Here is a 102347-nt window from a genome sequence, read left to right on the forward strand (position 1 = left end):
ATCATTAAAATTACTTTATTCCAAAAATAAGTGGCAAATAGTTCTGGCACATTGGTGGGTGTTTTAGGTGAATCTAAATGAATCGGCTCCTCTTGTAAAGGTCGTATGTGCTGTACAAAAACATGCTTCCTACTCTCCCTTCCCACCCACCCTGCTATTAGGTCCTAACCAACTCTCCTTCATCGCTGAGGAAAGCAGAAGCCATCTGGGGAGATATCCCGTGTCTTCTCAGCATCAAACCTACCAGAGCACCAGCCCCGAGCCTTCTTCTCGGCCTTCCCTCCTATTACAACGCAAGCAGAACCCTGCTTCTCCCAAAGGCTAATCTCTCCTCTTCTGCTCTGGATCCCTTCTTCTCCCACCTCCCCACGGACCCCACTCCATCCTGATCTCCACACGAGCTGCACTGTCACCCCTTTTCTAGTGATCAGCCTAAACTTATGCCGCAGGACTTCTAACTTCAAAATATCAAACAAAAGCACTAGCTTCACCCTTCAGCTCCCTCTAGCTCTCCTCCCAGTCCCCTGCCGCCTTCATCACAGGACTTCCACCCCTACCTTCTCACCGCCCACCACTCCACAGCTCGTGGAACTTCTGTCCCCTTCACTGCCCTAAGGGCCAGTTTGAAGTCTATCAACAACCTCCCGGCAATCACCGCAGGGGTATCTCCTCCAATCCTCTGGCTTTAAATGAGATCAGCAATTGGATGTTGAGTGCACAAATTGGCAACTAAGGCTCAAAATGAAAAAGTAAGGAAATGAAGCCATCTGTGTACACTAAGGAATCTCCAGTATTTGAGGACAGACTCCTCACTCCGGGCTCACTAAGAAGTTAACAGCTGCATACTCTTCTCTCCCGTCCCCTCTCCTAGCCCCAACACTAGAGGAAAAGTTTGGAGACTTGAAAAATTAAGGGAACAAGGCCAACTAATCCTTGCTTCTCAAAGATATCAGAGAAGATATCAGTGGTGAAAGAGTACATGTCCCTTCCGATTTCCAAGTCCCTTGAAAGGACAGGTTTTTTTTGTTGTTGTTGTTTTTTTATATTTTTTATTGATTTTTTACAGAGAGGAAGGGAGAGGGATAGAGAGTTAGAAACATCGATGAGAAACTTCAATCAGCCACCTCCTGCACACCCCCTACTGGGGATGTGCAGGCAACCAAGGTACATGCCCTTGACCGGAATCGAACCTGGGACCCTTCAGTCCACAGGCTGACGCTCTATCCACTGAGCCAAACCGGTTAGGGCTGAAAGGACAGTTTTAAAACAAGGGCTGATTATTTCTTCTTCGTAGGGTCAGTGCCGGAGAAAGGGAAAGATGAAATTTTATTAAACTGGAATAAAGTGGAAGTTTTAAAATGGACGAAGCAGCCTTCAAAACACTGCAAGTGGCAAGAAATTATGGAGCCTGCTCAATGTGTCATGAAGGAATGAGAAGAGGAGAGACAACAGAACAGCTGAAATGCAGGTATTGGGGAAAGCAAACCAGTTCACCCAGCAAACTGGTCACACATCCATACGCTAATGATTCCCAGATTAGCATCCCAGCCTAGCTCTCTCTCACCAGCACCAAAGGCATACACCCAACTGCCCTCTCCACTTGGATGGCGAATACACATTTCAAATGTAGGGTGTCCCAAAAAACAGAGCTCTCAAACCTACTTCTTTCTGTCTCTCATATTCTAGTTATGGTACTGTCACCTAGTGGCTTAACCCAAAACCAAGGAGTCATTCTTCATTCATTCTTTCCCCTTTCAATCATCAAAAATTCCTATTACTCTTACTTCCCAAAGTTATTTTTAATACATGCACGTGTCTCTATCTCCCCTGTCCCAGCTATCCTGAGGCATTTGCAATGCATTCTCTACATGGCATCGAAGTGATCTTTCAGAACACAGCTTTGCTCGTCTTATTCTACTGCTTAACACCACCCAATGGCCTCCTATTCCTTAGAGCAGAAAATCCCAATGCTTTACCAAACTTACAAGGCGCTGCATGATGATCGGGCTCCTGTCAACCTCCCAACCTTGACTCACAGCACTCTTCCCCCTACTTCACTGGCTTCAGCTACACTTCCTGTTCATAGAACACGCAAGCTTTTCCCCTTAGGGCTGTTGCACTTGCTGTCCCCCTGCCTGAAACCATTTTCTCCCTGCTGTTTAAATGTCTGGCTCACTCTCTACCTTGACATAACACTTCCCCTTCTCAGAGAGCTGATCACCTTATCTCACTGCCCCCAGTCACTTATCACAACCTTACAGATTTATTTATGTTTACTGATTCTGTCTTCACTGGAGACACCATTGGAATGAAAGCTAGAGGCAGTGGCAGTGTCCATAACAGCATGGCATATGCCAATGAACTAGAACGGAAGGTAAAGCTCAATAACTATGGGAGAGAGCCCTAACCTGTTTGGCTCAGTGGATAGAGCCTTGGCCTGCAGACTGAAGGGTCCCAGGTTCGATTCCAGTCAAGGGCATGTACCTTGGTTGCGGGCACATCCCCAGGTGGGGGTGTGCAGGAGGCAGCTGATTGATGTTTCTGTCTCATCGGTGTTTCTCTCTATCCCTCTGTAAAAGAATCAATAAAAAATATATATTAAAAAAGAGAGAGAGGGAGAGAGAGCTCTAGAAGGAAGGGGTAATCCAGGACATTTTCCTGGAGGGAGTTATATTTGCCTTGATGCAAAAAGGAAAGATGTCAATATCATAGGAGAATAGTGTTCCACTAATTTTATTTCTCAAATATCCTTCAGATCCATTGCCTCTCCATCTGTACAGCTACTGCCCTGGTACAAACTGAAGTTATGTCTTGTTTGTTGCCTTGATATGTTATATTTACCCCTCCTCCTCTGTTTCACGTGGTGTAAACCCAAATACAGCATTTGAATTCTAGTCAGGGTGTATTTAGTGCTAAAATTAAAAATCTCAATATAACTATTTTAGAACTACTGAAAGTGACACATTAACTTTATTGCCTGGGTGATAACAGTAGGGCTAAAATGAATGGTTTTCTCATTAATTTTCTCATGTAATTTTCTCATAGTGCCATGCCTCAACTTTGACGGCCCATCTTGCCATTAGTCAATAACCTTAACAAGCACAGTAATTACAGTCAATCATGTCTGCTTTAGCTCATTGATTACTTTGCTACTTCTTTTCCAACTTGTTAATGAAAATTCTCAGCACAGACCTTCGGGGTGACATTTCTTTTATTAATTAACCATCCTATCAGTCCCTTGAATATATTAAACCAGAGCATCTTATATTGAAATTGACATTTACTGTCATTGAACCTGCCTTTTCATTTCCATTTTTTAAATAAGAGATTATTACATTACTTCCAAATGATTAACATCCTTAATTCTTACTTGATACAGCTTTTAAAATGTTGAAGAAATTGTCTTCTCTTTGTGATCCTAACCTCAAAAGCTAGTACTAAGTGATGTAAACAATGGAACATCTTAGACTAAAGGCACTCAACAAAGCTAAGTGGTCGTATTTATATCCTTTAAAAGATGGAATCGTTTTTGGCCTCCTATGAATACCAAGTTAAGTTTACCTTTGGAACAAATTGTCTCTTTGTTCTGATAAAAAACAAATACAGTAGATTTTCTAATTGCACAAATGTAAAGCAAGTCTCACCTAAAATGTGCTGAAGGAAATGACTGTTTCACAGAGAAATTCAGTGAGGTATATCTCTGCAGATTTTTATTGCTTCTTAAAAAGAACCAGTTCTTTCTCCCTGCATAAATTTACATAGTTCTCAAACCCCCTTTATAAAGTAAATATTTCCAATGTCCTTTCTTACCATCCTGAAATTAAATTCATAGTTATTAACCACACACTATCTATACTGTCTTTCAAAGTATACTTTATATGTGGATATTATTAATTAACCACCCTATCGGTGCATGAATTTACACAAATTATATATTTGCACTTCATTACACAAATGCTCAGGCACTCGTACAGTGGAACACATAATAAAAGAGTCCCTTTTCCCCCTGTGACAGAATCGCTGTGAGTGTGACAGCCACAAATGTAGGTTGATAAGGACATACTGTATTAGCAATTCAAACACAACAAGCAGTGTGCAATAGTGATGTGATTTTTCTGAAATGCTGAACAACTCTTGATATAATACAGAACAAAACAAACTTCCTTTGATAAACCCAAGTTGTTGCATTCCTGGAAAATCTAGTGCAAAAAAATACAATTAGTGTTCATAAGTAAAACCAGAGTTAGGTTCTAGGCTTAGAAAGTATAAGTAGGATCCACCTGAGTGTACAGTGGGATATTTGAAAGCTGCAAAGGATGTGGGACAATTCATTTTAGAGGAGAGTGCCACACACTACAACACCTCTAAGCTTCTTTTATTACATGCCAATGTGCCTCACAACTAGAAACAAAGGAAGGGAGGGAAGGAGGGAGGGAGGGAGGTAAACCTGTAAAGAGCCCTACCAGGAATGGCACAGCACAACCTGGAATCAGGACTACCGAAGTCCCAAACATGTTTTCCAGAGAATAAGTCAGATTTCCCTTGAGGGGTCCCAGATTGGAGAGGGTGCAGGCTGGGTTGAGGGACAATCACCCCACCCCCCCATGCACGAATTTCATACACCAGGCCTCTAGTTTTTTATAAAATTGGATCATTTATATTCTCACTACAATTTATTTTCAACTTTTTACTCTCTCAGGGCACATAGTACTTGATAAAACAATGGATTTACAGTCTCTGCATAGCCATTTAACTATACCAGGGGTTGGCAAACTGTGGCTCGCGAGCCACATGCGGCTCTTTGGCCCCTTGAGTGTGGCTCTTCCACAAAATACCACGGCCTAGGCGAGTCTATTTTGAAGAAGTGGCGTTAGCAGAAGTTTAAGTTTACAGAATTTGGCTCTCAAAAGAAATTTCAATTGTTGTACTGTTGATATTTGGCTCTGTTGACTAATGAGTTTGCCGACCACTGAACTATACAGTATACTCACCTAACAGAAACATTGACTTGTTATATTGCTTTTATATAGTAAGATCTGACTGTCTAATGTGCTCTAAGGACAAGGGACTTTATTTCTCCCAGTATTATATAAACTCTTTAGTTTGACATTCAAAGTCCTTTACCATCCGGGCTTTCTCTTTTTTTCCAAATACCAATACGGACTATAGCAGACAAATATACCAAGAACAAGAGACCTTTATTTCTCTGAGTAGTTTTATTTCAATGGTAAAAGCATACAGACACGTAGAGTACTTGCCCGTTTCTACACAAACTATACTCTTCTTTTTTCAATGAGCTTCCCCCAAATACCCTCCAACCAATCCATAAGAGTGTCCACTTCCACACACCCTAACCAACCCTCTGCATTACCAAACTTTTTATTTCTGCCAATCTGATGGGTGAAAAGTGGTCTCTTTTAAGAAGTAAAATTCGTATTCTTTTCATCATGAGTAATAGTAGGTCCATTTCATTTGTATGAAAGTCATCTGTATACCATTTCCTACAGATGGCCTGTCCTTCCCTGTTATTTTTCCACTGGCTGCTTTCATATTTAACTGTAAGAGCCCTTTATATATTAAGGAAATTAGTTATCTCGTACAGATGTCCATCTTTTCCTGCCAATCTATCACCCATTCTTTGATTTTACTTAGGGTATTTCTTACTTAGCAGATGTTTATAATTCCTATGTGATCCCAAATACAAAGACTACTGGATCTGGGTTTTGTAACTGACTAGCATTCCCTACCCCAAGAAGATGAAGAGGATGCCCATGGGAACTATGTAATCATCTAGTAACACTAATTTCATAATGTACTCATATTTCCTAGTACTTCTAGTTTTGGGTATTTAAATGTGCCTCATTTGCAATTGATTCTGATGAAAGAAATGAGGTAGAACCCATTTTTATTTCCTCCAAATGGATAGCTAGGTGTCCCAACATCATATTTTCAGATTTTCTTCTCCTCACTAATTTTAAACGAATTTGATGGCACACTCATTTCCCATATACTATAAAGAGAGACCTCTTTGGAGGGCTTCTATTCTATTGATTCATAAGTCAATACCTACATTTTTTCAAATGCTGTATCTCTATAAAATCTCCTTTTTCTCTCCCCATTTGAATGTGTTAGAACTGGCCACTCATCATCACTACTCCTCTTTTTCACAATTTTATCAGCTAATCACACATATCTATTTTTAACATTAACTTTAGAATCAGCTTATCCAGCTCCCCAAAAAAATCCTATTAATTCTTCAAGATTGTGCTAAATATATGGAACAACTTAGGAAAAATTAAACTCCACAAGGACAAGGACAAGCACTGCCTTTCCATTTATTCAGTCATCTTTTATTCACCTCCGTAGAGCTTCAGAGTGTTCTCCCTATTGGTGCTCTGCACTAATCATTACATTCATTCCAATTTATTTTCTCTTTTGTTACAACTACCCATTTGGCCTTGATCTTTCTTCCTTTTACTCTCAGGTACAAGAAGATTAAGGAAATCATTTTCCCTTCAGTTTATGGCAGTTATCACTATTAGTCTGTGTAATGTCCCTCTCTTGTTACTTTATTCTCTTATAGCTTGAGTCCCTCTCTTTCTCCACACCGTATCTCTGTGTTAGTATTTGTTCTGGAGAAAGAAAAATGTGTGTTGTTTTATGTGCACATATTTTTGTTTCACATAAACGGTATTAGTGTTTTATTTCTCACTGTTTCACTTTTTCACTGAGTCCCATGACTTTACAATTTATTCACGTTCATGTGTTTTCACTTCTAACTACTGTATAACTCCCATGCTGTGCATCCACCATACTTAACCTATCTGTTTTCACCGTGATAGACACCCAGTGTGCCTTCGACTTCCCTGCCATAGAAAGCATGGCAGCGAACGCTCTGGCAGTAATACTTAGGACTTAGGATAATGTCATTGACTGGGACAAACAAACCCAAAATTTCAGTGCTTAAAAAAGTAAGTTTCTTCCTTGCTCATATAACAGTCCAATGCAGGTATTCCTGGGAGGTGAATATCTTTCCTTCATGTGGCGGTACAGAGAGATTACATAATTTGCCCAAGGTCACACAAAGAGTAGCCAAAAATTCAAATCTAGGTTGTCTTATTCCACAGTCTGCTATGCAAGTCTCTTTACGAACATGTGTGAATATTTGTAGTACTGTCTTTATTATAGATTAAGATCTCATATTGTGTTAGATATTAAACTATTGTCTCTTCTGCTCCTATGCTTTGCTTTTGTGACATTGGAGTTGAAGCAACAAACTACACCCCTTTGTCAGCTGGCTTACTGTTGTTGGTTTCTTCCCAGGGCACTAGAAGGCAAGAGAGTAGATGAAATTTGCTTCTTTCTATCTCCTTGCTATTCATGCAGCTCAGCCCATCAGCCCATCAGCAACAGCCGTCCAGTGTCTGCTCCTCTACACTCCCAGAAATGACCCCTCAACCCAGCAGCGCTCTCTTGTCAGACGACAGAGTCCCAGCTCCAACCAGGACCCTGCTCCATGCTTGAAGGTTCTAACTCCAGCCTCTTCCCTGTGTGTTCTCCCAAGGATGATAGCTGTTTCCTATTTTCTCTCTGGTTTCATCAATTTTCAACCTTCTAACACCAATTTAGCCATTTCCCAATAGTCATTTATTTTTATTGAACCTCCTAGTATGGTTTCTGGTTTCTTGACCAGACTCTGGCTGATACACATATACAGTCAATTCTCATTAGTTTTGCTATAAAGTTGCCACAAACACTGAATTAGTGATGCTGAACCATTGCTCCTAGGAGAAATACAGTTCCTGTGAATCTGTAGTAACAGTATTTCCACTGCAATCAATACTTCGCCTTGTTTTATGTGTGTCTCTGTTTAAAAACACCTAACTTAACATTACGGCTATTACAAACATTGAGCTCCCAGCCAACAGCACTGTAACTCATGTCTGAACAAAACTTACCCAACACAAATATTTTCTCCATAAAGTACATCCCAGCCTCCTTGTGCTTGAGAACACTAGAGAGCACTTCGGCACTGTGTGTAGGTGCCATTTTAAACAGTGAAATCACCATCATAAAGCACAAAAATGCAGAAAACGTGGCTCTGAACAGACCATGAAAATGACACATGTATAGTGTGAGAGCTGAAGCAAGAACACAGAGCACAGCCTTGGGTAGCTGGGAACATGCTCCCGCTCATCAGGCGACTCAAATTTTTCTCCATTTTGTGCATGTTGGTAAACGACTACACAAGCGCTGAGTGTCAGTTTGGGGTTTACAAACAAATTTCAGCAAGTAGGCAAATTTGTAAATATAGAACCTGTAAAGAATGCAGATAACTATATATCTTCATGGCCTGTCTCCAAAATCTCTAAGCTGCTTAACTGGTCCATGTGTAATATGAAGACTTTTTAATATGTCTTGATATCTAGTATGATAAATCCCCACCCTTTTCTTTTTTAATGCTGACTTAGCTATTCTCGTACCTTTGTTATTTCATATAAATTTTAGAATAAATTTATCAAACTCCCCCAAAAAAACAACAACTGTAACTTTAATTGAAATGGCAATTTTTACATTAATTAAGAAATAATTGACATATATTGATTAAGTTGCCCTATCTGCTATGGGATATCCCTCCATTTATTCAGCTAATCTTGTCTTAGGATTTCAACATTTTTACCATAGAGATTTTGTATATTCCTAGATACCTTAGAAATATTGTCATATTGTGAATTAATTTTTAATTATATTTTCTAGTTGGTTATGATGAATGCAAAGAAATACTATTAATTTTTTAAAACTAGCCGAAACTGGTTTGGCTCAGTGGATAGAGCGTCAGCCTGCGGACTGAAAGGTCCCAGGTTCGATTCCGGTCAAGGGCACGTACCTTGGTTGCGGGCACATCCCCAGTAGGAGGTGTGCAGGAGGCAGCTGATCGATGTTTCTCTCTCATCGATGTTTCTAACTCTCTATCCCTCTCTCTTCCTCTCTGTAAAAAATCAATAAAATATATTTATTAAAAAAAATGATCTCGTATCTGGCAATCGTGCAGAATTCTCCTTAGTCTCACATTTCTTAGTTGATTCCTATATCATCTACAAAAGATGAAACAGTGCTCCTTTCACATCCCCCTCCCTGCCCCTCGGATGCACCAGCCTGGACCACCCTGCTGGACTTGTTTCCTTTCTTCAAGGCCCAGCTCACACATTACCTTCTTTGACAATTCTTACCTACCTGCCTGGCCTCCTACACAACTATCAACCAGTCCTCCTTGCTTGCCACCTCAGTTAAATGTGCCACTCATATGCTTCTATAACACTTTCTACATACCTCCATTCTACTACTCAGCATGGTGCATTAAAATTACTTGTTTACATATATCTCCACAAAAGAATAAACTGTACCATATCTTATTTATGCTGATAGACAGAACACCAAGCATGGTACCCAACACATAATACTCATGGCATAAATGGTTGTTAAGTAAGTGAATAAACTGAGCAGCTAAAATGTTACACACTGCTCATTCAGCACATGGAGAGAGCAAATTGATACTAATATAATCACTTATGTCAGTAACTGATGTTAAATTGGTTTCTCACTTCAATAAATATATACACAAAATCCCCAAAATTATACAAAATAAAAGTAAAACCCCCATGCTTCCTTTATTTTTCAATTAGTATTTTAAGTTATGTTGCTTAAGAACTAAGCAAATTCAAAGATTACAATAAAACCTTAAATGAACTTATAATTAATAATACGCTAATATATACATTTCCCTGCAATTTCTGGGAAATCCGTAATGTTATAATTACAGTGAAAACACAAGTACTGCTCTACAAAAGATAACTTCCTGTGAAAGACAGAATTTGAGTTTTAAAAAAGAAAAATTAAATAGGAATTTGAGAGAATGCTTTTTTAAAACATTTCTTCCATAAAAATTTGAAATTTTTCATTTTAAAGGTTAAATTTAACTGTCAGAGAAAGAGCCAGGGTTTTTATGAACATGAAATATAAACAATTTAAACACTATTAGTCACAAAAATTAAGGTCTATGATCAATCTCAGCAACAACGGTGGTTCTAGAGTGAAACAAACACTAATATTACCTCTAAGAGTAACAGCTAATAGGGAATTTATTATGTCAGACACTGTGCTAGCACTATAGATATAATATAATGCTCACACCTATAAATTATAATTTATACATAACATGATGTTCACATCTATAAATTATAGTGTATATATAATATAATGTTCACATCTATAAACAAGATATCTTAGATTACTAGATTATTAGGTGAGAAAACCTATGCTAAAAGGGATTTATTTGCCAAAAACACAAAACTAGTAAGTGGAGAGGTGGTTTTCTGACTCCGCAGAACCTCTATTAACGCTAAGCTCAAGTAAACAAGCGCCTGTATGATGAAATTAAAGGTAAGGAAAAGCTAACCAGCTCCAAAATATCTTCTTCAATTACTTATAGTCTTCAAATTCCTGCTTTTAAAGGCTTCAAGATAGCATGGACTGTAAAAATATTTGATGGAAGAAGTGAATCAAAAAGGACTAGCCCAGAGAATGAGACGCTGAGCAGCCGAGGGCCAATAAGTTGAGGAGAGTGGAAGTACATAGCCCTAAAAGAAGTGTCTAAAGGAGGAGGCATGAAATGAAAAGCACAAAATCCAAATAAGTTAACGTTGTAAGCACCCACTAATGCCTGCTTTACAGTTTTACCCAATTTGTCTATGCCTCTTTGGCGACATGAGAAGATCTAGTTAAGTATTTACAAAAAATAACATGGTAGGCAAGTAACTGTTCCCCCATCCTTTCTTCTAAAAAGATAACCTTCTACAGTACAATCATGGAAAATAAGGAGAATTAACTTAAAAACTATTAATCAGCCTTTAAATATTAAGTTTACAAAATATTTTTAATGACATGGGCAATGCTTATTCCATAATTTAAGTCAAAAAAAGACCAAAGCTTAAAATTGTACAGATAATATTTTCTAAAATTTGTAAAATTATTCATAGAAAAAAAAGGCTTGAAAGAAATTTTGAGGGAAGATACCTTTGGAAAAAATATATATATTCTTTTATTTCCATCAGGATTTCTAGGCCAAGCCCAGTAATTTGTCAAAAGCAACTTTGACAACACTAGAGGGCGCTTAATCGGTGCTATCATTGTGGTTTCCAAATTTAAACCGTGGGTCCTACAGCATCCCAACCACCTGAAGAGTTGTTAAAACAGCTTGCTGGACCCCATTCCCCGAGTTTCTACCGTAATTCAGTAGATACTGCAGTTCTTTTTTAAAAACTGGGCCATCTTAATGTTTTTTACAATAAAATAAATAGTTCTCTTGATGACTGCAGACATGTTACCTGTGTGATGGTACTCAGAAACATCACAGTAAAGGAGTTTTCCTGATCGGTGCACTGTCTTCAATCATTACAAGGAGTCACTTGCTGTCAAACCAGTAAGACTGCATTTACGCATCCATCATTTTCAGGATTGTTGGTAACTGGGCATGCTTTCCCCAAAGAGCCCTGCCTCCTGGTGTCACAAGGCCCAACTTGCTCCCTGCCACCTCGATGACAGTACCTTTGGGAATAACACCCAAAGTTGTAGAAAGAGGGGATGAGAGATTCTTCTTTACACCGAGTAATGTCAGGCAAAAGGTGGCTTTCGGTTCAGGGTGTGTTACGTGGGCCATCTTGAAGCGCAAGCCCACTGGCCTTCCATATTTCGGTGGTTTTCAAGTACAGCCATCTCCAGCAAAGCAGACTTGAGTAACCATCCTCTTGCAGGCATTCTTTTTTCTCTTTTCTGTTCCAATAACTTTTGATATCTCTGCTTCTCCCTCGGCATGAACTTTGAGCAATGGGACTTTTCTTTTTCCCCGCTTTCTTTTTTCATTTTTTTGTTTAATTGTATTGCAAAGTACTTTAGCTCCGACTGTCCTTCTCTGCCCAGTAGATATGCAGATACTGCTCTTTTATTTGGTGTTTTCTCTTTTCATGCATCTTTTATTTTTAATAGATATATAGATATAGAGATAGAGATAGAGATAGAGATAGAGATAGAGATAGAGATAGAGATTTTTTTTTTCCAGAGAGGGAGAGATAGAAACATCAATGATGAGAGAGAATCAGCTACCTCCTGCACTCCCCACACTGAAGATGGAGCCTGGGCATGTGCCCTGACCAGGAATCGAACCATGACTTCCTGGTTCATAGGTCGACACTCAACCACTGAGCCACACCAGCTGGGCTCTCTTTTCATTTGTATTTTCTCAGCATGGTGTTGTTTATGATAGAGCTTAGCCTTCAGACCAATCATCCTTTTTGCCCTATTTGAACATTCATGAGCCTCTCCCCTTCCTCCTTTCCCTTTTTATCATAGTAATCTAAACAATACCCATAGCAGTTACAGTGTAACTCAGTGTATGAGTTTTGTGGCATAGTTACCGGAGCCACCGGGTGCATTCCCCCAGTGTGAAGAGGCTCTTGACTTTCAGGCTCAGAGACCCACAAGCCAACTCCACACCACTCGCAACAGGAAAGGTAGAAGCTGCATTTCTAACACACTCACAGGTGATGTCAATGCTGCTGGCCGGGGAACCACACTTTGAGAACCCACTGGTCTAAACAATTAATGATTATACTAGTATGAATGTACATACTTATACAGAAACATTTAATTAACATGCAATTTAATGTCTTTATTATTTTATTATATTATTCTAGTTATTTTCTATTTAATTTACTATCTGTAATTATTAATAATTATAGCTGGGTGCTAATTTATAAAGCCCCATAGTTACATAGATCTGTTAGGTCTACCTGTTGTTATGCGGTATTTTATTCCCCACTGGGGGAAAAACAGGCCATCTGTACATCTGATTGATAGGATGGGACAACAAATCTGGCCCAACTACTACCCACGGCTAACCAAAGCTGGCAAGAATCTGCTCTACAGAGTGAATGGTGTTTCCTTACTAATTCCTAAATCTTACTTACAAAAGGAACAAAGAGCTGTTCATAAGAAACGCAGGAATTTGAAGGCAATCTAATCCTTACAAATAGGGGAAATGAAAAGATAGAAGCACGCTCTGCACTTTTCCTATCCTTTTTCTCCCCGTCCCTATCAGAAATTACTCTCCATGAAATCTCTCCCACAGTAAGGCCTGTTCAAAGGAGACGCTCCATCACAGAATGAGTGATGATCATTCTATACAGCATATGACCAATAGCAGCATAATGTGCTGCTGAAAAAAGGCAGAAACATTTACAGATCTATTAACTTATTTGTTAAATGAACCATTTCTTGATGAGATTTTCCCACTCGCTAGCCCACATTTTTGAAGTTCTGTAGCAGTACTTTTCTAAATATCCTAAAACAAAAACCATGAAGACAATATTAATCTAATTTTTTTACTACATCTGTTCTAATTTAATTTCTGCATTGCTAGATTCAAAGAACACAATGGCAGGAAGGACATTAATATCCTTTTGTAATTCTCTGGTAAGAAAACTATAAACTCTGTACAACGTAGTTTTGAATGAACTGAATGATCAGAATATTATAATTTGGCTCATTTCCTGAGTGACTGATAGATTAAGACCAAATTTACGTTCTAATGAAGGAATCAATATCAAGATTTGGCAATCCTTTTGAGGTGAAAAAACATTGAAACTACATAGAGGTGGTGGTGGTTGAACAACATTATAAATGTACTAAATGCCACTAAATTTCTCACTATAAAATGATCAATTTTATGTTACACCAATTTTACCTCCATTTTTTAGAATATGTCAAACAAAAATTGGCAATACAACTTTCACAATTACCAAGTCCTCTCAAAACTCTTGCTCTTGACACTCTACAAGAGGAAAAAAACTTTTAAAAGAAAAATGTTGGATTTCTTACATATAAACCATATGGACAAATAATCTTAAATGCTAATCTCCCGATTTGATTAGTGTTCCCCACCCACCTGATTCTTCCTTTATTCTCCCAGGAACAGAAGGGACAATCCGAATCTGACTGCACATATGTTGTTCATAATTCCAGGGAAAACCTCAGATATTTCTGAGAAAAACTTTACACATGTACGGCTAAAAGGCAGAGGTACGCAGGTTACTTTTAAATAGATCAGATTCAGGTGGCCTGCCTCTCCCTGCCTCTTTCAAAATAAATACAAAGTTAAGCCCTTTTCTTAGCATTTATTTTAAAAGAATGTTAAGACTTCTTGTTAAACTTTGATAAAACTTACAATTTTTTACCCAGCCACACTATCAAACATATGCATAGTTGAAAAATATATTTCCCCTCTCATTCACCCTTTCTGAGGAAGCTACTGGACTACATGCTCCCTAAACTGAGAAAATAAACTGTGAAAGAGGAAGGTGTGATCCAGCAAACAACAGAATACATTAAAGGAGAGGATGGCAGGTGAGCAGCAGGCTTACGAGCAACTGGTCCAGATTGGAGCAGAGAAAAGAAGAGCTCTAAAAAGGATACCTAGATGAAAGAAAAAAACGGAGGGAGGGAGGGAGGTAGGGAGGTAGGAAAAGGGGAAAAGAATTGTGAAGGAAGAGTGGGAGAGAAATATAATAGATAGCCTGATGTGTTTAAATAGAATGAGGGGGCCCGGTGGGTGTGGCTCAGTGGTTGAGCATCAACCATGAATCAGGAGGTCACTGTTCAATTCTGGGTCAGGGTACTTTGCCCAAGTTGCTGACTCGATCCCCAGTAGGGGGCGTGCAGGAGGCAGCCAATCAATGATTCTCTCTCAGCATTGATATTTCTATCTCTCCCCTTTCCTCTCTGAAATCAATAAAAATATTTTAAAAAATAAATATAATGAGAAATTTATAGTTCTGTCATAGAATTTGGGATGAATTGGTGATAATCATATAGAAAATTAAGCAGACAAAAAAGAACAATATAGTAATTAATTTATGGGAAAACAAAGGTTCTAGAGAAAGGAATTTGATCATAGCATAATATGTGGCTTAGCTATGAATAATAATTACATAATCATAGTAATAAAAACACTGAATATTGTTTTAACCAAATATCATCACATAATTTAAAAGGTAAGAGACAGGGAAAGGAGGAGTATATTTAAAATGCTGATGGCTTATATTTCATAGCAAATAGCAAAGAGATAGAAACTGAAAATTTAAGAAGCAGTAGTGTAAGAATATTGTTTAGAAAGATGGAAGTAAATACCAGAATAAACAACTGTAAGGGTTTAGGATGGTTATTGGATCTGGAGAGTGAAATGTGAGAACAGGGAGCATAGGGCAGGGAACACTGTATTTCTCATACTTCTCATCATACAGTAGTTTTCTTTTAACAAGTGAAAAATGTATTTCCCCGATCATTCACCCTTTCTGAGGAAGCTTAATTGAAAGTAAAAAGTAAAGCTTAATTGAAAACAGTTTTTATAGCCCTAGCCAGGTGGCTTAGTTGTCTGAAGTGTTGTCCTGTACATCAAAAGGTTGCAAGTTCCATCTTTGATCAACGTGCCTAAGGGAGTTAACTGATCAATGTTTCTCTCTCACATCACTGTTTCTCTCTCTCTCTCTCTCTCTCTCTCTCTCTCTCTCTCTCTCTCTCTCTCCATTCCTCTCTTTAAGTATATGCTTGGTTGAGGATTTAAAAAAAGAAAGAAAAATAATATTTATAGATTTTCATAATATGAACTTTGAGCTTGTATTTTAAAAACCAAAGTACTGTGCTTAAATTAAAACATGTTCATGAGTAAATTGATGTTTATTCACTTAAATTAAAATCTTATTTGAGCATCTGATAGGACATAGTCTTAGAAAAAGTGTCATAAAAATCTCAAAAACCAGAATTTTAACAACCTGTTACTAATTTCACCCAAGCTGAGATGCCCCTTTTCTATGCTCTAAGCCCTTAATGTTATTATATAGATACACAAATATAATTTTCTCATTAAAAAAATTCACTGTTGCCCTGACTGGTTTGGCTCATTGGATAGAGCGTCGACCTGCGGACTGAAGGGTCCCAGGTTCGATTCCCGTCAAGGGCATGTACCTTGGTTGCAGGCAGGAGGGGGTGTGCAGGAGGCAGCTGATCAATGTTTCTCAACAACGTTTCTAGCTCTCTATCCCTCTCCATTCCTCTCTGTAAAAAACCAATAAAATATATATTTTTTAAAAATACACTGTTTTAGGGTAAAAAATGTAACTCTTTATTCAGAGCTTATTGGTAATACAGTGACCCTACATCTTACTACATATTTACTTGAATAATGAGCCAACAAGACAAAAATGGGCAGAAGTTTTATAATCAAAATATTGTTCTAGTAGAGTATGAAATTAGATAAAATAGCTTCTAATTTAATATCTCTCACAACATATTCATTTCTCATTATTTTTCATTTGTCCCTGTAACTCTACAAAACCTGAGTATTAAAACTGTGCAATACAGCTTACCAAGAAAATATTAAGATTTAGGTTAATGATGACAAATTGAACACACCTTTATCTGCCTTCCCTCTCAATATGCCATGAAAATTGTAGAGTTGAGCAAACGAGTCAAGTCCCTAAATGATCAGAGAGCAAACACACCAAACCTGGAACAGTGTTTGGGAGAAAAATGCACAGAGAAGGGAACATGAACAGATTCCCAGTCCCCACTGCCCATTACATAGCAAAAAAAAAAAATGTAGTTGGTAGCTATGTAATGTAAGTACTTGCTCAGAAAGAAAAAAATCAAATAATGCTAAAGGAGTTGGAATGAGTTGCTTATGTTTACTTAAATTTTTAATTTTTAGATAAAAGCAATATAGTGTATACCTTAAGCCTACATAGTGTTATATATCCATTAAATCTCAATTTTTAAAAAGTAGGCAAATGACTTCAATAGACATTTCTCCAATGAAGATATACTAATGGCCAATAATCACATAAAATAGCTCAACATCATTAGTCATTACAGAAATTCAAATCAAAACCACTTCTCATTTACTAAGATGGCTATAATTTTTAAAAATGAAAAATAAGTAATGGCTAGAATGTAGAGAAATTGGAAACCTCCGACATTGCTGAGGAAGTATAAATGGTACAGCCACTGTGGAAAAGTGTTTGGCAGAACCTCAAAACGCTAAACATAGAACTACCATATCTTCCCACAATTCCACTTCTCAGTATATACCCAAGAGAACTGAAAACAGGTGTTTGAACGCTTGTACATGAATGTTCATAGCAGCATTATTCATAAAAATAGCCAAAAGGTGAAAACAATTTAGTGATGAGTAGATAAACAAAATGTGGTATACCTATACAATGGAATATTATTCATCCAAAAAAGAAATGAAATTCTGGCCCAGCCGGCGTGCTCAGTGGTTGAGCGTCGACTATGAACCAGGAGGCCACGGTTCAATTCCCGGTCAGGGCACATGCCTGTGTTGCAGGCTTGATCCCCATGTCGGGTGTGCAGCAGGCAGCCAATCAATGATTCTCTTTCATCATTGATGTTTCTATCTCTCTCTTCCTCCCTCTTCCTCTCTGAAATAAAAGTAAAAATAAATTTGAAAAGAAATGAAATTCTGAAACATGCTAACCATGGATAAACATTGAAACCACTGTGCTAAGTGAAATAAGCCAGACCCAAAAGGAACAATATTGTACTATTCCACTGATATGAGGTACAGATAGAGGCAGAAAGTAGAATAGAGGTTACCAAGTGTGGGGGTAAGAAGGAATGTAGAGTAATTGTTTATGGGTACAGAGTTTCTGTTTGGGATGAAGAAAAAATTCTAGAAATGGATAGCTGTGAAGGTTGTACAACATTGTAAATGCACTCAATGCTCTGGAACTGTACATTTAAAAATAAACTGGTAGATTTCATGTTATGTATGTTTTATCACAATTTTTAAGGGCAAGTAACTAAAATATTGTCAAAACATACACACACAAAATTTTGAATAAAGTATCAATACATACTATAACATGGATGAACCTTGAAAACATACTAAGTGAAAGAAGCTGGACCAAAATAATCCACATATCATATGATTCCACTTATATGAAATTTACAGAATATGCAAATCTATAGCAAAAGATTAGTGATTGCCAGGCTGGGGTTGTGGGGGAATGGTGAGTGATTAACTAATGGGTTCAGGGTTTCCTTTTGGAGTGATAAAAATATTCTGTAAGAGATAGTGGTGATGGCTGCACAACATGAATGTACTGGAAGCCTCTGAAATGTACACTTTAATGGTTAAATGACTATGACATCATTAGGTGATAGGAGTTTTTCAGCTCCATGTCAATCTTATGGGACCACCATTATATACTCAGCCCATTGTTGATCAGAATGTCATTATGATTGTATATTATATAAAACTGCATTGTTGTAGACTAGAGAGTAATTCTCCTGACAGCCTTGAAGAAGCCAACTACCATGTTGTAGAGAGGTTCTACATGACAAGATACAGTGAGCAGCTTCTAGGAGCTGAAAATGTTCCTCCACTGACAGACTAGTCCTGCAACTATAGGAACTGGATTCTGCCAGCAACTAGTGATCTTGAAAGAGGGCCCTGAGCCTTAGATGACACCACAGTCCCAGTCACCATCTTGAGATCTGGTGAGACCCTAAGTAGAGGACCCAGTCAACCTAGGCCAGTGGTCGGCAAACTCATTAGTCAACAGAGCCAAATATCAACAGTACAACGATTAAAATTTCTTTTGAGAGCCAAAATTTTTAAACTTAAACTTCTTCTAACACCACTTCTTCAAAATAGACTCGCCCAGGCCGTGGTATTTTGTGGAAGAGCCACACTCAAGGGACCAAAGAACCACATGTGGCTCGCGAGCCGCAGTTTGCCGACCACGGACCTAGGACCACACTCATGACCACACTCTCCTGACCCACAGAAACTATGAGATAACAAATGTTGTTTTAAGTCACTAAGTTTATCATAATTTGTTATATAGCAAAATAAAACCAATATAAGTCATATGCTTACCCCTTGGCCTGAGAAGCATGGGATACCTTAGCAGTTGAAGTGAGATTGCATCCAAATAGGGAGGGGTGGTCCCCCTTAAGCAAAATTTAAATGTCATCATCGGTTAGGAGGATGGATACTGGAATAAAGAAGAACAAAAATTATCCAAGACAATATATTCGGTATCTGACATTGCATAGGCCTTCAACATTCAACTCAACTGTCCCCTACCGTTGGCTCTGTCTACCGCTACACACTTCTTCATCTACATGACACTGAGCCAGAGACTAACAAAGAATACATGAGGTCAACAAAATCTAGCAAGACCACTGGACTTTTATCTTCTTAAATTTGCCCCTAATTAGGCTATCTCACACTGGGCAAGCCACTCATGGACCTCAGGTTCCTGTCTGTAAAAAAGGGGATTACACTAGCTTTATTGTTTCTTTCAGCATAAAAATTCTATGGGTTTTTTTAATTTAAAGAGAGAGCCCACCAAAATAATTCTAAGTACACTTCGATTTGCCATAAAAAAAAAAAACACAAAGAAATGCCATATTGCTCCCAAACACATACCCTCTCAGTATGCCACCTCTGCAAGCAGCATTAAGAAAGGTTTTAGAGAAAGCCACGAAACATTTGCCTTCCACACCCAAATTAGCTTAATAAAAACTACCACGTAAAACAAACGAAGAAAACTACCACATAAAAGAACAGAATCTGGGAGTGGCATGGAGGAGAAGGCAATCAGAACTACCGGGGGACCTTTACAAGGTAAAATGTCCATGGTTGCAAGTCAATGTTTTGTGATATTGTTGTCATGAATCATAATGTATTTATATTATAACTGTGTGGGAACATATGGATTTTACTTCTTTTCCCTTATTTGCCACTCACTACATTCAATGGCAATGCTAAAGACCCAATGTTAGATGTAAGAGAACTCATCTGGGAAATTCACACTTTTTGAAAATCTAATCTATAATAATTGTGATCTCTTGGATCATTTTAGCAACATTATAAATCAGCATTTTGGGTTTTTGACATGCCTACGTTCACTCAAATAAGCTGAAAATTAAATGTGAAATGTAGTATTTCACTTTTGAAAAAATGCAAAGAAATTTTAATCACAATTGTTCTCATCAAATACATATTGACTCTTGTAATATATATTTTTTTCTTTTGCAGTGTTCTTTTCTCTTCAACAACAACAAAAAACAACCTCTAAGTTCTCGGGCCCCAACCAGCTTTAAAAAAAAAAAAAATCCCACAGAGTAGAATTTTTGGTTGAACTATTTTAACCATAATCAATTCTCATTACTGTCAAGCTTTTAAGCAGGTCAAGAGAACTCTTAAAAAGGGAAGAGGAGGTTAAGGAGGAGAAAGAGGACTTGATTTATGCTTTTGCCATCCTTCCAGCTCTGTCAGACAGGCTGGAGACATTTCTGGAAGTAATCTCACCATGGCTGTCCAAGGAGAACCGCAAGTTCAGTTCAAACTTGTACTGGCTGGTGATGATGGTACTGGAAAAACTGCATTCATGAACGTCACCTGACTGGTGAATTTGACCTTGCGTGTTGAAGTCCACCCCCTTGTGTCCCATACCCACAGAGGACCTATTAACTTCAATGCATGGGATACAGCTGGTCAGGAGAAATTTTGTGGACTGAGAGACAGCTATTACATCCAAGACCTATGTGCCATTATAGTGTTCGATGTAACTTCAAGAGTTACTTATGAGAATATTCCTACCTGGCATAGAGATCTGGTGTGAGTGTGTGAAAATATCCCCAGCATGTTGTGTGGCAACAAAGTGGACATTAAGGACAGGAAAGTTAAGACAAAAATCAATCGTCTTCCACCAAAAGAAGCATCTTCTGTACTGTGACATTTCTGCCAAAAGTAACTACAACTCTGAAAAGCCCTTCCTCCGGTTTGGGCCCCCTAACTTGAAGTCTGTCGCCAGCCTGCCCTTGTGCCACCAGAGGCTGTCATGGACCCAGCGAAGGCAGCGCCAGCGGAGCACGATCTGGAGGTTGCTCGGACAACCGGTCCCAGACGAGGATGATGACCGGTGAGAAAAAGAAGCTGGAGCCCAGCTCAGAAGTCCTTTTACAGGCCACTGTCCTGTGGTGTCAGTGCTGCGGCGCGTTTGCCACTTGATTAAACAGCCAAGTAAAATGTGCGCTTCATCTTTGGGATACCGAGGAGATGAATGGGCTTCAGCGTAAATGTGGCAGTTAAAAAATACCTTCACGGTTTGGACCTGCAGATTTAGCTGTTTTGGAACACAGGCGTTTCCTTACTGAGTTCCACATACAAGACTGCTATTGAACATCACAAGTCAGTGGTGCAATCGTGTTTGTCACTGTCGTTCCCATTCTTTCTCATTTAGAATCAGAATAAAATTGTACTTCAAATTCTTTTTTTTAAAAAAAAAAAAAGGAAGTGAAAGAGTTTTTCAGTAAATATTATCATTCAACTGCACAGAAAAGAATAAAGAGGACTTCAAGATGCAACTAAGAACACAGTAAGATTGGATTACGGGTACTCTCAGGGCACACATCAAATCTAAGAACAAGATAAAAAGACAAAAATGTATTTCTTTTTGGATAGTATCTATTGGAAACGTGCAAGTAAAGTTCATATATGATAAAACTTATGCCTAGGAATGTCGATAGTAACTGTGTTCCCATATAGTATGCATAGAGAAATTGGGATGGCTTACGTTGCTGCCAAATTTAAAAGAGGTAAAATTTCTAAAAGCAGCAGTCTCAAATTAGATAAAACTTATTCTTAGAATATTCGAGTATCTTGCTCCCCTTCCACAATTAAATCGATGTAGACACTTAGCATAATTTAATTAAGAGAAATAATATTGAAAAGCCTCAAGAAAATTCACATGGCTATCGCGGTCATTTAACATCCAAAGCCCATCATGTTGTGTGGCAACAAAGTGGACATTAAGGACAGGAAAGTGAAGACAAAATCAATCGTCTTCCACCAAAAGAACCTTCCGTACTGTGACGTTTCTGCCAAAAGTAACTACTGTACTTTTTTCTGAAAAGCCCTTCCTCCGGTAAAAGGCAGGAAGGCAAATCAAAGCTCAATATGAAATGTAACATTATGAGAAAGATGGCAAGGTTTCCACGTAGTTTTAGAAATTTAAACTAGTAAAGGTTGCAGCCAAATCACTCATCAACAGGGCGAACTTGCTACCGGTGGGGCCCACGTGTTGCGGTATGCGCTGCGCATGCGCTCTGGCGCCAGCCGGGCCAGCCGGCGGGCCGCCTCCCCGGGCCTCGGGTCTCCGAGGGGGCGGAGGAGGTTCAGACCGCCGCGTTTCCAGAGCTTTAAAGAAATAACGCAAATAAGTCACCTAAGGCAGGAGCTGCACTTTACAAGGGAGAGAATTAATGGCATTTAAGGATAGAATGCAGACCTAATGCAGAAACCACCTCCAAGTCCCCCATCACGTGAGAAGGCTGAGACCACACTGGACCCCGATTTCTTCCCGGGGGGCTCGGCTGTGAAGGGGTCATCGGGAGAGAAGGAGAAATGGCTGCACCGACGGGAGCCCGGCAGGGGGAGCAAGCCGTCCGCAAAAAGGGGAGGGCTCAAGGCGACGCAAGCACCGCAACCACCGCGGGAAACGCTGCGGGAGCGACGCGTCCCCTTGCCGAAATGGTCCAAAGCGCGGGCTCGCAACACCACGCGGGACAGGTCTTGGCTTCACAGCCCTTTCACCTAATCGAGAAGCGGGAGGGCAAAAGCCAGGGCAGCGACTGAAGCCAAACAAGGTTGTGACTTTCGGGGCGGAGCGAAGGGCAGGGTTTCTAAGACCTCCTACTGAAAAGAGTTCACTTAAACTAAACTATCGACGGCAGTTTCGAGTATTCCCTGGCGTCCACGAAGCAGTTCCCGCAACTTGAGCGCTCAGCCCGCGCCACCACTGGGAGCGGAACTCCGGGAGGCTGTAGGCCCCGCCCATTTTCGGGTCTGGCGCGCGTGCGCAGAGTGATTAATATACTAAGGTGTCTCTGCCTTCCCCAGTCCTTCGTAGCAGCGATGGCCGAGTGGTTAAGGCGTTGGACTTGAAATCCAATGGGGTCTCCCCGCGCAGGTTCGAACCCTGCTCGCTGCGGAAGCGGGTGGCTTCTTTCTTTTTGTTATGTATGCTTTTTTAGATACCTTCAAATGATAGTCCTTACTCTTCCTGTTTCATTTCCCACACCAGCTGGCTAAATGGAGCACCTACAGAAAAGTTGAATATGCCAGATAAAAGCCAATAAATGTCAGTGCGACAAACACGCTGTTTACACTAAAAGATAAAAATCGTCCTTTTGTTCTAAACAGAAAGCCAACAGTTTTAAAATCTTGTTCTTCAATGTGAACAGCAAGCCAACAGTTTTAAAATCTTGTTCTTCAATGTGAACAGCAAAGTCACAAAATAAAATTAATATAAATAGTTTATATTAGATTGTCATAGCTTGGAAGTTTTCAGGCTATGACAATCTAAACAAGCTATCATCTCATTAAAACTGATAACAAGGCTAATGCTTCCTCTCCTTCCATCCCTGGATTACCTTCAATGGTTCCCCCACCACATCCAAAAGTGGTGTGAAATAGGAGATAATAAAAACTTTTGAAAGTTCGACTTCTAAACCATGAGATTATATCCACATAATGGAACACAATGCACATAGCCACTAAAATGATATTAATGGCATGGGAAGGCCTTCCCGATGCATTTCCAAGTGCGAAAAGTTGGACAGTTTGGAAAACAATTTATATCATGATCACAGTTTTGTTCAACAATTCAGTTATGTGACAAGAATGGGAGAAAAAGAGAATGGATGGGGGCTGGGAAGAAATAACTAAAATGATAGCAGTAATTTTTATCTCTGGATGGTGGGATTTAAATTTTCTTACAGTTTTTAAACTAGTTTTCTATCATATATTGACCCAGTGTTTTCTTAATAATAAAAGAAAATTGTGAGGTTAGTCTTTGAGACCCTGTACAACCCTTCCTGCTCCCTTTCCGTCCACCTTTCCCTTTCCCCCTCTCACCCCATACTTTCCAGCTGTCCTGACACCTCACGGCTGAAGATAGCCTTCTGTGATACCTGAAGTACATTCCCCACACAGCCCGGATCCCACTATATGCAATCACCACATTCACATCTTCAATCCATCCTCCCTACCCAATCCCATCCTTTTCTGCTCCCATTCAAGTCACTTATAAATAACTGCATTAGTTTTCTAGCTGATCTCCTTCCCTCTTTCAGTCAGGATCACATTCAGCTGCAAATGATGCTAAACCCAACTCCAGTGACTTAAACACATAGGGGTTTCTCTCAAATCTGGGAGTAGGCACTGCTCATTTGAACAGGGGACAGGGTTCTTTCCATCTTTCTGCTCTGCCATTCTTAATGCATTATCTCTAGTTTGACCAAATCTCTGTCCCTGTGGTCAACAGAGCCCAGGCTTTGTTCCTAAGATTTTTTGATGCTGATCATAACCTCGTTGTCTTAATGCTTAAATGAATGGTCTTGTAAGGCAGAAGGAGGTGGGTGAGTCAGGGTGCTGGGTCGGGCCAGTCTGAATTGGCTATCTGTCTCCGTTTCCCAATTCCACTTGCCAAGGAATTTCCCTGGCTTCTTACTCTCCTGCCTCACTTACATGTATATCACGGCACAGTCCCAGCTCCTTTGCAAGGCTAACTTGAGGGTTAGATTCATTTTAGAAACTAACTTATTTCTAAAACGCAGGCAGAGGCGTTCAGAGATGCTGTTATCTGCAGCTTTTCCTATTGCTGCTTTTGCCATGAAAATTAGCCACTTTATCGTTCAGATCTACTTGTGACAATTTGATTTTGGTTTACATTCATCCAGGCTTGAAAATGACCACTGCTCAGGCAGATTGATGCTTCCTGAGCCACTCATTTCTAACACAATGTATTAGCACCACCTTCGAGTGGTATGTCTTTCTAAATTATTCTTTGTTTTCCCCCCACCACTTTTTAAGATTTGTTAAAAAAAAAAAAAGTAATAATAACCATCTAACCATTTTTCTCAAGACTGTCTCTATAAAACACCCAGCCTGTCACTCAATGACTAAGCTGTATAATCATATTTTAATATTTTATTTACTATTTTTTATTACCTATTATTATTACTACAGCATTTGAGAATTTCTCATTAGAGGGAATGTTTGACTATTGGGGAAATAAAAAGATATTTTCATCTTTCCAGCAAAACCCACCACACAAGCTGTAACATTTCCCAGTTATGACTCGTCTGCAATCCCACCGATTCTGGTGGGTGCTATCCACTTTTTAAAAATGATTAAATTATCAAACTGCTTGTATGGTATGTCGTTATTCAGGTACGGTGATACCAACAGATCAGGAGAAGATTGCCACTGAAAAGATCATGTGTTACAATTCCCAAGGGGAGCTGGGGCATGCCACACCAGGGGGTCAAAGCAGGGAGCACAGGTCAGGCCCAGGTCTGCCTGCAGGCTGAGGAAGCGAGGGGGGAATGTGGGCTAGAGTATTTTGGTTCCTGCGGAAAGGAGGAGGAGAGGCAGACTAAGCAGGGTTAGGGGTGGCTAGTGAATAATTTCAGCAGGCTGTGGGGCATAGGAGTTGTCCCTAGCTGTCCGGTACCTGGCCTTGGGGTGATTAGGGCAAGGGGTTAGTGGCCCTGAGTGTAAGAGCTCCAGAAAGGAGGGGGTGAAGGTGTGGGTTCAGGGTTGCTTCATTGCAGATGTAAGGCACGCTTGCAGGTGAGTTACCTTGAAGGTGGGTTGTTTTCTGTCTTTAGATGTTGGCTAGCCCATGGAAGGGGCAGTCTCCCCAGATGTCAAAGCATCAGAAATACAGAATATATGAAGGCACGATTTTTTAAATATAATAAAAAAATAACATTTTTAAAAGGCAATTTTAAAACCATTTCCGTCAGTAGCTTGGCAGGAAACAGAAGGCACACTCAATTTAGGACCATTCTAAGTAGGCTTATTACCAAGGTATGGAGAGGCTGTAGAGAAACCACAGGGAGCAACAAGGGGGTGTCACCACCCTCAAGAGGGGCTGGGCGCCTCCCCCCACTCCCCCAGAACGCAGACAAAGAGAGTTCTGAGGAGGAGCAGTGACCTTCCTTTAGGGACACACATGCTAGAGGACCCCTGCAGGGAGGGCCTGCACCTCCTCACTCTTCTCCCTCCCTCTGCCTTCTCACTGCCCCTCCCCGCCACACACACACACCTTGGCCAAACTCAACCAGTCAGCCAACACAGCTGGGGACAGGGCAGAGAATGGGTTGAAGAGGAGATGATGCCCTCTTCACTGTGGCATATTCCTCCCTGTTCTATATGTAACTGTATATTAAACTATATATATAGTTTATAGACAAGACAAAGGACTTTACAACCCGAGGAATTAACTCCATGCAAATAAAGCCTTCTACCACCTCTCGTTCTCCCGTGGGCACTCGAAAAGTGCTCATTTCAGCAGTACCCCAAGAAGCCCACTCCCACTGGTGTCTGGGAAATCTGGCCCACTAATTTCTCCAGCAACATATCGACACTTAATTCATTATAACATCACTTCGTGATATTTAAGTACATTTTCAGTGTTGTCATACCTTCCTAATCCCTATTTCCTGACCTTCTACAATATACCTTTAAGCTTCCACATCAATCCTACCTCTGACCACAAAGTTTCTGATTTTTTTTTTTTAAAACAGTCCTTTGTGTACAAAAGTATTTTTTTTCCACACAGCATTGCCCTCAGTGAACTGGCCTGAGCAGCTTGCAGAATTGCTGGGGTAAAATGTCTTTTTTTTTTTTTTTTTTTTTTTTTTACAGTTTACACTCAATATTATTTGGTATCAGTCTCAGGTGTACAAGCATAGTGGTTAGACAGTCATCTACAAAGTGTTCCCCCTGATATTTCCACTGGGTTGAGATTTCTTCGGGCCCCTCTGGGTCTTATTCATGAAATGTCTGTGATGGACAGACAAAGACACTAGCTGAGCACACTGCGGAGATGCAGAGGCAAAGAAACCACCACCAAATCTGGAGTCTTTTTGCAACATCACAACTAGCAAATGCTCTGGGGGCAAACCCTTCTTCTACTATTAGGCCAAGGCTGCCATCTGGTGGCAATCTGAGGAATGGTGACTCAAGATTATAGATTTTGAAGAGCCTTTTTTAAGAGACAATGTGAATATACTGCGGGGGGCGGGGGAAATCTTTGCATTTCCTTGTCATATCTTCTATCAATTTTTACTATAAGTAAGACCTACTTTGGATAGTTTTTAAAAATAATAGAAAAACTCTACTCACGTGAGCATAGACGTTTAGAATAGAAAAGATCTTAGAAATCACCTTAAAAAGAAAGGCTTTTTGTAAGGCTAGTTGAACAAAATGCCAAAGTTTTGATGTGTCACTCTGCTAAAATTATTAAACATCAGATTTACACTTTTTCCACATGGTAACTTTGCATTGTGAAATTCTCCTTTATCCAGAAGTGGAATTGCTCCTACGGAAAGATCTCATGCCACCTCACTGCATGTGTTTAAAGTGCTTTTCCTGGCCCATTTTACTTCAGGGCTTCACCTGTACATGCACGTCTGCAGCTCTGACGCCTTCCTTGAATATACAGTCCTTCTCTCAAGTCCTTCTTAAACACCCATAGTGCTGTGTCACTTTCTTGCTTTCTCTCTGAAACCAGTCGCACAAAACTTTTCACACACACTCACACAAAAATAAAAAAAAATCTACTCTGGCCCTAACTGGTTTGGCTCAGTGGATAGAGAGTTGGCCTGCGAACTGAAGGGTCCGAGGTTTGATTCTGGTCAAGGGCATGTACCTTGGTTGCTGGCACATCCCCAGTAGGGGGTGTGCAGGAGGCAGGTGATCGATGTTTCTCTCTCATGGATGTTTCTAGCTCTCTCTTCCTCTCTGTAAAAAAATCAATAAAATATATTTTCTAGCCCTAACCGGTTTGGCTCGGTGGATAGAGCGTCGGCCTGCGGACTGAAGGGTCCCGGGTTCGATTCCAGTCAAGGGCATGTGCCCTGGTTGCGGGCACATCCCCAGTAGGGGAGTGTGCAGGAGGCAGCTGATCGATGTTTCTCTCTCATCGATGTTTCTAGCTCTCTATCCTTCTCCCTTCCTCTCTGTAAAATATCAATAAAATATATTTTAAAAATATATATATATATATTTTCTAAAAAAAAATCTACTCTGGGCATGCAATTTAGTTAGCAGGTTTGGGCATTGTACCAAATGCATAACCATTGTCAGCACCATGAGAAGGCAGCCCTAGGTGGGGAGAGGGATGCTCTCAGAGACTGATCCCCAAATAGGAAATAGAAGAGCAGCACCTGGTGGAGCCCGGGGTTAAGAGTTAAAACAGATGCAGACAGATGGCTTCTCTCGTTCTCTGAATTTTTACCATATGTGATCCCCAGGGTGGGGCGTGCCGATCAATTATCTCTCTCATCATTGATGTTTCTATCTCTCTCTCCCTCACCCTTCCTCTCTGAAATCAATAAAAAAAATATTTTTTAAAAAAAACAGAATACAGAGGTCTGGTAAATAACTTTATATACTTTATACGCCAGTCACTGAGAACTTTTTCTTTCCAAATGCATCACTCGCTGTCAAATCTCCAAGCTGTTCCTTCCACTAAAAATACCCTCTCCTACTCCTATCCCTGCCCTTCAGCCTGAAGAACCCTACACATCTTTCAAAAGCCCGCTCAGATATCTACACATGTGTGAAGACCTCCCTGACCCTCCCCCTCAAAGGTGACTTACTCCTTTTGGACATACTTCTACCACAGCACAACAGAAATGCCAATGTCGTTATTTGTATTCATGTCTGAGTCTCCCCGTGAACTGTGGGCTCTTTGAGGGGAGGGGCACTGGTAGTTCATCTTTGTATCCTGAGTCCCTAAGCAGTTTGTGGCACAGAGAGAACATTCAATAAAAGTTTACTGCATAAATAAATAAGTATTAGAGAAGAAAGAAACCGGGGGGGGGGGGGAAGAAAAGGGAAAGCAAAGATGAGATTGAAAGGAAAAGATGAAATGGAAGAAAGGAAGCCCTGGCCAGTGTTCTCAGTGGTGAGAGCATCAGCCTGCACACCACAGAGCCGCAGCTTTGATTCCCGTCAAGGGCGAGAGAAAGATATACACGAGGCAAACAACTGACCTTGGCGAGCTTGATTTTTTAGGTCACAACACCAAGGGCAAATCAGGCTTCCAGAAATGTTTCTTTGGCCAGCACAGCATTTTTAAAATTTTCAATGTAGTAATCAAATTTTAAGAATCATTAAAATCCAGATTTCTAGCTTCTTAAACAAAAATAGGTCTAGCCTAGCCTGGGTTAGCATTCTCCATGATAACCATTGGCTGGGTCTGAAGCTGCTTTTCCCAGGTTACCACAGTCCCCAGTACTCCCTATTGCAGGCCCAACATGGAAGGTGAATGTCACCGGCCACTTACCATTGTGCTTGTGCTCTTGGTTCACTTATAACTGACCTACTTCATTCATTTACTTCACCTGCCTGACTCTTTTAAACTTTAGAGTTCATCACCCTTGTCCCAGCCAATGCTCCATCTAGATGCTCTGTGGCTACAAAAATAACAAGAGGAATAGTAACAATTATCCTAGCTCTGCACCCGCCAATACACCTTTCTAAGATAGTGGGAATATTCTGCAATCTACACCGTCCATGTGAGGCTTTTGAGCACTTGAAATAGGACAAGTGTGACTGAGGAGGTGTATTTCTACTGTTATTTCACTTACAGTCATTTAATTTTAATTTAGGGCAGTGTTTCTCAAGATGTGGTGTGCATGGAAATGCCTGGGGATCTTGTCAAAATGCATTGTATTTTACAGATCCAGAGTGGGGTACGAGATTCTACATGTCTAATAAGTCCCCAGGTGATGCTGATGATTCTGGGCTTTGGACCACACTTTAGGGAGCAAGATTCCACAGCAGTGCTGCTCAAACCTTAGCATAAATCAGGGAGATGCCAAACATATTCCTGGGCCCTACCCTCACAGACGCTGACTCAATAGGTCCAAGGTGGGGCCCAGTAGTTTGCATTTGTAACAAGGTCCTGGGTGCTGGAGCACCGTTCTAGAGAATGGGAAGATGTTGGAGGAAAAAATAGTTTTAGTCATTCTCTGATTTTCTTTCCCAACTGCTACTATTAATCTATATATATAAAAAGCCACTGACCGGAATGCGGTAACAACCAGAACAACCAGTCGCTATGACACCCACTACAGCCAGCGAACCTGCCCAATCAGGGGGTGGGGTCGGCCAACCAACCTCCTGTGGCCCCTCCCCCCAGCCAGCCCCACCCCTGATCAGCCTCTCCCACCCCGATCAGCCCACAGCCCCTCCCCCTGGCCAGCCCCACCCCTAATTGCCCCCCCTACCCCAAAAGGGGTCAGGGCTGGCCAGCCAACCACCTGCAAACCCTCCCCCTGGCCGGCCCCATCCCCAGTGGACCGCCACCACCCCAATTGACCTGCAGCCCCCCCAGCCAGCTCCGCCCACAATCGCCACCCCCCCACCCCATTTGGGGGTAGGGCTGGCCAGCCCACCTCTCACAGCCCCTCGCCGCAGCCAGACCCATCCCCAATCGCCCCCCAACCCCAGTTGGGGATGGGGCCCACTGGCCAATCGCCCATGGCCCTTCTCCCCAGCTGACCTGGCCCTGATCAGGGCCCCGATCAGGGTGGGCCAGCCAGCCAACCTCCCGCTGTCTCCTCCTTCTGACAGGCCCGGCCCCAATCTGCCCCGATTGGGGCCGGACCCCACCCATACACGAATTCATGCACTGGGCCTCTGGTAGTTAATATTTGTGTCCTACATCAAGTAATTACTATCCCATTTTACTGACGAGGAAACAGGCAATGGGAGGTTAATGAACTTGCCTAAGGTGACACTGGTGGCAGGTGCTATCTCCAGAGCCACCCTCTTCCCTGCACACATTACACCGTAGGTGACATGACCATGGGTGTTTGCCAGTGGAGTGTCCTTGCCTTAACGTATACACTCTCTGATCCCTAGAATTTAGAACAGAAGAGAATGAAAACCAGGCCAGTCTGGGTTTGTTTCATTTCCTGGTAAAATGTACAAGAGAGGTCATGGGCTCCGAGAAGCCTAAGGTAACACAGTTCACCATTTCTCTTTTATTCTTATCTGGGGACAACAATGATAAGCTTCTGTTTCTAAACTTTTCAGGGCCACACTTTTTTATTGTCTGAGCACTGATGAGCATTTTCAGCTAGCTGCTACTGGTAGAGACACATCGCCCTCCCTCTCCACAAACACCCGCGGAACCTTTGTCACTCGTCTGCTCACGTGCTCCTTTCTCCTCAGCTGGGAAGGCCACGGTAAGAGAGGAGAAGGAAGGTGGGAGAAAGCCAAGTCTGTACTCCGGGCAGTCAGGATCTGTAACCACTTGTGAAACCTAGGGTCCTTATGACTTTGATTAAATTTGGTTTTAAAGCCTAGCTCTAGAAATCATATTCCTCTCTCTATGCATGTATATATACCTCTCAGAGACCTAGCCTTACCCCCAGATCATCAGCAACCCCCCAGACCGCGGAAGACAGCAGCCAGCACCTGACTCATGGTCACACAGTTTGACCTCTGGCAGGCTAAAGAGAACATGTTATGTCTCAGTTCCCGAACCCCAAGGTGGACAGACCCCCTGGCTACTTTCCCATGAGACCAGATAGAGGGGCCAGAAAAGACCTCACCTGTCCTCAGAGTTGTCCCCAAGACCAGAAGAAATGATTTATTACTCTTACCTCAACTCGGACCAATCAGCTCCCAGCACAACCCTGCCCGCCTAACCCACCCAGAACCCCTAACCCACTTGTCTTCTGATGTTTGCCCTTCAGTGGTCAGCAAACCGCGGCTCGTGAGCCACATGCGGCTCTTTGGCCCCTTGAGTGTGGCTCTTCCACAAAATACCACGACCTGGGCGACTCTATTTAGAAGAAGTGGCGTTAGAAGAAGTTTAAGTTTTAAAAATTTGGTTCTCAAAAGGAATTTCGATCGTTGTACTGTTGATATTTGGCTCTGTTGACTAATGAGTTTGCCGACCACTGTCCTATATAATCTGAAACCTGCTCAAGCTCCCCAGCTCCACATTGACCAAGTCAATATTAACTATTTTTTCTTTCTATACTGCAAACTCCTGCTGGTGCCTTTCTTCCGGCCAGTGTGTGAAGACAGGTGGACTCAAGGAAAAACACAGGGCGAGTCCCAGCCTCTGAGAAACTATTCAAGCCTGGTGACTAGGAAAGCTACAGGCCCAGAGGCGGCCTTCCTCCGGTCACAGGTGCTCGACGTCCTGCAGGGGGCGCTCCAAGTGGCCTCGGGCTAGAGGTGAAGACCAGGGAGAGCCCAGCGAGGCAGAGTGTGGCTACAGCTCATAGACCTGTTGGAAGCCCAAATGGAGTGCCCCTGGGGTCATGGGGACCCCCAGAAATAGCTTCTCACAGAAGGGAGAGCTCGGGTCTCCTATACCGTATGTGGGTAGAACCATCAAGACATTAACCATTTCACCTACAACCTATACCTGTTGAAGCCACCGTGGTCCTCACCCTGAGAAGCAAGTTAGAATTACCCTGGAGTTGTCAAATCCCAACAGGAAGGGACACCCAGACCCATTACATCAGAACCTCCCGGGTGGGACTCAGGCATCTTCCCCAAGTGGTTTCAAAGTTGAGAACCAATAGTTTAATATATATATAATGCTTTTCATTTTATCGTTTTTAGAATATATCAAAACTACAAATTCTCAACCAAATTAGATTAGTTGGAAGGTTCAAATAAGATTTGTGTTGCCGAAACCGGTTTGGCTCAGTGGATAGAGCGTTGGCCTACGGACTGAAGGGTCCCGGGGTTCAATTCCGGTCAAGGGCATGTACCTTGATTGCGGGCACATCCCCAGTGGGGGGTGTGCAGGAGGCAGCTGATCGATGTTTCTCTCTCATTGATGTTTCTAGCTCTCTATCCCTCTCCCTTCCTCTCTGTAAAATATCAATAAAATACATTTTTTTAAAAAAAGATTTGTGTGAAGCTGGCTGAGCCCTGGCCACGGTTGCTTTAGGTCGCAACCAGCCTTTGAAAAAGGAGAAACCAAAATGGAAAAGCGATTATCCCATGACAGATGGACAGCTGCACAGCAAAAGGGATGAATTTTGGGATACTGCACCGTAAAGAGATTGGGGATGCCTTGAAGGCTGCAGCACATGCTTTTGAGAGCAATGATCATGAACTGGCACAAGCAATCATTGATGGTGCAAACATAACGTTACCACATGGTTCACTTACAGAGTGCTACGATGAACTGGGAAACAGATATCAGCTTCCCAGTCTATTGCCTGGCACCACCTATCAACATGATAGAGGAAAAGAGTGACATAGAGACTCTAGATATTCCTGAGCCACCTCCTAATTCTGGATATGAATGTCAGCTCCGTTTGCGCCTTTCCACTGGCAAAGACCTCCAACTTGTAGTCCGCAGCACAGACACAGCGTACCACATGAAGAGGCGGCTCCACGCAGCAGAGGGAGTGGAACCGAGCAGTCAGCGGTGGTTCTTTTCTGGCAGACCTCTCACCGACAAAATGAAGTTAGAAGAGCTGAAGACCCCAAAGGACTATGTTGTACAGGTTATAATGAGCCAGCCTTTGCAAAACCCAACACCAGCTGAGAACTGATCTGGCCCTATTGGCTGGTCCCCAGATCCCTCCCGCTCCTTTGTATTGTTGTTTCCTACTCTATGGCATGAAATTTATTTTCACTGCTCTGAATTCTGTATAATGGATTTAGTTCTGAGGAATTACCAGTGAAAAATCCCATCTGTGATGGAGACCAACAAAAATAATTAATAAAACACAAAGAGCTAGCATTTGAGACTCATGTAATTACAATTTCTAATTTGAGGGGCAGTTAGAAATAGATAACCATTTATTTTAAAACACTCAACAACTATGTAATGGCTGTATTTAAATGATTTGGACTGTACATAGAACATTGCATCAATGAACAGCACCAAGCACCTTGTGAATACAGAGTTTTTATAAAAATAAATAAACTATAACTTCCAAAAATCATCAATAAAAAAATTTAAAAAAAGATTTGTGTGAAAATGCCCTGGCCAGTTTGCTCAGTGGTTAGAGTGTCGGCCCGTGGACGGAAAGGTCGCAGATTCAATTCCTGATCAAGGGCAAGTACCAGTACCACGGTTGCAGGTTCCTCAGCCCCGGAAGGGGTCCCTGTAGGAGCTAACCAATCCATAAGTCTCTCTCACATCAATGTTTCTCTCTTTTCCCCTCATCCCTCCCTTCCACTCTCTCTAGAAATCAATGGAAAAAAATACCCTTGGGTAAGGATTAAAAAAAAAATTTGTGAGCAAATGCTTTGAAAACTGTTAAAGGTATGAGTTATTTTTTTATCATTAGACCCTGTTTTGGAGCCGTCCCTAATGGTCTGACAAGCTAGAAAGTATTTAATATGGTTTATTTATATTTAATATACTTTATTCTGAGGACAAATCCCCATTGTCTTCAGAGGTGGGATGCTATCAAGAATGGCATCAAACTCAGATGAATGTAAATAGATCATTGAGGTGTTTGGAGCTGGTGTATATAAATATACCTACTTAATTGTAATCTCTCCCTTTTTATCTCTGCCCTTTTCTTTAAAAAGAACATTAAGAGAGGAAGAGTTATGAGAAAGAATGAGAAAAAAGACACATCCTCTCTCTCTGCTTTCCCTGTCTCACTAACCCTTCACTGCTACCTCAGACTACACATTCCCCATTAGTTCCCACACTGGCCCGGCTCACGCTGGGGGCCCTAACCAGGCCACTCCAGACCTGGTCTTGGGTCAAGCTGTGTTCTACAAAAGGGAGATTCTTACTTCTGGCCACACCTGGAAGAAACTGGATTTTCCCTAAGTCCCACAGTAGGTTAGAACCAGAGGAAGATCTAGTTCTCCACACACCTAACCTAGATTCCACTCTGGAAACATTCCCTCTTGGCAGCTAATTAATATAAGAAATCAGCAAAGCAAAAACACTGGAAGAAATGAAACAGCCTGGGAGGGAAGGGAAAGGATGAGAATGTGCAGCCTGATGCAAAATATTCTCCCACAGTGAGGGTGAGATGACACAGAAAGCCGAGAAGTAATAATAGTGGAAAACACAGCCACACTGATGCATATCACGAAACCTGAAATTGAAGGGAATTGAAGCCTTTCATCATGACACATCTCATCATTTTCTCAGTAATTGCATCAGTTTTATAATTTCTTCCAACACTGACTCCCCAGGAGTCCTGGCATCTCTCCGTCTATGATATGGAGATGGCGGGTAATGGTGTTTGCCTCCAGGAAATTAAAGACCCTTTCAATAACTGCATTAGTCATCCACACTTGCTGCTGTGATTGATCTGGTAACCACCATCAGATCTGGGCACAGAAAGGATATGAAAATTCATAAGCAGGAAAACAATCTTATCTTCCCTTTATCCAGCTCTCTCTTTATAAGAAAATATCTGCAAAGTCATTTCTGCATTTCTAATCTGTTCATTAAAGGGCATATTTTTGACAGGCTGGGATATATCCACTGGGGACTGGAAACTATTTAGGATCCTAGGAAATGGTGAATTCTGCCTAGGTTTTTCAAAGTTGCCGTTGAGTTGCCCTTTAATGTAAAAGAACAAAACTGTTTCAGAATTGTTTTTCAACATTTCAGGACACCCAAAAGGCAAGAAGCCATAACACTGAGGGGGGGCGGGGGGGAAATGCGGGAAGGAAAAAAAAAAAAACACAACACAACAACACCCTGTTCTCTTCCTGTGTCTGTGAAAGGTACCAGGGGAAAAAAGCATATTCTGGTTTTATTATTGCTTTATATCATGGGCACTCCCTGGTATCAGGAGTTAGGGGAGGTGCTGGGGAAATTGTTCCATAGTACAATGCCAAACAAGCCACTCAACAAAGTCTAGCCTAGAGTGAAAAAACGTAAAGGCAAGAATCCCAATGAACGAGCACTATTTTCTAGGTTTTCCAATCCAGATCTCTGAAACCTGCATCTATTTGTTTAAGAACATGATAATCAAATGCACATATACAGGGTGTCCCCCCAAAATGTATATACTTTAACAGCTGATAGCTCCATTTTGAAAATGAAAGATATTTTAATAAGCACTGCCTTTATAACTGTTCAAAGTATATGTATACCTTTCAGGGGGGACACCTTATGTATATACTGTTTGATCCACTCCAGTACTAGGTTATTTATCCTACAAGTATACTTCCCATACAAGAAATATATGTATAAAGCTATTCATTACAGTGTTTCTTGTGGTCAGGAATAAAAGCTGTAAATAACCTTGAAAAGCATCAATAGAGGACAAGTTAAATTTTGGTTCATCCACACAATGGAATCCCATGAAGCAGATAAAAAGAATAAAGTAGCACTCATATACTAAAAATGGGAAAATATGCATGCCAACCAGTTTGGCTCAGTGGATAGAGCATCGGACTGCAGACTGAAGGGTCCCAGGTTCGATTCCAGTCAAGGGCATGTACCTTGGTTGCGGGTGCATCCCCAGGGGGGGGGTGTGCAGGAGGCAGCTGATCAATGTTTCTCTCTCATCGATGTTTCTAACTCTCTATCCCTCTCCCTTCCTCTCTGTAAAAAAATCAATAAAATATATTTAAAAATGGAAAAAATCTCCAGGATTAACTGAATAAATTGAAGGTGTGCAGCCATGTGAATAGTACGCTACCATTTATATAAAGAAAAGAACAGAGCCCTGGCTGGTGTGGCTCAGTTGGTTGGGTGTCATTCATGTACCAAGAGGTTGATGGTTCGATTCCCAGTCAGGGCACATGCCCAGATTTCAGGATCAATACAGGTCAGTGGAAGTGCAGGAAGCAGCCGATTGAAGTTCCACTCTCACATGAATGTTTCTCCCTCTCTCTCAGAACAGAAACACATCTATATGTGTAATGCATAGCATAGCTATGGAAATATATGCAAAAATCAGTGCCTCTGAGACAGAATTGGGGGAAAGGGATTGAGGAGGGAAGGAGGCCATAATTCTGTTGATTATCACAAGACTTACTATTATTATGAACAAGGGGGTGCAATTATATAGTAAGAACTAGAGCCGTGGTTGGCAAACTGTGGCTCGCGAGCAACATGCGGCTCTTTGGCCCCTTGAGTGTGGCTCTTCCACAAAATACCACGGCCTGAGCGAGTCTATTTTGAAGAAGTGGCGTTAAAAGAAGTTTAAGTTTAAAAAATTTGGCTCTCAAAAGAAGTTTCAATCGTTGTACTGTTGATATTTGGCTCTGTTGACTAATGAGTTTGCCGACCACTGAACTAGAGGCCCGATGCACGAAATTCGTGCATGAGTAGGCCTTCCTTCCCTCAGCTGCTGGCATCAGCTTCCCTCTGGCACCCGGCACCCAGGCTTCCCTCCGGCCGCTGGCAGGCACCTGGGACCCAGGCTTCCCTCGCAGCCCTGGCTTTGTCCGGAAGGTCGTCCAGAAGGACATCCGGTCTAACTAGCATATTACTTCAACCAGCTGAGCTACCCAGCCAGGGCCTAAATTCAAATATTGATGTCCCAACTCCCAGTACCTCAGAATGTAACCTTTTTTGAAGATAAGGTCTTTAAAGAGATGATTAAGTTAAAAGAAGGCTGTTAGGTTGGGGCCCTTATCCAATATGACCGATGTCCTTACAAGAAGTAGAAACACCAGGGATATACATGCACAGAGAAAGGCCATGTGGGGACACAGTGAAAAAGCAGCCACCTGCAAACCAAGGAGAGAGGCCTCAGAAGAAATCAAACCGGCAGACACCTTGATCTTGGACTTCTAGCCTTCAAACTGTAAGAAAATAAATTTCTGATCACTCGCTATATAACAAAAGAAATCTGGTAGGAATGTGTTTCCTCAAATTAATAACCTTTTAAATTTACAATTATTGAAATTAAAGTACAAATACCTATTCAGATTATTTTCCAAAAAACAGCTGAATTATACATTCATTATGAATTTTGGGAAAATTATTTATTTCATTCTATATGGTTTAGACAAGTACTTTCACATTTCAATTTAAGTCCAGAGTCAGAAAACATTTCTTATACATCCAGTACTAATAGAGATCATCATATATCAATGAAATATTTAAATACAGAGACTGATTTTAAAATGGATTTCTCTAAATAACATTTATAGGAAAACACATATAATACAATCCACTCTGGATCTAAGAGGCTTAATTTGTTCTAATATTAAAAGAAACTTGTCTTCTGAAATTTCTCTCATTTAAAAAACATTGTGAAAATGGGTTAAAGGGTGGAGGAATCAATCGGTACTCAGAGATTCACAAACATGACATATAAACATGACATTTTAAAGATTTGAACAAAGACTGCATGTTGGCAGCACAGGGGGTGGTCTTGCTCACTCGCTCTCCCTCCTACTGAGCAGGGACATTTCATATTTCATAGTTTCTGAATTTCCTCAGGAGCTCTGAAGGAGCATCCCCAGCCCAGCGGAAACGAAGGTGCCAGCTGTTCACATCTGAAAAACCTTTGAAGGAGAGAAGAGAAGATTTTTAAATCAGAGGTAGGAACAAAGAAGTCAAGCTTGTAATAGTAAAACAGCTTGCTGGTGAGATTTCACTGCAATAAGTGAAATGTAAGGGTTAGTCTTTGGGATGAATTATTAATATCTTACAGAAACTGATTAACTTAGGCAGGATGTTAAATTCTTGTGAACAGGACTTATTTTATATGGATGAGAGGATCTCACATTCTTAAATTTAATAATAAAAGGACATTTATAATGCCTCCAGTGGTGATAATTTTGACAATTCACCTGCAAAGAAATTGGAAACAACTTTCAAACAGCTGCCAAAAATAAAAGGTCAATGGTAAAGGATTCCAGAAATACAAATAATGTATTCCATGATAGTATGATTTATTTTTTTAGACTAATAAACAACTTTGTTGAAAATTAGATAAAAGGTCATTTTCCCTCTACTAGAGAAAGTGTAAACTGACAAAACTATTCTGGGTAGGAAACTTGCAATATTTATCAAACTGATGAAAATGCATAAACATTTAACCTAACAATTCTACTTCTGAAAATTTATCTTAAGGAAATAATCATGGATGTGCTCAAGGGTTTTTTTTTTGTTTTTTTTTTAAATATATTTTTATTGATTTTTTTACAGAGCGGAAGGGATAGGAGGGATAGAGAGTTAGAAACATCGATGAGAGAGAAACATCGATCAGCTGCCTCTTGCACGCCCCCCACTGGGGACGTGCCCGCAACCAAGGTACATGCCCTTGACCGGAATCGAACCTGGGACCCTTGAGTCCGCAAGCCGACGCTCTATCCACTGAGCCAAACCGGTTTTGGCTCAAGGGTTTTATCTATAAGATGTTCAACATGATACCTTTTATAAATGTTTTCAAAAATAAAGAAACAGCCCTGGCCTGTGTGGCTCTGCTGGTTGAGTATCATCTCCATGCATCCCTAGGTCACCAGTTTGATTCCAGTCAGGGCACATGCCTGAGTTGCAGGCTCAATCTCCAGGAGGGGGCATGCAGGAGATAGCCAATCTCTCTCCCTGTCCTTTCCTCTCTAAAAATCAATAAAACATTTTTTAAAAATTCCAAGTATTCAGCAATAGAAAGCTGGTTAAAAGGCTGTGATGTAGTCATTAACAGTTTTTTAATATTTACAGTCACATAAAAATGCTCATAACATATTGCTGTGACAGGTAGTTAGAAAACAGATAGTGTGATCTCATTTTTTAAAAATATGTTTTTATTGATTTCAGAGAGAAGAAGGGAGAGGGAGAGAGATAGAAACATCAATGATGAGAGAGACTAATCAACTGACTGCCTCCTGCACACCCCCTACTGGGGATCAAGCCAGCAACCTGGGCATGTGCCCTGACTGGATATCAAACCACAATCTCCTGGTTCATAGGTTGACACTCAACCACTGAACCACAACAGCCAGACTCATTTTTAAATTTCTTATTTACATGGGTATTTCTATAAAAAATGTTTAAAGTCTATAAGGAATTACCCCTAAATGTTAACAGTAGTTATCCCTAGATAGTTGGAATAGATGTAATAGATGTAATTTTCATTTTTTAATTCCCTTTTCTGCTTATCTATATTTTCTTATTTTTCTGTAGTAAGTATGCCTTTTGTCATTTTTTGTTGTTTATAATATTGCTAATGAAAACACAGGTTACAGAAAAATAAAATATGTTTCAATTGATATTTAAATGATTATCTAAAAATCTAGGCAGAAAAAAATATACACAGAATTGTGGACAGTGATTATCTCAGAAAAACAGGATCTGCTTGCACTTTCTTTAGCATTATCATAGAAAACAAATTTAAAGAATTTCCATTTGGAGCAAAAGCAAACAGGAAACTCTTTCTGACAACCTGTAATTGAAAGGCACACACAAAATATGGACAGTGTGGTCCCTTTAGTTTTAAGAATACTAACATATAAAAATATACCAAAAGATCAGCGATGTGTTCTTGAGGTGGTAAGATTACAAGTTGTTTTTTCTTCCTTTTGCTCGACCACATCCTCTCACATCTCACCTGCTGCCAGGCAGGCCTCTGCCAGAGGAAGCCCTCTGCGAGGCGCCACAGGCGGGAACGGCCTGGGGAGGCAGACGCCCCGAGGACATGACTGCACAGCACAGCATCTGCTACCTTTGACATTTTTTTTGTTTTTATTGCAGGATGTCACAGAAAACTATTTGATTCTAAAACAGTATTTATCATAAACTGATGAACAAAAAGATAGATACAGAGGCAGTAAAGCATCAAACAGACTGTCAAATTACAGCAGTAAGGTTAGGGAGAGGTGGGGGAAATAAGAGATCAACTGAAGGACTTATATGCATGTATATAAGAGTAACCAACGGATTCAAAACATTGGGGGGTGAGGCATGTATGGGAGTGGGGTGGGGGTGGGGGGCAATGGTAAGATATGTACACATATAATACCTTAATAAAAAAAATAAAAAAATAAAAATAAATAAATAAATAAATAAATAAATAAATAAAAATAAAACAGTATTTATCAGAAGCCATATTCATTGAATATTTAAATGGAAAGAGAAAAAAAGTGAGGTTGTCTCACACACTGGTTTGCAGATGCTCTGGTCCATATTTTACGGGTTGCAATGAAGTCAAGCAGATGATGGGGACTATTTGAGGGCTCATCACAGAAGAGGCATCAAAAGGCAAACTCCAAAGTAAATATTAAGCATTGCTTGAGGAAATTAACAAATAAGCTTAAAAGTTATGTGAGCAGCCTCTCAGGCTTAGTAAAGCTGACATGAATAATATTTCTTAAATGCTGACATTATAAAAATTTACACTACAGTCGAATGAAATTATAAATAATCATGCAACTGCACTTTGGTACATCAAACTCCAACTTTAAGGCACTACTCAGAACAGCTAATAACATCTTAAACAACACTAAGAAATACTGGTAGGCCCTGGCCAGTGTTGCTCAGTGGTTAAGAGTGTCAGCCCTCCAACCCAAGGGTCTCAGGTTCAATCCCCAGCCCCTATTTCTCTCTCTTTCTCTCCCCCTTCCTCCCTCCCTTCCACTCTCTCTAAAAATCAATGGGAAAAATATCCTTGGGTGAGAATTAACAAAACAAAACAAAAACAAACAAAGAAAATACTGGTAAATGCAGCCTTTGGCAAAATTTCATAATTCTTATTCTCCAACAAACAGCTCTCAGAATGAGGATCCTTCCTCCTCTCACCCCCTCCATTTCATTCACAATTTATCCTGAGTAAATTTTGATATATCTGCACTGTGGAATATTTATTAACTGTTAGAAACAATGAGTTAATTCTAAATGTAAAGTTCTAAGGAGAGGTCCCATAATAATGAAATCTGACAGTAAAAAAAAAAAAAAAATTTATGTGCCTGATGGAAACATATTATGTATATTAAGTTATTTACTCCTCAAAAAGTCTGCTTAACTTAATCAATTACAGTAAGATAGTAATAATTCATACCAAAAACATAACCTTTCAAAGTAGAAACTACTATTTTAACCATTATCTATATATATATATAAAAGGCTAATATGCTAAGTGTCCGTCTGGGTAATGACATCACGTAGCAACACCCAGCTTCTTCTCCCTAGCAACTAGCTTCCTTGGAGTTTCTTCAGCCCAGAAATATGACTTGCTTTATAGCCAGGTGCAAACATTTTACACTGTAACCAAATGTCTGTGAAGTGTTTTCCCATGCCTCATCTCATTTGATCCTCAAAGAAGTCCTGGAGTAAGTAGATAGGAGACTCCTATTTTCTTTTCATTAGCTGGAAAATGGAGATTTAGAAAGCTTAGAAACTTGACCCGACTGAAAAGAAGAAATGGTGGACCTTGAAAATTACTTCAGGTTTTCTCACTGCGCAGAATATAGTCAAACACTGCTGCAGTTAAATATTTTACCCTTTATTCTCCCTGCGTGATCTACAATAATAATCTGCTTCATTTACTGCTGTGTTGCTGACAATTACCTGAAAGAGAAGTTGGGGTGCTTCACTGGGCTGGAAAAAGTTTAGCTAAATCAGAAAGCAGGTCTAATTAAGCAAGTTTATTCTATATCTATAAAAGGCTAAGTTGACTCGTGCATGCGCAATTCATATAAAGCTCTCGTGGGCGCCAATCGCACGGATGTGTTTCCATCTATCGTTGATTATGAATTTGGTTGACACGTCTATTACTAGTATAGAGAAAGGGCAAATAGCAATTTTAAAATATTTCTTCTAATTAATTTCCTTTCAATGTGCATGAATTCATGCACCGGGCCACTAGTATACAGATTTTTTTAAAAAACTCAAAGAGGTTAACTCTTATTAACATAAGAATGTCCAAACCTGTAGAGAACTTTTATAAAAGTTTATTGTTTGAGCCCTGACCGATTTGGCTCAATGGATAGAGCATCAGCCTGCAGATTGAAGGGTCCCGGGTTCGATTCCGGCCAAGGGCATGTATCTTGGTTGCGGGCACATCCCCAGTCGGGGATATGAGGGAGGCAGCTAATCCACGTTTCTCTCTCATCAGTGTTTCTAACTCTCTATCCCTCTCCCTTCCTCTCTGTAAAAAATCAATAAAATATATATATTTTTAAAAATTATTGTTTGAGTTAAACAGAGGATATGCCCAGAAGTGAGATCTCAACAGACAGAAAAATGTCTCCCAGAGTAACAGTTTGTAGTTTCTTTATGTATTTGAGATTAAGGAGGGAGTGTAAGGAGGATTACACAAAGGTGGCGATCGGATTACAGGTTAAGAACATGTGCTCTCTTGAGGGTGGTCACAGTTTAGGAGAGCTCTGAAAAGAGGCATTTCAAAGATGTGTTAACCTAGAAGCACGGAAGCCATGGACAGAGCTTGATTAAGGCCAAGATAAGCCTTTTACTAAAGCAGTTACATGCCTGGGGCAGGATTACCTACCATGACCTGCCCAGTTAGACATTTATGATCAGATCACCCTGTGAGGTGATTCTCCATAGAAAGCCCTTTTTCTTCCACACTCACTTGCCCAAGGCCACACAATTCATGGTTGGAAAAGCTGGGATCTGGTTAAGGCCACTGTGCTCTTAGCTCCTGTGTAACATAGAGAAATGTGCTCAGTGTATGGCTGTTCTATATTTTTAAAGCCCTAACAGGTGAATGCATACTGTTCTTAATATATGCTTGTATCAGCATATGGAACAGTACAGAAGGAGACACACCTGGGCATCTGCATTGGTTACTTTAGGAAACAGAAGCAGAGAAAGATGGGAGACTGGGGTAGGCACTAAGTTATTGTTTATATATAATTCTTTGATTTTTTTTTTTTAATGACCAGCTCATTATTTGGGGGGAGGCGTTATCACAAGTTTATAGCTTTTTAAAAATATGTTGTTACTTATTTTAGAGAGAGAGAAAGGGAGTGGTATAGAGAGATAGAAATATCAATGAGAGAGAAACATAGATCAGCGGCATCCTGCACACCCGCTACTGAGGATCAAGCCCACAATTTGAGCATGTGCCCTGACCAGGAATCCAACCAGTGACCTTTTGTCAACCACTGAGCCACACTGGCTGGGCTGTTTAACTTTTCTAAAGAAAGAAATTTTCAGATTCTTATGACAGGCAGTCAAGTGGGGCCTCAGCATCATGCCCGAGTCTCTGAAGTGTCCAACGCCCCAAGTTCTGGTGAAGTCTGAATTCAAAATAGAAAGTCACAGGCGCCCTCCAGGATTTAGAGAGGGACAGATCTAAACATTCCAAGGTTGAATGGAGAAACATTTGCATGCTTTCCTTTGTGTGTGTGTGTGAGTGGGTGTTTGCATGTGTGTGTTGCTTAAAACCGGTTTTCTGACATTCGGGCTACAGCTTTGATCAGCTGCTATAACACATTTCCATTTACAAGGCTGATGCAGTCAATGTACAAACTACAAAAGGATCTTTTGGTTAACACCTGAATCCAACTCCAAGAATCTTTATTCCCAGCAAGTAGTGAACACTTTTAAGTTCTCCCCAAAGAGAGATTTGAAGTGACCATTTCTAGAAAGATTATAATTCACCACAAACTATCTACTTGTCTTCTTTTATTAAATACGTGTTCAAGGATGTTCATGAACCTTCTGTTTAAAGGCTAAAATCTAATGGAGTGTTGAATCACAACCCTGGAAATCAAGTAAGATTTTGAAGGACAGTTACAGTGTGTGTACATAACATACCTATCAACACAAGACACACAGTGGGATAGCTACACAGAAAAACAAAGAAATTATAATAATAGCTCACATTTACCCAGGGCCTGCTATAGACAAATCATTATGCTAAGCATTTTGCATGGATCTCCTTATGATAAATCTATGAGAAGGTACCATTATGATCTCTGTTTTGTAGATGAGGAAACTGAGGTCTAGAGAAGTTAAGTAACTTTTACCAAGTAATACAGACAATAAGTAGTAGAGTCAGGATGTGTAGTTTGGGAGCCAGGATTTCAACCTCCTAACACCCTGCTTCAGTGGATCTATAAATGATTCAGAATGTCTACAGAGCTACTTTCAGATAAGGTATCTTCTCAAGATAGTGCAGTGCCTTAGAAACAGACTGAAGCCAAACTGCCTTGGTTTAGACCCCTGTCCTGCCACACAATCTCCATAACCTTGAGAAAATTACTCAATCTCTCTGGGCTTCAGTTTTCTCAACTGTAAAATAAGAATAATGTTGATACCAACCTCACAAACTTGTAGGGAGGATTAAATAAATTAATATGTGTAACGTTAATATTAAATGAGATAACAGATGTAAAACAATTTCTGTGAAAACATTCCTGCACATAGTAAACTCCCCAAAGTTAGCTAGCATTACTTCAGTGGAGAGGAAGACACTCCCAGAAATACCTCAAAGTTTCCTTTGCCAGGATTGTATTACGGAATGTATCATCTAGTTTCCATGTCAATGCTAAGTATTTAAGGACAAGCCAACCCTTAGATTTGGAGAGATTCAGACCTTCTTTGTCTGCAAAGCTACATGACATGACTTACTTGAAGAATCTGGACTCTGTGGGGAGGATGACTTCTCCAAGGACTCAGATTCTTTTTGGTCCATTTTCTCTGTGGTTGAACCCAGCTCTTTTTTCTTTATTTCTCTTTGTTCATTCTGTTCCTCATTTTCAATCTTGTTGGTATGAGTCTGGTCAGGTTCTTCCAGCATTAGATCTTTTTTACCTCTGACAGCCCAGTGCATTGACTACATTAATTAAGAGCAGACATATAATATAAAATCAATATTATATAGCTTTCTGTATTTAAAGTTTAATATGTGATAACACCTGACCTACTATTATAATGCTAATTTCAGAATGTTAAACTTGACTAATAACCAGATATTAATCAATTAATCCAGATATTAATTATTTAATCTTCCCTGATTTGGAAGACTAATGATATAAGGATAAATCTATATTATGATACAGAACAAAGGGACAAATATCGGAGAGATTCAAAGAATTAGATGTTTCCTCAAAAAGTTAAACCTAGAATTACCACATGAACCCAGCAATTCCATTGATAGGTATATACCCAAAAGAACTGAAAACAGCCCTAGCCAGTTTGGCTCAGTGGACAGAGCGTTGGCCTGTGAACTGAAGGATCCTGGGTTCGGTTCTGCCAAGGGCACATGCCTGAGTTGCAGGCTCGGTCCCCAGTAGGGGGCCTGAAGGAGGAAGCTGATCAATGATTCTCTGTCATCATTGACATTTCTATCTCTCGCTCCCTCTCCCTTCCTCTCTGAAATCAATAAAAATATATATTTTTAAAAAAGAACTGAAAACAGATGTTAAAAGAAAAACTTACACATGAATATTCATTCACAAAAGCCAAAGGTGGAAACAACCCAAATGTCCATCAACCAATGAATAGATAAATAAAAGGTGGAATATCCATATAATGGCATATTATTTGACCATAAAAAAGGAATGAAGTCCTACAATGTGGATAAACCCTGGAAACATTGTGCTAAATAAAGAAGCCAGATACAAAAAAGCCACATATGTATGATTCCACTTACATGAAATATCCTAGAATAGACAAATCCATATAGAAAGAAAGAAGTGGTTATCAGGAACTGGGGGAGAGGGGAATAGGAAGTGATTGCTATGGAGTTTCCTTTTGGGGTGATGAAAAAGTTCTGGGCCCACTGCATGGGAGAACATATTTGCCAATGTTATCACCGATAAGGGCTTAATCTCCAACATCTACAGGGAACCCATACAACTTAATAAAAGGAAGATAAACAACCCAATCAAAAAATGGGCAACGGACCTAAATAGGTACTTTTCGAAAGAAGACAGAAGGAAGGCTAAGAGGCATATGAAAACATGCTCAAAGTCACTAATTATCCGAGAGATGCAAATCAAAACGACAATGAGGTATCATCTCACACCTGTCAGAACAAATCAACAAACAACAAGTGTTGGTGAGGATGCGGAGAAAAAGGAACCCTTGTAAACTGCTGGTGGGAATGCAGACTGGTGCAGCCACTGTGGAGAACAGTATGCAGTTTCCTCAAAAAACTAAAAATGGAACTCCCATTTGACCCAGTGATCCCACTTCGAGGAATATAGCCCAAGAAACTAGAAACACCAATTAGAAAGGACATATGCACCCCTATGTTCATAGCAGCACAATTCACCATAGCTAAGATTTGGAAACAGCCTAAGTGCCCATAAGCAGATGAGTGGATTAAAAAACTGTGGTACATCTACACAATGGAATACTACCCTGCGGTAAAAAAGAAGGAATTCTTACCATTTGCAACAGCATGATGGAACTGGAGAGCATTAGGCTAAGTGAAATAAGCCAGGCAGAGAAAGATAAATATCACATGATCTCACTCATTTATGGAATATAATAAACAACATAAACTTATGAACAAAAATAGATCCAGAGACAGAGAAACATCCATCAGACCATTAAACCTCAGAGGAAAGGTAGGGGAGGATGGAGGTAAGGGGGAGAGATCAACCAAAGGACTTGTATGCATGCATATAAGCCTAACCAATGGACCCAGACAACAGGGGAGTGAGGGCATGAGGTGGGGTTGGGGAGGTAATGGTGGAATAAGGACACATATGTAACACCGTAATCAATAAAGAAATTAAAAAATATATAATAAAATAAAATAAAATTTAAAAAGTTCTGGAACTAGATAGTGATGATGGATGAACAATATTGTGAACGTACTTAATGCCACTGAATTTTATACTTTAAAATGGTTAAAATGGGCCCTGGCAGGGTAGTTCAGTTGGTTAGAGCATTGACCCTATATGTCAAGGTTGTGGATTTGATCTCCATGAGGGCACATACAGGAATCAACCAATGAATGCATAAATGAGTGGAACTACAAATCAATAAAAAAAAAAATTTAAGGGGGAGAAAAATGGCGGCGGAATAGACAGACGTGTTCCGAGCCTTGTCCCGGAGCAGAAAGAAAGAACAGCTGAGGGTCGCACTAGGAGAGTTTGTTGGCAAGTTGGGGGACAGCTGAACTCCAGAAGAAGGTGGGAGACTGCTAGACGGGGTTCCCCTGACCTGGCAGCTCCCACTGCGGCTGGGTCCCCTCCCGGAGCTGCGGGCTTGGACGCGGAGTCGCCGCCATCTGGAACCGGAAAGTGGAGCTTATCGGAAGCCTGAGAATCCACAACTGCGGCACCCACGGAACAGCTGCGAGCCCCAGAACAACGCTCCCCAATTGGCGCAAACACACGGGTTCAGAGGAGCTCTACACTCCACCACGGAAAGGTCAGATTTCGCCTAGGATAAGGTGAGGTCTCTGGTCCCAGCTCGAGAGAGGAACGCGCGTTTTGCGGGAGCTGGAGGACCAGGGAAGTCTGTGCCTAAAAAATCGGTGGCTGCTGGGGCTGGCGTGATCTGTGAATGTGGAAGGGGGCCCTCAGAGCTGCTAACAGAAGGGCTCTCTAAAAAGCAACCCATTTTGATCTGAAGTGCAGGGACACCCTAAGAATTTCAGGGGTGTGCTAGACTTAACGCGCAGCCACGGAGTGCGCACACTTGGGCTTTTTCCTCTTGAAATTCTTGCTTCTGATTACTAAGCCCAATTCATAGGTTCACCCAGTTGGGGAAACCCTGGGAGACTGCAGGGGAAAGTTGTTTTTCTGGAACCTGGGGATCGGAGCGGGGAGTGACCATAGGAGAGCCAGCTCTGAGGCAGCCCACTCCCACAAACCCGTAGTGAGTGCCACAGGGAAAGAAGGCTCTAACACTCCCTAGAGAGGCCATAGATAAACCCGGAAGTCAATCCAGAAACACTGCCACCCAGGGGCTGAATCACAAATTGACTCTTGTGTAATCAAAAATAAAGGAATACGAATTAAGACACACCGCCTGCTTAAAATCAGGACTGGCTTACATCACTGAAGAGCAGTGGAACGCAGGGAACTGCAATACTGTCCGGACTGAGAAACAGGCGTGCCAAACAGAACAGAGGAAGTGAATGACCTTCACTACTCCACATTTTATTTTTATTTTTTATTTTTTTATTTTCATTTTTTGCATCTTTTACTCAAGAAACTAATTTTTTTCCTCACTTGATTTTACCTTTTTAATTATTACATTTTTATTTTCAATCCGTATTATTACTACTGCTATTTTATCTTTTTTTTTTTTTAAGTGTCATTTTATTTTCTCTTCATTTTGTTTTGGGATTAATGTTCTACATTCTATTTTTATCTTTCCTTTAGCATCATTTTACTCTATCTCAAATCTACCTTTATGCCATCACTCTCTTCCTCACTTTTCCCTTTTCAGTGTCCTGTTTATCTTACCCCTTTCCTGCTTTAGATTTTCCCTATTCTTTCTGTTTACCCCCTTTTAAAATTTCACCCTACTTATATATCTAATCTCCAATCCCCTGCTCCAAGTCCATACACACTTCTCTCTTCGCTGTCTTAACTATCCAAAAAAATTGTTTTTCTCTGTCCTTTTGTTGTTGTTCGTTTGAATGTAGATTATATCGAATTTTTATGCTTTTTTGTGAGATTGTTTTGCTTATTCTTCTTTTGTTTATTTTTTTGTTTGTTTAGTGCTTCTGTTTTCCCTTGCCTCACTCAATATTAGTTGGTGTTGTAGTTTGTATTAATCCCCAGGTACTTGTTGCTGGCATTTGCTGGGATAAGTGATTGTTCTATTGGAGTTTTATCCCCAATATATATAGTCTGTTTCCCTTTCTCTCTTAGTCTCTTTCTTGTCTCTCTTACTTTTTTTTCTTCTTTTTTTCCCTTTTCCCAATTTCATTTTGACACCCCCTTTTTTTTTCTTCTTCTTTCTTTCTTTTTCCTCTTCTTCTTTCTCTACTATCCCCTAATTTGCCTTTCTCTGGTAGTCACCTTTATTGGAGGTTATTAATATCGTGAATACATTTCTGTTCAGTGCCTTGTGTGTTGTACCTGGTAGTGCTGTATTTTGTGCCTTTAAATCGACGCAGGAGAGAGAGAACTACATAACCAGACACCCAGAGAAGAGAGACCATGGGGAGACAAAGACACAGCCCGCATATGAAAGAAAAGCAGGCATCACCAGAAAAGGAAGTAAACGAAATTGAAGCAAGCAACCTTCCAGAAAAAGAATTCAGAGAAATGGTCATAAGGTGGCTGAAAAGAATGGAAGACAAATTCGACAATATGAGCAAGAACCAAGAGGAAATGAAGAAGAACCAAGAAGAAATGAAAAATGACATCGCTGCTGTAAAGAACTCAATAGAAAGCATCAAGAGTAGACTAGAAGAAGCAGAGGACCGCATCAGTGAGCTAGAAGACAAGATGGGAAAAAATACCCAAGTAGAGCAACTTCTAGAAAAAAAAATTAAAAGGCAGGAGGAGAGCCTAAGGGAACTTTGGGACAACACGAAACAAAACAACATCCGCATAATAGGGGTTCCAGAAGGAAAGGAAGCTGAGCAAGGAATAGAAAACCTATTTGAAGAAATAATGACAGAAAATTTCCCTGATATAGAGAAGAAAAAACCCACACAAATCCAAAAAGCTCACAGAGTCCCAAGCAAAATGAACCCCAAAAGACCGACGCCAAGGCACATTATAATTAAATTGGCAAACACCAACGACAAAGTAAGAATCTTAAAAGCGGCCAGAGAGAGGCAGAAAGTTACATACAAAGGAACCCCCATCAGACTAGCAACTGATTTCTCAACAGAAACTCATCAGGCCAGAAGGGAATGGAATGAAATATACAAAGTCATGCAAAGGAAGGGTCTGAATCCAAGAATACTGTACCCAGCAAGGCTGTCAATCAAAATTGAAGGTGAAATCAGGAGCTTCACAGACAAAAAAGGACTAAGGGAATTTATTACCACCAAACCAGCAATGCAAGAAATGCTAAAGGGTCTGCTGTAAAAAAAAAAAAAAAAAAGAAATAGGAAGGGAAGAAGGAACACAGGTGTAAAGAATAGGAATGGCGACAAATAAGTACCTATCAATAATAACTTTAAATGTAAACGGATTAAATGCCCCAATCAAAAGACATAGGGTAATGGATTGGATAAGAAAACATGACCCATATATCTGCTGTCTACAAGAAACCCACCTCAGAAAAAAAGACGCACACAGACTGAGGGTGAAGGGATGGAAAAAGGTTTTCCAGGCAAATGGAACTGAAATAAAAGCTGGGGTAGCAATACTTATATCTGACAAATTAGATCTCAAACTGAAGGACATAACAAGAGATAAGGAAGGCCACTTCATAATACTAAAAGGAGCAATCCAACAAGAAGAAATAACTCTGGTAAACATATATGCACCCAATACAGGAGCACCCAAATACATAAAAAAACTCCTGGAGGATATCAAGGGAGAGATTGACAGCAATACAATCATAGTAGGAGACTTTAATACCCCACTATCACCATTGGACAAATCCTCTAAACAAAAAATCAGCAAAGAAACATCAATCCTAAATGACTCACTAGACCAGATGGAATTAATTGACATCTTCAGAACATTTCACCCCAAAGCCACAGAATATACATTCTTCTCAAGTGCACATGGGTCATTTTCAAAGATAGACCATATGTTGGGACATAGGCAAAGTCTCTTCAAATTCAAGAAGATAGAAATCATATCAAGCATCTTCTCAGACCACAGTGGCATAAAACTGGAAATCAACTACAATAAAAACAACCCAAAGAAATCAAACACATGGAGACTAAACAGCATGCTATTAAACCATGACTGGGTTACCAGAGAGATCAAAGAAGAAATAAAAAACATCATGACAACAAATGACAATGAAAACACTACAATCCAAAATCTATGGGACACAGCGAAAGCAGTCCTCAGAGGGAAGTTCATAGCTCTACAAGCCTACTGCAAAAAACAAGAAACAGGGGTAATAAATTACCTAACCCAACAACTCAAAGAGTTAGAAAAAGAGCAACAAGAAAAGCCCAGTGTAAGCAGAAGGAAGGAAATAATAAAGATCAGAGCACAGATAAACGACATAGAGACCAAAGAAACAATACAAAAGATCAACAAAACCAAGAGCTGGTTCTTTGAAAGGATAAACAAGATTGATGAACCTCTAGCCAGGCTCACCAAGAAGCAAAGAGAGAGGACCCAAATAAACAAAATCAGAAATGAAAGAGGTGAAATAACAACAGATCCCGCCGAAATACAAAGGATTGTTAAAAAATACTACGAACAACTCTATTCCAACAAACTGGACAACCTGGAGGAAATGGACATATTCCTAGAAAAATATAACCTTCCAAAACTCAATCAGGAAGAATCTAAACAGCTCAATATGCCAGTAACTATGGAAGAAATTGAAGCAGTCATCAAAGAGCTTCCGGCAAACAAAAGCCCGGGGCCAGACGGCTTCACAGGAGAGTTTTACCAAACATTCAAGGAAGAACTAAAACCTATCCTCCTCAGACTATTCCAAAAAATTCAAGAGGAAGGAACACTTCCAAGCTCCTTCTATGAAGCCAACATCACCCTAATACCAAAACCAGATAAAGACAACACAATGAAAGAGAATTACAGGCCAATATCCCTCATGAATGTAGATGCCAAAATCCTCAACAAAATTCTAGCAAATCGGATCCAGCAGTACATCAGAACGATCATACACCATGACCAAGTAGGGTTTATCCCAGGAATGCAAGGATGGTTCAATATCCGAAAATCAATAAATGTGATACATCACATAAACAAATTGAAAGATAAAAATCACATAGTCATATCAATTGATGCAGAAAAAGCATTTGACAAAATCCAACACCCTTTCTTGATAAAAACTCTCAACAAGGTGGGAATAGAAGGATCATACCTCAACATAATAAAAGCTATATATGATAAACCCACAGCTAACATCATACTCAATGGGCAAAAACTAAAACCATTTCCCCTAAGAACAGGAACAAGACAAGGATGCCCACTCTCACCACTCCTGTTTGACATAGTACTGGAAGTATTAGCCATTGCAATTAGACAAGAAGAAGAAATAAAAGGCATCCAAATTGGAAAAGAAGAAGTAAAGCTGTCCTTATTTGCAGATGACATGATATTGTACATAAAAAACCCGAAAGACTCTATCAAAAAACTAACAGACTTAATAAATGAATTCGGCAAGGTAGCAGGATACAAAATTAACGCCAAGAAATCTATGGCATTTCTATACACCAACAGTGAACTTACAGAAAGAGAGACTAAAAAAGCAATCCCATTTTCCATCGCACCAAAAAAATTAAGATACTTAGGAATAAACCTAACCAAGGAGGTAAAAGACCTATATGCGGAAAACTACAGGACACTGAAAAAAAGAGATAGAGGAAGATGTAAACAGATGGAAGAACATACCATGTTCATGGATTGGTAGAATCAACATCATCAAAATGTCCATACTACCCAAAGCAATCTATAGATTCAATGCACTCCCCATTAAAATACCAACAGCATATTTCACAGACCTAGAAAGAACTCTCCAAAAATTCATCTGGAATAAAAAAAGACCCCGAATAGCCACAGCAATCCTGAGAAAGAAGAATAAAGTAGGAGGGATCTCAATACCAGATTTCAAGCTGTATTACAAAGCCACTGTCCTCAAAACAGCCTGGTACTGGCACAAGAACAGACATATAGATCAATGGAATAGAATAGAGAATCCAGATATCGACCCAAACCAATATGCGCAATTAATATTTGACAAAGGAGGCATGAGCATACAATGGAGTCACGACAGTCTCTTCAATTAATGGTGTTGGGAAAATTGGACAGATACATGCAAAAAAATGAAACTAGATCACCAACTTACACCATACACAAAAATAAACTCAAAATGGATACAGGACTTAAATATAAGACGGGAAACCATAAAAATACTAGAGGAATCCACAGGCAGCAAAATCTCAGACATATGCCAAAAGAACTTTTTCAGTGATACTGCCCCTAGGGCAATGGAAGCCAAAGAGAAAATAAACAAATGGGACTACATCAAAATAAAAAGCTTTTGCACAGCAAAAGAAACCATCAACAAAACAACAAGAAACCCCACTGTATGGGAGAACATATTTGCAAATGGTATCACTGATAAAGGTTTAATTTCCAACATCTACAGGCAGCTTATACAACTTAATAAAAGGAAGATAAATGATCCAATAAAAAAATGGGCAACGGACCTAAATAGAATCTTTTCGAAAGAAGACAGAAGGAAGGCCAAGAGACACATGAAAACATGCTCAAAGTCACTTATTATCCGAGAGATGCAAATCAAAACGACAATGCGATACCATCTCACACCTGTCAGAATGGCTATCATCAACAAATCAACAAACGACAAGTGTTGGCGAGGATGTGGAGAAAAAGGAACCCTCATGCACTGCTGGTGGGAATGCAGACTGGTGCAGCCACTTTGGAGAACAGTATGGAGTTTCCTCAAAAAACTGAAAATGGAACTCCCATTTGACCCAGTAATCCCACTCCTAGGAATATATCCTAAGAAACCAGAAACACCAATCAGAAAGGATATATGCACCCCTATGTTCATAGCAGCACAATTTACAATAGCTAAGATTTGGAAACAGCCTAGGTGCCCGTCAGCAGATGACTGGATCAGAAAACTATGGTACATCTACACAATGGAATACTATGCTGCCATAAAAAAGAAGGAATTACTACCATTTGTAGACACCTGGATGGAATTAGAGAACATTATGCTAAGTGAAATAAGCCAGTCAATGAAAGAAAAATACCACATGATCTCACTCATTTAGGGATAATGAAAAACATTATAAACTGATGAACCAAAAGATAGTTACAGAGGCAGTAAAGCATCAAACAGAGTGTCTAATTACAGCGGTAAGGTTAGGGAGAGGTGGGGGAAATAAGAGATCAACTGAAGGACTTGTATGCATGCATATAAGAGTAACCAACAGATGCAAAACATTGGGGGGTGAGGGCAGGTATGGGAGTGGGGTGGGGGGGGGACAATGGTAAGATATGTACACATATAATACCTTAATAAAAATTTGAAAAAAAAAATTAAGAAAATAATAAAATAAAATGGTTAAAATAATGAGTTTTATGTTATGTGTATTTTACCACCAAATAACAATGAGGCTGTGTGTCTCAAGACATGCCAGAGATTAAACCTACTACTATTGTAAATATTGTAACTACTATTGTGACCTTCCATTAAGCTTGACCAATGCAGAGTTGGCATTAGAAGTCTGGCAATAAAAATATTAGAATTCTGGATTATACATCTTCTCTTTAAGAAAACACACAGCACAAAGCAGGAATTCAATCAATATTTACTAAGATACATGTGTGCTAACTTTAAGTGAATTCACTTTATGTGAACTTTTCCAAGTCCCGTTATCCTCACATAACAAGAACTTTCTAAATATCTTTCCTTTTTTTCTTTAAGGATAATGTGAATGTGTACACGTACACTATATAGAAGGTTTCTGGAAGGAAACAACAAACTGCAATGGTGGCTTTCTGGGTGAGTAGAACTGGAGTCTGAAATAAGGATGAACTGACTTTTATTACATATTCTATTGTACTATATTGATTTTTTAAAAATACAAAGGTGTGTTAGTTATATTTTTAATTTACAATTTTAAAAAAATCAGTGGTCATAAATCAACAGGGTTCGGTATTGCCCAATGATTTCTGGTATAACTTTTATATTTTTATTTATTTATTTTTAAATATATTTTTAATGATTTCAGAGAGAAGGGGAGAGGAGAGAGAGATGGAAACATCAATGATGAGAGAGAACCATAGATCAGCTGCCTCCTGCACGCCCCCTACTGGGTATTGAGCCCGCAACCCGGGCATGTGCCCTTGACTGGAATCGAACCCGGGACCCTTCAGTCTGCAGGCCAACGCTCTATCCACTGAGCCAAACCGGCCAGGGCACTTTCATATTTTTAGAAATACACAAGTTCCAAAGACCCCTGAAAACTCTCTGGAAACCTGATATAGAATTGTGTTGAATATGCTGGTGGGGGTCTTTTGCCCAGTGATTTTGTACCCATAATTTAACATTTAAGTTAAGCATAAAAGGTTACATATTCTGCATTCTCTCAAGGCTACAGCCAACTGTTTTCTTAGAGTATGTAAATAAAGTCCTATGTTTTCATTTCTTATCTAGCCCTCCCTCCACCCCCTTAGAGTAGCCTGTTGGGGGGCGGGGGAGAAGGGCTGCTTGGCGCCAGCTGTGAAGACCTAAAGGTGTGTCATAAATCTACAAACTCTTGTAGGAAGAGAAATAGCACTAAAACGAGGGGAAGAATCTTGAGAAACTGCACATTCATACTCCCCTTCACTCCCCCTCCCATTACTCCTGGGAGAGAGGACAAGTCCATAACCCCTCCCCTGATCTCTTTGTTCTGCTTTCCCTCTCCATCCTTAAAAAAATCTCTGCCTGCACTGAGATACTGAGGTGGGTTTTTGAGGATAGGAGTCCCCCATCTTCTTGAGATGCTGACACTCGAATACACCTCTTTCCTTTACACCAGTACCTGTCTCACAATTTTGGCTTTCACTGCAACAGGCAGCCAAACCTGGGTTTGGTTACAGTTTAACTGTGTGATTTTGCCAGCAAAACCCTGGCTTTGTATGGTGAAATCTAGAGTATGGGAGAAATCAAAAATGGGTTTTAAAAATGGAATCATTTGTTAGGTAACATTTTCTGAAGAACAAAGGTAAGAGAGAGTTACATTTCCCCATAGATCCTTTTGTACCTTTCCTATTTTGTGTCCTGTATATGTATTTCCTATTAAAATGTTTAAAATTGGTGAGAAACCAAGATGGCGGCATAGGTAAGCACTTAAACTGCTGCCTCGCACAACAATTTCAAAACTACAACTAAAAGACAGAACGAACACCATCCAGAACCACAGGAAAGCTGACTGAGTGAAAATTCTACAACTAGAAGGAAAGAGAAAAGCTCACAGAGAATTGGAGGTACGGCAAAGGGTCTTTGTGCGTGCAGAGAGGAAGGGCGGCTGAGAGCCTGGCTGACTTCCTCTGGCGGAAGGGGGAAGGAAGCCCCCGACCGCACTGAACCCCAGTTCTGACTGCACTGAACCCCAGTCCCGGACGAAACCCCGTGGACCCAGGTCATACAGGGGGAGTCTGGACTGTCAGGTAGAGAGAAAGGCACCCGGAGACTCGGAGACCCGGGGGAGACCCGGGGGTCTGGAGGTGCGCATGCCAGTGTGCACAAAGGCTGTGGAGGTTGCCACTGGCTTTCCCTAGCAGAAGGGAGTCGGAAGGTCCTGACTGCACTGAACCCCAGTTCTGACTGCACTGAACCCCAGTTCCAGGCGAGCCCCTGGGGACCCACGCTCTTACGGGGTGGGGGGAATCTGGACTCTCGGACAGAGACTCGGGAGCCGGGGAAGGCAGAGGACTGGTGGCACGCACGCGCGCAAGGGCAAGGCTGACTGGAAGCCAAGACTGTCTGCTTCGCCCTGAGACTCCACCCCATCCAAGCTGAGCACAGAGGCTATTGCAATTTGGCAAGTCTAATCCTATAAGGCTGTCTCCAGCACCGAACTTCTCCCAGCATAGACACACCTGATCCTTACAGCCAACTGGCCTGGAGGTCAATTCCTCCCAGTGATACCAACAACAATCAAGATTTAACTACAACAAGGCTGTACACACAGTCCACAAAGGGGTGCACCAAGAGTGTCCACCTCAGGTTAACTGGGGAGGCCGACCCACTGGGCCATATAGGAAACCTAGCACACAAATCTACCCTACCAAGTCAGGGAAGCAGTGAAAATGCGGCGTCAAAGAAACAGATCACAAATGAAAGAAATGGAGGAAAACAAACGACTGGATATAGAATTCAAAACCACGGTTATAAGGCTTTTCAAGAATATCCTAGAAAAGGCCGATAATATAACGAGACCCTCGATGATATGAAAAAGGACCAACTAGAAATTAAACATACACTGACTGAAATAAAAAATATTATACAGAGACCCAACAACAGACTAGAGGAACACAAGAATCAAGTCAAAGAATTGAAATACAAAGAAGCAAAAAACACTCAACCAAAAAAGCAAAAAGAAAAAAAAATCCAAAAAGTTGAAGATAGTGTAAGAAGACTCTGGGACAACTTCAAGCGTACCAACATCAGAATTATGGGGGTGCCAGAAGAAGAGAGAGAGCAAGATACTGAAAACCTATTTGAAGAAATAATGACCGAAAACTTCCCCCACCTGGTGAAAAAAATAGACTTACAAGTCCAGAAAGCGCACAGAACCCCAAACAAAAGGAATCCAAAGAGGACCACACCAAGACACATCATAATTAAAATGCCAAGAGCAAAAGACAAAGAGAGAATATTAAAAGCAGCAAGAGAAAAACAATTAATTACCTACAAGGGAGCACCCATACGATTGTCAGCTGATTTCTCAACAGAAACTATGCAGGCCAGATGGGATCGGCAAGAAATATTCAAAGTGATGAACAGCAAGAACCTACAACCAAGATTACTCTACCCAGCAAAGCTATCATTCAGAATTGAAGGGCAGATAAAGAGCTTCACAGATAAGAAAAAGCTAAAGGAGTTCATCACCACCAAACCAGTATTATATGAAATGCTGAAAGGTATTCTTAAAGAAGAGGAAGAAGAAAAAAGTAAAGAGAAAAATTATGAACAACAAATACATATCTATCAACAAGTGAACCTAAAAATCAAGTGAATTAAAAACCTAAGGAACAGAATAATCTGGTGAATATAATAGAATCAGGGGCATAGAAATGGAGTGGACTGATAATTCTCAGGGGGAAAGGGGTATGGGGGGGTTCAGGAAGAGACTGGACAAAAATCATACACCTATGGATGAGGACAGTGTGGGGGAGGTAAGGGCAGAAGGTGGGGTGGGAACTGGGTGGAGGGGAGCTATGGGGGGGAAAAGGAGAAACAATTGTAATAATCTGAACAATAAAGATTTATTTTAAAAAAAGAAATTTCAAAAAAATAAAAAATAAAAAATAAAATAAAATGTTTAAAATTGGCCCTAGCTGGTTTGCTCAGTGGACAGAGCATCTGCCTGGGGAATGAAAGATCCCAGGTTCACTTCCAGTCAAGGGCACATGCCTGGGTTGCTGGCTCGATCCCCAGTAGGGGGCGTGCAGGAGGCAGCCAATCAATGATTGTCTCTCATCATTAATGTTTCTATCTCTCCCTCTTCCCTTCCTCTCTGAAATCAATAAAAAAATATTTAAAAAAAATAATACCTTGTCCGCTCTTAAAAAAAAGAAAAAATATTTAAAATTGGATAGATGGGTAGATGGAAGAATAAATGAATACAGAGTGAGAAAGAGAGATTGAGAGTTTGCTGGGTCAAGAATATTTCAATTAGAATAGTTAATCCTGGTATCAACCAGCTAGTAAATATAACTTTATTTTCTTGATATCCAGAATATTGCTTTCCTGCGCTGAGAGACAGAGACAGAGAGAGAGAGAGAGAGAGAGAGAGAGAGAGGGAGAGAGAGAGAGACCAAAGCAAAGAAACTGAAACATTGATTTTCTGAAGTTCAAGGTTATTGAATTAGGTCAGTAGTTGTGACATTTAAAAACTGTGCCAGAACCACAGAAGGGGCCACCGCCTCTGCTGCACATGCCCCATGATGCAAGGGGCATATCACTTTTCACCTATAGTGCATTTCTTTTCCGGGAAGTCTAAACTTACCTAAAATACTGGGGTTGCCAGGTGTGACTTGACAGGCCAGTATCTTCCCTATGTGATTCCCTCCCCCAGTGTTTTACAGGGAACATGTCCATAATGCCTGGCCTTCCCTTTACTCCTTTCCTGTTATTAATAATTAGCTAATTACAATAGTATAATATTAATTCTGTGCCTTAGCCCTTCTCTCTTGGAATAAAAGTACTATGATATGCCTTAGATGGGTGGTGAGGACTGATGACTCGCCTCTAATAAATGCTTTCAAAGCCCTCATTGAAAAGATATTGATAGTCATCTTACTCATCCATCCCCTTTATGAGCAAATCAGAATAAAGTATTTTATTATCAACCCTCATATCTGCTGATCCCAATTAATGAAATACCCAAGGGGAAAATCCAAACTATATCTAACCTATACAGGCACCTCTTACGCTTTATAGTTCAATCACATGACTACCATAAGAGCAATGCTAAGCAGCCTGGTTTGCTGGGACACAATTAGATTATACATTTCTGTGTTCACAAAATGTATTTCTCACCTCCACTAGCGTAGCAGTTGGGCACAACAATATTTAACATCAAGCAAACTACTGTGGAGTGACTCACATCAATAGGTTGAGCATCAATAAAAAATATCAAATGATAGAGACAAAGAGGAATTCTAAAAAGGAGAGAGTCTGGACAGTAAAATGAATTGCCCCAGATGAAAATCACTGCGTGCATGGAGCAGGCTAACACTAAACAGACACCCAGCCTGGGGGCAAAAGCCACTGTCCAATTCTGTGAAACTGGCATGTTGTTCTGCCTTCTCAATTAACTTGTTTACCAGATTTCCTTAATAGGTTGTCTGTTTCTTTCTTTCTTTTTCTTTTTTTCTTTTTTTTTTTTTTTTGTAATCTAGAAAGCCATTTTCTTAAATTATGTACCTTGGTCAACACTGGAATATAAATACATTGTGTCTACATGCTAGTAAACTTTGAGACAATTAGAAAAAAAATCAATGGACTCAGATGAGCCATGGTTCAGCTAAGTAACTATTCAAAATTGATGGGTTATTTTTATCCTGGCTCTCCATGAGTACATTTTTTTTTACTTGCCTGCCTGACCTCTGACAGTTTTTGGATAACATCCAATTAGGACAAACTGTCTTTGAATAAACCCAGAAGACCTTGAACTGCACACTGTTTCCCATATGGCTAGGGAAACTGTGGCCATAGAGGCAAAATAGGAAACTTCCCTGGTAGACTGTAGCCAACTGGACTCATCCCAAAGACACCTTGTCCAGCCGCAAACAACAGACAGGAGGTCCACGTGAGGGTGAGTGGCAGCCCCAACAAGCCCGCCCAGTAACAATCAATGTTTCAAACAATCAATTCATCAAAAATGTATTTTTATTAACTCTTTATAAAATGACAGCAGTTTATAGGGCATAGGACAGTTTTAACAGCTTATGAGAATTTTACTCAATGCTTTATTTAGACTGTGGCTTTGCTGCAACCACTTTCCCACAGCTATCCTAAAGGCATTCTGCCACATATTTTGGAGCTAGAGGGAGAGCCATTCATACCCTGAATCCCTTGAAGAAAACCTTTTATAGCATGACCATAATGAAATTCCCTAAAATTCATTAAGCTAGAAGGGCATCTTGTTTTCAAGCTATCCCAAGCTCCCAAAGACCCTGGTTATGGAAGCCCTCACCCCATCCCTTTTTTTTTTTTTAACCAACATCACATATCTAAATTTAAATTTCCAACATATTCATTGACCTCAATGAATTCTTAAAATATTTTTACAAATTAAACTATCAGGTGGAACTTCTAAAAAGGAAAAGAAAGATAAATAGCTAGTGAAGTGGCAGGTGCTTGGCATGGGGGAAAAATACCAGTTACAGTTCCATCGTTCTTGGATGATAGAAAAGTGTCACTTAAGGAATTCTCCCAGAGAGTCCTGCAATATGAACCTGTGTGTGATGCTGCAAAAAATGCATTGTGATTTGTCCTGCCTTGAAGGTATTAGGATTAACATTCCCTACCAATGCTTTTCCTTCAAGGGGGGGGTTATACTGCTTAAATAAAAAGCAGAAACACAGGGTTGATGATGGAAAGGTAAGGATTTTATGAGATTTAATATTCTAAATGTGTAGAACAAGTGGTCATGCACATGTATTTTAGATAAATGTCACCTATTACCCAAACCCTAAGTTATAAACATTTTATTGTCAGAATGGCATATGTAAAATGACCTAATGGTGATGTTTATCTACAAAAAGATAGGCCCCAATCTATGAGGTGATGAACAATATTAGGTATGACAATTAATAATTATAGTGAATGTGAAAAGTTGAACAAATGAAATGCACAAATACAGAAAGCAACAATTAAAAAGTTACAGAGAGAGGGGAGGCTTTCACATGCAGAAGTCACTGAGAGGATGAAAACAGAAAAGAATGAAAGGAAATTTACAGAAAGTCTAACGAATGAGGTACAAAACAAAACATGTGAAACTTGGCATGCAGGATTCAAAGTCCATTGAGAAAGAGAAACAAAAGCAAGTCGGAAGCAAAAGTTTGGCCCAAAGAAGACTGTGCAAGAAAACATAGCACTGCTAATTTAAAGCAGAAAGATATGCATCTCATCATTTTTGTATCATAGTAAGGATACATCCAAAACCCAATGCTAGCCTGGCATACTGTTTTAATTTTGCTGACAAGATAAATGATGTAGCCAGTAAGATCTAAAATGTAATTATTGTAAGACCTCAAACAGTTCATAGTTAAGATAAATTCAAAGCAGAAATGACGTGTTTGGAGACAAATAAGTATTTAATGGAAAGACACTGGCAATATAAATTAGAGCAGGGATTTAGAGAAGAATTTTTTAAGATCCACAGCTAACTTGATATTAGCAGCTAAAATTAAGTAACAAGAGTTCAGTGGATCATCAAGAAAAATGAACTATAAGTCAAAAGGCATTCAAATAGCAAGGGTCACTAATTCAGTTGCAGTTACAGTGTGTCACACATAGCAGAATGAAAATATGGTTAAGCAGAGGTGGTAAAACAATGTATATTTAGTCCATTCCAACAAGGAATTGCAGGTATACACAATGTAATAGGAAAAAAAAACTCTTACTTGTGAGTATGTGAAGTTAAGTCACTATTTTAAAAATATTCTCTCTAGCCCTAGCCAGTTTGGCTCAGTGGATAGAGCACCAGCCTGTTGACTGAAGATTCCCAGGTTCGATTCCAGTCAAGGGCACATGCCCGGGTTTCACGCTTGATCCCCAGAAGAGGGTGTGCAGGAGGCAGCCGATTAATAATTCGCTCTCATCACTGACATTTCTATCTCTCTCTCCCTCTCCTTTCTCTCTTTAATCAATAAAAATAAAAAATTCTCTCTAGTTCCTTTGTGCATACAGGGTATGGCAAAAGTAGATTTACAGTTGTGACTACACAAAACACAGAATTTATTCTTGTATTATTTTTTATTAATTATTGTATTATTTTCCATATCAACAACAGTAAACCTTTTACCCCATTCTATATATTCAATAATCCTTCATGAATAATTAACCCACTTAAAGAAATCATGTGAATATACTCATTCCAAAATGAGATGAAAATTATTTATATTTTATGTAGAGTGGCTTTAACTATGTACTTTGATAATTTTGCATTGTTCTTCTCAATTATTTCAAAGACCCTCACTATTACAGATCTTTTATCAATGGAAAAACAATTTGCTTAAGTCTTCTTAAAATAAAACTATTAAGAAAAAATATAAATGTAATGCTGACAGGTTGTAATGTAAAAGATGTGAATCAGCCCTGGCCAGTGTGGCTCAGTTGGTTGGAGAATCGTCCTATACATCAAAAGGTGGAGGGTTTGCCCTAACCGGTTTGGCTCAGTGGATAGAGCGTCGGCCTGCGGACTCAAGGGTCCCAGGTTCGATTCCGGCCAAGGGCATGTACCTTGGTTGCGGGCACATACCCAGTGGGGAGTGTGCAGAAGGCAGCTGATTGATGTTTCTCTCTCATCGATGTTTCTGACTCTCTATCCTTCTCCCTTCCTCTCTGTAAAAAATCAATAAAATATATTTAAAAAAAAAAAAAAAGTGGAGGGTTCAATTCCCAGTTAGGGGACATACACCCAGGTTGTGGGTTTGATCCTCCATTGGGGCAAGTGTGGGAGGCAGCCAATCGATATTCCTCTCTCACATCAATGTTTCTCTTTCCCTCTCTCTCTCTCTTTCTCTCTCTAAATTCAATTAAAAGAAAAATAAGTAAATAAAAGATGTGAATCATTTTGTGACTAAATCTTTTTTTGAGAGAGAGAGAGAGTGGAAGGGACAGGGAGAGACACACAGAGAGAAACATCAGTGTGAGAGAACACTATCAATTGTTGCCTCCCTGAAACCAAGGCACATGCCCTGGACAGAATCAAACTAGAAAGCAGGTACCCTTGACTGGAATCAAACCTGAGATGCTTCAGTCACAGGCTAACACTCTCACCACTGAGTAAACGGGCTAAGGCCTTGTAGACTAATTCCAATAAGTGTCTCTGAAGACTTGCCTGTAAAGTAACTTCAAAATTATCAAAGTACATAGTTAAAGCCACTCTACATAAAATATAAATAATTTTCATCTCATTTTGGAATGAGTATATATTTATATATTCACAGAAAAGTGTCCCTGTAGAAAAAAAGCTGGGTAAGTCATGCCTAAGAATGTAGAAACCTTTAAAATTATATTTTCTCTACCTATATATATAAAAGCCTAAGCAACTGGTCCACCGCTTGACCGCTCAACTGCTAGACCACTCAACCGGTCGACCAGTCACTATGATGCACACTGACCACCAGGGTGCAGATGCTCAACACAGGAGCTGCCCCCTGGTGATCAGTGCACTCCCACAATGGTAGTGCCGCTCAGCCAGAAGCTGAGCTCACGGCTGGTGAGCACAGCTGTAGTGGCACAAGTCTCTCCAGCCTCCACGGCAGCACTACTGAGTGGTGGCGGCAAGCGCAGTGGGGCCGGGATGAGTGGGAGTGGCGCAGCACCCAGCCCCGGTTGAGGCTCCTCTCCAGCCGCCTGCTACTTCGTGCACTGCTACATCCCTCAGGGGAAGTCGGACTGCTGGTTTCAGCCCAATCCCTGCAATCCAACCTCCCCCGAGGGGTCCCAGATTGCGAGAGGACGTAGGCCAGGCTGAGGGACCCCACCAGTGCACCAGGCCTCTAGTAATATATAAAGCTAAATGTAAAAAAAAAAAAAAAAAAACACAAAATAAATATATAATAGTAAATATAGTGATTATGGGAGAAACCAAGATGGCGGCATAGGTAAACACCTGAACTTGCTGCCTCACACAACCACTTTAAAACTACAACTAAAATACAAAACGGACATCATCCAGAACCACAGGAAGGCTGGCTAACTGGAAATTCTACAACTAGAAGGGAAGAGAAAAGCACACTGAGACTCAGAGGAGCTGCGGAAGGCAGAGGTACTGAGGCGCGCGCATGCGGAGAGGACGCAGCTGTCTTTTTCAAATGGGAGGGAGACACAAGCTCCTGACTGCTCTGAACTCCAGTTCCGGGCGAGACTCTGGGGACCCAGACTCATACGGGGAGAAACTGGACTGTCTGGCAGCAGGCAAAACTCGAGGTTGGCTTTCTCTCAGAGGTGCTTGCAGCGATTACTGTGGGACATTAAGACCAGGGGCCTCTTAGGGCAGGGCTGACGGGAAGCCATTGCTGTTTGCTCCGCCCTGAGACTCAGCCCCATCCAAGCTGTGCACAGAGGCTTTGCATATGAATGGCCTGGTCCTTTGAAAACTAAACTTACCTAATAAACTGTAGCTGAGTCAGAGAGACCCAGAACATCAAAAGAAGGCCCAAGGCCCCGCAGCAGCTTGCATTGCTTCACAGCTGGGCCTCATCTGGGCACCTCCAAAACCCAAACAAAGAAGAGGAATCTGCAGATCTCTTCATAGCTCCTGTTGGGTGGCCTCAAGCAGAGGCTAAATTAGCACCTCCTTGGAGATCCAAGAGCCAGTGTACCCAGGGGTCAACTCCTCAGATCCATAAGGGACACACTCAGGGGGCAGACTCAGTGAGCACCAAAGCCCCACTGAAGCAAGTCTTGCCTCATTAGGGTGTCTCCAGCACAGAAGTTCTCCCAGCGTAGACACAGCTGATCCTCACAGCCAGTTGGCCTGGAGGTCAATTCCTCCCAGTGATACCAACAACAATCAAGGCTTAACTACAACAAGACTGTGCACACAGCCCACAAAGGGGTGCACCAAGAGTGTCCACCTCAGGTAACTGGGGAGACTGAGCCACTGGGCCCTATAGGACACCTAGAACACAAAGCCACTCTATCAACAAAGGGAAGCAGCCAAAAATGCAGAGAAAAAGAAAAAGGTCACAAATGAAAGAAATGGATGAAAGCAAATGACTGGATATAGAGTTCAAAGCCACAGTTATAAGGTTTTTCAAGAATTTCCTAGAAAAAGCCAATAAATTTAGTGAGACCCTCGAGGATATGAAAAAGGACCAACTAGAAATTAAGCATACACTGACTGAAATAAAAAATAATATACAGAGATCCAACAGCAGACTAGAGGACTGCAAGAATCAAGTCAAAGATTTGAAATACAAAGAAGCATAAAACACCCAACTGGAAAAGCAAAAAAGAAAAAAGAATTCAATAATATGAAGACAGTGTAAGGAGCCTCTGGGACAACTCCAAGCATACCAACATCAGAATCATGGGGGTGCCAGAAGAAGAGAGAGAACAAGATACTGAAAACCTATTTGAAGAAATAATGACCGAAAACTTCCCCCACCTGGTGAAAGAAATAGACTTAAAGTCCAGAAAGCGCACAGAACCCCAAACAAAAGGAATCCAAAGAGGACCACACCAAGACACATCATAATTAAAATGCCAAGAGCAAAAGACAAAGAGAGAATATTAAAAGCAGCAAGAGAAAAACAATTAATTACCTACAAGGGAGCACCCATACGATTGTCAGCTGATTTCTCAACAGAAACTATGCAGGCCAGATAGGAGTGGCAAGAAATATTCAAAGTGATGAATAGCAAGAACCTACAACCAAGATTACTCTACCCAGCAAAGCTATCATTCAGAATTGAAGGGCAGATAAAGAGCTTCACAGATAAGAAAAAGCTAAAGGAGTTCATCACCACCAAACCAGTATTATATGAAATGCTGAAAGGTATTCTTAAAGAAGAGGAAGAAGAAAAAAAGGTAAAGAGAAAAATTATGAACAACAAATACATATCTATCAACAAGTGAGTCTAAAAATCAAGTGAATAAAAATTCTGATGGACAGAATAATCTGGTGAATATAATAGAATCAGGGGCATAGAAAGGGAGTGGACTGACAATCCTCAGGAGGAAAGGGGTGTAGTGGTGCGGGAAGAGACTGGACAAAAATCATACACCTATGGATGAGGACAGGGGGGGAGTGTAAGGGCATGGGGTGGGGTGGGAACCAGGTGGAGGGTAGCTATGGGAGAAAAAAGAGGAACAACTGTAATAATCTGAACAATAAAGATTTAAATATATATATATATATATATATATATATATATATATATGGTGATTATTTTGATAGTTTTTTTAATGGCATAAAGAAATAACACAATGCTTTGTCCTTCTGCATCTATACAATAATTCTTTCATCAGAATTTATAACAAAAGTAATCCTATCTAATAAAAGAGTAATATGCAAATTGAACATACCTCCACTACACCCACAAGCCACGCCCACCAGCCAATCAGGAGCAAGTATGCAAATTAACCCAACCAAGATGGCTGCAGCCACGGAGAGAGCAGGAGGCTTGGGTTTCCCTGGCAATGGAGGAAGCCAAGCTTTCTGCCTGCCCTGGCCTGCCTTGGCCTCCGCTTAAGGCTACAAAGTTTGAATTATAGAAGATAAATAAATCCCAACAAAAATGGTGGCAGCCACAGAGCTGGAGAGAGCAGGAGGCTTGAATTGCCCCCGGCGATGGAGGAAGCCAAGTTTCCCCAGCCCTGGCCTGCCTTGGCCTCCGCTTAAGGCTACAAAGTTTCAATTATAGAAGATAAATAAATCCCAGATACCAGGGCCTCCACTTGGGTCGCCGGAGGGCATGGCCAGCGTGCAAACCACCACAGGCCCCTCGCCCAGGCTGCCCCACGCCCCAAGGGAACCCCCACCCTGATCCAGGACACCCTTCAGGGTGTACCAGCGGGCCCCCACCCATGCACCAGGCCTCTATCCTATCTAATCCTCCTATCTAATAAAAGAATAATATGCAAATTGACCATCACTCCAACACACAAGATGGCTGCCCCCATGTGGTCAAAGATGACTGACCCCATGTGGACACAAGATGGCCAGCAGGGGAGGGCAGTTGGGAGGGACCAGGTCTACAAGGGAGGGCAGTTGTGGGCAATCAGGCCAGCAGGGGAGGGCAGTTGGTAGGGACCAGGCCTGCAAGGGAGGGCAGTTGGGGACAATCAAGCCTGCAGGGGAGGGCAATTAGGGGTGATCAGGCCAGCAGACGAGGGAAGTTGGGGGCGACCAGGCCTGCAGGGAAGGGCAGTTGGGGGGGACCCAGGCCTGCACTGGAGGGCAGTTAGGGGTGACCAGGCCTGCAAGGAGGGCAGTTAGGAGCAAACAGGCTGGCAGGGGAGCAGTTAGGCATCAATCAGGCTGGCAGGGGAGTGGTTAGGGGGTGATCAGGCTGGCAGGCAGATGTGGTTAGGGGCAATCAGGAAGACAGGCAGGCGAGCAGTTGGGAGCCAGCAGTCCTGAATTGTTAGAGGGATGTCTGACTGTAGTCAGACATCCCTCGAGGGGTCCCAGGTTGGAGAGGGTGCAGGCTGGGCTGAGGGACACACACCCCCATGCACGAATTTTGTGCACCAGGCCTCTAGTTTATAAATAATTTAGAGCTTTCTTTGATTAATCAGATCCTGCTTTTTATGGAGTTTATACGTCTTCAAAAGAGAACAGGCTCATATGAACTAAAAAGATGAAGGAGATAAATTTGCAATGGTTCAAAATTCAGCAGTATTATATGAGCAACTTGAGACACACAGTTATCAGAATGTATAAAATAGTAAATGATAACAGGGAGTGTATATAACCAATCAAACAGCTAAAGAGACTCACAAGCATAGTCACAAGCTCTCTGGCACTGATCCACTGATTCCCTTCATAGGGTTTTGTGGACACCGACGGACTTTCATCCAGATTCTACCACCTTTGGGCCTTCTCCCTCCCATTCCCTTTTGACTATTTAAGTTACTATGTAAGTCTAATCCATGGGCAGCCTGAGCTTCATAAATTCACTTCATTCCAGAGAGACACCTACCGTTTTCATCGAGTCACTCAAAGCTTCCCACTGCTGGAATGACATCGCGATCTGGCTCCTTCGCCAGTGGTCATAGCGGGCTCGACTCTCTTCATTAGTCAGAATCTCCTTTGCCTTCTGCAGTTTCTGAAAAGTCTCCACTGGAAAACAAATCAAAAGATGAGCACTACTCTCTCGGAGGGATTATTTAAAACTCCCAAACAGTCACTGCTACTTACTAGCTGTGTAACCTTGGACCAGTTCAGCTCCTCAAACTTAGTTTCCTCATTTGTGAAGTGTACCATAAGGACAAGTGAGATTATGTCTGTAAAGTGCCTGGCTCACAGTTTATCCGCTCCCTTTACTGAGCTCCAGGAATGTGCCAGGTGCTGTTCCAGGTGCTGATGACACAGGTGTGAACAACAGACATGATCTATTCAGTGGGATAGCCATTTATAAACATTGGGAGAATCACAATTTTGTCTACTAGGAAGAAAACTACCTTTTCTAGTAGTAGTCTGGGAGGGTATGACCAAGCTAGAGGAACATTACAAATAAAAACACCTAAGGCACAAATACATAAAGCAACAATTAAAATGTTAGGGAGAGAGGGGAGGCTTTCACATGCAGAGGTAATGTAGAGGAAATAGAGAATGGCAATGTGGCTGAGAGACACAGGGCCAGAAGAACAATGAGGGATAGGGTTGTAGAGTGTACAAAAGCACTCAGTATCCAGGACCTTAGAGGTCATACTGAGGATTCTGGTCTGTTTTTTGTTGTTGTTGTTATTATAAGAGCAATGGGAAGCTATTGGGAGGTTTTAAACACAGGAAATAACATGATAGATGGTTGATAATTGGTAGCTTTGTCACTGATCTATTTGACCAGATGGTATACAATAGAAACCTTTCTTGACCCAGTTGGAAACACTTCCAATGTCACTTCTGCTCCTTAGTAAAGTTAAACTTTCTATAAAGGAGGACAGAAGTTCAATATGTAAAAATCAATTGTTTCTATACATTAGCGATGAGCAATCTGAAAACCATATTAAGAAAACAATTCCATTTACAGTAGCATCAAAAGATTACAATACTTGCCCAGCTGGCATGGCTCAGTGGCTGAGTGTCCACCCATGAACCAGGAAGTCACAGTTCAATTCCTAGTCAGGGCACATACCTGGCTTGTGGCCTTGATCCCCAGTAGGGGGCATGCAGGAAGCAGCAGATCAATGATTCTCTCTCATCATTAATGTTTCTATCTCTCTCTCCCTCTCCCTTCCTCTCTGAAATCAATAAAAAAAATATTTTTTAAAAAAGAATACAGCCAAAACCGGTTTGGTTCAGTGGATAGAGCGTTGGCCTGCGGACTGAAGGATCCCAGGTTCGATTCCGGTCAAGGGCATGTACCTTGGTTGCGGGCACATCCCCAGTGGGAGGTGTGCAGGAGGCAGCTGATCGATGTTTCTCTCTCATCGATGTTTCTAGCTCTCTATCCCTCTCCCTTCCTCTCTGTAAAATATCAATAAAATATATTTAAAAAAAAAAAAAAAGAATACAATACTGCCCTAGCTGGTTTGGCTCAGTGGATCGAGTGTCAGCCTGTGGACTTAAGGGTCCCAGGTTCGATTCCGGTCAAGGGCATGTGCTCAGGTTGTGGGCTTGAACCCCAGTAGGGGGCGTTCAGGAGGCAGCTGATCAGTAATTCCCTCTTATTGATGTTTCCTCTCCAAAATCAATAAAAATATATTTTTTTAAAAAGAATACAATACTTAGGAAAAATGCTAACAAAAGAAGTACAAAACTCACACACTGAAAATTATAAAACACTGTTGAAAGAAATTAAATATCTAAATAATATAAAGACATCATGTTCATAGATCAGAAGACCTAATATTGCAAAGATGCTAATACTCCCCAAACTGATCTACAAATTCCATACAATCTCTATCAATATATTTAATTGCAAAAATTGACAAGCTGATCCTAAAATCCATATGCAAATACAAAGGACCCAGAATAATCAAAACAATCTTGAAAGATAAGAACAAAATTGGAAGAATTCGCACTTCCCAATTTAAAACTTTCTACAAACCTCCAATAATGAAAACAGTGTGGTACTAGCATAAGGATAAACATAAATCAATGAAATACTGAGAGTCCAGAAGTAAACCCTCACATTTACAGTCAACTGGATTTCTACAAGATTATCAAGACAATTCAATTGGGAAAAAATAGTCTTTTCAACAAATTGTGCTGGGACAACTGATATCCACATATAAAAAAGTGAAGTTGGCCCTAACCGGTGTGGCTCAGTGGATAGGGTATCAGCCTGCGGACTCAAGGGTCCCGGGTTCGATTCTGGTCTAGGGCATGTACCTTGGTTGCGGGCACATCCCCAGTGGGGAGTGTGCAGGAGGCAGCTGGTCGATGTTTCTCTCTCATCGATGTTTCTAACTCTCTATCCCTCTACCTTCCTCTCTGTAAAAATTAATAAAATATATTTTTTTTTAAAAGTGAAGTTGGCTCTCAGCTGCTGTGGCACAGTGGTTGAGCATTAACCCAGAAACCAAGTGGTCAACAGTTCAATTCCCAGTCAGGCACCTGCCCAGGTTGTGGGCTCGATCCCCAGTAGAGGGGGGTTCAGGAGGCAGCCGACCAATGATTCTCTCTCATTATTGATGTTTCTCTCTCTCTCTCCCTCTCCCTTCTTCTCTAAAATAAATAAAAATATTTTTAAAAAAAAACAACACAGTGAAAAGAACAACAACATGGTGAGATACCACTTTACACCACTAGAAAGGATAAAATAAAAAGATAAATACAAGTGTTAATGAGGATGTGGAGAAATTGGAAGCCTCATACATTAAAGATGAAACTGTAAAACAGTATAGCTACTTTGAAAAACTGTTTGGCAGTTCCTCAAAATGTTAAATATAGAGTTACCATATGGCCCAAGAATTTCAATGGTTAAGTACAGTCAGCCCTATGTATTCCAGGTTCAGCATCCATGGATTAAACGAGCCATGACTTAAAAATATTCAGAAGAAGAAAAGTTACACTGTTGCTCACATGTACTGTGTAATTAAGCCTACAATGGTTGCATCTGTACTGAACATGTACACACTTTTCCTTGTTCTTATTCCCTAAACAATAAAGTAAAACAGCTATTTACATAGCACTTACATTGTATTAGGTATTATAATAATAACTAGAGGCCCAGTGCACAAAATTCGTGCATTGGGGGGGTGTCTCTCAGCCCAGCCTGCACCCTCTCCAATCTGGGAACCTTCGAGGGATGTCCGACTGCCCATTTAGGCCCGATCCCGGTAGGATCGGGCCTAAACGGGCAGTCGGACATCCCTCTCACAATCCAGGACTGTTGGCTCCCAACTGCTCGCCTGCCTGCCTTCCTGATTGCCCCTAACCACATCTGCCTGCCAGCCTGATCACTCCCAACCACTCCCCTGCCAGCCTGATTGATGCCTAACTGCTCCCCTGCCAGCCTGTTTGTCCCTAACTGCCCTCCCCTGCAGGCCTGGTCACCCCTAACTGCCCTCCCCTGCAGGCCTGGTCCCCATCCAACTGCTCTCCCCTCCAGGCCTGGGTCCCTCCCAACTTCCTTTCCCTGCAGGCCCGGTCGCCCCCAACTTCCCTCCTCTGCCGGCCTGGTCACCCCTAACTGCCCTCCCCTGCAGGTTTGATCACCCCCAACTGCCCTCCCTTGCAGGCCTGGTCCCTCCCAACTGCCCTCCCCTGCTGGCCATCTTGTGGTGGCCATCTTGTGTCCATATGAGGGCAGCCATCTTTGACCACATGGGGGCAGCCATCTTGTGTGTTGGAATGATGGTCAATTTGCATATTACTCTTTTATTAGATAGGATTTAATTAGTTTACATGCAAATACTTCCATTTTACATAATGACCTTTGTATCCATAGGGGCTCTGGAACCAATCCCTCATGTATACCAAGGGACAACTATATAAGCTCAATAAAATTGAAAAATGTGTCCATACAAAAACTTGTATACTGGTATTCACAGCAGCATTATTCATACTAGCCCAAAAGCAAAAACAACTCAAAATTCAAAAATGTCCATCAACAGATAAATGGATAAATAAAATGTGGCAGATCCATATAATGGAAATATCATTCAGCCATAAAAAGAAATAAGTACTAATACATGCTATAACATGAATAAGCCTTAAAAACAATATGCTAACCCAGCCAGCGTGGCTCAGTGGTTGAGCGTCAACAGATGGACCAGAAGGTCACAGTTCAATTCCTGGTCAGGGCATGTGCCCAGGTTTCAGGCTCAATGCCCAGTGGGGGGCATGCAGGAGGCAGCCAATCAATGATTCTCTCTCATCAATCACGTTTCCACCTCTCCCTCTCCCTTGCTCTCTGAAATCAATAAAAACATATTTTTAAAAAATATTATGTCAAATGAAATAAACCAGGCACAAACACCCACATATTGTATGATTCCATTTATATGAAATTCTCAGAATAGACAAATCTATAGAGACAAACAAATAACTAGATAATATCAAGGAGCAGCAGGGAAACTACAGGGGCTGTAGCAAGGGGAGATGGGGAAAAGTAGAAGGAAATGAGATCAGAGATTTAATATCACCGCTGTAGGCAGTAGCACTTACGGGTTAAAGAGAAGAAACTAAAGATGGGGTTATTGAAAGCTACAGGGAAACAAAGAAACAAATAAAAATGTTTCTAAGTAGATTTGTGGTTGCCAGAGGCTAAGCAGGAGAAAATAAGAAGGGATTGTTAATGAGTACAGGGTTTCTTTTTTTTTTTTTTTTTTACAACGTTATGAGGTGGATATAATTATTACTATTACTCCCATTTTAGAGCATCTAAGACTGAAAGGGGTTAATGTAACTTGCCCCAAATCCCAAAACTTCAAGTGATGAAGCCATGATTCAAACCCGAGCCTGCCGGGCTCCCCAGCTGGTACTCTCCTTGACTGCCGTCCTGACTTTCCCTACAATGCATGTTACCCTCTAATTCTTCCTTTCTCTCCCACTGCCAGGAATTGTAAACACTTCATCATTCATCAATAAGATCCAGGTTGTGCCCTTGAGGAGCTCAGAGTAGAGTAAGGAAGCAGATCTATAAACAAATCATTTCAGTACGTGATAAAGAGAAATAGAGAGGCAAGCCTGGTTCTGTGAGGAGAGGCAGGAAATAGTTCATCCGTTTTCTGTATACTTGGATTCATCTTTGACTCCTCTTTCTCTCACATATCGCTTCTAATGCACTGGCAAACTTCAATGGCTCTACCTTTCAAATATACCCAACATCTGACCTCTTGTCACAACCTCCACTGCCACTGCTCTGGTCAAAGCCACGGTTCTGCCTTGGCTGGATCATTATAGTAGCTTCTCAACTGATCCCCCTGCCTTTGCCTCAGTCTGTTTTCTACACAGCAGTAAAAGTGATCTTTTTAAAAATAAGTCACATACTATCACTCCTCTGCTCAAAATGACTTCCAACAGCTTCCTATTTCTCTTAGAATAAAGCTGAAAATTCTTTTTTTTTAAATATATTTTATTGATTTTTTACAGAGAGGAAGGGAGAGGGATAGAGAGTTAAAAACATCAATCAGCTGCCTCCTGCACACCCCCTACTGCGGACGTGCCCGCAACCAAGGTACATGCGCTTGACCGGAATCGAACCTGGGACCTTTCAGTCCGCAGGCTGATGCTCTATCCACTGAGCCAAACCAGTTTCAGCTAAAGCTGAAAATTCTTACCATGGCTGGTAAGCTGACATGCTCTGCCTGTTGTCTCCTCTCTTCCCTCTCTGAGCTCATTTCCTTCTACTTTTCCCCATCTCCCCTTGCTACAGCCCTTATAGCTTCCCTGCTGCTCCTTGACAACACTGGCAACACTTGGCACTTGCTGTCCTCAGGGCCTTGGCACTTGCTGTCCTCTGTCCTTTCTTCCAAGAACAGTTTTACCCCAGGCACTCAGGTTACTACCTTCAGATGTTGGCTCAGATGCCCTCTTGTTGTCTTGCCAATGGGGTCTTCTCTGACCATTGCTATCTAGATATGGCTGCTCGCCCCATCATCCTTTGCCTTATTTACTTTTCTTTATCCCCTGACATTATCTAGTTATTTGTTTGTGATTTGTCTCCTCTGCCAGAATGCACCCCCATGAGGACAGAGACTTTATCTCTTTTGTTCTCTGCTGCATCCCCTGTACTGCAACAGCGTAGCAGGTGCTCTAAAGTATTTGCTCACTGAATGAATGAGTGAATGTCTCCTATTTTAAATGTGAACAAAACAATAATCACAATATTCCCTAAGCTCTAAGCACAAGGAAATCACAGATACCCTTATAACATTTTGAGCCCCAGTCCCCCAAATACACCACTTCAAGCGCCCCGCTGGCAGCCAGAGACACAGCCTGCCACAGACAGCACCTCCAGGACCCTGCTCCAAGGCTGGACAGCACAAGTACCTAACAGGCCATTAACTGTTTAATATCACCGCTGTAGGCAGTAGCACTTACGGGTTAAAGGGAAGAACCTAAAGATGGGGCTATTGAAAGCTACAGGGAAACAAAGAAACAAATAAAAATCATATTGTTGTATCAGCTGGCTCCAGTGAGCAATCCTTCCTGTTGCTGGTGACAATGTAAATGTCTCTCTGTATAAATGAGATGTCACTTTTCCCAACAGGAATAAAAAGCTCATTAAATTAACACCACAGATGCACATACTACTTGAGTAAGGGTTGTAAAGATTTACATATTTACCTATGAGTCACCTTCTCTTTGCACATTACGGCTAGCCTGTTTTCCAGAGTTTCCAGAACAAAAGAAGCCTGCTTGGAATTATTCTGATGTCAGTCCCTCAACAATAATTGATAAGCAGAAAGCAAAAGAGGTGGCCTTTTCCTTGTTCCATCCTCTTCCACACATTACATAAAAATGAGTTTGGGTTTATATTTCTCCTTTAATATACCAGCTAATCAAATGAATCACACAAGGTAAATATTTACCAGTTCTGGGAAGAGAGATCTCATTTTGTAAGCTTATATGAGCAAATGATGCTAGAACCTTTGAGAGACATTGTGGCTTAACTCCTGTTCTGAAAACACATAGGTTCTTTTAAATTCATATTTCACAACAGAATTTGTATTATTATAGCCACATTTTAAATGCAGAACATTTATAATTACTTAAAATAGTAATAATAATATGATGTCAGAACATGCTTTGAAAAGTCTGAAGAAAAATATGCCAACTGTTAATAATGGTCTCTGACAGAGAGAGCAGACTTTCACTTTAACATTATTTATTACTATGTATTATTTTTATTCTGAGGAAAAGAAGCAATTTTTTATGTTTCTATTGATTTTTTGAGAGAGAGAGAGAGAGGAAGGGAGAAAGACACAGAGAGAGAAACATCTATTGGCTGCCTCCTGCATGCCTGCAACCCAAGCATGTGCCCTGACCAGGAATCGAACTGGAGACCTTTTGGTTCACAGGTTGACGCTCAATCACTGAGTCACATCGACCAGGCTAAAGAGTTTTTGAAGTAGGAAAACATTGAGACATTCAAAGATGATAGCAAGGGACAAAGAGCTGCCTTTCTTCAAATATTCGTATGTCTTTGAAGTCCGCAAATCAATAACAAAAACACCATTTCACAAAACCTTTGACCCCTTTCTTCAGGGTCAAAGAGAAGTTTTAAAGCATTGGCCTCAAACAGTTGTTGTCATGTGCATACACGGGACTGGCATGAACAGCAGTCAGGATCTTTTGAATTCAGTGACACAATTTCTATAGTACAACCAGTCCTTCATCCATCCCCACACCTAGAGGTGAAGGGATTTCCAAATTCTTTTTAAATGAAAACAAGAAAGTTCTAATGGTTACTTACAAAAAAGAAACTATTCCATTTTGTTCAATATTTATCTTAGAGTGCTGAGAACAGAAAGTCCACTGAATCATAATTGCCAACATTCATTGAGCTCTTCCCGCATGCAGGATACCTCGTTTACTCTTCACCGCAGGCACACGAAGTAATATACTGTTGTCTACCCATGTACCTGTGAGAATGCCCAGGCTCAGAGAAGTTTCTCAAGGTCAGCTAGCTTGGAAGTGGGAGCTAGAAGCAATCCAAACAGACAAGCCTATGTTCATGTCTACTACTCCATCATGCTTAACAAATCAGTAATTTCAATGGCAATGGTTGACACTACATTTAGTGGTCCAAAAAGGTATATATTAATTTCTCCTACCTACACTTGCTCTAAAGGCTAGCCTTTCACTTTAATGAAACACATTTCAAAATCTTTCCAGTGTATTCTCGACTTCTGTCAAGTTAAAAGTCAACATCTGGGTGAATTTTTGTTTAACATTAAAAAAAAATTGGGGCCCAGCCAGGTGTAGCTCAGCAGTTGAGTGTCGACCCAGGAACCAGGAGGTCACTGGTTCGATTCCCAGTCAAGGCATATGCACAGGTTGCGGGCTTGATCCCCAGTGGGGGGCATGCAGGAGGCAGCCAATCAATGATTCTCTCTCATCATTGATGTTTCTATCTCTCTCTCCCTCTCCCTTCCTCTCTGAAATCAATAAAAATATATTTTTTTAAAAAATTGGGGGGCAATTGATTGCCTCCTGCACGCACCTGCACCCAAGATATGTGCCCCTGAGCAGAACTGAACCCGAGACCCTTTAGTCCACAAGCCAACACTCTAACCACTGAGCAACACCGGCTAGGACCTTAAAATATTTTTTATCCGGAACCTTAATCCTTTTCCAAGTATGTAAAGAACCACTTACATTATTCATCCAAATTGAGTAAATGGATGCTTAAACAGACTTGAAAACTATTTCTACCCAAAGGTTGAATCATCTGCAAGGCTGACAAGGAAAGGTACTGATGTCTGTGTACCTTTTCATTTTAAACAATATTTACACAGTCCAGTGTTTCTCTGAACAAGAAACCTGAGGTAGCCAGTACATGAAAACTCCATCACTATGGCAACTAGAAATGGCAATGATTGCACAGTGATTCATCATGTATCCCAAATAGAAACTGTGCCAGGGACAGACAAAAACTCAAAGCCACGCTTCATTGGGAGAAAAATCCAGTTAAAGAGTAACCTGGGGCTGATAGTTGTTTTTACGTGTTTATCAAATGTTTACACTTTTATGCTAGGAAATCTATTTTAATATTAACTCCACTTCAGAGAAGTAATTAATGTCTTCTAAAGAAATGTTCATGAAGTCACTCATTCACTCATTCCCGTAATTACTATCTGCACAAAGTAGATGTCCTCTGCTGGGGCACACCATTCAGAACAAGACAAGCCTCACTGAGCTTCCAGTATGACTAATAAGCAAATGGGCAACAAGGAGATGGTCCGATACGCAGTTTGCTGCCTGACGTACAGAGTGCTCTGGAAGTCGCACATGACTTCCCAAAGGCAGAGATGGCTAGACTGAGACCTGACACAGGAGCATGACCTGCCAATCGAAGCAGGGCAGAGAGGTGTGCAGGCCTCAGGGGAGTTCCATGCAGAGGGAGCAGCAGACGTTTAGGTCTGAAGAGTAGAAAGCAGAGCACCTATGGAACCAAAATAGTTCTGAGTGGCTAAAACATGGACCCTAGCATGGTGGTGGAGAGAAAATGAAAATGGAGAGATGGGGGGAGGGCACAAAATGAGGGGATTTGTACCTAAAGGCCCAGCAATGACAAAGAGTGAACTATTGCTACATGTGCACTAGGGATTAATACCATAGACACAATGTAAATCAAAAGAAGCCACACACAAAAGAGTACATATTGTATGATCCCATTTACATGAAATCCAAAACCAGGCAAAACTAACCAATGACAACACAGATCCACAAATGGGAGAGGGTCTGACTTTGAACAGGACATGAAAAGGGTACTGGAAATGTCCTACATCTTCATCTGGGCAGTGGTTAAACTGGCTATACATACACACAAATCTGTCAAGTTTACACTTATGATTTGTTCGTGTGGCCTTAAACAAGTTATGCCTTAATAAAAAGGGTGGGAATCAAATGAGCAAAAGTAATAGCTAAGTATTTAAAAAATAAATAACTTTCTATATTAGAAAATCATCTGCTTATACAAATCAAAAGGACCAATGATTGCTATCCTATATAATAAAAGAGTAATATGCAAGTTAACCATCACTCCACCACACCCACAAGCCACGCCCATAAGCCAATCAGGAGCAAGTATGCAAATAAACCCAACCAAGATGGCTGCGGCCACAGAGAGAGCAGGAGGGAGGCTTGGGTTTCCCCGGCTATGGAGGAAGCCAAGCTTTCCGCACACAGCCGGGCCAGGCCTCCACTTAAGGCTATAAAGCAGGGGTGGGCAAACTTTTTGACTCGAGGGCCACAATGGGTTCTTAAACTGGACCGGAGGGCCGGAACAAAAGCATGGATGGAGTGTTTGTGTGAACTAATATAAATTCAAAGTAAAGGAGCGGAGGGGAGAGCAAGAGAACCCTCTGCTCTTTCGGCTCCGCGGGCCGGATAGAACAGCCTAACGGGCCGGATCTGGCCCGCGGGCCGTAGTTTGCCCACGGCTGCTATAAAGTTTCAATTATAGAAGATAAATTAATCCCAACAAAAATGGCAGCAGCCACTGAGCTGGAGAGAGCAGGAGGCTAGGGTTGCCCGCGGTGATGGAGGAAGCCAAGTTTCCGCAGCCCTGGCCTGCTTTGGTCTCCACTTAAGGCTACAAAGTTTCAATTATAGAAGATAAATAAATCCCAACAGAAACAGTTGCCGCCACGGAGTGAGCAAAAGGCTTGGCTCCGCTCCAGGCTACAAAGTTTCAATTGTAGAAGATAAATAAACCCCAGATACCAGGGCCTCCCTTGGGTCACCTGGGGGCATGGCCGGCCTGCAAACCACCACAGGCCCCTCATTCAGGCCGCCCCATGCCCCAAGGGAACCCCCACCCTGATCCGGGACACCCTTCAGGGCAAACCAGCTGGCCCCCACCCATGCACCAGGCCTCTATCCTATCTAATAAAAGAGTAATATGCAGATTGACCATCACTCCAACACACAAGATGGCTGCCCCCATGTGGTCAAAGATCCTGCCCCCATGTGGACACAAGATGGACACCACAAGATGGCCAGCAGGTGAGGGCAGTTGGGAGGGACCAGGCCTGCAAGAGAGGGCAGTTGGGGGCAAACAGGCTGGCAGGGGAGCAGTTAGGCATCAATCAGGCTGGCAGGGGAGTGGTTAGGGGGTGATCAGGCTGGCAGGCAGAAGTGGTTAGGGGCAACAGGAAGGCAGGCAGGTGAGCAATTGGGAGCCAGCAGTCCTGGATTGTGAGAGGGATGTCTGACATCCCTAAACGGGCAGTCGGACATCCCTCGAGGGGTCCCAGATTGGAGAGGGTGCAGGCTGGGCTGAGGGACACCCCCCTGTGCACGAATTTCGTGCACCCGGCCTCTAGTAAAAATATAATAAAGAGCTTTAAGATAAAGGAAACATTTTTTGTACCAGTCTTTATGTATTTATTCACACACTTGATAAAAATATCTCAGTTAGGCCCTAGCTAGTTTGGCTCAGTGGAAAGAGCATCAGCCTATGGACTGAAGGGTCCCAGGTTTGATTCCGGCCAAGGGCACATGCTCAGGTTGCGGGCTCAGTCCTCAGTTGGGGGCATACAGGAGGCAGCCAATCAATGATTCTCTCTCATCATTGATGTTTCAATATCTCTCTCTCCCTCTCCCTTCCTCTCTGAAATCAATAAAAATACATATTTTTTAAAATCTCTCAGGAGTGCAATCATTATAATGACAAAAGTAACTATACAACTGACCCCAAGTGCAGTCAGATTCCCAAAAATTAGAACATGAGCAACACACAGCTCCTTAACACCTGTGCACTCACGCACTCTGCCCACACCCACTCGGGCCCAACAATCACAGGTCCTAAGTGCAGACAGGACCCAGGGCCTCTTCCCTGGCTTGTCAGGTCCTAGGAAAGGAAACTTTTTTTTTTAATATATTTTTATTGATTTCAGAGAGGAAGGGAGGAGAGAGAGAGAGAGAAACATCAATGAGAGAGAATCATCGGTTGGCTTCCTCCTGCACACCCCCTACTGGGGATCAAGCCCACAACCCGGGCATGTGCCCTCGACCAGAATCGAACTTGGGACCCTTCAGTCCACAGGTCGACACTCTATCCACTGACCCAAACCAGCTAGGGCTAGGAAACATTTTTTAATGAAGAGGAGTTTTGGTTTTATCATTTGTGCAATGTAGAGTTACAGGCAGGTCTTAATCATAATATTTTTATAGAAAAATCATACATATACACATACTATATACAGATCTATAGTGTACACATATAGCAAACATCATCATGAAATTTAAGACAGCATTACCTTCCCTGATGATAGAATCAGGGTATGAATACACAAGGGACTTCAAGTGTATTGGTGAAGTTTTAAGCTGGGTGGTACATTACGTGAACATTTGTTTTGGTATTCTTTATACATATTAAGTATTTTATTTTCCCCATACTTGAAAAGAAAGACCACTATCTCCAGTGTGAATCAATTAAAGGAGTACTGTAAGGATCCAGGCATGAAATGATTATGACTTACTATAGAGGCTGTGAGGACGGAGGAAGAGGAGAGGGATGTGGATGGTAAATCACCAGTATGGACCAGATGTGGAGAGGAAGGAGACAAGGTTTTTGTTTGACCAACTAAAGGGATGGTGGTTCTATTCAATGAGATGGGGAAACAAAACCAAAAAAAAAAAAAAAAAAGAATGAGATTTTAGAGAGGATGAGAGGAAAACAATGAGTCAGTCCAGTTTTTGACAGGGTGACTTTGAAATGTCTTCAAATAGAGATTTCCAAGCAGCAGTCAAAACTCCAGTCTGAAAATGAGGAATGAGAACTGAGTCAAGGATAGATTAGGGAATCATCAACAAAGCTGGCGCTGTTGGCGTGGCTCAGTTGTTGAGTGTTGACCTATGAACCAGGAGTTCATGGTTCGATTCCCGGTCAGGGCACATGCCTGGGTTGGGGATTCAATCCCCAGTGGTGGGTGTGCAGCAGGCATATTGGTCTATTTTTAAAAAAGAACAAAGAGCTAACCATTGAAGCTACAGACTTAGACAAGACTCCAGAGAGAAAGTGGAGAGTAAGCCCAGAGAGTTTAGGAGAGAACCTGAGGGAGTCACAAAGGCGACAGAAATAGCAGCTTAAGAAGTTGGAGAAAAAGCATGAGTGCACCAGGTAGCTAAGAGCAAAGAGTGTTTCAAGAAAGAGGGCATAGCCCTACCCGGTTTGGCTCAGTGGATAGAACGTCGGCCTACGGACTGAAGGGTCCCAGTTCGATTCCGGTCAAGGGCATGTACCTTGGTTGTAGGCACATCCCCAGTAGGGGGTGTGCAGGAGGCAGCTGATCGATGTTTCTTTCTCATCAATGTTTCTAACTCTCTATCCTTCTCCCTTCTTCTTTGTAAAAAAAATCAATAAAATATATATTTTTTTAAGGAGGGAAGGAAGGAAGGAAGGAAGGAAGGAAGGAAGGAAGGAAGGAAGGAAGGAAGTTAGGGAGAAAGGGAGAAAGGGAGAAAGAGGGCATGATCGACAGTACCAAATCCTGATGCTCAAGGAAGATAAAGACAAAAAAGCAACCATTGGACTTGGCAGCCAAGAAGTCCTTGGTGACTATTACAAAAGCACTTTCTAAGAAAGGTGAGGAGGAAGTCAGACTGAGATAAATCAAAACCTGGGCAGAAGGGAAGTAGAGAAATCAATTGTGAACTTCTTTTTTAGAAAGTTTGGCTCTAAAGGGAAGGAGAGGAGCAGAAGGCAGATAGGTTAAGGAAACATTTTAGTTTGTTAGTATTTTTTTCAAGTTAAGATACACATAAGCATTTATGTCTAAATTTATGATAATGGAATTTAAACTATCATAAGGGAAAAACTAAAGTATGAATACATTATCATACATATGGACATGTAGCATATATGGACATGTTCAGTTCCCTGAAATGAAGAAAACACAGCAAAGTTCTCATCAACTCAACTATCTGGTTACAAATGTGCTTAAGTTATGTTAACACTCCAATGCTGGTTAAATAAGGCATAAACTGGACATTTTAAACTATGAAAAAGCATATTACAGCAGAAAGAAAAATGGATGTCTACCATTAGAGGAAAGACCCTACACCCTTCCCTCCCCTCCTACCATCCAATCGTGCAAAAACATTCTTTGGCATTGAACAAAAGAATAAGTTTGAGAGTAATAGAGAAAAGAAAATTAAGTTACAGTGGCTTTTTAGTTCTATACACTATTCATTTCCATGAGAAACAGCTGTAAAATACCTACCTGCTTCGGAGTTTTCAGGATGCTTGTCAGGATGACATTCCAGGGCTCTGACCTTAAACTCTGCCAGGATTTGTTCCACCTAAAACAAAAATCAATGTTTAAAATAAAGAGTCCAGATTAAATGCCATGAAGGAAGAACTTGGGCATCAGTCCTTCCCAAAACAGCCATGATCAACCCAACTTTTCATTTTGTTCTTTATATTTATATTTTGACTTTTTTACTCTAAGAAATAATTTCCTTAATTACACAATTCAGAAAGCATCCAATAATAGCCCCTATTCAAATAGTGGTTTGTGATGACAATTTAACTTGTTGATTGCCCAAGACATCTATGAGCTCAATATATTTATCAAAAATGGTCAGATAGGTTTATCATAAGAATGTACTAGAATACAAGTCATACATCTGAGTTCTTTAAGATACTTAGCCACCATTCACTATTCAGGGATGACTATTCAATTTATAAATTATCCATTATAAAGTTCCTTCTTCCTGTCTTTTGGCCCTTTTCAGTTTTATTAAGAATTTCACAATTTTTTTTAAAAAGGACATAACTCAAACCTGATCATTTTGCTACCAATTAACAGCTTGGTTAGAGATTTTGACTGGGAAAACAGAAACTTCAGCCCAAACTAGAATTATGTTTAAGGGCCATCTATGATTTGATTGAATCCCTGGTATCAGAAATAACCAACATTTGGCTTTATTTAATACTAGAGGCCCAGCGCGTGAAATTGCCAGAGACCCAGACCCACCATGCCGGCAGGACCCAGACTCCCTCCCACCACGCCAGTAGGACCTAGACTGACTCCTGCTGCGCCACGAGACTGAGACCTGCCGCACCACGAGACCCATCAATGCACCTCCTGGTGACCAGTCGTTTGGTCATTACAGTGTTATGGCCACTGGCCTTTTATAATATAGACTAGTGACCCGGTGCGTGAAATCGCGTGGCCCTGCCCACCGAGCACATCCCGCCCACCGGCATGCCGCCCCGCCTTGACACCCTAACCTCTCCACCCAGCACACCTGGCTCCGTCCCCAACCCCTCCAGCCTTCTCTGGCCACTTCAAGCCCTGCCCTCAGTCCTACGAGTCACCTCGAGCTGGTCCCGCCTCCTCTGGGCATCTCCCCACTTCTGCCCTATCTCTGGAGCAACACGGCGGCTCCAGCCCGTCATGGTGCCAGAGGAGAGCGTGGAAGCCTCCTGCCTGCTGCGCTGAGCTCCTTCCCCTGGCAGGTGGGTGGTGGGCCACTCTGAGTGTGAGCGGTGGGTGGCAAAGGACTGGTGAGGGGGGTGGCGAAAGACTGGTGAGGGGAGCACTATGAGCTCTCACCCCCGCCCTTCCCTCCACGGGATGGGCGCCTCCTCCGGGTGCCTCTCCACTTCCGCCCTGTCTCTGGAGCAATGCGGCAGCTCTACCCCGCTGCACACATGCACACAGCCACCTGCTGATCAGTCGTTACAACATGAGGGCATCACAACCATTATCATATTAGCTCTTTATTATATAGGATAATTGCAATGACAGCAGCAGGAGACAATAGGGGTTATGTGGCTCTGGAATCTGACTGCTTAGTTTTATTTTTTTTTCTCTTAAATGTTTTGTTTTAATAAATAAAGCATCATGGCTTAGATTTTAAATCACATTTATAGATAAGGAGCATTTCTAAGCCCAAACAGGTAACAGTGAAGCTCCTACTGTTGGAAGGAATGCATGCCCACATGTATGGTAAGCCTAAAGAGCAGAGACTTACCAGCAAAGCATACCATACACGTAACCTCTAGACCAGGGAAAGGCCTGACTGCTTAGTTTTAAATCCCAGTTCTGCCCTAAGACTGTAGGCAAGTTATATAATTTCTAAGTGTCTAGGTTTCCTCATCTTTACATTACATGAATAATGTAAGTAGAGCACTTAACACAAAGCCTGATTATAGTAAGAACTCAATAATAGTAGCTATTATTAAATGTCAGTGGTTAAGTAACTTGTCTGAAGTCACTGTTAAGCATTTAGACTTAAAATGCAATCATCTTTCCCCACTGTTTTATAAAGCTGAATTCTTCAGGCTCAGGAACCTATTATTAAGTTCTATATTTACTACCCACTAATTAATGAAAGCAAATTACCTCTTGTTTGAGAAATGAATTCCCAAGTAGCTTAGCTCAATATTGTAATAGGATTCATGGGAGGAGAAACATATGTTTATCAGGTCCATGTCATTTTTAATCAATCAATCGTCATAAAAAATTATTCATAGATTGTATTAGACATGCATATATATAAAACCCAGACTACTAATTTTCTTCTTTTCCTTGTTAAGCAACTACTGAGAACCTCTTAGAATAATAGGAAGATATAGACTTCCTATTAAGAACTGTAATCAATTGTTTCCTCTTCCTGGTGCTCCCTTTAACCATCAGTCACCATTACCTACATATAATAAAGAAAATTGAGAATAACTTCTCAATTTTAAAATATTAAATATTCTAAAGATCCTAGTAGTAAGCATTTTATAATTAACAAGTAATTTATGAATACTCATAATCACTCTTTGAAAAAAAAAATTCTAGCAATACAGATAAAAATTAAAAGCTCCTTTATCCTCCTTCCCCCAAGATAAAAGGTTACATCCTTCAAGGCACATTTTTTACATATATATGTATATATCTTGGGGGGGGGGTTAATAAATGGATAAAATCATACCTATCTATCAATGGCAGAAATTTTGGGTTTTATTGTTGTTGTTTTATTTTTTTATTACGAACCCATTAGGAAACATTCTGCTATTAGCCCTTAGAAGCAAATATGTCAAAATAGTTAATTCTCCATAGTGCTCATGTATATGATCGTTTCTTCTTTATATATTTCTATATTTTGCCAATTTTAAAAATAGTCCATATATATCTTTCATTACTTTTAACAGTTTTACTGTTGTAAAGTTTATCTAAATCTCTTATGTAAGGCTAGTTCTGGTTAAACTAACTGGTAAAGTGGGCTACTTTGTCTTGGACACATTCTATTAACCTTCTGGCATCTCCACCCCATGTACCCAGTGCCAAGTGCAACCCATGGGCAGGTGAGGCCCTCCATGGCAAGGTCCACTGAATCCTGACCTCCTAAGCCAATGTTCAGTGGTCTGGAAAACTGCCTACCCGGTGGGCCAGTAAACATACAAAAATATTCAACTTTACTTGTACTCAAATAAAGCAAAACATCCAAGGAATTATAACATCCAGTGTTACTGAAGGTGCAAGGAACTAAGCATTCTCATGCTCTCCTGGAGCTAATTTCTTGGAAAACAATTGAGATAGATATTTTTTCATACTCTTTGATCCAACAATTCCAATTTAAGGAATCTGTCTATGGAGATAATCCAAGGTAGGAAAAGAATTTAGTTATAAAAAGGTTCATGCTATACCTTGTAAACAAAAACCTATGTGTCCATAATAAGACATTTGTTCAAGTTCACTGTAATATAGCTACAGGCTGGAATATTTTGCAGTCATTAAAAAATCATCTTATGGTAGAACACTTTTAATAACCTGAGATAATTTATATAATGCATTTCTATGAGAAAAGGTAAGCTACAAAGCATTTTGTGCAGTATAAATCCATGTTTAACCTCAAAAGGAATGATGAAACATACATATATATATGAACACATACATACATATATAATAATAATTATATATATATATATATATATATATATATATATATATAAAGGCCTATGCATTCGGCCAATCGGCCAACTGGCCGAACAGCTGGTAGCTATGATGTGCACTGACCACCAGGGGGCAGAAGCTCAATGCAAGAGCAGAAACCATAGGCATGGAGACATGAAACAGACTGAGGAATCTCAGAGGGGAAGGGGGGGAGGGGGGAAGGCAGGAAAAGATTAACCAAAGGTCTTATATGCATACTAGAGGCCTGTGCATGGATTCGTGCACCAGTTGGGTCCCTCGGCCTGGCCTGCAAGAGGTCTTGGGTTGCGAGAGGGCACAGGCCAGACTGAGGGACCCCACCAGTGCACAAGTCCATGCACCAGGCCTCTAGTCTATATATAAAAAAGCCTAAGTGACTGAACGACCGAACAACCGGTCTACCAGTCGCTATGACGCACACTAACCACCAGGGGGCAGACGCTCAATGCAGGAGCTGCCCCCTGATGGTCAGTGCACTCCCACAGCGGAAGTGTCGCTAAGCTGACAGACCCGTCCAGGTGGCCCACCAGCCTGGCAGCGGCCACTCACTCCCTCAGTAGTCCTGCAGGTCCAGTCTCTGGAGAACGGGCCAGGCACTGACGAACCGGCACACTGGCACAATCCCGACAGCGTCGCTGGCCTCCTGGAAGTTGGCCTCAGGCACCACGGCCGCTTCCCCTTCCTGGACGCTCCGCAAGGAAGAAACGATATAAAAGCAGCCGCCAGGTGGCTCCTGACAACCGGTGCAAACATCAGCTGGACAGATCTGGATGCCGGGCGGCAAGGGCATCCCACCACCTGCCTGGAGGGCCGATCACATCCCGCACCCCCCGCCTTGGACAGATCTTGTCTAGCTTTCCCTGGCCATACAAATGCTCCGTGTCTCTCCTTCTATCATCTAAATTGTGACGTGTAAGATCATTTCAAGCCCCATCTCTTCTCTGACGTCTTTTCAGATATTCTCTCTTTAATTCCTGTTTCACGTATAGACAGGAGCTTTCTAAAAATTGTGATTTATTCATTAATAAAATGAACTGAATCTAGTGATGGAAACTTATATGCTGCAGAATATGCTGATGAAAAGAGAAAACTCATTTTAATAAATGGGTTAATCAGTACCCATCATTTCAATTCAATTAGTTTGAAACTGCATTTTCCACACAAAACTCCAGATGGTAGCCCTGTGTGGCTCACTTGGTTGAATGTCGTCCCATGCACCAAAAGGTTGCCAGTTCAATTCCCTGCCCAGGTAGGCGGCATGCAGGAAGCAGTCCATCAATGTTTCTCTCTTATGGATGTTTCATTCTCTCTCCCTCTCCCTTCCTCTCTAAATAAAAAAAAAAACCAAAAAACATATTTAAAAATGTATCTATAACAAATCATTTTTAAATAATGTGAACTTTTAAAAATTCATGTATATTATAGAATAAGTATAAATTTATAAAGTTCCAAGTGTTACTGTGAGGCCAAAACAACACCCATACCACAACTACAACTAACTATGTGGCAGGTACCATTCTAAGTACTTTCTATATCATGTCTCATTTAATCCCCACAACAACCCTATGAGGTGGGTACTGTTATTATCCCCAACTGAAGATTAGGAAACCAAGGCATAGAAAAGTTAAGCAATTTTCCCAAAGTCACACAGCTATAAAATTGTAAGATTTAAACTCAGATGGTTTGAAGTCAACAAGAAAAAGAACTAGAAAAAAGAAACAGGTGTTTCCCTTCATGAATTTGTGCTCAGTATTCAAGTCCATGAAATCTTAAAATCAAGAAGTCTTCTATCATTATTGTAAAATGGTGACCAGATATTTTAAAAATCAAATAAGATCCACACCAGAAAGAAGGCCTTATACCACCAGTGTGTGGTGTCTACATCATTAAGGACTTTAGAAGATTATATATTATGGCATGTGTCTTTTGTGTAAAATCTGATATAGGAAGGAATCGCTGACTGACTTGGACTCAAACTTTCATAAATGTTTTTTAAATGGGAGGTATGTTGTTTTCTACTCAACAGCATGGAAATCCTCCCACAGTTTACATTTGTCATTTAATTAATTTCTAATATAGGCTGTAAATTGTAAAAACTATATACTAAAACAAAATTATGTGTGACCTGGCCAGCATGACTCAGTGGTTGAGTATCGACCTATGAACCAGGAGGTCACGGTTCAATTCCCAGTCAAGGCACATGCCCAGGTTGCAGGCTCAATCCCCAGTGTGGGGTGTGCAGAAGGCAGCCAATCAATGATTCTTTCTCATCATTGATGTTTCTATCTCTCTCTCCCTCTCCCTTCCTCTCTGAAATTAGTAAAAATATTTTTTAAAAAAGAATGTCCTAGCTGGTTTGGCTCAGTGGATAGAGCATTGGACTGTGAATTGGAAGGTCCTGGGTTCAATTCTGGTCAAGGGCACATGCTCGGGTTGTGGGCTTGATCCCCAGTAGGGGGTGTGCAGGAGGCAGCCAATTAATGATACTCTCTCATCATTGATGTTTCTCTCTCTCTCTCTCCCTCTCCTTTCCTCTCTGAAATCAATAAAAATATTGTTTAAAAAAAAAGAATTATGTGTGTCTCAACTCAACTGTTATAAAAATGAAAATATCAAGTGGCTTTGAAATTATAACTGCTAAATTGTTTTGGGATATGAACAGTTATGGTCAATTTTTTAGAGCAGCAAATCAAAGGAATATTTGAAGTAAAGGAAATCCACCTAACACAAATCAAGTAAAGAAAATGTCACACTACTCAAAATTGGCATAAAATATTTTTAAATGGGAAGGATACATAAAAAAACAATTGACAAAATTATGGAAGGTCATTTCATTTTAAACAAATGATTGTTATCTACACATCTGTGCCATTGACAGAATCAGTAAAATGCATCCAGAAGGAGTACCAATGCTTTTATCCTCCTTTTAATATATACCACAGTATATGCAGAGAAGTATGACTCTAACTGATAACCATGAAATTAAACTGTTATAAGCATTATAAATAAACAACAGGGACATTTTTTTGTCTACTAAAAATTAATCCTCCTCCTTTGCAGACTAAAAAGACAATAAAAGAACTACAAGAGACTGACTAAACAGTCAAAAGATTTATTATGGGGATATAAAAACTCCTTATAACCTAGTATGACAGTATTTTTTAACCCAAGTTGTGAAACTTATCAAGTTTGATTATGCTCCTATGATTTTAAAAAGTTCCTTCAAAAATTATTTGACAATAGTAGAATCCAAGGTATGATAACGCATGGTAAAAATGGTAATAAGCTTTCAAACTCGCTATAAGTAAATCACCACAAAAGTAACATATTATCCTAAAGGAGAAATATGCACCTAAAAGAGCAGTATAACCTGTTTAGTGTGTGTGTGTGTGTGTGTGTGTGTGTGTGTGTGTGTGAAACCACAAGGTACTCAAGGTAAACTCCTCAAAGTGATGATGGTAGAGATTTTAATCCTTTGTGTCCAATATAGCATTCTAGTCTACAAAGTACATTTTATTACTAAACTTCTGCCATATAAAACAAAATTAAATAGAAAAAATGTTTTGCTTTAAAATATTTTAATAGCTATATTTTAGTAATAAAATAAATTTTTAAATATACTTATAAAATAATATGAATATATGCAATAATATAATTAAAATATGTCATATTCATCTCAACAGTATTTAAAATTTTGAAAACTAGAAATAAATAAAATATGTAACAATAACAGAACATCAATTGTGGTACAATAAAATTATGTGATCATTAAAATATGTATGAAGAATGTTTCATAGCATGGAGAAATCCTTGTTATAATGTTAGTGGATAAAAAGCAGGAATTAACAAGTATATATAATATCCTCCCAAACATGTCTTCAAAAATACATATAGGAAAAAGACTGAAGATTAATATGCCAAACATTAATAGTGTTACCATTGGAGATAGAATTATAAATGAGTTTTCCATAATTTAAAAACCTTTATAATTGTCTATGGGGACCTTTAAAACATTATTCTATTATGAATCAAGTGAAAAACTACAGAATTTTCACATGTTTGGTATCAGAAGCCACCCTTTTAAGAAGTAATTTCTCTTAAACAATTTGAACTATTAACATAAAAGGATGCTTCTTGGTTTGCATAATTTAGCTGCTCACATAACAGTACACATTTTAATAAAACACTTTAAAATCGCTAATTACTAGAAAATTACATTTCCTCTCAATTAAAATTTAAATTGCCATAATAAAGCTATAGCTTATGTATGCTATGAAACAGTCAATAGCAATTACAACAAAATTTCAAATATCTATTTTTAATATATTTGAAATAGAGTCTATGGCAATACACATATTCAATCACAAGTATCCATAAAACTGCAAGAAGACACTATTCAAGTAAAGACCCAATGCACATTTAAATCCTTAACTTTCTCTGAGCCAAAGGTGCTTTAAAATAATACAAGATTAGGTTTTCAGGCAATGTGACTAAAATTTCAAAGTTAATATCTTAAATAAAACCTGAAATACTGTTGTGAAAAAGAACAGCATAAATCACTGTCTTACCGAAGACAGTTCATCACATCCCAGTAATGTGTAGTAATCTTCAGTATCTTCCAACCTGTAATTCAGTATTGCGTCCATTGAGATCACTAAATCAACTCTTCTTGCCCCTGAAACAAGAGGCACAATGAGCTGCGAATTAACAAGAAAAGCCTTTTAAATCTGGTTTACAGCAGCATGTTCCAAACTGCACTAACAAGGTTTAAGGCTGGACACAGCCAATACACACACCAGATGTCATCCAAGACCTGTGTAAACTACCTTTCATTGGCTGCTTACAGAAGAAAAAAATAATAGACCACTACCAAACTGTTGCAGTGCGGCCTGGGACTTGTAGTTTGAGTTTATATAAGTGATGCAGATTAACCATTCCTCTTCTGGATAAACAAAGACTGTCATTTTTACACACTCCCCAAGTGAGCCATCTCTCCATCTCCTATATATTTTTTCTTTTTCCTTCTTTTTAAGTGATAAAAGAAAAATTTGAAGCAATATGCTAAAATCTTAGAATTTGTTAGATATGAGTAGTGGGTGGTTTCTTGTGAATTTAGAAAATTTCAAAAAATTTTAAGTAGGGTAAAAGAAAATAGACTTGGGAAGCAAATTTTCATTCATTTGATCATTTATTCATTCAACAAATATTTATTAAGGACCTATTTTGTGCCCAGCATGAACGTAGGAAAGGTATGCTTAAGTAACTCTGGGTTCTTAGGGAGCTTACATTCTGATGGAGGGAGGCAAATAAAAAAAACATTTAAAATCATGAAATAAAATAGGAAAGTGAGAAAAATAACTCTGTGATGATAGGGTGGATTTGCTGTACCATTTCTCCTGGGCTGGCTCTCTCCAGACTCAAGAATGTATCTGGTCTGGAGTGGATGCAGGGAACCTGTGTTTCAGTTCACTGTGGCCCCAGGAAATGCAGGTCTGGTTTAGGATTTAGAGAAGGTGAGTGGTGAGGTATACAAAACTGCAACTGCCTTAACCCTTTAAATGCCCCCATAAATATCACCTTAGAAAAAATTCTTTTTCACTGAGCGTACCTATATACATCTTTTTTAAAGCTTATTTCTGAAGAGAAATAAGTACTGAGGCACCATTTTCACCAATCCTTCATTATATATCCACTCTTGCTAAAAGTTCTGTATGGAACTTTTAAATAATTAATTTTGTTTTAGAAATTTCACATCCCTAGAGGTTTTGAAGGCCTACGTGGGTATCACAAAAGCCTAACCAAAATAGCTGAAAATTGCCTTAAAATGATGTAAAGTTGCTGCTATGGAAAACAGGATGGTGATTGCTCAAAAAAATTAAATATAGAATTACTATATAACTCAGCAATTGCACTTCTGGGTACACACCCAAAAGATTTGAATGCAGGGACTTGAACAAATATTTGTATACCCATGTTCATAATATCATTATTCACAATAGCAAGAAGGAACCCAGTGTCCATTGAGAGGAATAGATGAGCAAATGTGGTATGTACAGACAGTGGAATATTCACCTTAACAAAGAAGAAGCCCAGCTGGTGTGACTCAGTGGTTGAGAGTCGACCTACGAACCGGAAGGTCACAGTTCAATTCCCCATCAGGGCACATGCCCAGGTTTCGGGCTCAACCCCTAGTAGGGGGTGTGCAGGAGGTAGCCGATCAATAATTTTCTCATCATTGATGTTGCTATCTCTCCCGCGCCCTTCCTCTCTGAAAAAAAAAAAAAAAATTGTGACACATGCTACAACATGGATGAAATTAAATGAAGACATTATGCTAAGTGAAGTAAGTCAGACACAAAAGGACAAATTCTGTATGATTCTACTTATATGAGGTACCTTGAGGAGTTAACTTCATAGAGACAGAAAGAAAAATGGAAATTTCCAGGGACTGCAGGGAAGGGTCAAATGAAGAGTTAGTGTTTAATAGGCATGAAGTTTCAGTTTGGAAAAATTAGAAAAATCCTGAAGATGGATGTTGGTGATGGTTGCACAACAATGTGTATTCAACTCCACCAAACTGTACACTTAAAATAGTTAAAATGGTAAATGCTATATTATATATATTTTACCACAATTGAAAAGTGATATGAATTCCCTCAAACACTAGACAATATTGATCAGAAAAAGAAAGTATTGCTCCTTTATTCTCCATCTTGAGAAGAGTCAGGACAATGCTTTAATGTTCTTCTGAAAAACAAAAAGAAAAGATAATTGTGAAAAGAATTTTGGTAATCACTCACTCATGTTTTATGGAATGCAACCCGAGGCTCCTTTTCCTGAACCACCATGTTCTCACATTCTGCAATGTACCATGTAGTCACTGAAAACGATGTAGAAACATATTTAACTAGAGGCCCGGTGCACAAAATTCGTGCATGGGGGGGTGTGTCCCTCAGCCCAGCCTGCACCCTCTCCAATCTGGGACCCCTTTAGGGATGTCCGACTGCCCGTATAAGCCCAATCCTGGTGGGATCGGGCTTAAACGGGCAGTCGGACATCCCTCCCACAATCCAGGACTGCTGGCTCCCAACTGCTCATGTTCCTGCCTTCCTGATTGCCCCTAACTGCTTCTGCCTGCCAACCTGATCACCTCCTAACCACTACCCTGCCAGCCTGATTGATGCCTAACTGCTCCCCTGCCAGCCTGTTTTCCCCTAACTGCCCTCCCCTGCAGGCCTGGTCACCCCTAACTGCCCTCCCCTGCAGGCCTGGTCACCACTAACTGCCCTCCCCTGCAGGCCTGGTACCCCCCAACTGCCCTCCCCTGCAGGGCTGGTCACCCCTAACTGCCCTCCCCTGCAGGCCTGAGTCCCCCCCAAATGCCCTTCCCTGCAGACCCAGTCACCCCCAACTTCCCTCCTCTGCCGGCCGGGTCACCCCTAACTGCCCTCCCCTGCAGGCTTGATCGCCCCCAACTGCCCTCCCTTGCAGGCCTGATCCCTCCCAACTGCCCTCTCCTGCTGGCCATCTTGTAGTGGCCATCTTGTGTCCACATGGGGGCAGGGTCTTTGACCACATGGGGGCAGCCATCTTGTGTGTTGGAGTGATGGTCAGTTTGCATATTACTCTTTTATTAGATAGGATAGGGGCCTGGTGCACGGGTGGGGGCCAGCTGGTTTGCCCTGAAAGGTGTCCTGGATCAGGGTGGGGGTTCCCTTGGGGCGTGGGGCGGCCTGGGCGAGGGGCCTGTGGTGGTTTGCAGGCCAGCCACTCCCCCTGGCGACCCAAGCGGAGGCCCTGGTATCTGGGGTTTACTTATCTTCTACAATTGAAACTTTGTAGCCGGGAGCGGAGCCAAGCCTTCTGCTTGCTCTGTGGAGGCACCCATTTTGGGGGGGATTTATGTATCTTCTATAATTTAAACTTTGTAGCCTTAAGCGAGGCCTGGGCCGGCCAGGGTGTGTGGAAAGCTTGGCTTCCTCCAGCGCCGGGGGCAACCCTAGCCTCCTGCTCTTTCCAGCTCCGCTGCTGCCATTTCTGTTTGGGTTTATGTATCTTCTATCATTGAAACTTTGTAACCTTGAGTGGAGGCCTAGGCCGGCAAGGGCAGGCAGAAAGCTTGGCTTCCTCCATTGCCGGGGAAACCCAAGCCTCCCTCCTGCTCTCTATAGCCGTAGCCATCTTGTTTGGGTTTGTTTGCATATTCGCTCCTGATTGGCTGGTGGGCGTGGCTGGTGGGTGTGACAGAGTGATGGTTAATTTGCATATTGCTCTGTTATTAGATAGGATGTCTGGGAAATGTGCACACTCCATTGTTAGGTGAAAAAAAGTTAGAAAAAAGCATGTACTATGTAAAACTTCAGAGCATTAAGACCTATGCATGTTAATGGGTATAAATTATATCAAATTCATCTCAATCTTAAAAGTAAAAAATATAAAATTTAAATTTTAAAAAGTAGGTATGGTATGATTCTAGTTTTATAAATATACATTGTATGTATATGTACATTGTATATCTATAATAATAAAAGCATAATATGCTAATTAGACCAGACAAAGCCGGGGCAGCGAGGGAAGCCCGGGTCTCGGGTGCCTGCTGGCGGCTGGAGGGAAGCCCTGGTCCCAGGTGCCAAAGGGAAGATGGTGCCAGCAGTTGGAGGAAGGAAGGCCTACTCCTGCACAAATTTTGTGCATCAGGCCTCTAGTATATTTATAAAATATGAGAAGGTATATATACCAAAATAGATCAGTTGTCATTAGATAATAGGGCCACAGGTGACTTATATTTTATTCTTTTTACTCTTCTACATTTGCTAAGATGAACATACCAGTATACTATTATTTTAATAAGAAAAAACAAGCAATTAAAAAAAAAAAGGAAACAGCCCTGGCTGATGTTCTCAATGGTTAAAGCACCGGAAGGAGCACACAAAGGGTCACAGGTTCAATTCCTGGTACCTATTAATCATGTACCTGGTTATAGGGTTAACCTACTCAGTAAGATGTGGGTATAGCTGCAGAGAGATGTATGTTCCTGCCGAAACCATGAAAGTAATTTGGTCTCTTAGTTGTTGCCATTTTGGAGAGCATGGGCATGTTAAGAATTTGGAGATCAGCCCAGCTTGTATGGCTCAGTGGTTGAGCATCAACCTATGAAGCAGGTCTCAGTTGGACTCCCGGTGGGGAGCATGCAGGAAGCAGCAGATCAATGATTCTTTCTCATCGTTGATGTTTCCATCTCTCTCACCCTCTTTCAGAAATAAATAAAATATTTAAGAAAATTGGGCCAAGAATATGACTATTTTCAGGAAAATTAATGGCCAATAAATATAAATAGTAGTGCAAACTTATTCATAATTATGAAACTGCTAATCAAAGGAAGTTGTTCACCTATCAGAGAAGCAAAATTTCTAACGTTTGCTATTATCCAATGATAAAGCAGAAATGACAAAGTTAGCACTTTCATACATTTTTGGTTAAGAGTGTAAACTGATACAATTTGGCAATTTGGTGGTATTTATCAACATGTGTCTTGTTGCCTGGGCAATTTTGTCTCTACAAATGTACCCTGAGAATTTACACCAAAATATGTTCCAAGGCAAGCATTGAAACATTCTTTGCAACAGAAAAAAATTGGAAACAGCCAAAATGTCCTTCAATGGGTGAAGAAGAGGGCAGTGCATGAATAAATTACGGTATTTATGGAAAGTACTATCTAGCCATTTTAAAGAGTAAGATAGCTTTCTTTGTGCATCTCTAAATGGATCAAATGGAAAAGGCTGGTTGAAGAGTATTATGGCATTATCTTCTTGTGCACTCTTTAATAACGTGTACGTCTGCTCCTAAACTTTTTTCGCCCTTTAAAAAGCAGATGTTTTCCTTTTAAGGGTGGGAGCTGGGCTGGTACAGAAACGAGGCGTTTACTTTATACCTTAGGAACTATATCTAGTCACTGGAGTCACCCTACCGCTTTTGTTTTCCTTTTTATGCTTGTGTTTTAAAACAACAAATGTCATTTGTCTTACTTACATATATTTCGTTGAATAAAGCCTTTAAAAATAGTATAAAATAGGTAGTAGAGATCAAGTAAAAATTTTAACCGAATTAAAGGTACCTCAAGTGAGGAAAGTCAGAGGCACAACCTCACGCCCAGCCAGACGGGAAAATCCGCCTGGTCAGCTCACGACCCGCCCAGTCCGCGCACACCCCGCCCCGCCCTCTCATTCCCCCTCCCCACCCCGTCCTCTCATTCCCCCCCTTCCTCCTCTCCCCACCCCCCAATACCCAGCCCCGTCCTCTCATCCCTCCCTTTCCTCCCCTCCCCCCCCAATACCCAGCCCCGTCCTCTCATCCCTCCCCGCCTGGTCCGCACACTCCCCGCCCCGTCCGCTCACCCGCAGAACCGCCCAACCAGGTCCACAATTCCCACGAGGCATCGCGAGAACGACGTAAAAAGGGGAGCGCGAGACGTTCCAGTTACTTCCGGCCGCCAGGAAACGTCCCTCCGGAAGTGCTTTTTTTAAATTACGTTTGCTCGCGGTCTTTAAGCCGGAAATAGGAACAAGTTAAACACAGCTCAAACGGAAAGGGGGAGGCTGGGAAGTCCGAGCTGCAGGTCCCAGGAGCCCGAGCGGGGGCAGGAAGTAGCACCTCTGCGGGCTCCGTGCGCACTCAGTCCAGGGCGCGCCGCTCTCCTGCCTCTGGCTTTCCTTCCTGTGTCTTGCCATGTTTCTGTCGTGCAAGCAAAACCGGCACGCTTTCCTTTGCTGTCCATCGGAACCGAGCTTCCAGAGAGCTAAGCCCAGGTTCCAGAAACAGCCTGCAACCCCTCGCCCTGATGTCGCACATTCAGGCCCGCTCCCTGCGCCGGGATCCTGGGAACTGATGAAAAGGCCTCGGTTCCTTCCCAGCTACTAACCCAACGCCCGCTCAGAACCCACTGCGCCCTTGGTGCCTAAGATCTGGTGGAAAGAAAACGGGGTCGGCCAGGACTTGAACCGCCCTTGTATTGCAGCCTGTCCATTTGTAAAACGGCCTAATAAATCCCTCCCTGGCAGCCAGAGCAGACCAGCATCCTGAGGCAAGAACAGGATATGTTGGAACAGTCTTAAGTCAGACACAATAGAATTAGTGATTCTTTAAAGGCTGTTGAGATATTACTTTGAAGTGTTAATCAAGTGCAACAATAAGTGCTAGTAATCCCGCCGTTGATAAAATTGTGTGGGGTTATTAATACAGGGGAGTGATTGGGTATGTGTGGGACTTGGGGGTATATGAGAACTCTGCTCAGTTTTGCTGTGAACCTGAAACTGCTCTAAAAAAATAAGTATTAATTTAAAAAACAATAGTTACAACAGGAAGTAGGATAACGACCATTATTGAGCCCCTACTAGGTGCCAGTGGCAAAGGTAGGATTTGAACTTTGCTGTATCTGCTTACTAAGCCCATAGTGAAGAAAATGCATTAAAAAAATGCTACATCAGATGATCTGGCCAGAAGTTTGGCATATTAGAAAATTGACTTGGCAATGCCATTAGGAACCCTGATTTCCGTATCAACCCTTTACTGGTTCCTTGGTGAGGCACACTTCCTTGATTTGTAAAGGAAGATATCAGACCAGAGTAATGAATCTCAAACAAAGGTGCACACGAACCACCTGGTGATCTGGTTCAGATGCAGCTTCTGCTTCAGGATGTCTGGGTGAGGTCTGAGATTCTGCATTTCTGACAAGTCCCCACCCCCTCTGCACCCCGAAGGCGAAGTCCCTGTTGACCTAGGGACCACACTTGGAGTAGCAAAGTCCTGGATCACTTGTGAGATCTTTTCAAGCTCTGATATTCTTACACTGGATTATGCTTCAGAGTTCCATTAAATAAGTTATTTTTAACTCACTATAGGAAGCTTGTGCTTGGACTCAGTCTCCAGCACTACCTCATGATTGCCACTAGAGGGACTAGAACCAAAGGAATCATCCAGCTCTTAGGTACAGTATTTACTTTCCTAGATTACTGCTCAGTACTCCTATTTAAAAAACAAAAAACACCTGCCCAAACTCAGTGCCAAAGGAACTATCAATAACAATGGTAATCCTATCTAATAAAGAGGGAATATGCTAATTGACCATCACTCCATCACAAAGATGGCTGCACCCACAGCTGAAGCCAAGTTCCCATAAGGAGCCTTAACCAGCAATCAGCAGGGACCTGAGGCTATGCCCTCCCCCACCCCTGTAGGGCTTGACAGGGGACCTCAGGCCTCAACCCCCCCCCCCCCCCCCCGCCCTGGTGTCAGGCTGGGGGACTTCAGGCCACACACCCCACCCCAGCGCCAGGCCAGGGGACCTGAGGCCATGCCCCCCGCCCGGTGGGGCTTGCCAGGGGACTTCAAGGTGTGCTTCCCGTCCTGGTGCTGGGCTAAAGGACCTCAGGCTGCTCCCCCAGCCCCAGCACCAGGCTGGGGGACTTCAGACCGCACCCCCTGCCCAGTGGGTCTTGACGGGGGACCTCAGGCTGTGCCCCCTACCCCAGCATTGGGCCAGGGAACCTGAGGCTGAGCCCCCCTGACTGGCTGGGCTTGACAGGGGACCTCAGGCCATGCCCCCCACCCAGCGGGGCTTGACAGGGGATCTCAGGCCATGTCCCCCACCTGGCAGGGCTTGACGGGGGACCTCAAGGCACGCCTCCCACCTTAGTCTGGGCCAGGGGACCTGAGGCTACGTCCCCTGCCTGGCGGGGCTTGACAAGGGTGGGACTGGCCAGGTCTGGATCTAGCCCAATGGGGGGGGGGGCGGCTGGGTCTGGTTCTCACGCGATTTTGAGGCACATGTGGATGGGCGGGGACTTGACTCTGGGTCCCATGGTGTGCCCCAGACTCTAACACAGGGGTGGGCAAACTTTTTGACTCGAGGGCCACAATGGGTTCTTAAACTGGACCGGAGGGCCGGAACAAAAGCATGGATGGAGTGTTTGTGTGAACTAATATAAATTCAAAGTAAAGGAGCGGAGGGGAGAGCAAGAGAACCGGATAGAACAGCCGGATCCGGCCCGCGGGCCGTAGTTTGCCCACGGCTGCTCTAACAGGAGGAAGGTTTTCATATACATTTTACTAATTTTCTTTCATCTCTGACACTTCTATTATAGAGAAAGGGCAAATAGCAATATTAAATTATTTCCTCTAATTAATCCCCTTTTAATGTGCACAAATTTCGTGCACCAGGCCACTAGTCTTATCTAATAAAGAGGGAATATGCTAATTAACCATCACTCCGTCACAAAGATGGCTGCACCCACAGCTGAGGCCAAGTTCCCATAAGGAGCCTTAACAAGCAATCAGCAGGGTTGCCGAAACCGGTTTGGCTCAGTGGATAGAGCGTCGGCCTGCGGACTGAAGGGTCCCAGGTTCGATTCCGGTCAAGGGCATGTACCTTGGTTGCAGGCACATCCCCAGTGGGGGGTGTGCAGGAGGCAGCTGATCGATGTTTCTCTCTCATCAATGTTTCTAGCTCTCTATCCCTCTCCCTTCCTCTCTGTAAAATGTCAATAAAATATATTAAAAAAAAAAAAAAGCAATCAGCAGGGACCTGAGGCTACTACACCCTCCCCCGCCCCTGTGGGGCTTGACATGGGACCTCAGGCCACCTTCCACACCCGGCAGGGCTTGATAGGGGACCTCAAGGTGCGCTTCCTGTCCTGGTGCTGGGCTAAAGGACCTCAGGCTGCTCCCCCTGCCCCAGCGCCAGGCTGGGGGACCTCAGGCCATGCCCCCCACCTGGCAGGGCTTGACAGAGGACCTCAGGCCACGCCCCCCACCCAGTGGGGCTTGATGGGGGACCTCAAGGTGCCCTTCCCGTCCTGGTGCTGGGCTAGGGGACCTCAGGCTGCTCCCCTGGCCCCAGCGCCAGGCTGGGGGACCTCAGGCCACACCCCCCACCAGGTGGGGCTTGACAAGGGACTTCAGGCCGCACCCCCCGCCCCAGCACCAAGCCAGGGGACCTGAGGCTGCGCCCCCCTGCCTGGCGGGGCTTGACAGGGGACCTCAAGGTGCACCCCCAGTGCTGGGTTGGGGGAACTCAGGCCGTGCCCCCCACCCAGGGGGGACCTGAGGCTGCAACCCCCTGCCAATGGGGCTTGACAGGGGACCTGAGGCTGTTCCCCCCTTCCGGTGCTGGGCTGGGGGACCTGAGGCTGCGCCCCCACCCACCCCACCCCCGCCTGGCAGGCCTTGACGGGGGACCTCAGGCTATGCCCCCCACCCAGTGGGGCTTGACAGGGGATCTCAGGCCATGTCCCACACCTGGTGGGGCTTGACAGGGGACCTCAAGGCACACCCCTCCACCTCGGTCTGGGCTGGGGGACCTCAGGCCATGCCCCCTGTCCTGGCGCCGGGCCAGGAGACCTGAGGCTACGTTCCCTGCCTGGCGGGGCTTGACAAGGGTGGGACTATCCAGGTCTGGATCTATACCAATGAAGGGGGAGGCCGGCCAGGTCTGGGTCTCACAAAATTTTGAGGTGCATGTGGGTGGGCAGGGACTTGACTCTGGGTCCCATGGTGTGCCCCAGACTCTGACAGGAGGAAGGTTTTCATATACATTTTACTAATTTTCTTTCATCTCTGACACTTCTATTATAGAGAAAGGGCAAATAGCAGTATTAAATTGTTTTCTCTAATTAATCGCCTTTTAATGTGCATGAATTTCGTGCACCGGGCCACTAGTAAGAAAAATAATTTGAAATTTCATATTCTTTCCCCATGATGGAAGTACTGAGAGGTAGTCAACATAAGTCAGGCAAGGATCTGGGACACCAGCCACTGCTTATGTTGGCAAGGCAGGAGAGTAAGATCTTTCAGTTTTATGAAGCCTGGTGCTATGATGTGTGATCTATAGTAAAAGTAATTATAGGCATGAAGAAGTGAAGGTTTCCAGAGACCTCCCCTCACCTTCACCATCAGTTGTGCTCATATTTCAGCACTGCTGCACTGGGGACGTGCTCCTGTAAA

The 102347-nt window shown here is 41.5% G+C and overlaps 1 protein-coding gene and 3 pseudogenes across 7 annotated transcripts; 2 read left to right on the forward strand and 2 right to left on the reverse strand.

The window, feature by feature from the left end:
- Positions 1-11471: 11471 nt before the first annotated feature.
- Positions 11472-14057, reverse strand: LOC308257811 (ribosome biogenesis protein NSA2 homolog; annotated as a pseudogene). The gene is made up of 2 exons: positions 14000-14057; positions 11472-12014 (listed from the first exon to the last, which is right to left on the reverse strand). The product of its transcript is annotated as a ribosome biogenesis protein NSA2 homolog (transcript).
- Positions 14058-20453: 6396 nt separating this feature from the next.
- Positions 20454-21069, forward strand: LOC308257812 (GTP-binding nuclear protein Ran-like; annotated as a pseudogene). The gene has a single exon. The product of its transcript is annotated as a GTP-binding nuclear protein Ran-like (transcript).
- A 9185-nt stretch (positions 21070-30254) lies between these two features.
- LOC308257814 (ubiquitin domain-containing protein 2-like) lies at positions 30255-33759 on the forward strand (annotated as a pseudogene). Its single transcript has 3 exons — positions 30255-30259; positions 31265-31416; positions 33126-33759. The product of its transcript is annotated as a ubiquitin domain-containing protein 2-like (transcript).
- A 4253-nt stretch (positions 33760-38012) lies between these two features.
- On the reverse strand, positions 38013-97856 carry DNAJC12 (DnaJ heat shock protein family (Hsp40) member C12). 4 transcript variants are annotated; one of them, XM_080687958.1, is made up of 8 exons: positions 97745-97856; positions 94151-94230; positions 93423-93618; positions 91919-92025; positions 83643-83721; positions 69278-69417; positions 45690-45894; positions 38013-38656 (listed from the first exon to the last, which is right to left on the reverse strand). In XM_080687958.1, the coding sequence occupies exons 4-8, from the start codon at positions 91994-91996 to the stop codon at positions 38562-38564; spliced, it is 597 nt and encodes a 198-aa protein (XP_080544084.1). In that variant the 5' UTR covers positions 91997-92025; positions 93423-93618; positions 94151-94230; positions 97745-97856; the 3' UTR covers positions 38013-38561. The 4 variants fall into 4 exon arrangements, with proteins under 4 accessions (XP_080544084.1, XP_080544087.1, XP_080544086.1 ...); XM_080687961.1 differs by having other exon boundaries at positions 93423-93472; positions 97745-97823; XM_080687960.1 differs by lacking the exon at positions 94151-94230 and adding an exon at positions 93980-94097 and having other exon boundaries at positions 97745-97795.
- Between the last annotated feature and the right edge of the window lie 4491 nt (positions 97857-102347).

Source organism: Plecotus auritus, assembly GCF_963455305.1.
Source record: "Plecotus auritus genome assembly, chromosome: 9".
NCBI classification, from domain to species: domain Eukaryota; kingdom Metazoa; phylum Chordata; class Mammalia; order Chiroptera; family Vespertilionidae; genus Plecotus; species Plecotus auritus.

What these genes read in the sequence shown, in the direction of transcription:
- DNAJC12 (XM_080687958.1), bottom strand. Translation starts at nt 91,996, where the DNA reads ATGGACGCAATACTGAATTACAGGTTGGAAGATACTGAAGATTACTAC. An exon ending in GATGTGATGAACTGTCTTCG is followed by an intron (nt 83,722 to 91,918) that starts GTAAGACAGTGA and finishes TTTTTGTTTTAG; the next exon opens with GTGGAACAAATCCTGGCAGA. An exon ending in TGAGTGACTCGATGAAAACG is followed by an intron (nt 45,895 to 69,277) that starts GTAGGTGTCTCT and finishes TAATTAATGTAG; the next exon opens with TCAATGCACTGGGCTGTCAG.